This window comes from Marmota monax, unplaced genomic scaffold (assembly GCF_021218885.2).
Source record: "Marmota monax isolate L192 unplaced genomic scaffold, Marmota_monax_Labrador192_F-V1.1 WCK01_AAM20220418_F8-fsc00002, whole genome shotgun sequence".
NCBI classification, from domain to species: Eukaryota; Metazoa; Chordata; class Mammalia; order Rodentia; family Sciuridae; genus Marmota; species Marmota monax.
The window spans coordinates 26,639,107-26,783,285 of record NW_026693571.1 but is presented as its reverse complement, the minus strand read 5'-3'; the positions used below and the strand labels follow the sequence as shown (position 1 = coordinate 26,783,285).

At 33.7% G+C, this 144,179-nt stretch overlaps 1 protein-coding gene across 1 annotated transcript; it reads left to right on the top strand.

The window, feature by feature from the left end:
• The first annotated feature begins 27,290 nt into the window (after positions 1-27,290).
• Mmrn1 (multimerin 1) lies at positions 27,291-91,108 on the top strand. Its single transcript, XM_046458969.2, has 9 exons — positions 27,291-27,382; positions 35,942-36,779; positions 48,894-49,013; positions 53,456-53,562; positions 64,717-64,839; positions 68,314-68,487; positions 73,285-75,270; positions 88,864-89,016; positions 90,280-91,108. Exons 2-9 carry the CDS (start codon positions 36,196-36,198, stop codon positions 90,699-90,701), a joined length of 3,669 nt encoding a protein of 1,222 aa, XP_046314925.1. The 5' UTR covers positions 27,291-27,382; positions 35,942-36,195; the 3' UTR covers positions 90,702-91,108.
• Positions 91,109-144,179: the final 53,071 nt, after the last annotated feature.

Here is a 144,179-nt window from a genome sequence, read left to right as displayed (position 1 = left end):
GACTCTCCTGAACAGACTGAATGAAGACGTGTAAGATTGAGAAAGAATTTTCCAAACAGAAGGAACGTCATCAATACAAAGCCACAGCTAGTGTATTTGTCACTTTGCTGTTTCTATGACAAAATTCTGAAGCAGGGTGCTTTATTAAAAAAAAAAAAGATTAATTCACAGGTTTGAAGATTTAGAGAATGGCACCAGCCTTTTCTCAGCTTTGATGAGTACCTCCTTGTCTGTGTCACAGCATAATGAACATCATGATTGGAGAATGTGAGACAGGGAGAGATCCCATGAAGAGGCAGGAAGTCAGAGAGCAGCAAGTTGCCAGTCTCGCTCTTTTATATCAACCCCTTCTCATGCTAACTAGCTCATTCATTAAGACCAACATTGATCCCTTCTGGGAATGCTCCCAAGATCTAATAGCTCTCTCTGGGTCCCATCTCATATAAGTCCTACTACCTCCCACCAATTTTACACTGGGACCAAAAACTTCCAACACACGAAATTTAGGAGACAAAGCACATCTAACAACTGCAACTAAGGTAGAGAATCTTCCACTCCTTACAGAGAATTCATCATTGGGATAATGTAATTGGAAGCTCTCTGGGTTCCAAAGTAGTAATGGAGGCTGCAGATTGTAGACTTGGAAAGAGAAGAGAATTGTACTGGTAAGTATATTAGAATGAAAGGGAAATTAGACTTGACCGAGGACTCAAGGAAAGAGTCCTGAGAGGATAGGGGAGGATCCCAGGAGTCAACAGGAAAGGGTGACAAAAAGAAGGATATATAGGTAGAAAACAGGATGCTCCTGGCTGGACATTTGAATTCAGCCTTTCTCCAGTTATAGAAATACAATACTATAAACTCTTTGTAAAAAAATTACAACTTTATTTTCAACAATATAATCAGATTGGTTTCTTTCATTTCTTTTCTTTTTCTTTTTCTTTCTTTTTTTCTTTTTCTTTTTTTTTTTTTTTTTTTTTGGTATCAGGGATTGAACTCAGGGGCACTCGACCACTAAGCCACATCCCCAGCCCTATTCTGTATTTTATTTAGAGATAGGGTCTCACTGAGTTTCTTCGTGCCTCACTTTTGCTGAGGCTATCTTCGAACTCTAGATCAGTTCTACACATGCCTGTAATCCTCCTGCCTCAGACTTCGGAGCAGCTGGGATTATAGGTGTGTGCCACCGTGCCTGGCTAGATCAGTTTCTTTTTGAAGAAGCATATAAAGGTGAAGAGAACATCTTTCAATACCTGATTTGTTTTTCTCCTAGGTACACTAGATCCTGTAGTTCTTGGTTGGTGCCTGAGAATTTGCAATTCTAACTTGTTCCCCAGGAGATGGTGAGGTAGCTGGCCCAAGAACCAGACTCGGTGAACTATCAAACTAAATTTACTGAAATATTGAGGTTGATGGCATCAGATACACACAAGTTAAAAGTACACAATACACACAATTATACTACTTTAATTTCTATTATTTAGCACCTTAGTTTATTTTACTAAAATTAGTTTTCCTTATGTTTATCCTATAAATATGTAAGTTATAAACATGGTTATTCCATCACTCAATTGGAAGTAAAGATTGATTATACCAATAATAAAGTACTGATTGATATCTTATTATGGCCTAGGTTGTATCCTAAGTGCTTTAAATTAATCAGTCTCATTCAAGCCTATGAATTGTGTTGGGTATTAATAATAATATTCACTTCACAGATACAAAAACAGAATCCCAAAGGACATAGGTTGGGCTGAGAACCAGGCTTTACGGATCCACTCTTGTTTTCTCTGGCACACTGTTTGTTCTGCCTTAGGCCCAAACAGACAACGTATTCAGAGAGAGAACATGGACATACCCGAGAGCTGCTGCTCCTCATTTTCTGGCATTAATGGAGCGGGCTTTGAAATATCAGGTCCTTTGGCAGGATCACTGTGTAGCAGCGTGTTGTTAATCCAGTGAAAAGCACATTGAGTTGTGGTGCATATTTACATATTTAAATAACCCTGAGAATTGGATATTTCACTTTTATGGCCCACTATTTATTCCTGAGTCAATGACAGAGCCTCATGTAAATCCATGTTTATGGATTCTGTGGCACAGATCCCAAGCCAGTCAGCGCTATTTCTCTGGAATGAATGGCAATGCTCTAAATTTCAGTCTGAAGGAGACTCTCCGCTCACAAGACAGGGAGGTTGGTGGCTGAAATCAGTTAGAAAACAAAAGTTTACTTAGATCAGGAAAGAAATAAAATTTATCCTTTTGCACATGGTTTTAAATTGGGTGCCTTTTAATATAGGCAGCACTACAACTGAGATATTTTATGCCTTCCAGCATGTGGTTGGGTCAGGGGGTTAAGTATTACAATTAAAATAAGCCAGTTTTAAGAATTCTTTATCAGATGATCAGCAGAGAAAGATTGAAAAGTGAGGTAGAAGAAACATTTTCTATCATGTACATATTGCTTTAAAATGCAGTTGGGATATTGGGAGCAAGGTGTTTGCAGGTGAGAAGGGAATGAACTTAATATGGGTGACTGAATGCACTTATCTCCATTATTAAAGTTAAACAGTTGTCCCAGGCTTCCTGGGTTTCCATAAGGAGGGATTCTCCTTGATGTCTTTCCTTACTCTTTATTCTATCCAGAGAAGAAGGAAAAATTTAATAACTGGATAATATTAGGAAGAATACACAAGTAGCTTTCCTCAACTATTTCCCGTTACCACTTAGAATAAATATCTTCTTTGTATTTCTTTTTGACAGAGGTACCCTGATGCCACCATTCCACACTTTAGAATCCCTTTCTCAAATTTTTCAAAATCTTCCTCCTTCCAGTGCCTGCAGTGCTCACTCCTAGCCTGGAACAGGATCCTATGGGCCTTTTCCTTCTCCCTTTGGAAGTTCTATTCTTTGACCCCTTTGACTCCACCTATGGAGTCAGCCAGAAGCCTGGAACTCATGTGCATACATTTGTTCTGGGATTCTATTGTCCAGTCAGGACTAGGAGGAAAACTGAACCAGTGGAACGCTTCTTCACTGGGTAAAGAGGCATACATTTTGCATGAACAGGCAGTCAGAATTGTACAGTTATGCCTACTTAGGGTGACTTATTCATGTTGAACAAAGGGGCAGTTTAGGATTCTATGTTAGTTATCACCTTTCACCAACCCAGAAATCTGGGCTCTTGCATGGGGTCTTTCCTGTCCATGTTTCCTTCATGGTGCCACCTAAAATTTACAGCACTACCAGAGCAGGGGTGGGAGAAGCCGTCTCTTATCATCCATCAGCTACTCATCAGACAAGCCTTGAGATGTGGCTCTGTCTCCTGTGAGGGCTCTCCACACAATTTCTTCATGTTGATGATAAGCCCTTCTGTTTAATATCCTCTTTTGCTTCTCCACAATATGGTAAAATTATTTTTTCACAAGTTGGATTGAAGCCATCGCTAGAGGACGGAATGTACATCATTATATAAATGTGACTATTCTTCTTGCTCTGTCTGCAGCCCCTGTCTGAACCTCCCAACCCAGTGGCCATGAGTGAGAGGTAAGGTAAAATTGGAAGAAATCACACTCTTGAAATTCAGTGATAATGTCTTAAAGAGCTCAAAAGAAAACATAACTGGATGTGTTTCTAAACTCATAGTACATAATTTTGAATAGTTAAGTTTAACAGGAGGAACAAAAAGATTGTTGTCACATTTTCTTGCACACTCTAACTTGTTGCTTGGTCCTCATCAACAAAGCATAGTAACCACCTCTGAGAGTCATTGAAAGCAGGTGTTTATTCACAGAGTAGCATGGCAGGGAATGCAACATCAAGGGTGATTATGTAAATAATGAAGGGTGACACCAGAAGATGACAAAGAATCTTCATATATATTAATTGGACAATAAAAACACCTCTTTTATTATCAATCTTCATCAATAAATCATCATACCCCAGGGTCCTTAGATTGTATAATACATTTATCAACTATATGTGTGGACAGGAACCTGGTACTACCTGGTTATGGTCTTACACAAGAACCCTGTGGGAAAGCTCATTTCAGTTCAGTGCTGCTAGAGAACTGAGTGGGTTAATTTGTTAACTCTTACAATCCAGTCAATAGGCCTGTTTGTCTTAACCTACATTTTCTATCTCAGACTTCAATGGTAATATTGATAATATTTCAATTTCCCTCTGCCTTCTTTTCTTTTCCTTTTTTCTCAGTTAATTCAGAATCTCACTGAAGAAAATAACCTGTGTATTGTGCCTCTGTATGCTCCAAGACCTCCTTGATGAGTGGTCTTTTAACATATAGACCTGATACAAAGGACAACTGAAGACCAAAAGCATGTAAAAATGCCAAAATCAACTGGATGTTTGACATAGTTCCCCAAATAAACATCTCACCTCATTTTTTTATTGTTGTTGTTCATAGAAGAAAGATGCAGTTTATTATTTAGGTTTGTATATTAGAAGATTATCTCTACCTTGAGACATCTTATGTTGAAACTAATGAACACTGAAATGAAATAATGACATCATATAAATGATGTCATCCATATGTCTCATAAACCTATGAGGGCTGGAGTTGTGGCTCAGTGGTAGAGCACTTGCCTAGCATGTGTGAGGTGCTGGGTTTGATCCTCAGCACCACATAAAAACAAACAAACAAATAAATATATAAAGGTATTGTCCATCTACAACTAAAATTAAAAAAAAAAAAACCTGTGAGGTAGGTAGGTATTAGTTTACTAGGACCACATAACAAATTATTAGGCAACTTAAAACAACAGGAATTTGGGCTGGGGATGTGGCTCAAGCGGTAGCACGCTCGCCTGGCATGCGTGTGGCCCGGGTTCGATCCTCAGCACCACATACAAAGATGTTGTGTCCGCTGAAAACTAAAAAATAAATATTAAAAATTCTTTCTCTTTCACTCTCTCTTTAAAAAAAAAACAGGAATTTATTCTTTCACAATTCTAGAAGCTAGAAGTCTTAAATTAAGACTTTCGCAGTCTGTGCTCACTCTGAAGTAGCTTGGGGAAGTCCTGTGCTTCCTCCTATCTTCTGGCAGTTCTCAGACACTGTGGCATTGCTTGCCTTTCAATCGTATCATTCTGTCTTTTCCATGACTGTCATCCCTCTGTGTGTCCATGTCTCTCCATCCAAATCTCCCTGTTCTTTCTCTTATAAAATATTTAGGGTCTACTCTAATACAGTGTAACTTTATCTTACCTTGAGAACATATCAAAACCCTATTTCCCAGCACACTCGCATTCTGGTGTTCTGTGAATTTTGAGGGGACATTATCAGACCCACATCTGTACTATTATTATCACCCCTCTTTCACACTAAGGATAATTGAGGCTCAGAAACAAAAAGGTGAAGGGGCTTTATCTAATATATACAGACAATTCGGTATGGTGATTTCATGTACTGCTGCATTTTAAATTTATTTGAAATACAACATAATATGAAAAAAAGTACACACATTATAAGTGGGTTTCTTTGATATTATCAAAAACTTAACACATATATACACAATCAATAATCAGATCAAAAAAGAGATGGTTACCATGACCTCAAAATTCCCACCATGTGGTCTCTTAGTATTAATGGCTACTATGAATTACCACTTTCCTTACTTCCAAAAGGACAGAGTACTTTTACCATTATAATTATTTATGTAAATTTAATCTCTGTCACACATATTTGGGACAACATATTCTATTCATTTTCTATTGCTGATGTAACAATTTACCACAAATTTAATGGCATAAAATAACATTTATTATGTTGAAGTTCTGTATGTTTGAAGTCTGGGCCAAGTCTCACTGGGCTAAGATGAAGGAAGGCTTAGACTGTGTTTGTTTCTGGAGGCTCTAGAGGAGACTCTGGCCTTACCTATTCCAGTTTCCAATGATCACTCCCAGTCTTTGACTCTTGGCATCCTTTCTCAAACTTCCAAGATAATGATGTAGTGTCACTCTCATCGTTATTCCACATAAAGGGGGCAGTATCTCCTCTTTCTGCATCCAGGAATGGCTTCTACCAAGGAATCATGAATTAGACTGAGTCTATATGGATAATCCAGATCAATCTTCCTATGTCAAGAACATCAATAATTAATCATATCTGCAAAAATCCTTTAACCATCAAGATCATTGTACTGTCATGTGTAACTAATTAAAATAAATTAAAAAATGAAAAAAATCCTTTAACCACATACTGTAATGAATTCACAAGTTACAGGGATTAGAACATAATATCTTTAGTAATTCTCCATTCTACAATAATACTATAGGGTATAGAATATGCATATATTCAGATTTAATAGGTATTGATAGTTTTTCAAACTGATTGCACAAATTTGCATTCCTACTAGCAGAGTTGTCAATACTCATCTTTTTTTTTTTTTAACTGTAGCTATTCTGGATAAAGTTCTGAGATGTCTACCTGATTTCTTGCAACTTCAATTTTTTAAATATTTTTCAAAATGCTGAGTGAAGAACTGTGAAAGTTCTGAGATTTGTTTAATACTTTCAAATTGACAAGTTAGTCTGCCACAGTTTCGAGGATTCTGGCAAAAGATAAAAGATTCCTGGGTCAGAGATAAAAGATGGTTTATTACTCATAGCAATAGCAGTGGAAAGAGTATCTGCCTTGGCTTCAGTTCCCAGACCCTAATTCTCACAGAAAAACACAAAGATGTCACTGTATATGCAGCAAGGTTTATTATGAGAGAGAAACTCAGAGTTTAGAGAGACAAATATTTTATAAGGGAGAAAATGTATGCCTGCTTGCATGTTATAAGATCATTCCCAGTACAAGTAATCTTGAAAATATATTCTGGAATAAAAATAGCATACACATCTGCTTCAAAGAAATGTAGAAAAGCCACCGAACTAACAGTTAATTATCTCCCAATATGTTGACTCTGTTTGGAATTAGTTAATAGATTATGATACTTTGGGTTGCATGGAACTTCTATGGGGAAAATTACAGAAATAAATCAAAAGATGGCCTTGCTTTCAGGAAGCTTACAAACTGGCAGAGAATGAAAAGCACATACAAGAATAGTTTTAGAATAAAGTAGAATGTGCTGAGCATGTACCAAGAAGACTCTCTTACTGCTAAGTAATTTCCAGAATTTATATTAAAGTTTTATATTCTTTGATTTTTAGAAATTAAAAATTTTATGTAACCAAAAATTGTTTCTGTTTTGTTTGTCATCAGTACTACAACTTTAAAGAGAGATGTCTTAATTGTTTAAATAGGCTTCTATAGAAAGAACTTGGAAAAATAATTGTTGGTGTAATATTTAGGTGAAATTTTACAATTGAAATTATTCAAATAAATATTAACATATAACTGTAAAGGAAACAATGAAAAAAACACAGGCATTTTAGATATAAGGGAAGAGATACATCAAGCAGATATACAGAACTCACAAAAGTCCATTTTTACTAAAATAAACTAAATTTGGAAGACTAAGGGTATACTGTTGGCCAATTTCCTCACTATCCTCAAATGCAGAAATGTGGTTTTAGTTACTTATGAATGAAAGTATCTAGTCCACATTCTGGACTAAAATATGCTCTTATTTGTTGAATTAAGTAGAACTAAATACTGGAGTTTAGGACTGAGCCTTAAAATACTTGAATGTGTTTGTGTATAAGTGTATGTTATGTACATGTGATTTGAGAATGTAGTATGTCAGGAAATGCTCAGAGATATTGTTGTGCACTAGAAAAATTTAATAGTGCTTTACGGTGTGAACTGTGTAACAATAAAGACATAGAAACTATGTGTCAGCAAATGCCAAAGAGTCCAGGTTGAGAGCAAGCTGAACTAGAAGTGCACAATAGAAAGAAGGAGTTGAATGTAAACATCAATCCTGTGTTTTTGTTAATTTTTCCTCTTGGGCATCTGGAAAAATTGTGGCAGCTGTAGTTTTGATAAAGAAGGTGGGAAGAAACATGAGTTCTTAGGAAAATTTACTTTATTTTTCTTTTTTTTTTACCCAACACTTTAATGAATCCCTGGGATATACTTCTTTTCACTTACTTGCCTTTAAAAACCCATAGATAACTCCATATATTACTGTTCATGAATGGAACACAAGCCTTCTCCAAGACAACCTGGCACAGGTGCCAAGAGATGGGGGCACTTTATCATTTCCTTTCACTCTTCTATCTTCCTTTATGTAATATTATTAATATATTCACCTTAATACCAACAAAAATTTGGATAAGCATTTCTAACATGTTTCAAAGCAACATATTTACTTTTTTATTTTGAAATCATATGGGATTTGCCAAATAATTTCAAAGTACAGAGAGTTCTGAACAACTTTCACAGTTTCCCCTAATGTTAACAGCTCATACAATAGTGGCATACTTATGTTTTATTTTAAAAAGCTGAACATTTTAAACTTTGTGTTTTAAAAATGATAGTTTCAATTGTCAATAAAAGTCTAATTTTGGGGCTGGGGATGTGGCTCAAGCGGTAGTGCGCTCGCCTGGCATGTGTGCGGCCCAGGTTTGATCCTCAGCACCACATACAAAACAAAGATGTTGTGTCCACTGATAACCAAAAAATAAATATTAAAAAAAAATTCTCTCTCTCTCTCTCTCACACTCTCTCTTTAAAAAAAAGTCTAATTTTCACAATTTTATATACATAGATATGTGTATATATGTATCTCCAGAGAATACCTCACACTTGTATACATTATAAACAAAATGTTTTCCCTATTATACATGTATAATATTGTGTATTATGAAACATAACTAATCTTAATCTTTAACCCCTAATGACATTTCAATGGGTCATGTTCTCTTTTACGTGGTTTTAAGTAGTATAGAACTATTTCTTTATTTTGTTTGTGAATTATAAATAAAATTATAAGTAGATCCACCAATGAAATTCAAATTCAAATTTTCCCTGTTTAGACCTTTAGATTTTATTGCCAATAACTCAATGTGAAAACAAGTTGAAAATTTAATTGAATCAAATAAATTACAGATCTATTGAAAATTTATCAGATTAGTCACAACTGTGTTTTAGCCAACAGGGAAACAAATAGTCTTTTGTATACTCATCCTTATACAAACCTTGCAGCATATTTAAAATAAATGGTTAGAAATGTATAATTTATGCTGTGAAAATAATACGTACATTTTAACCATTCCAGTTACCATAACAACAGAGCATAATTCATTTTCCTTTATTTTAGTCAATCAAATTCATTTGTATTTGATTGCTACAACCAAAAATGAGAGAGAAGAAAGAGAGAGAAATTCAGAGAGAGAAGAGGATGTTACAATTGCATTTCTACTTCTATAAGGAGAACTTGAGAAATATCATATAATACTTGATGGTTGTACAGGTAGAGTAGATAAAGTTTCATTTTCTAGCATTTTTGCAGATTGGTGTGGTATGGGTTTAAGTCTTGGCCTCTTAAGTATTAGCAGAAGTGTCAAAGGCAGCTTCTGGAACATTCCTAAAAAGATGATGTTTCCTCCTGTTCTTCCCCATTTATCTTTTCCATTCCACTTCCTGAAATATAGATGCAATAGGGAAAACTTCTGCTACCATTCTGTGCCCTGAGAGCATAAGACATGTATTAGAGATATCAAAGTAGTAGGTTAGATATAGCTTGAGTCCTTGAGAACTTCCTTGAAGTGTCCATAGTAGCACTTGACTCAGAACTTTTCCACAAGTCAGGGATTATTTCTATTTTATTTAAGCCGTTGTTAATCGGAATTTTCTGCTGTTTGCAATTTAAAATAATTCTGATGTTCCATGTCTCTATGGAAGTGGAAATATAGAAAATAACAGTAGATATTTATACTTTTCAAGACTTTTTTTTCTTATTCATTTATTTAAATACCTGTCACTTGTGAACATTTGAGCTGCTGCTCCTGCTCCTGCTACGCTTTTCTTGGTGGATTCTGGATTGGCAACAGGAAGCCAGCAGCTACAACAATGTTTTCAACACACTCTTCTCTGACCCCATAAGGAGCTCTCAATCCACCTTAAACACTCTTAGTTTTATCACGGTTGGTTTGTTTTTAAGAACATTGTGACATTCTAAGATAATTAATAAAGCCCTAGAGCTTTACACAATCAGGAATGGGGAATGACTATATAAAGGCTTTTGTATTTTAGTATTAGAAAAACAGTACAGTTAAACCCTACTCTCAATATTACCAAATTAGCAGAGAGAATGTATAGTTTATTGAACAATCCATTTATAAATTCAGTAGAGGAATAGACATAGTGAACATACAAACTGCAATAAGAATCTCTTCTAAACCACACATGAAGTGTTATTCTGAAATAGAAAAAAAATATATTAAGTGGGATTAAAACACTTTAGGTATACTCAAAATCTATTTTGCCAAGCAAAATAGAATTTTGAAAGAAACAAAATAATGGTAAATACATTATTAACACTTTTCTAAGTGATGAGAACAGAAGGAGGTGGTAAGCTTCTCTTGAATAATAAAGAAAACATTAGAGAGGAAAAGTATATTGATGTTGTTGTTGCTTTAAGAAAAAGAATATAAAAAAGAGAAATTGGAAAAGGCTGGATCACGATTATTTTAGGCTAGATCTCCAGAATGTTGTTCTAAGAAAAACAAAAACAGCACAAAAAAAAATGGCATATCACCAGGATTGTTGAAAATGGGATTTCAGTAATAGGACACACAGGCAGATTTGAAGTTGACAGTTGTACCTCCAACTGGACCTAACAGTGTTGGAATGGACCAGATACGAAAGGGATCAAAGCAAAGTTGCTGACTGCTCCTGCCAAAGAAGTCATGTGAATGGCAAAATTCTACAGTAAATGAATCTTCTCTTCCTACACCAGATTGGAATATTTAACTACTATGAGAACAAAACTATTCTATCTTTTTTCCTTCCCAGTTTCTTCCTCTGTGTGTTCTACCTTAGACTGTCATTTTTGAGGGACAGAAAAGAAGCAGTTGACCATTATTTCATTGGCTTCTTGGTTCCAGTGTTTGCACCTTAGCCTCCCCACCACAGACCATCCTCATCTCCACTGAGACTAGGAGATCATTCACATTTTAAAATGAAACACTTCTCGCTATTGTAAATCAATAGATCATGTTCGTGATTCTGGTTGTCTTAATATTAATATTTTAAAATTTACAGCAATTAGCTTTTCAACTATTATCACACATTAAATGAGAAAAAAACAATATTTTATTAAGGATACTACAAAGATTTTTCTTCAAGATTAATGTCAATAAAACTATAATTTTGTAATTAAATTTATTTTTTTTCTGGGGCTGATAGTCATTACCATTTTTTTAAAAGCAGAGAAATAGGAAAAAAACATAAAGTGAATCTAAATTTGACACTGCCCTCTGTTGATTACAAACAAAAACTGCACATTCTTTAAAGGTACAATTCTTTTCTCTGATAATTTTCAAGAAAAATTATTGTAAGACAAATTTACCCTGTGTTGTCAATATATAAGAAAGATATAGTGATTTGTTTATGCTGTATTTCTGAACACAAGAGAATGTGTCATTTCTTTTATATTGTATAATGTGATATAGCTTTGATATTGTTATAAATATTAGATAAATATCTACATAAAGGTCATCAGTATTTGGGGGGATGGGTACTGGAAATTGAACCCAGGGGCACTTTACCACTGAGCTACATCTCCAGCAATTATCATTTTTTGTTTTGAGACAGGGTCTTGCTAAGTTGCTTGAGGCTTTGCTAAGTTGTTGAGGCTGGCTTTGAACTTGTGACCCTCTTGCCTCAGGCTCTCGAACTGGTATGATTACAGGTATCCTCCACTGCCCTGGACAAGTTATCATTATTAAAAAATATGAGGAGCTGGGGATATAACTCTGTTGTAGAGTTACTGCTCAACATGCATATGCTCAGGGTTCAATCCCCCACTCTGCATATATGTATGTATATAGAGTGTGTGTGTGTGTGTGTGTGTGCACATGCATATGCCCACTCATGCACACGTGCACTTAGTTCAGGTTAAGTTTAAATAAAATGCAAAATAGTTGATATAGAAGACAATAAGTATATTTTCTGCCTTAAAAATAATTTTTAAAAAATTTTATAACTAAATGTTAAAGATAAGTGTGGCTTTTATTTCTAAACAGTGATGATAAACAACTATGAGTGAAGATGTAGTATGGCAATGCATAATTGCATATTTTAGACTTGAGAAAATAAAATTATTATTTTAAAATACTTAAATTGTTTGAAAATGTGAACTATATATTTCCTCTCTGTTTAAGATATCTACAAAATTTTCAAATAGAATGTAATTAGTTTACAGATGCAGCTAAAATTAAAAGAACAGTTTTATTGATTTAGCAAAAATATTTATTGGATATTTTTATGTGAGATATTTTTATAAAAGATATGATATATATTTAATCTACTTAATTGCTATTGTTTATGTTTATACTTTCCCTGAATATTTTAAGTATTGATAATAATAAAATCAATTTGTTATGTGAAAGTTGCTATTTAGGGGGGAAATAGAAAATTCCATTCATACATGATTGTTTTTCATGATTAGTGTATTACTGAAAATTCGGAGTCCATTTTAGTATTTTTAAAAAATAAGATATTCTTGCAGTAGGATCTATATTTGTAATAAACAAAATAAAAATTTAAAGATATTAAACCCTCTTTCATTTTCTTTTTCATAGTCAGCTAATATACATTATTCATTGCTTCATCCCTGTAACCTTATTCTCTATTATTGCCAAAAAGATCTGTTGTAAATTAAAATCATTAACACACTAACAAAAGGAACTTAGGAAAGTTCTTAACAATTTAAGTTTATAATATTTCAGAAGCATCCTTAGTATGGGTTACATTTCAAATCACTTTCTTAATGATGTTGTTTGTTCATAGAAGTCATTTAACACTTCACAGAGGTCTTTTCAACTTAGTGAGAGGCAGAGTCTTTAATAATGTTATTAATTTTCCAAGTAGAATCATAAAATTGCTTTAGAAATAGATGCTTTGTATACTCATTCTAAGTATGCTCTTTAAGAGATAAATAAATAGATTACCAAGTTTTTTAAGAATGAAGAAATACATTAATATTCTTGACATTTTTTGTGGCTTCCATAAAGAAAGATGCCAAGAAGAATCTTTATTTCTCTTAAGTTTATCTCTATACAACATTCATTAGTAATAAACTCACAGTAATATATTGATTTTAGAGTATTTTAAGAATAACCTGGTGTATCATTACATGGCTCCAAATGTTTAAGTAAATCTTCAGTCTTACATTTCTCAAGCAGATATAAACCCCCAAAGAAATCGAACTGGTATTCTTTCATTTTTTTTCCAGAATGAAATAATAGAGACTACATTTATCCTCCTGCTTTATATAACTAAAAAGCCATGCAAAAGATTGAAGCTTGACCTCTATCTCTCCCCCTGTACAACTATCTACTCAAAAGGGATCAAAACCTTAATGTAAATCCTGAAATTCTGAAACTACTAGAGGAAAACATCAGGAAAATACTTCAAGATATTAGAACAGGCAATTATTTCCTGGCTAGAACTCCAAAAACACAGGAAACAAAAGCAAGAATTGACAATGGTATTTTGTCAAATTAAAAATTCTCAGTGCAGCAAAGAAAAAATTAACAGAGCAAGGAGACAATTTACAGAATGAGAGAAAGTATTTGTTGGCTATTCATCATACAGAGAGTTAATATCTATAATATATAAAAATGCAAAAAAAAAAAACCAGCAAAGAAAAAAATTAAGTAACCCAATTAAAAATGGGTCGATGGTCTGAGCAGACACTACTCAAAAGACAAAATACAATTTACCAATAGATATAGGGAAAAATGCTAAATATCATTAGCCATCAAGAAAATGCAAATCTAAATTACAATAGATTAACTATACATTGTTAGTAAGAATGTAAATTAGTATAGTTTATATAAAACAGTATGAAGATTCTTAATAAAACTACCTCATGCTTCAACTATCCCACTCCTTAGTTTTTATATAAAATAAATAAAGTCAGCATATAAGAGACAACAGTATAGCCATGTTTACTTGACAAACTATTCACAATAACAAACATATGGAATCAGCCTGGATGACCAATAGATGAATGGAATATTATTCATCCTAGAGAAGAATGAAATCTTGTAGTTTTCAGGAAAACAAATGAAACTGGAGAACATCATGCAAAGTAAACTAAACCAGGTACAGAAATAAAAGTTCTCACTCACCTGTGAGGTAAAAAAGAGGATCTAAAAGTAGAAGGATTACTAAGGACTGGGAAGGATGCAAGAGGGACTATAAGGGGTGAGGGTAAAAGAATGGAAGGACACAATTAATGCATAATGGACATATCACAGTGACCCCATGAATTTGCACAATTAATGTGTGAAAATAATAACAAAATAATACCATAATGCAAACATAATGGTGATGTACTGTGATGCTTATCACATGTAAAAGTAAAATGTTAATGATACCACATATTTCAACAAGTAGAAAAGGAAGCATATTTTTTAAGGTTCCTATATTTTGCAAGAAGCAGTGTATTATTTGAAGGTAAGCAATGATAAGTTAAATATGAATACTATTAACCCTACAGAAACTAAAATGAGACTGTAAAGAGTTATGGCTAATAACAAAGGAGAATTATAAATAGTATCATAAGTCGAGCTCTATTAATTGAAAAGACAGTAGAAAAGAAAAGAAAAGCAACAGAGAGGACAAATAAGACAGTAGAATTAAACCCAGACACACATTTATTAATCATAGAAAATATAAAGCTTTAAAAACTGAAATTGTAAGGTGCACAATATCGGATTGGATAAAACAGCAAAACTCAACTGCCTGCTGTTTATGAAAAATCCAATTTAAATGTAAAAGCATAATTAGGTTGTAAGAGGATAGAATAAAATATTCTGTGCTAACATTTATCAAGACAAAGTCAGAATGGCTATATTAATTTCAGACTATGTAGATTCCAAATCAAAGAATATTACCAGAGATAAAGATCATTTCATAATGGTAAAGAGTTCAAGTAATCAAGTCGACTTAACAATCTTATATATTTATAGACCACATCAGTTTTCTGTTTCTGCATAACAATTACCACAAGCTTAATGGACTTAAAATATTCCCATTTATTAGCTCATAGCTGTGTAGGTTGGAAATCTGGCCATGGAAATCTATTCAGCTTCACAAGGCTAAAATCAAGGTAGCTGCTGATTTGTGTTCCAGTCTGGAGCTCAGGGTCATCTTCCAAGCCCACATAGTTGTGACATTAATTCATTCCTAGCATTTGTAGGACTGAGGATCATTTGTTTGCTGACTCTCAGCTGAAGGATACTTGCAGCTCCTGGAAGTCAGCAGTATAACTTGCCCAACTGCCCCCTCCACTTCCATAGTCAGACATAGGAAACTTCCCCACACAAAACTTCTCATACTTGGGATTTCCCTCTCCAGGACTCTTGTCCCTTTTAAGAGCCTAACTGTGTAGACGGAGTCCACTATAGAGAGTCTCTAAGGATCATACACGGCACACACACCTTAGAACTTTGCCTATCACGTAGGCAAAATATCTAATAACAGAGCTTCAAATTCATGAAACCAACAACGAAAGTACTACAAAGAGTAATAGAAACATTCATAATTATGCTACATATTTTAACAGCCTTCTCAACAATTAATAAAATAAGTAGACAATTTATAAAATACAACTTTACAAAACAATTTATAAAATAAGAAATTCAGTAAGGTAATAAAAGGCTTAAGTAACACCATCAATCCACTTGACCTAATTGATATGTTTAGAACATTTCATCTACCATCAGCAGAACACACACTGTTTTCAAGTTTATATTGAATAGCCAATATGATAGGCCAAATCCTGAACCATAAAGTAATAATTATTTCAAAAGTTTAATTCATATGAAGCTTATTCTCCGAACACATAGAATTAAATTATAAATCTTATCATGATGACATCTTAATATTCCTACCAATAAAATAAAAAAGAGAAAGCCTCAATGAGGTCACAATTAAAGAAAGATTTGAGTTGGCCATGGTGGTACATGCCTGTAATCCCAGTGGCTCAGGAGCCACTAGTTCAAAGCCAGTTTCAGCAACTTAGCGAGGGTCTATGAAAGTTAGTGAAATTCTGTATCAAAATAAAAAAAATAAATAAAAGGGCTGGGGATGTGGCTTAGGGGTTAAGCACTTCCGGGTTTAATCCTTGGTTTCAAAAGAAAAAGAAAGCAAGAAGAGAAGAGAAAAGAAAAGGAAAGGAAAAGAAGAGAAAGGAAAGACTTCAAAGAGTGAAGAAGCAAACCATCTGGATGTCTAAGGAAAACTGCAGAAAACTGCAGAAGCAGTTGTTTATGCAAAGTCCCTGAGGTAAGAACCTCCAAGGAGGTGGATGTGGCTGGCTCACAAGGTATAGAGCAAGATACAGAGACAAGGTCAGATATGGGGGAAAGAATAACCTTCATGGCTTAATTAGCCATCCTGTGAAGACAATAAGACAATCAAGTATTCTAGAGACAGTCACACACAACACAAATACTCAAAGAGTACTTCTGTCTAAATCTCCTTTTGCAAGAAAGTGATTTAAACAAGCAAAATGTAAGCATTTTAAACAACTGTTGGCATATTTTTCTTTCATGCACTTCAAAGCAGTACATTTTTTACTGCTTTTGCATTTTTACTCAGTTCTACTTTTAAATTATTAGAAAAAGATGAACTAATAAAATAAATTCCATATACCCAGTATCCAGATGAAAGTATCAAGATTTTGACAAAATTGTTTTTTTCTTTTGCTGAAGTATTTTAAAGCAATTCGATAGCATTGAATCTTTAAATTTCAGCATGCATCTCTAAAAATACAGTTATATACTTACATAACAAAATCATTATCACATGCAACTAAAGAAAATTACTTATGTTCATCTAACCCTCTGCTCATAATCAATTCCTCTGATTTTTCTCAACATATCTGTTTTGCAATTGCTTTGTTTGAACCAATACCCAAACTCAGTGGTATTTCTTAGAGTAATAATAATTTCACTCTTCATGTAGTCTTCTCTTGAGTATCTTATTTTAAAGTATCTTAATCTTTCTGAATACTGAATTAGGGAGGAAATTAATTTGTTAGTTATAATCATAAGCATCCTGAATTGACACTGTATTTGACTTTAAATGAAAGTGCTCAACCCAAAGGCTGCATTTACATGATTTTCATTGCCTTTATTACCAATACAACTGCTCAATTGTACTATGAGTTAAATCATATATTATCATATATTTATTTTAAATCATAAAGGACTTAGAGTTCACACATACAGCTTAGATGCATTTACATGAAATAGTAGTTGAAAGGAAAATAGTAAAAGCAGCCCAGGTAATGATACAACATAGAAAATGGAAATGGTACCAGCAAAGAAAGGAGGAGGCCAGCATTTTTTCCAATAAGCATTTGCGCCACATTATAATTAGTAATGTTAGACCTTAGTTCTAGCCCTATTGCAACATGTTTACAAAGCTGCATTTGATTTAGGTCATATGAGCACTCAGTAATAAAATCTGTCAGGATTTTTAGAAAGCCTTCAATTTTCTCTTTATATATTTCCCTAAACGTTTTTTTTTCTTTTTCTTCATAAAAAATTTCTCTTTTTCTTGTTCAGAATCAATAATAGAATTTCTTCCTCTTTATAGTTATATTGAGTTTGTCTTTCCTTTATTAAACACTCCTCAATAACAATCCATTTGATGTAGAGCGTGTAGAAAATGGTTTGATGCTTATGACTCCATCCATCAAATTCCAGAGAAGTATGATTTTGTGTCATTTCTAGGGCACATTACTGAACCTGAACTGAACAGAAAAAGACTAACCCTAATTAATCATCCTATCCTTCTTTTTCAACAATCATGTTGATGGATGGTGGATTTATCCATCTCCTTCAAGTTGGAGGAGAGTTCTTTTGGAAGACAGAATTTGAAAATTTTGAATATTCAAGTCACTATGCAAATTTTTAAAATAAAAACTTATGTCTGAGAGATATTGGATATTCTAACATCAATTTTTAGCAGCTAGAATATTTTTTTACCTTTACAAATCTGATTTAAATGTAAAATAGAATATTTTTTCACTTTCACAGTTATCCTTTTTTCTTTCTTTTTTTTCCCCCACTAAGTCACATTCCCAGACCTTTTTTATATTTTATTCAGAGATGGGGTCTCGCTAAGTTGCTTTAGGGCCTTGCTAAGTTGCTGACACTGGCTTTGAACTTGTGATCTTCATGCTTCATCTTCCTGAGCCTTTGGGATTACATGTATGCACTGCCACACCCAGCAATAGCTACCTTCATTGTAAACATTTTAAAGTCTATCTTATCTGGTAGCCTTGTGGGTTTTGTCTTCCTAGTAGTCCAGTGTGGTTTGTGGACTCTCTTTTGCAGAGGTGTTGTATGAATTGTTTTTAGTTGATAAAACCTTTGTTTTCAACAAATTTATGTCTTAAATGCAAAAATAAGTCATTATGTCCAGTCAATGATGTGTCTCTCAAATGAATGGTTGTTACTGGAAATATTTTTATTCAGACTTTATTGAAGATTTTCTAAGTGAAACATCTTTTGCTAAGTCCTGGGCTATTTTATTTATACTTCATATCAATTCTTGAAAGTAGGTATTATTATGATCCCGAGATGAAGAAACCAAGGATTGAAAAGTTAGATCAACTTCAAAGTCAGATTCTTAGCCAGCTCATACTGCAGACACAGACTCTTCTATCAAGCATCTTAAATTAAATAAAAGTTTATGTATTAGCATGTTTGTCTACACACTGATGATCATAGAGAGCCATACAGTGCCATACTGGGAGTCCGATAATAAGGTGGTTCAAGTGGGCAGAGATTTTGTTCTCAAAGAAATCACACTTTAATTGAGGAGACAATCAGGCAATAAATGAGTATATCCTATAATATCAAATAGTGACAAGAGCAGTAAAAAAATAAATTGGTAATACACTAATTATGTCATTTGTATTTTTGAACATTCATATTACAATTTGATAATTTTCTACCTTATAAAATTTGACCTTTCACAAAATATAATATAGAAAAAACTTATTTTCCTAGCCACCTTTTGGATAGGATGCAGGCATTATCTTGTGTTCTTCCAAACATTCTAGGATAAGGTTTCTGTATGGAATCAGTAAGACATGTGCTTCATTCGGGACACTGAATCTCTTGATAGATATTGTGGTAAGGGAATCTAGGTCTTCAGAAGCCATACCGGCCAATAATGACAATTGGTTCCCAACAGTATTAGGATGAGTGAGGTCCCAGAATCATTGTTCATGTTGATATGATGTGTGTTACATAATATCATTTAATAATTTTTTAAGCTGTGCATGGTGAATTCTATTATTTGGAACGAAAAACTATTATTGATATATGGAAAAAAATTGTAGTGGGTTTGCCATAAAAGGATATTGAAAAAGGTGATATTCCACAAAAAGACATAAATGCAAAGGAAAAGGCACATGGAGATGAAGCCAGAGGAAACAGCAAATTTAAAAAAAAAATGTCTAAAATAGAATTTAAAAAGAGGTTTAAAAGGAGTGGACAATGAATTGAGATAAAAATGCAGAACAGACATTCCAAGTGAAGAATGTGTTTCCAGAAAGATAAGGTCACCAACCATATCAAATGCTTCTAAATAACTGTAATCTTACAAGGCCTAAGAATTAACCCATTAGGATTTGTCAGAATAGTGTCACTGTGCAGTCAGGTCAAGGAGATAGTGAGAATAACTGATTCAGTGGAATAAGACGTAATGAAAAATCTTATTTGAGAGCAAGAGTTGTTGAGAAAAAGGGGATAAAGAATTGAACAAGTCGAGTATAGTTCATTGATTTTCTAAAAAAAGGAACAAAAATAGAATTAGGTTTGAAAGCACAGAGCATAGGGAGGGTTCTCTTTCTCTCTCTCTCTCTCTCTGTCTTCATTTTATCAATCGTATTCACCTCCACACATAAATCCATTAAAATAGCAATATAGGATTTTATCAAGTTTAATCTTTTAAATTTTATTTGTTTTGACTCCTAGTATCCAGTGACTTACTGAAACCTATTAAGTGGTAGTAATGTTTCATTAAAACTACTCAGAATATTTAAAAATGGGTCTAGAGTAGACAGACAATTTTGAACTACTGAAAAATTTACTGAAAGGAAATATTTCACATTATCTTATCAAAGATGTGGGTTTTTTTTTACATGCTAGAGAAGTTATGGAGTGAAAATGCAACTAAATATTTCAGTTTAAGAGTATTTAAACTTTGATGCTTGAAACAGTATGTAGAGTATTTAGAAAATAAGACGGAAGACACATGGCAGGAGAATGGGGAAGTGTGATATCCCCCAATTAATAATAAAGCAGTGCCCAAGGATTTTACCTTGACCATAGTAGGCACTCTAAGGGGATGTCTAAATGCTGTAGAGCACACTTGGCTGTGTGAGACATGGCTCTTTACATCAGAAAAGGTATAGACAGAGTTAGGAAGTCCAGGGGCATATGGTAAGGAGATAGACAAAACAATAAATCTGAAGGCAGAGGACATAATATCTGCCATAACATTCAGGGCAGATATGGTAACCATGAGCTTGAATCATTATTCAAGTCTTCTATATGGGCAGAGAATGGAGAGGATGCATAAAATCTGGAAGGTGAGAAAAATGGGAAAGAACAGTCTCAGAAAAGAAAACGGAATTTTGGAATGATTTTTACAACAATTCAAATTAAAATAGTTTCCTTGATTCCTTTTGTTTACACAGTTAAGTCTGTGAGTACAAAAAAAACAATGAAGCTTTTTATATCCACCCACCTAGCTACAAAAACTGAAATATAGCACATATCAGATGCTGGTGAAGATATGAGGAAAGTGGAATCCTTTTATTGGTGACAGGTATGTAAATGATAAAATGTTTTTGAAAATTTTGACAGTTTCTAAAAAGCAAAACATTGAGTTATTTTATAACCCTGCCATTTCACTTCCATGTACAATATCGCTTATAGCAGCATTATTCATTATAGCCGAAAGTTAAAAAAAAATCAAGCATACATCAACTAATAAATTATAAACTGTTTGTATTCATACAAAGAAAATTTATTTAGCCATAAAATGGAATGAAGCACTGGTATGTGCTACAACTGGAGTAAATTTTAAAAACGTCATCCTAAATTAAAGAAACCACACACACCAAGCCATATATGATTCTGTTCATAGAAAATGTATAGAATAGGCCAGTCACAGTGACAATGTCCTCTAGTGGTGGCCAGCGGCTTAAGGGACAGGAGATGACTGTTCATGAGTATGCGGTTTACTTAAAGGGTGATGAAAATATTCTGAAATTACATAGTGGTGATGATTGTAGAACTTCTGGGGTATCCCAAATATCACTAAACTGCAGATTTTGGAAAGTTGAATTTATAGCATGTGAATTGCATCTCGTTTTTTTTTTTTTTTTTTTAGTAGAGAGAAATACCTAATTCATAAATAAAAGAACAGATGAAAGCATTCTTCTTGACTGAGTATTTCAGAGTCATATGGGAAGAGAAGTAGGTTCATAAGATGGGGAAATAGACTGGACTGACCAGAGAGGAGAATTTGGGATCCTAGGGACATAAAATTGAAATGATGGGTTTTGGCAATCATATTATTTAAAAAATAAGTAGTATAAAGTCAAGAATTTAGAAAGACTGAAAAATCCAAGTCTATTTATTTCAAGCTGTGGTAAGAAGAAATGGGAAGGTGCTTGCCTAAGCTCATACAATAAATAAATAGGAGTCAGGATTTAAACCCAGATTTGACTAACTCCAGAGTCAATACCCACGGCTATTCTTTGTCCCCTTCAATACCTTATCATGATGAAATTTCTAATATAAATAAAAATCACTCTTATAATATTAGCATTTTATTTTTCTTCCATCATAAGATGAAAAATTATATTTGATTTTGACTTTACTAGAGAACTAGTTTCTCAGGAGCCAACTAATATTCACTAAGTGCAAACAAAAATCAAATTGTTTTTTAGTGTGGTTTATTATCATTGAAGTAGAAGCATTTTAAAAATATGTGTTCCTAGAGTATGATATGGAACACTGCAATTTTTCTTAATTTAGCCAAATATATTTCATAAAGTATAAAATTAAAATTATGGCAGAGATATAAGTAAACAGGAAATTGAGGCATGGTCAATAGAATACATTTTTATAGACATATTGAAGTTCATTTAAACCAAAACACAGTATTTTATATTGCTTTTTTTTTGCGTTTGAATATAAATTATTAAGGTTGGCAGTTGGACACAAAATTTCTGATTATAACCTATTGTCATGTGGCCATAGTTAACTATATAGAAAACTAAGACATTTATCTGATTATTGAAAATAAAGAATTCTATTATCACGGAAAAGGGAGAAATGAATATTTGCAGATGTGGCAGTTTAGTTTCTCTGGGAAGCAGATTCTGAGATGGAAACTCACTAGCAAGGAAGTTTATTATAGAGTGTCCTGGGATCAATGACTGTGGAAGGTCAGTGAAAAGAGCAATTGTGAGTAGATCAGCCCCAACAAACTTGTAAGCCAATGCAATGAGAAACTCTGGAGCAAGAATGACCTTTATATTTGTCCCTAGTTGGAGAGAGGGGGCCATGTTCTAATATTTCAACTTTGATCATTTGTTGCACAATACTACTAAAAGGTGTGAGATTGGGCAAGGCTACTCTCTCCACCTGAAAAAAATTGTGAAGAAGGCTAACAGTTGAAGACTGTTTTCCAGAATTTGTGGGAATAAATCCTTTGTTCCTGAAGAGAATCTGCGTAGTACATCACAGAATGTGTCACGTCAGAATGATAGCACTGTCTGTCACTGATGATATAAAGGATGAAAAAGGAAATTTAAAAGCATATCTTGCCTTGAAGACATAAGAATTTATGTTTCAGCTATATTCCAAATAATAGACAGAAAGGATTAAGTGTCTATAAAGCAATACAAGTGAAGAATTTTGGGAGTTCAGAGGTTACTTTTCATCCACTCATTTACAAATATTTATTAAATGTCACTCAGATGTTAGATACCATGCACGCTAGGCAGTACAGGTTGAGTATACCTCATCCAAAATTCTTGGGACCATAAGTGTTTCAGATGTCACTTTTTTAAAACTTTGGAATATTAGCATACAGAGAGCAATAGATTGAGAATGGGATCTCTATTAGTCAGCTTTATATTACTATAATTAAATACCTGAGATAATTAACTTATATAAGTATTTATTTATTTTGGCTAATTATTTTAAAGATTCCAGTACAAGTGTATCATGGCAAAAGCATGTAGAAAAAAGAGCAAAACCATTTACCTCATGAGCCAGGAAAGAAACAGGAAGAGGAAGAGATCAGGGTTGCACAATTCCCTTCAAGAGCAATAACCTAAGGTCCTCCAGGTAGGCCCCACTTTCTAAAGATTCCACCACTTCCCAGCACCATTACTTGGGGACTGAGTTTTTAACACATGGACTGTGTTAATCAGTTTTTCATTGCTGTGCCAAAATTATCCAACAATAACAATTTACTAGAGGAAACATTTATTTGTGTTCACGGTTTCAGAGGTCTCATGATTGGTCAATTTCATGGTTGGTTCATGGTTAGTCAATTTCATTTCTCTAGTCCCAAGATGAGACAACACATCATGGTGTCAGGGCATGGTGGAGGAAAGTTTCTCAGTTCATGGCATCCAGGAAATAGAGTGAGGAATAAGGGGAAAATATAATCCCTAAGGGCATGTCCCTGGTCATCTACTACCTCCAGCCACATCCCAGTTGCCTACATTGGTATATTGAAGGAATTATTTGTATAATTCATTCAAATTATTAATCCATCAAATAGATTAATCCACTGATTATGTTACAACTCTCATAATCTATTCACTTCACATCTGAACATTTCTGTATTGCTGCGAAAGCTTTTGGGAGGACATCTTATTTCTACACTATAACATGGATCTTCACAGAAAACGTATCCAACCATAGCAGAACCCAATCCTGAACACAAAATTTGTTTTTGTTTCACATGTGATATACATGTGAAGACAATTGTATATAATATTTTTATTGCTACTGCTTTTGAATATGATTTGTCATATTAGGTGTGGAATTTTCTACTTGTAGTATCATGTCAGTATTAAAAGTTTCAAGAATTTGGAGCATCTGAAATGTCAGGTTACAGATTAGAGATGCTCAATCTGTATCATCAGAAAGATGAATATGACAGATCTGTTCTTTTGCCAACATGGAATTTAGTGACTCAGTTGGAAGAATAATTGAAACTAAATTAAAAAAGTAAAATAACTCCTGATTTTGATATGTTGTGGGAAGGAAATAAACAGCAAATAAATGGCTCATTCTGAACTCTGTTTTTCAAGAAGATGCTCATAGGGAAGAGGAATATAAACTTAGTTATATAATCTGAGAAGGAAGCAGCCACAAAGAGAATGAGAAGACAGAGGCAGGAGGCATAAAATATTCCAGAATTAAGTGACAAGTTTGAAGAGTTACGAATGCCAGCAAGACTGGGACATAATTAGCAAAGGAGGAGGGAGTGGTCTGAGAAGAAGGGGAGTGTGGAGAAGACCCTGGGAGCCTGAGAATCTGGGCTGTGTGAAGAACAATGGGAAGACAAGGGCTTAGCACACACTGGAGCACATGTAATCTGATTATTGGTTCCCATAAATTGCTTCTGGCTGCAGTAGAGAAAGTGATGTTGAAGGACGGAAGGAGCATCAGAAAGCTTAATGTCATAGATTTTGAGAACTACTTTCAACTTTTATTCAACAATTATTAAATTTATAAATGTGCCACATTCTTGATAAAGTGACATGCAATAAAAAGGCAAAATTTTTTGCCTCCTGAAGCTTACTTTTCTTTGCAGAGATTCTCCTCCACTTTTCTCTCTTCATACCTACATACATACAGACATACATGTATATATAGATGTATGCACACAGATTTGTGAAAATGAACGGATGAAAAGAAACTCTGAACAACTTCCATAGCTATTTATTTTTATTCTTTAAAATGCTTTTTCCTTTCTACCTTCTACGTATAATAAATTATGCATGTATTCTACATGCTGTATATTTTATTATGTATTTATGCATATATATTTTTGTAAGTATACACATGTATATATTATTCATATACTATATGTAATGTATAGTCCTATATAGATATTATATTACATATAATACCATACCCCAAATTATGCAGTATATTAAAAAGTTTTTACATTTTCTGTAATTTTTGAGTAAAGATAAAAAATTTAGGGCTGGGGATGTGGCTCAAGCGGTAGCGCACTCTCCTTGCATGCGTGTGGCCTGGGTTCAATCCTCAGCACCACATACAAACAAAGATGTTGTGTCTGCCGAAAAATAAAAATAAATATTAAAATTCTCTCTCTCTCTCTCTCTCTCTCTCTCTCTCTCTCTCTCTCTCTTTAAAAAAATTTACTCAAATTTGCAGTTGCAATCTCAATTTTGTCATGCATTATAGTATATGCATTAGGCCCACACAGTATTCCCTCTTGAATTAAAAGACATTTTTATATATTGTGATGAAATTAATCTTACATTTTCATTTAATAGATAATATTATTTTAAATATGTAGTCTTTATTTCAATTTTAGATGAAAATATACCTACCCAAACATAATTTATTTTAAAATGTAGTTTTTAACTCTAACATTAGTATCAAAGCAAAATTATTTTTATGTACTTATGATTCATTATTCAATTTATTTTCCTTGTGATGGGATAATATAATTATAATGCAATTAAGCTACATACCCAGAGTTAAATACCCAGAATCTAAATAAAGCTAGTGGCACAGAGTCAGAATAAACTGGTGGCACAGAGAAAAGAGTTGAATACAGTATTCTTCATGATTTTGCAGCCTTGTGTTTGCATAAAATTCTGTGATAGAATTTGTGTTCTTTAATATGAGAGGTTTAAGATACTATGGTATGTTTGAATTCATTTCATAAAAGAAAGTCAACTACTAGAGAATGCCTGATTCATTTTATAAAGAACATCATTCTAAAATTTCCCTAAGTAGACTATTTTTTCTTTGTTTTTATCTTTCAAAATCCAAATATTAAACATTCACCAAAATTTAGATACAATGACTTTCATTCACATGTACACAAAGTTTCAAAAGTGGTTCTGGCAGAGCGATCTGAATGTGGTAATATCTGGTGACATTTTTAACAATGAACATTTTCGATACTGATTTCAAAACAATCAGTATTATTTAGTTGGACAGTCTCAGCTATCAGAGAAAAATCAAAAGAAAGTTAAGGAGAGTGGAGAATTCAAACTTAAGCCACAGATTCCACTACTTTAGGCTACCAAAGCAAATATTCTACTTCAACACATTTATTGATCATCTATCATGAAAGTTTGGCCTTGGTATTGAAAAGATGAACAAGGCAGAAGCTCCTTCCTGGAATCAGTTTGGAGAGGAAGATCTTTTAATTCAACATAAGAAACGTGTCAGATGTTGCAACACAGAAGTCAAGTAAGTGAAAAGGGACACAGATGACTAGAGACCCCCAGCTTCACTATGATACAGAAACCCAACATATCATTTCCCATCTACTTAAAGTAGCTGTCTAAGCAACTATAAAATTCTGTAGCACATAGCATATGCATTAAGGAGGTTTAAGTGACCATGAAATATTCCCAGGAACACAGTCAGAGCTATCATAGTGGTGGGGTTAATAAAAAAAATCCTAGAGCACAAAATGACCTTAGTTTCTATATTTTTTCTTGTTTCAAAAGTGAATGGAATTAACTGTCTAAATCTTAACATGTATGATTAAGATTAATATGCCTGTTTTCAATAAGGATTTAAATATTATTGATTAACAAGCTATAATATCTCAATTTTTGAGAAAACTCTCCTAGCCTTACTTTATTCTGAACACAAATCACCTTAGTGGCTAAACCTTCAGGTCAGAGCTTCAGTAGGAGCACCAGGACCTTGTGCAATACTGAAAGGACCTCAGCAGACTGGGGGTCAGTGCCCTCAGACACAGTAGTTTCTAGGTCTCTGCACTTCTGTTGCTAGGCATTCACTGAAAGAATAATGGCAGGGCCATTGTAAGTGTGGTTTTCTTTACCCTCCCCCACTCTAAGCTCCTTTTTCTCTGCTTTTGCAAGTAAGTGAATATTTGAATTCAGTGGACAGAGAGACCCACAGAGGTTTCCACATGTTAGTATACATGGGTACCGAAAGTTAAGGTAAGAGCTATCAATAATTCTTTTAAAAACGTAATAATTTGCTTAATTTTTAAAAGTAGCTTGCTATTGTTGCTTCCAATGAGATTACAGGTCTATTTTGAGTTTTAAAGAACTCTGTAAAACAAAAACGACTTTTTATTTTTAAAAAAGCATTTATTTTCTTCTGAAATGTGTGGTACTTATAATCCAGTAAGAGTATATGCAGAGAAAATCTGGCAGAAGTTAACAAGACATATGAAAATAGCTCGAAGAAAAGTGTTTATGTAAAAAACTGTTATGTTATTATCAGTTACGGCACTTTCATTGATAGACTGAATCAACTACTAAATCAACAAATTTTGTACGTGAGACTTCAGTCTTTTGCATGTGGTATGCTGCTGGTTTAGTATAGATATTCTGATTGCTCTTGATATAGAAACACTGGGGAGCACAGACAATTGAGTTAGGCATATTCACACAGTGAATTTTCTTTTGAAACCAAGTTCTGGGGTTCCTTCCTTCCTTCCTTCCTCCCTTCCTTCCTTCCTTCCTTCATTTCTTTTTTCTTTATTCATTTTCTAGTGTAGCAGAGGTTGACTTCTGTGTGTCAAAGAAATCTAAATCAAATATATGAAATCAAGATAATGGGTGAGTGGATTTAGTTTAAGCCCTTAAGTGAAAAGTCATAGATTTAAAGAATAGTTTTATCACTTTTCATATACCATACTTTGGGCTTCTTGACATTATATTGTAGGGTTGTTAGAGAAAATAAATAGATTACATAGTTTATATGCCACGTAACAGAGAATGTGGCACAAAACCAGTACACAGAGAGTTAAACAATTTCTATAATTATCTTAAAAAAGGTAAGTCAGTGTTAAGCTTCCCTTCTGTTGGTATAAGAAGAGAAAATTCAAAGAAATAGTAATCTGTCCAACAAGAATTTATAGAAAGGGGCCAGGAATATAGCCCAATGGTAGGGTGCTTGCCTAGCATGCAGAAGGCCACTGGTGGGGGGGAAGAATTTACAGAAAAGGTCAGTGACACAGAAGTCTTTTGGGCTTTCTGGTGCTTAGAGTAAAGCCCTGAAAATTAAATTCAAGGTCAGGTGGGTCCAATACCTTGACAAGGTAGGAAGAGAGAAAATTCTGCAGCTGATGGATGTTCTATAAATATCAATTAGATTTAGTTGATTGATAATTTTATTAAAATATTCTGTATTATTTGCCTCCCTGTATCCTGAAGGAAAGATGTTAATATCTGTGACTATTATGATGGATTTATCTATGTCTCCCTTTAGTTGGTCAAAAGCCCTTTTTATTTTATTATGAGACATTTTTCTTACTAAGTTACCCAGACTGACTTTGAATTTACAATCCTCCTGCCTCAGCCTCTTGAGTTGCTAGGATTACAGACTTATGACACCCTTGGCAGTTCTGTGGATTTTTACTTTATGCATTTTGAAAGTATATGTGATGCACTTAAACACAATATTGTTATACCTTCTTGGTGAACTGTCTTTGAAGATTTTGAAATCTCCCTCTTTGTCTTTGAAAATTGTCTTGAAGTCATTGTTGTCTAATACAAATATAGTTTAACCAGTTTTCTAATATTTAGCTGGTTTACAGTTTATATGGTATTTATTTTTAACATTTTATTTTTAACTTGTTTGTGTAATATTTATAAAATTTTCTTATTCAAATTGGGAAATACGTAGGCTTTGCTTTATTTGTTATTTTGGTTGTTAACTCTGATAAACACTGACTTTTTGTTTGTCTGGATTTTTATTTTTTCATTCAAATTCTTTTGTTGGTGCATTATAGTTGTACATAATGATGGGATTTGTTGTTGCATATTCATATGTGCATACAGTATAACAGTATAATTTGACCAGTATCACTCCCCAGCACTTCCTCTCTTCCTCCCACCTCCCTTCCCTGCTCCCTTTGGTTTAAAGATCCCCCTTGGATTTTCATGACCCTCCTTGGTTTTCCTTTTTCCTCTCTAGCTTTTGCATATAAGAGAAAACATAAGACCATTGATCTTCAGATCTTGACTTAATTTGCTTTACATAGTAGTCTCAAGTTCCACCCAAAGTATAAAAGAAACACTGACTTTTAATTGGGATATTTATTCCCTTTATATTTAAGGTATTTACACCCTTGTATTGGTTGTGCTCACATCAGTTTGCACTTTTAATTAAAAATCTGATCAATGATCTGATCATTGATTAGATTTGTAATTAAAAGTGATGCATACTTTTAACACAAATGTGTGATTTTTATTTAAATATTTAAATTTTTGAAAAAAGATATAATGTATTATAATTTACTATGTATAATAAATAATATTGAATTTTATGCTTACCTACATATTTAACTGTTCCATTGGTCTTCATTTCTCCCTCCTGGTCTAATTTCTCCTTAGCATAAATGATTTCTTTAGCATGTCTTATAGTGTGGGTGCTCTGGAAACAAGCTCTTTCAGGTTTTGCCTATTGATGATGGTTTCTTCTTTGCTTTTGAAGGATATCTTTTATAAGATATAAAATTTTAAATAGATAGGGTTTTTTTTTAAGCTTTGAGCACTATGAAGATGTCATTCCATTGTTTTCTCTCATCTGTTTGACTTAATGAAAAGTCTTCTACAATGTTTTATCTCTTTGTGTGGTATGACTTTTTTTTTTCTAGACTACAGTCAATATTTTCTTTTTATCTATAGTTTTTCAGAATTTTACCTGCATATACCTAACTCTTATTTTCTACAGGGTATTCCTGAACTTTTTGAAGGACTGGGTTAATATGTGTCATTAATTTTGGAAAATTTCTACCTATTATCTTTTAAAAATAATTATTTGTCCTATTTCTTATTTCCTCCAATTAGACATGTTAAAACATATGAAATTGTTCTATAGATCTCAGACACTTTTTGCTTTTTCTACATATTTACTTTTTGATGTGTTTCAGTTTGGATAATTTCTTTTTAAATTTTCTTCAAGTTAATTGATTCTCTTATTTTTTTCTGGTGAGCTTTTAAGCTTTTCAAATGAGTATTTTCTTAATGATGTCACATTTTGGGTTCCTAACACATTTGTACTTTTTCTTTCAAGTAATTTTGTCGGATGAAATTTTCTTTCTGTGAAGACATGTAGCCCACTTTTCTACACCATTCTAGAATAATTATTTTAAATTCTCTGTATATTTTCAATATCTGGGCTTTTGGGGGGGATCCTTTTCTATTGAGGATTTCTTACATGACTATGGGTCAAATTTTCTAATTTCTTCATTTGCCTCACAAGTTTTGATTATATGAGAGACATTATGTGTAATGGAACAATAAAAAGTGTAGTAAATAATATTTATCTCAGAGAAGTATATACCATTATCCTGTCCTGCCTTAATATGGGGACTAAGGAACCCCAATTTGTAATGAGGCAGGTCTAATCTAAACCAAAATCGTTAAAACTGTAATTAATTTAACTCATCATAGTTTTAAAATATTTCAAAGTCCATAACTGGGAATTTCTTTTAACTATACTTGATACCTGAGCATAGGCTAAGCTTGGGAGTTCTCTTTGTTCTTTGCAATACAGAAAAAAAGCTCTTGGTGCTGTGTGAGGCCTATAATTAAGATACAATATTATGTGCTGCTTTAGCATCTAAAACCAAGGGCACTGGATGGACTAACCGCAAGTTCCTTTCCTTACTCTGCTCTTGAGGATAAAGTCTCCTAGCCAGATGATACCCCTTATCAAGAAGGCCAGGCGCAATTCCTGTTTATCACTGATTAGTGGGTTTCAACTTTCTGCCAGCCCACAGAATTATTCAACCAAGCCAATGATACACTCTTTTGGAAGCAGGGAACATGCCACTCTTGCTCTTACAAAACCTGCCTCCAATAGTCCTTGACTGTTTGCTTTGCTTCTGAGCGTGACCCTGTGTGGTGTGCTGTTTTCTCCTCTCCAGGGCTGTGAGTGTATGTATGAACTGGTGTTGTCTCATTCATCTATTGCCGGGTGTTACATGTTCAGTCAGCCTCAGAACCCTAGAGTGAGTATTTGTCCCTCGCTAATGTAGTAGAGAGGGGTGATTAAAACACTGTGAAAAGGGCTGGTGGTGTAGCTCAGTAGTAAATCACTTCTGAGTTCAATCCCCAGTACAAAAACCAAAACACTGTGAGGGAGATCTCCTTCTACTTTACTCCAAAATGTGCTCAGCCAGGCCTCAGCATGTCTCAAAGTTATATATTTGAGTTCTCTTTCATATTCTTCAACAAGTCTTTGGAGGGCTAGGCAGAGACTACAATGGAGCCTTATTTTTTTTTTTTTTTCAGGATGAAACCCAAGGCCTTTATGCATGCCAGGCAAGTATTCTACCGCTGAGCTGGATCCCCTCAATATTTCCCTCCTTTTTGTGTGTGTGTGTGTTAAGACAGGGTCTTACTAATTTGCTGAGGCTTGCCTCAAACTTGTGATCCTCTTGTCTCAATGTCTCTAGTAGCAGAGTTGCAGATTTGCACCACTGCACCTGGCTACTGGCACTTTTCTGACCGCTCCCCACCCATCAGCAGGAAAACAAGGGTTGTGGCACCCTGATGCATCTGGTGAGGTGGAAGTTTAACCCCCTTTACTGGCAGGGGTGGGGTTTTCATTTTGGTGTTTGGTGGGAGTAATTATCTTTTTTAAAGTTTTCTGGTGGATAATTTTCTAGTACATTTATTTACATTGCTTTCTGTCTTTTGAGGCTATGAGAAGTGCAATAAAATCCCCTCCCTTTACTTCCTCACGCATCCATAGCTACATCTATCCATTCACTGATTCAACAAATATTTTCTGAGTGCCTATGAAACACTGTTCTGGATACTGGGAATGGCGTAGTGTTCTGACTTCCTGGAGGCTCTTTTCTAGCAAATGAAAGGAGTGTAATACCTGTGCTGTCAAGAACATGACATCATCAGCTCCTACAATTGTATGCAGGAATTAAAATAGATGCCCAACAGAAAAGAAATAAGCAGTTACTATTAGACTAAAGGCAAACTTATAAAAACCCAAAACGTTCCCTCTAACTTCATAACCTCAAATCTAATAGAAATCACTAGATTCTTAGAAGTATCTAAACTTAGGTGTGAAATAAAAATAAAAAAATGAAGCTGGACCTGGTAGCTGGGTGAGGTAGCAGCTATAATTCCAACATCTTGGGAGGCTGAGCTAGGAGAATAATGAGTTCAAAGGCAGCCTCAGCAACTTATTGAGGCCCTAAGCAACTAAGCAAGAACTTGTCTCTAAATAAAATATTAAAAAAAAGGTTGGGGGATGTGGCTCAGCGATTGAGTGTCTCTGGGTTCAATCCCCAGTACAAAAAAAAAAAAGAGAGAGAAAGAGAGAGGAAAGAAAAATAGCTTAAAATTGTTTAAGAAGATGAATTTAAAACAATTTGAATTTTTTTTTTTTTTACAGTTTTTCTAGACTTAGAAGTCTATTACTTCTTTGGAGGGCACTAGCAAATGGTAGAATATAAATTAAAACTAAATTGTGTGTTCTATGAGTCACTAGTGTGTTACCCTGTGAAGTTATTCTTAAACACTAATTTTCTATAAGTAAAATGAGAAGAGAATATTTATATAGCATGGTTGTTATAATTATATAGCATGCCAAATTTAACTTATGCGCCACATTGTTTCATCAAAATCATGAGGAAACTTGTTTCTTTCCTTTCCCAACCCTTTTGCTGCATACATGTCACTCCCTTTATTCACATGTAAAGGTAATAGGTTTTTAATATTTTCAACTAACATAAAATGGGGAAAAATATTTTAATAATTCCAAATGACAGAGTAAAGCTATAAGGAAATCTTATTTTGAATGTTTTAAGAAAATAAAAAATTCTTATATGAAAAATAAAGTTATATAATATTCACAGCCTTTTATAAAGCATAACTCTTGAAGCCATAAAAATAGCTTCAAATAATACATAGCACAATCTACAGTGAAGTCCTCAGTCTAAGGTTCTAGTTTAACTCACATTTGTATTTTTTAACTTAATAAAAAACATTTGTATTTTTTTTTCTAGTGGTTAGAAAATAAATTTATGTGGATTGTAAAGAAACCCAGAAGAGACTGAGGTAACCCATTTTGCAGTGTGTAGTCAATCCTGTTAATGATACAATGAAAAATGACATAAAAATCTCCTGAGAGCTCATAACATAATGAATTTCATGTTTTATTTTTATAAAATACTCAAAGCAAATAAGTTAGCAATATGGTAAAATCATAACTTAATATAAATAGTCTAATGGACAATAGGGGTGTAGCAGAATGAAGGGGTCCAAATATATGAACTGACAGCAAATTTAATTCAATAGTAGTATTTAAAGTATCTGGAAGAAGAAATGATCTGAGTATTGTTCTGTCAGTCATTCTAGGAATACTATTTTTCTTAATTGTTATTTGATGACTATTAGTGAATATCAGCAGAATTTGAAGTTAGGTCTCTGATAGTTTCTGTAGTACAGAGACTTTGTCTCTAATTAAGAGCAGATCCATATTCCTAAAACCATCAAATGAGCTGAGAATTCTCTGGAGAGTTATAGCACAAGATCATTTAGTAGATGAATGATGAGATACAGCACCTTTATCCTTTAGATCACAAGGTCACTTGTAAGCTTGCATGCAGACAGCAGGGATCACTGGTCAATACCCTGCAAGAGGTGAAATGGATTGCTGATTTCCATTCAATTTTATTATAATTTGGTAGCTCTTTGGTATCAAATATAGATCCAATGAGTGACCTTTTACCACTAAAGTTCACTTACTTTGACTAGGATCAAGAATCAAGATGATATTTTTAAACTATAGAAGCAAAAGCCAAAAGTAAGCAAAACAAAAAACTGTGAATGCCATTATTCTAGTTGTGTTTTCGACATTCAGGATAGTCTGTTCATCTACTGCTACTAAATCTAAGGAAACAAATTCAAAATGGTACATTAAATAGAAATATTTTACTTGTATTTGTCTGAATTACTATTCCATTATAAGTCAAAGCTATTTGTTTCTGTCTTTTCTGGATAAAGAGCTACAATGTCTTTTTAAAATTTAATTTAATTAATTAATTTCTTTTTTTGTACTTAAAATCATATTTGTAGTGCAAAAATTATGTGTTTCTATTGCCCTTTTGGCTAACTAATAGCTGCCTGGATTTTTGTGCTGGACCCTTGTGTTTTTACTAATGCAAGGTTTGTGGATTTTTTGACTTTGAAGTTCACATTCCAGTCAGTTGGGCTGTGATTCCCATGTGTTTTAATTTAAATAACCCCATGTTATATGCTGTCTAGTAGGACAACAGTATGCACATAGAAATCAATAGCAATGATGGGGAGGTATTAATATTAAGTAGTTAGTTAGCAAGTCAGGGAAAATTAGGTCTTGTTTCAAAACTTGATGTCCTGTGTTTAGAACTAGGGACAAGAACCCATATTTACAATAACACACGAACCAAATGGGAGCAGGTTTCCAATTTTCCAATTCTGGAAAAAAAATTTTATGATGAATATATGGCAAGAACCTAATGCCCGGCAAAGAAGTTGACAAAAGATTAATTACACATGTATCTAATCTTTAAATAACATGTAAATGACCATTAAAAAATTGATATCCAGTAATATTCCTGGTTTCCTTTGTAATCCCACCATCATCTAAGAGAGAGAGTGCCTTGCATTGACTGAAGGTTTAGATTATTACTAAATGGGAGGATAAATGAATAAACTCTTATAACTTAACATATATTTGTCTAAGGTACATGATAAGGAATTTTGCAGATGAAAGAGATTAATAGAATCCTAGGAATCAGAGATTTGCTGGAGAAATGAAATCATACATCTCATGAAGCACCTCTACTAAAAAAAAAAGTAAACCTAGAAAACTCTTTTGATCAATTTGGTTCTCTGTGCACTACAGCAAAGATATGCTTGTGTTTTATATGATACTATTTTAATTTATTTTCATGAGACTTATCTTTCTTCATCTATTCTTCAGTGGTGAACACAACCTCTAGAAAATCACTGTTAAAAAATAGATAAGGTGACATTCTAATTATTCATTCTATTAGTCGATGTCAGTGGCAGAGTTCTAAGAACAAAATTTAACGCAAGGTTCTTTACAATTATTTTAACTTTCTTTTTTGTTATTATAATCATTGAGATTAACTTCAAGTAATGATGCAGTTGAAGTGTGTTTATAAATACCGTAATTTTTAATAACTCATCCTGTGATGTATGAAAGACAGACACTGTAAAGGTGTTTTTGTTTATTTGTGTGCTTGTAAGTATACATTTGTATAAAATGTGACTCTCTGGATATGGCACAGTGGAAAAGAAGTATCACAAAATGTTTTCTCCATTTCCTATGTCCAGAACAAAATGTTAAGTTTTTTCCTTCAGCCTCTATAAACAACATTCCATAGTTCCCATTATCCATGTGAAGTTTCTCTTCAAAATCATGTGTATACTTCGGAAGGAAAGTTGCTCATGGTTTTCTCATTGGGTTTTCCTGATAATAATTGTGTTCTTTTTCCCATTTTCCCTTAGTTTTGTCAGAGGCCCTTCTACCACATCCATAGATCCATCCTAGCAGAGGTCACAGATCACAAAAAGCCTGCAGAAACAGGAAATCCAACTTCCTGAGTCCACCACAAAACACAGAAACCTGTTTCCTCTACACATCTCAAATTGGCAAAGTTCTGTCTTAGCACATTCAGTATAGAAGCAGCCATCCCAAAGGCTTGAAGGAATTTATCTTCAAATTTCACATGAATTTTTCTTTGTTGTTTTAATCTGTTGAGATGAAGGGCGCAAAATTATTTTTCCTGCTTTCAAGTTTATGGAATGGGGGCATTGGGCTTAACAACACTGAGCATTCTTGGACTACACCTGAGGATGAAAACTTCCAGAAGAATGTGGCCTTTTCTTCAGTAAATAAAAAACAAAATCTCCGAATGCAGTCAACTTCTCAGATCCCATCTGCTGAGAGAGTTATAATACCTGAAGCCAGAACTTCTGAAGAGAATCCTCTACAATCCTTGCTGCCTCCCTCTGAGACAAGCATCCTCCCTGAAGGTACGAGAAACCCAACACTAACACCCACAGGGAAGACAGAAGAAGGGGTGGTGGGGCTTCAAAATCTTACCCACCCAACTGAGTCCAGCATCAAGGTCAGCCCTGGAGCAGAGATGGTCATTCTTTCTAATTCCACCCTGAAATTTCTTCGGAGCTTTGCCAGAAAGTCAAATGAACAAGACATCTCTTTAAATTCAGTTAGAGGCATGGGAAATCGATCGCCAAGAGAAACGTACCTCAGCAGAGGAGACAGCCCTCAAAGTCCACGATCCAGCTATCAAAAGTCAAGTTTTGAAACAACTAGAGGAAAGTAAGGAACACTTCTTTTTATTTTTTTCTGTGTCTGACTATAAATTCTATAAGATTATAAGCTAACTTTTTGCTTGAACTACCTCACTCTCAGAAAATTATTTCAAGTTCAAGATAAAATCAGATCATAATTGTAACCCCACCATTACAATTTTTCCCTTTACCTGGTCGAGAAAAGATGAACAAGTAAAATGCAACAATTTTATTTTATCTGATATAATCAAAATCACTTTTTTATTCAATTATGAAAGTATTGTTAACTTGGAATAGTCACTACCAAAGTAGCAACATGGTGGCTATTAGGTTTTTATTTAGTTCCATGTGTTAGTTGTGTTCAGAACTACAACATCCACAACTTGAAATAAAAACATTTTTTTAATGGAGACATAAACAGATGTGAAAATTAAAATAGGAGAATTGTAGAAAATATACAGTTATCAATCATCAGACCAAACCAACTGAGTTACAGTATGCAAAAATACTTTTTATATAATTAAACTGAGGTTGTAATTCTAGCTCTAGGGCTGTCACAACCCATGACTTGGAGTAAATCAACTGATCTTCCTAAGTTTTAATTTCCTCAAATGTAAAAAAGATATCATATGGGGAATGCAGATAAAAGTATAATTTTATGGGTTTATCATCCAGATTCAAAATAATGAAATATGCTTATACAAATGATTCTCATAGGAAAGGTTCTCAACAAATCATATTTTATTAGCATTGTTATCATATTGTGTTGGTTGTCATGAATGTGATAAATTAGAAAAGACTACTTATGTGTTAACTTTAAATTAAAGTTAGTCCAGTGTCAATTGCTGAAGTGAAATAATAAAACAAAGATTAAAGGAGTATTGTTAGAGAGGGCTTTCAAATAGACTGAAAACCAAACAAAAACAAAGAAAAAACAGTCCTGTCTAAGCTAGTGTTTTATTCCTTTTAATGCTCATAGTCATCTATGTGTTTGGAATACTGGAAGCTGAGGGATACAAAATTAAACTTGTAAAATACTTTTACCTGTAATAAAACGATTTCAATACACCAAACATGCTTGGGATCTAAATTAAGTTAAATTTCTTTCTAATAATATTTTAAAAATCAAAAGTAGAATAGTAGTTGGCACCTGCTACATGAGGACATTTGTTCAAGCTGGTGCTGATACAAAGGTGAGGAGCAAGACACTGGGAAGAATACAAACCAATGAATTTGTGAATAAGTATTTCTTATTATTTGAGTCATTTTTTACCATATCCCAAAGGTTATGCAATTTGTAAAAATATACATGTATATCTGATTTTAATTAAAACTTTATTCCCTTAGAATTTATTTACTTGAAATTTTAACTGTAAAATCAATACTACAGATTACAAAATGCTCAACGTGGGATGAGTAGGTTTTTTCTATAATAGAGAGTTAACGAACATGTATTAATCCTGTTTATTTTGGGGAACAGCAGAATTGTGCCTATTAAATACTAATGACATATATCACTGAGAGCATACAGGGACATATTTTCAGTGATAGCAAAATCTTTGTGCTTACTAGGTACACAATAAATATTTAAGAAAATTAAATGTGAAATACGTGGATCAAATTGTGAATATGAAGAAGACTCTTTCCCAAAGACATATTATTTTTCCATGGCAAAGTGTGGTTGATTTGTTATAAATTCATCTTCCTTTTTTCCATCCTATCATTCTTGGAATGTTATAGTAGCTCTTAGTAAGAAGAATACTTCTATCTATGACAACTTCCTTTCCACATGGTTATTCTGGTGCATTTTTGTGTCATCATGCATTTTCTCTCATTTTAGCGCTGCAGAACTCTTAGCTACAGCAGAGCAATGGTTTCCTGTGTGGCAGAGTGGGTGTTAATCAGTGACCAAGCACTTTGAGATGGTTGGGGAATAAAAGAAGAAATTAGGACTAGTGTTTTTATGTGTTGAACATATATTGGCTGAACACCTAATCTGACTCCAGTACTATGGTTATGCTAGGAGTCAATAGTAAACAAAAACACTTACATGTCCTGTGGGAGGGGTGGGAGGAAGAAAAACAACAAATCACAAATGCTGATGTTGAATCAAATAGCAATAAACATTCTGAATGAAGCTACTAAGTGTGTAACAGGTGAAGGAACAGCCTGCCATTCTTTAACAGGGTCAGTGAGCCTGGCCTGAGAGGACAATAGGTACAATGAAGTGTTGATGTAATCCAACTTCCCTAGCTTCTCCCACATTTCCCAATCCCTGCACATATGCATCTCAATCTTCATCATTTCAGTAAGTGATTAATTCCATAATTGTAGAATTTAGTATATTTAGTATATTTAGTATATCCTTTACATTTTTCTCTCCTTTTTAAAAAATCTAATCTATAACGTCTTTTAGGCCCTTCAATATTTCCCAAATCTCTCAACTTCTCTCCAACTTTTCTACCACCATTCTATTCCCATCCACCATCATTTAACAATAATTTTCTAACTGGTCCATATCCTTCCACACTTGCCTTCCATGATCTATGCCCCATGCAAGTGAGAGATCTTTTAGACATTTAAGTCAGATTAATGCATTTCATTGGATCTAAGACTTCATCGTTGTGACACATTATATTAGGTACTAATAAGAAGGAAAAAGATGACATCACACTTCTTAGAATTCTTAGATTTATTTATCTTTTAGACTTTGAAATTTTTATCACATCATTCTTTTGTGAACTTGAAAATACAAGTGAAACTGGTTACGGTATTTATAAGGCAATGGCACTAACTACTGTCTGACCAATTGTGACTGAAGAGTATCATTGATTTCAGAATACATTCTGGATTCACAGAAATGTGTGTCTTCAAATCTGTGAAATCTGATATCTCACTGACCATCAAACTCCAAACTCAGGTCGCTGGATTTCTCTGGGCACACTGGCCTTCTCTCTGCTTACTGAACATGTCAAGTTAATATGCATCTCTAAAAAGCTCATTTTTTTTACTAGAATGCTCTTCCTTCAGCATTTAGAGTGAGGGACTCCTTTTCATTTGCAACTTCAATTTTAATGTCACCTCCTCAAAGAGACCTTCTCTGAATAACTGATGTAAAGTTGTCTATCCTCTTGGAGATTACCCCAATCTTGTGACCCTTTTTTTCTCCTTCATTGCACTTATTTAAAATTATTTGGTCTATGTCTTTCCACAGTAGAATATATATCCCACGAACACAGGAACTTTGCCCATCTTATTATTCTATTTACTGCCCAGAGTAGTGGCTGGTTTGTAGAAAGAATTCAATAAATCTGTGTGGAAGCCCAGTGTGATGGCGCACACCTGTAATCCCAGCAGCAATTCAGGAGGCTGAGGCAAGAGGATCTCAAGTTCAAAGCCAGTCTCAGCAAAAATGAGGCACTAAGAAATTCAGTGAGACCCTGTGGTTCAATGGTCCAGTGCCCAGAGTTTAATCCCTGGTACCACCGCCCCCTCCCCAAAAAAAGTTGTGTGAAAAAACAGGTTTGGGATGGGTTTGAAACTCAGGAGGAAGATCAAGTGTAGGAGCAGAATCTGGGAAAGCGTTAGTATAGAAATAAATTAAGTTATGGATATGGATGATACTGAAGGTTCTATAATCATGATCAGAGATATTCTAATATTTGGTGGAATAAGGGCAGCAGGTACCAGGGCAATAAGCCCTTAAATGGAATGGCGCATGGAACAAAGGAAAAAATATTTTAGGAAGGGAGGCAAGTTATCAACAATGTATAATGCTGCTGAAAAAGGCAGGAAAATGAAGACCAAAAATATCCACTACTACAGTGACATGAAGCTAAATAGTGAAGTGAGCTCTGTGCTCAGGCCCAAGTGAATGGAGCTATGCAGGAAGGTGGAAAAAAGAGAGGGCAGTTACAGACAGCTCTGTTGAGGTTTTCACTTTTTCTTTTCATTTTGTTTTGTTTTTAATGAAACAGAGAAGAAAGAGATCAGAAATTAAGGTTAGTGCCAGGCGAGGTAGAGTGTGCCTGTAATCTGAGCAGCTCCGGAGACCGAGACAGGAGGATCAAGAGCTTAAAGCTATTTGCAGATAAATGGATGGAGTTAGAGGAGATAATGCTAAGTGAAGTTAGCCAATCCCAAAAAAACAAATGCTGAATGTTTTCCTTGATATAAGGAGGCTGATTCATAGTGGGGTAGAGAGCCGGAGCATAGGAGGAATAGACAAACTCTAGATAGGGCAGAGGGGTTGGAGGGGAGGGGAGGGGGCAGAGTTATTAATGATGGTGGAATGTGATGATCATTATTGTCCAAAGTACAGGTATGAAGACACGAATTGGTGTGAATATACTGTGTTTACAACCAGAGGTATGAAAAATTGTACTCTATATGTGTAATCAGAAATGTAATGCATTCCGTTGTCATATATAAATAAAAAATAAATTAATTAAAAAAATAAAAGAGTTCAAAGCCAGTCTCAGCAAAAACAAGGCACTAAGCAACTCAGTGAGACCCTGTCTCTAAATAAAATACAAAAATGTGGCTTAGGGATTGAGTGCCCCTGAGTTTAATCCCCAATGCCAAAAAGAAAAAAAAAGAAAAGAAAAAGAAATTAAGGTTAATTCAGTTTCTATTTTTTGTATCTTATTCTTTCTTCATTTTATTTCATATATATCTGGGGTCAAAGTATTTATGAAAAGATAAAAATTGAATATGCAGGGAAAAAATGTTTTTCTGATGAATGTAATGACAACTTCTTTTAAAATTTTGTTCATAGTATTCTTTTTCTATAAACTGTATAACTTGTTTATTTACAAAAGGAGGCTTACGTTGAATGAGTTGCAACTTCTAATATAATATTTCAAAAGATATATTCTTCATATCTTTTGTTATTTGTAATTTAAGAAATTAATACCGCACTTAAAAATTATCTTGAATTACACAACCAAATCATTAAATTAAACCATCAAATTAATATAATCTTCCAAACATTATGTACATAAACATTATGTATATTCCATATTTTTTTGCATTAATCATTTGCTTTATTATACTACTTTGCCATTTCTGTTCACTGTTTTTACGGAATGTATAGACCTATATTGTATTTTATATGCTAGAATATGACAAGTCCTTATATAGTCCAGGTAAATTTTTGTATTTCCACACCTTCTGCTTTTCTGATTATAAAACTATAATTTTTAAAATTCATTATTTATGGGACAGTTTGCAGGAACAACTGATTAAACATAGAATTAAGCATCACACAACTGTTAGCCTGCTTTGTGGTCTGCACCCTGGGAAAGCCTGACACCTACTGGAATAAAAACAGTTTACAATGCCCTGAGAGTCTGAAAAAGAAAAATGATTAAAATAAAATAAAGTAAAATAAAGAAAATGTATGGAAAAAAATTATATTTAAGGTTAAACTTAATACTCATTATTTAAAAAGATGTATATATTATACCTAAATAATTCAGTGTACCACTTTTTAAAGAGTACTATCTTTGACTTTAAAACTTGGAAAATAGTTTGGATCAAAAAACCAAATCTTAGGTATTTCCTGGGATGGGAACACATTCAGCTCATTCTCCTATTATTTTACACTGAGAATATTATAGAAAGACAATATGTGTGTCTTGTGGCTTTATACAGTCGTCTATCACTGAAAACTCATTACATTCACCACTCTGTGCCCACTACAGAAAGAAAATTAATGATGCCTGAAAATGACTTTGATTACAAAAGTTGGTATATAAAAACATGTTTCTTCTTGAAACCTGAATAACTATAAAATTAAAGCACCAAAAATTCCCCATCTGAAATTTGCTTGGCTCACTTTTGAAATGTTTTAAAATATTAATTCATTTACATTATTCTTTAATAAAACTAATATTTTATCTAAGCTTAAATACTATAAAGAATTTTGAAAAGAAAGAGCTATAGCTACAGAAAGGTACACTAAAGGAAAATAAATGACAAATTATTATTTTTATCTGAAAATAAAACTTCTACTTTTTTGAGGAGGTATATACCGGGGATTGAACTCAGGGGCACTCTATCACTAAGCTATATCCCTAGCCCTATTTTGTATTTTATTTAGAGACAGTGTCTCACTGAGTTGCTTAGTGCCTTGCTGATGCTAAGGCTGGCTTTAAACTCTCCGTCCTCCTGTCTCAGCCTTCTGAGCTGCTGGGATTACAGGCATGTGCCACTGGGTCCAGAACAACTTCCATTTTCTTAAGGAAATAAGTATTGAATTGAACTAGTCTTTTGGACTATTAGCCAAAACAAAAATATAAAGACCAGTGTTTTATTTAAATGTGATTTGCTTATGGAGAATCTTTTACTAAATGTGAACCTTTGCTTCCATTTCTATTATTCATATTGCATATATTTCCCCTTGAATTATATTCTCATTTAGGACTACTGAGCTACATGTAAATTTTTAGTCTCTAAAATTAATAGTTTGTTGAAGAATTTCTCTTTTAAGTGTGATTTTTAAAATTCCAATAAACTATTCTGTAACACTTTGGAAATATTTATGTTCATGGCTTCTTAAGTCTAAAGAGACACTTTGAATACTATATTTCTCCTGAGAGCTAAGCTTCATCATTTTAATTGAACACAAATGATGATATCCCTCTGTATTTGGGGGGGAATTGTTATTGACTTAAAGCATACAAACGATTATGGTTAAGATGAATTGTCATATCATTAAAAAAGTAAAAATGGAGCCATGAGGCAAGAAAAAAAAGGAAAGTATATATTCTTCAGAAAAAAATCCCACTTACCCACTTATCTCACTTAAATATCTGAGTCATTTAATTATTTGCACAAGTGGTGATGGCAGCAAGTGTTTTACATATATTTTTTATTTATATGTGACAGCGGAATGCATTACAATTCTTATTACACAAATAGAGCACAATGTTTCATATCTCTGGTTGTATACACAGTATATTCACACCAACTCATGTCTTCATACATACCTGTACTTTGGATAATAATGAAAATCACATTCCACCATCATTTCTAACCCCATTTCCCTTCCCTTCCCCTCCAACCCCTCTGTCCTATCTAGAGTTTATCTATTCCTCCCATGATCCCTCTCCCTACCCCACTATGAATCAGCCTTCTTATATAGGAGAAAACATTCTGCATTTGGTTTTTTGGGATTGGCTAACTTCACTTAGCATTATCTTTTCTAACTCCATCCATTTACCTGCAAATGCTATGGTTTTATTCTCTTTTATTGATGAGGAAATTCCATTGTGTATATAAGCCACATTTTTTTAATCCATTCATCTATTGAAGGTTGGTTCTACATCTAGGTTGGTTCCACAGTTTAGCTATTATGAATTGTGCTGCTATAAACATTGATGTGGCTGTGTCCCTGTAGTATGCTGTTTTTAAGTCCTTTGGGTATAGACCAAGGAGAAGGTGTTTTACATATATTAACTTATTTAGTTTCAAAATAATTTTGTGAGGTATGGAAGATTATATTTACTGTACAGATTAAGAGATTCATTTCACAGACAAGGAAATGGCTCACAGGTTGTGGAGGCAAGCTGTAGAAGCCGACAGCCTATCTCTGGCATCCAGTTTTGTCACATGCCCCTATTAACAGGTCAACAACTATGTTACATGACTCCATTCAGGGAAACTTTTTATTATCTTCTTTTGCTTGCTCCTCTGTCACCACCCAGATCCTCTCTCTTCCTGCTGTATTCTGATATAGAAAAAATAAACTCAATGCAGAAATGAATTTTCTTCCTTATTTGCTCTCCCAGTGTGTAAAGTAAAAACAAAGCAAGAAATCTTGTCCAGCAAGCAGCAGTCTTTCATCATCAGAAATGACTTTCTAACTCTGACTCACAGAGATGGAAATAGCAAGTACTTATGACAGCTCTGATGTCAGGGGAAATCCTTCATCTTCCCTCCTTCCCCTATCCTTCTTTACCCCTTTTCAGCTCTTTTATATTCCTTTTGTCTTTCATAAAAGACAAATATGATTTCACTTCTAAGACGTACAGCACTGTCATTTTATAATCTTGCTATTAGTTATAGTCAAACTTAGTTAAGTATTTCCAGGTACTAATAATCTTATAATTTAAAAATAGGGCTCTGCATGAGATAGATTAGTGGAAATATGAATGGGTTATTTTCTTGTGAAGGGTTAATTAATATTTTCCTCTTTAAATCCCACGAGAGACCTAATTTTTCCCTAAGGCATGTATGAATGATTAATACATGTATATGTTATTATCATTTGTAATTTGTATTCATCTGGGAGTCCAAAGTAAGGAAAGGGTCGCTTATAATCTTATACTTTCTCCAGGCATGGATGCCTAGGTGGGTAATTAGATGAGGTAAGGAGGTTGCTAACCAAGTTACCAGGTAAGCCTATTTCTTTGAAAATATCACTTTTCACAAACAGCCATGTTTGTCTTGTATTGTCTCATTTTCCTCTTGTTCCCCTTTGGATTTCTAAATTTATCTCAATAAGAGGATGATAGATTCCTTAACCTATTTTCTCCAACTTCTAAGTGGAAAAAAATACATGTGCATGCGCGCGCGCGCACACACACACACACACACATAGTAGTATTGGCTGGGTTTGTGGTAGAGACTTTTCTGGTTTATCTTGAACACCTTCAGGATTTGATGCTTTTATACTATGTGTCAAATCAAGCCACAGATAATGAAATATGAAAGTTTAAACATTTAATCTCTTAAGAATTGGATAACGTGCGTTATAACTGACCAATGTTAATTCTTGGACTGTTGAACCTTTATTTTTAAGGAAAATGTCCTTGGTCATTATTTAAAGGCATCCTTGCTGCTTTAGTCCACTCCCATTCAGAATAAGAATTGATATATCTGGATTGTGATCTGATGAGTTAGTGGAAGTTTTTCTTAATTTAATCTTTTCACTAACCCCTGAAAGATTGCCTCTAAAAGGTCAAAATCAAAAGTACAGTAGATTTTTTACAATGCCCTTTCTTAGTTCATTATACAGAGACTTCCACTTTGACAAGTCATCACAGAACCCTTTTCCCACTTTCTGTTTTACGTACTCCACAAGCTAGGTTTGTACGCACAACCAAAGAAATCTGCTTTTCCCTGGACCAAACCTTTTACCTACTAACTTGGAAAATCCAAAAAAATCAATACAAGCTTTTTTCAGTACATGCTGCTGCACAAAAGCAACAGAGTTATTACCCTTAAAGAGAATCCCAAATGCAGCCTGCTGGATGGAGGGTTATGACCCCATGGACAGCTAAACACTTCAAAGTCACTGCTCTCTATTCACCATAATCAGTCTGGAAAGGTACACAGGATTTCCAGGTTGGAGCAAAATACTTGTCTGGGCTCATTGCATTTGCCTTTAAATTACCTTTCACGATTTTGCCATGCTTAATTTTGTCTTTTTAAACCTACATTTTCAGATAATTTGGTTTTAAAATTATATTTACATTTTTAAGCATTCCTTGGTGAGCTTATTTCATCAGTAGCATAAACCTAATTATGAGTCACACCAGGGGCTCTTTTGCTGTGGATAGCTCTTTGAATTTATGCTGGATCAAAGATTGCTGGGCCATGAGCAATAAGCTGATCTGCTGCCTTGCCTCCTTAACGATTTTGGTCATGAGACTGTTTTACTATTTAGTATTTTAAAAGATTTCTGCAGGTGACACAGCCATTTTATTTTCACAGAATAAAACATACATTTTTTTACTTTAAAAAATTGTTCTTATTATACATGACAGCAGAGTATATTTTGACATATTATACATATATGGAGAATAATTCCTCATTCTTTGGGTTGTACATGATGTGGAACTACATTGGTCATGTAATCCTGTATGCACACAGGATAGTAATGTCCAATTCATTCAACACGTCATTTCTATTCCCATTCCCCCTCCATTCCTTTCATTCCTGAGACCTTAGGACTCCCAACTTTGCTATCCCTTCCCAACCTCCCTAGTCATTTGCTAAGTATTCATGTTACACACAGTCCCACTGTATTTTTGTTAAAATTGTGTCAGTGATTAAAATCATCAATGGCTCTAAATAAAATACAAAATAGGGCTGGGGAAGTGGCTCAGTGGTTGAGTGTCCCTGAGTTCAATCACTAGTACCAAAAAAAAAAAAAGGATCATCATTAGATTTGCATGATAAATTTAGTTATTCTTTTGGAGATTCCTTTGTTGTAGTTCTGTTAATTTATAAACCTATGTTTTTATTTCTTGCTTTTCCCAGTTCTTTGTTTTGAGATATTTTTGCCTTAGGTATCACTATGCTTTAGCAAAATATGCCCAAATCTCTCTCTCTCTCTCTCTCTCTCTCTCTCTCTCTCTCTCTCTCTCTCTCTTTCTTTGAATACTTAAAACATCTCATTCAAAAAAAACCTTCCACAAGTTTTATGGTACTCAATTTTTCTGCTTTGGAAGGATTCCTTAGATGAGCTCAATAAGGAATGATTAAATCAAGATAATTAACATAGTCACTTTTTTTCTTTTCATATGGTATTTTTGGAATTTTAATATGATGTACTTAAGTAAGGTTTTACTTTCATTTATCCTTTAGGCATTCATTGAGCTTCTTGATATGAGGTTGATTTTTTAAAATCAAATTTACAAAGAAATTTCATTCTTATTCATGAAATATTTATTCTGTCACAGTCTATCTCCTAGGCTCCTAAAACTCTAACTATGCAATCTTAGGCCAAATTTTGTTAAGCATATCCAGTCAATTTTTAGTTCATAAAGTCTATGTTTCTTGTTCTATTAAATGTTTAACTGTTTTAGTCACTGGTTGCTAATTCTAACACCCGTGTCATCTCTGTTTCTACTGTTTACTGGAGTTTTACTCTATGAATTGGTCTTATATTCCTGCTTCTCACATCTAGCTTTGTTTACTGCTTCTTGCTTGGCACTGTGGACTATTATTCAAGTGTTTCAGTTTTGTTGTTTGCAAGCATTGATGCATTTTGAAAGCTCTATTGAACATGGAGCTCATATTAAGCTTTCTCACTCTTTCAAGAATCATATGACTGTATCATCTGCTGTCCAGCATCTGAAACTATTGCTTTATGTCTTGGCTAGATAGAATTGTTAACATAGGCAGGTATAACCAATGTTCTGCTAGAGCTAGAAACAGAACTCTTTGAAGTTCATAATTTTAGTCAATTATTTAAAATTTATAAAATAAAATGACTTAAATTCTCATGTAAAACGAAGATTTATTGCTAAATAAACATTTAATTTATAGATTTATTTGAAGAGATTCAACATGTTTATTTTGGCTTTCCCCATCAACTGATGATTAGATTTTCATTTTAGCCTTTCAATACATTTAAAATATTTATAGATTAAATTTTATACTGCTTTTGGTGAATTGAGTCTGAAGTCATTATCCTTGTTACTTTTTGCTATTGCAAATGATGTCTTCTTTGAATTTGTGGTCGGTACAAAGAAATGTAATTGATCTTCAAGTCATGTGGGAAATAAATTGATTAGCTATTATAAATTTTTATATTAAACTTGAATACACTGCAGACCTCTTATTAATTATAATAGTTTGCATCTAGAATATTGTATTTTCTTTACAATCAAAACATCTTCTGAGCTGTATACGGTAGTATATGCCTGTAATCCTTGGGAGTCTGAGGCAGGAGGATTGAAAGTTCAAAGCTAGCCTAAGCAACGTAGTGAGGCCCTAGGCAACTTAGCAAATCCTGTCTCTAAATGAAATATTAAAAAGAGATGGGGATGTGGCTCTATGGTTGAGCTCCCCTGGGTTCAATCCCTAGTAACACACACACAAATATATTCTGTTAATAACAGGTGTTTTTTTTTCTATTTTGTTCTTTATCATTATTCAGTTTACTTAATTCTCCCTTATTGCACATTATCCAAACTAATAGACCTAGATCTGAGTATCCTATCTCAGTACTGAAATGTAGTAATCAGTCTATTCTGTCTAATATCTACATGTCTTAAAGCTAGATATCATCGTTAAGACAGCTAACCTACAGTACTTGCAGAAGTAGATATAGGCACATGAATATAGTTTTGATGGAAAGGATATTTGCTGACAGTGATCTTTATAATGATATTGATTTATCCCCTAGGAACTGGTGTGCTTATGTACATACCAGATTATCTCCCACGGTGATACTGGACAACCAGGTCACTTATGTTCCTGGTGGAAGAGAACCCTGCAGCCGGACCATTGGATCCTGTCCCTACACGTATGTAATGTTTCTTGAAAACACAGCTTGTGCTATTATCATTATGACTGAGAATATGCAAAGTTAGTCATCTCATGCATATATGTGTAGTCGGGTCAAAGGAGGGCCATCACATTAGACCTTCAGTAAGTTAAAATGCAGATCCTAATAATACTTGTGTCATATGATTTTAAAATCACATGAGATAATGCAGTAATATACTTGACCTAGTGCCCGGTGCATTGTGAATATTTAATAAATGTTAACACGCTTCTTTCTATTTTTATAGTCATATCACTTTCATTCTATATTCTGACCAACAATGCTATCTTTATGAAATAAAAATCCAGTTTTGAAGATTTATTTATTATTTCTTCATACTAACTCAGAGAGGATTCTGTACATACCATATTTCACCGCATAATCATTGCAGATTTTATGCGAAGTTATTTTGTAAAAAGAAGTGGGCTGCGACCATTATGTGAAGCTTTAAAAAAAATTGTGCCGGTATTACTTTAAAAAAAATTATTTCTACACTGTGTTTTGTTTAAGATAAGGATCCATGGAATACTTGTGAATATACATTAATGCAGTGGTGACTATGATACAATGCAATACGGTAACTTGGCACATATTCAAAAATTTAAAAAGCAATTGCAATTATGTATGGTAAAGCAGTTAAGTGGGGCCTTTCTTCTTGTGTCTATTTTAATGACCCATGTTATTTAGTTGTTTTTTTTTTTTTTTTAATTTATGTCATTGCCCTAAAATGTAGGGCTGAGCACTTGATAAATTCTCTGAATTCGTGTAGTCACAGTAGCTCAGCTGGAGATGTTCCTGAAGAGCCTGCAATAAAAAAATTGAATTGCTATTCAGGCCATGATGGCTAATGTTATGCAGATTGTGATACAAATAACTCAGGAAATGAATCTGACACATCAGCAATCTGGAACAATGCACAGTAAGGGTACATAAAATCAAGGTGTTTCTTACTCCCATGGGGGATAGATAAAGTTCATGGTCCAGAGAACTAAGCACATCTTAGGGATTTGAAAGAGCTGAGCTCCAGTTCTGCCTTCAGCATTTACTCACTTTGTGATAATTTCCTTGTGAACATAAGACACAAAGAATGCATTGTTAATTCTTCAGTAATGAAACTATTACCACTGTAACCCCTATCATATTGTCCTTCTGGGTTCAAGGTGAGCTCTTTGTTATTTTTTTTTCTCTTTAAATAAGCCAGAAATACTTATTTTTATTCTTATCTATCTTTTTTGTACGTTTGAATGGATCTCTCCATTCGTTCACTATTTCAGTACTTAAACAGTATTTGTCACCTTTCCTGTTATTGTATCTGAGTTACATACAACAAATACTCAGTTTTCCAAATCAGGTAAATCAAACCCAATGGTGATTCAACTAATTGTGTGAGCCTCTCCCTACAAACTTTGAACAAAGCCCATTTCCAAACTGGCTCACTTTCAATTAAGCTGTAGTCGTTGGACTGGATATGATATTTCACAGAACAGAATTATTTACTAACTATAATTTATTGAAATTTTAGAGATGGAAATAAATCTTATAACTCCCTTTATAATTGAGGAATGACCTTGGACACTTAGAGTTACCTGCACATTGTAACACAACCCAAAACCACAGTCACTGAAAGCTCAGTCTGTTAGAATATGCTATCATCCACATATCCAAGGGCTTCTCATGCTCATGGATAGTAGCTGACAAATTCGAGGGTGTAAGCCTGGCCCACACAACATGGGTTAAAATTCCAGTTCTATCACTTTTATTTATTTATTTTTCTTTTTTTTTATTGTTGGCTGTTCAAAACATTACATAGTTCTTGATATATCATATTTCACACTTTGATTCAAGTGGGTTATGAGCTCCCATTTTTACCCCATATACAGATTGCAGAATTACATCAGTTACACATCCATTGATTTACATATTGCCATACTAGTGTCTGTTGTGTTCTGCTGCCTTTCCTATCCTCTACTATCCCCCCTCCCCTCCCCTCCCCTCCCCTCCCCTCTTCTCTCTCTGCCCCCTCTACTGGCATTCATTTGTCTCCCTTGTATTATTTTTCCCTTTCCCCTCACTTCCTCTTGTATGTACTTTTGTATAACTCTGAGGGTCTCCTTCCATTTCCATGCAATTTCCCTTCTCTCTCCCTTTCCCTCCCACCTCTCATCCCTGTTTAATGTTAATCTTCTTCTCATGCTCTTCGACCCTACTCTGTTCTTAGTTACTCTCCTTATATCAAAGAAGACATTTGGCATTTGTTTTTTAGGGATTGGCTAGCTTCACTTAGCATAATCTGCTCTAATGCCATCCATTTCCCTGTAAATTCTATGATTTTGTCATTTTTTAATGCAGAGTAATACTCTATTGTGTATAAATGCCACATTTTTTTTATTCATTCATCTATTGAAGGGCATCTAGGTTGGTTCCACAGTCTTGCTATTGTGAATTGTGCTGCTATGAACATCGATGTAGCAGTGTCCCTGTAGCATGCTCTTTTTAGGTCTTTAGGGAATAGACCGAGAAGGGGAATAGCTGGGTCAAATGGTGGCTCCATTCCCAGCTTTCCAAGAAATCTCCATACTGCTTTCCAAATTGGCTGCACCAATTTGCAGTCCCACCAGCAATGTACAAGTGTACCCTTTTCCCCACATCCTCGCCAGCACTTGTTGTTGTTTGACTTCATAATGGCTGCCAATCTAACTGGAGTGAGATGGTATCTTAGGGTGGTTTCGATTTGCATTTCTCTGACTGCTAGAGATGGTGAGCATTTTTTCATGTACTTGTTGATTGATTGTATGTCCTCCTCTGAGAAGTGTCTGTTCAGGTCCTTGGCCCATTTGTTGATTGGGTTGTTTGTTCTCTTATTGTCTAATTTTCATATGGAAAAATAAAAGACCCAGAATAGCAAAAACAATGCTAAGCAGGAAGTGTGAATCAGGCGGTATAGCGATACCAGACTTCAAACTATACTACAGAGCAATAGTAACAAAAACAGCATGGTACTGGTACCAAAACAGGCAGGTGGACCAATGGTACAGAATAGAGGACACAGAAACCAATCCACAAAACTACAACTACCTTATATTTGATAAATGGGCTAAAAGCATGCAATGGAGGAAGGATAGCATCTTCAACAAATGGTGCTGGGAAAACTGGAAATCCATATGCAACAAAATGAAACTGAATCCCTTTCTCTCGCCATGCACAAAAGTGAATTCAAAATGGATCAAGGAGCTTGATATCAAATCAGAGACACGCCGTCTGATAGAAGAAAAAGTTGGCTACGATCTACAGTCAGTGGGGTCAGGCTCCAAATTCCTCAATAGGACACCCATAGCACAAAAGTTAATAACTAGAATCAACAAATGGGACTTACTCAAACTAAAAAGTTTTTTCTCAGCAAAAGAAACAATAAGAGAGGTAAATAGGGAGCCTACATCCTGGGAACAAATCTTTACTCCTCACACTTCAGATAGAGCCCTAATATCCAGAGTATACAAAGAACTCAGTTCTATCACTTTTAAATGTGGGACTCTGAGCAAGTTATTTTATCTCTCTGTTTTGAGGTTTCTCAGCAGCAAATCAAGACAATAGTATTTTCATCATAAAAATAATATGAGGTTTGGGCAAGAAAATATGTGACTATTTCATAGACCCATTTGATAAATATCATCTATGTGTAAGAATCATGGATAAGAATAATGTGGCCAAATTGATTTTATGACTTATATTTACAGACATGTAGTCTGCAATTTAGTGATTTAGTACCATTCACTAACTATAGAGTAATTGTTATATTGAAAGATTATAACATTAATTTTCTTCCATGATTTTAATCTCAGAAATAATATTTTTGCACATTAGACACTTTGTCTCCCTCCCTCACTTTCTTTCTAAAATACTGGATAGCAAAAATAGTAGATAGTATAATTTTAAAACTGGGAGGAGAGAAAATAGAGATTGAATGAGACAATTAGATCTCTAGTATCCAATTCATTTCAAGTTGCTTGATATTCTTCTAGAAGAAATGAGGACCTTTTCTTTGAAACAATATAGGAAATAATAGAATTGAAATAAAGTAAGTTATTCCTGTATAACTCTCCAAAATTTGAAATTAAAATAAGTTCTAATATTGATTTAGCTAAAAAACATTATTAAAGGAAAAGCTGAAATATCTTTAGAAAATGTAATGAAAGAAATTGAAAATATCAAAAGTATAACCACTAATGTTTTTTGTAGTGTATTCAAAGAAATCTAAGTTTGGCAGTTTCAGATATAATGTTGATGCTGAAGATCGTGATTATAACAGCTAACACAAAATGCTTATTATACATCAGGCATTGTTTCAAATGCTTTATATTTATAATTCCTACTGATAATATGAGACAAATAATCTATTTTCCTGCAATTTCTCTCCCCTCTAGATCCCAGCAGAGAACTAATCCTGTCTATAGGATGCAACATAAAATTGTCACCTCATTGGAATGGAAGTGCTGTCCTGGATACAGTGGACCAAAATGTCAGCTAAAAGGTACACTCTGTTATTAATTTCATAATAACAATTACAAGCATATAAAGTCTGAAAAATTGATGAATGATTTTATAGAAGAAAATAATTATTTTTTCCCTTTTGAATGAGGGTAAATAAACATATAGTCAAACTATTATTTTTTTTTTAAATTTCTGACTTGATAGCTATTGATAGCACCCTAAAATCTTAAACTATCCTTTAGTTTCTCCCTCCATTTCCATGTTGGCTTTATATGATGAGTAAATAAAGATCTTATTAAATATCTTATTTTTTCTTAACACTAGAAAAATATGTGCTACAAAATATAGCACACTATGATATCAAGAATATTAATTTTATGTTAAGTAATTATTAGAAGTGACTGTAGGTATAAATAAGAATAACATATAGCTTTGTCTCAGCTTATTTGAAATAATGCACATATGAATGAAATTCCATATTAAAGAATATATCAAGTATATGAATAATTCTTCTGTTTAATCCTAATAGAGCAAATTTTTTCAACTGAGATTTTAAGGATTTTCTGGTGGCAAAGCTGATCAAACACATGGTAACCTGCTGTGGCCTAACATCCATGTGACTATTATTTTGCTTTTGGCTTTAAACAGGTTGCCTTTGAAAAATAAGATATGGCATCAGCATACATATTTTAAATGAATGAATATTACAAGAAAGGCCATTAGCAGTGGTGGGGAATTCAATCAACATTGTAAGAGACTGTGATTAAAAATTAATGTAAGTGTGGAGAAACCATTATGATTCACATTAAGAAAAAGAAAATTATAATACAAGAGCTCTAGGAATCTTGCAATTTAGTTAGGGATATTATAGATAGTTTTGCTAGCTGTACAATGAAAATCTGTAGGCAAATTTCTCTGTAATGCTATTTATTCTGGGTCTGGCCTGAATTTCAGAGATGATAGAAAAATCAATGCATTTTCAGACCACAACATGAACATGTACTCATTTATAATCAGATACAATAAAATTTTAAAGAAGGGACTGGGGTTGTAGCTCAGTTGGTAGAGTGTTTGCCTTGCATGTGTGAGGTACTAGGTTCAATCCTCAGTACCACATAAAAACAAATAGAGGTATTGTGTCTGTCTACAACTAAAAAAAATATTTAAAAAATTTAAAGCAAATATGATCTATACTGAAAATATCTGAATATGAGATAATAAAGCATATTCTGAAAAGACCCAAATATACCCTGTTTTCAGAGGACTTCTGATTTCCATGAGACATATATTCACAATGGTAAAATATATTTGTTCTTGTTTATCTTTTACAGATGAATAAAAATTCTAGACAGTATTTAGAATCATATTTCTCAGGTTTATATTTATCTTTTTATATAAGAAAGGATATTTGGGGAATGATAATTTCATTATTATTTCTTGAAGATTCAAGTGGTTGCTTGAAGAATGCCTTCTAGACATTTGGGATATCATTATACACTTTGCTGTATAAGGGCTGAATGTAGATATGTGGCAGGGAACAAAGTCTTCAGGTCAAAGAATATCACCGGCTGTAACTGCTGAGGATTGCAATTACTCCCTGCTTCAGCCTTGTGTACCTGAAAATTGATTCTCCCTGCTACCACCCCACAGTGCTCTGGATGGATCCCAGTATCTGGCATGCTAGGCATGCACTTTACCATCCTACCACCAAGCCCCAGCCCTTGGTGAATAATTCTTAATCACTATGGTGAAATACATCCACAATGGAGGAAAAAACAAACCCATAGATTGTAAATATACACACAGAAACAAAGTCTAGTTGACAATTTAAAATATCTACTATGTACTATTATTTCCATTTGTCAAAGTATTACATCAGATATCTTAAGTGAATTCAAGAGGATGACCTTTGATTATTTAGTGACATTTTGTATTCTAATTAAAAACAACTTGTGAATATTTTTAATACAAAATTACAAATTGTTGTCTTAATTCACATTGACAAAAGTATCCCAAAACATTTTAGTTATGAATTTCTGTCACAATCATATAGTTAGAACTACTCATAATTCAGCTATCCACTGATCAAGTTGTTGTGGAAAGATCTATTTTCTATTGGAATCTTGGTGGAAATAATTCTCTGAAGGCAGGAATACCCAGTGTGTCATGATGTCAGAGAATTCTAAGATAACTTTGATTCCAAAAGAATGTCCTATTACTTCATACCATTCTTCTCTTCACTTTTATTGCAGTCCATAAAGACTGTTGAGTTTTTTATCAGTGCAATAGAAGCACTGTTGATACCAAGAACTATTGTGTGAGTTTTCCCAGACCAGTTCTTCATTATCTCTAGCCTAGGGATTTAGACACTTTTTCCCCTCCTGACTACCCAATTATATGCCAAGTACCTGTGCCATCCCCCCACACCCTTTCTATCACACTTGATAAATGTGCCACCAGCCTTTTATTCTTACACAGTAAAGAAAAATTGTCCCCCAGAAGAAAAAAACAGTGTTTGACAACACTGTCATACGTTGTCTCATGTGACAGGCTGGCTCAAATATGGCAAGGATAATCAGTTTGGCTGATGTATTCTTCAAACCTCTTTCTGAACCCTCAAGGGTGTGGAATAACCTGAAAATGCAGCCACCATGACAGTCATTTCAGGACTGGTTCCTCACAGCGTCAGGAGATTACTTTACTCAGAAAGTCTGTAAGGTAGTATATTCACCTTACAAATTCTTCCTTCCTCAACAAGTTTCCTCCCCACAAACAAAATTAATTCCAGAACATTAAAAAGAACAGTTTCCTTTTAATTTAGATTGCAATAGGGACTATTAAATTTACAAAAAGTATCAATAAATTGTAATAAAATGGTGTTGTTAGCAACTAGGCACCCTTTTTCTTCTTTCCCTCACTTTTCTACCTATTTCTTCTTCTTTCTCCCACTCTTTTTTAGATCTTCTTCAGGTCATTATTAAGGCATCAAAATTCATGAGGCATGTCATTGGTGTCTTATTCCACAATACACTGATCCGTCACACATACACACTTGTACTGCAGTTCAGATAATCAAAATAGTAGTATAGTTATAGGATATCTTATTAAAACTATTACTTACACTATCAAAAGGAACCAATTTGTAGGAAGTTCAAGTAGACTTTTATTGGCTAGGAGAAAGGATCTTTAAGTCCAAATAATAGTTTTGAGAGATTTTACAATTGCTGTATCTTTTGAGGGTTACAGGATTTTGCCTAATTTTATGGTATAATATTCAAGACATTTTTTGAAATGTCAGTAGAAAAATACCACTTAAGCCTGTCTTATAAAATTTGCAATTATGCACCTTTCCAGCAGATGTCTCTAAAATATTCTGAGTGTAACAAGAAAATTACAACTTGCTCTAAATGACACAAAGGAAAGGAAATTAAGTTCAAATAGTGTTAGATTAAAGAAAATGAAGAATTTTTCTTTGCACATCTGTTAAAAAATAGTCTATTTTACTCAGATTTTCTTTTTTAAAAATATTTTTAAATTGTAGATGGAAACAATACCTTTATTTATTTATCTAATTTTATGTGGTGCTGAGGATCAAACCCAGTGCCTCCACACATGCTAGGCGAGTACTCTTCGACTGAGCCATAACCTCAGCCCCTATGTTACTCAGGGAAAGATGTTTTATAGGGTTATGTTTTATGAAATTTATCACAGATATTATGAATGCTAAAAAGATGTGCATGCACAGATACACAGCTATTGGTAAACTGATTCCTACCAGATTTCTATTATCAATATATGATAAATATTTCATTTTACAATCTTGTGAAATAATTCAACAAGTTAATGAACCAACTGCTGAAACCAACATTTTCAATATGAGGTCCTCTGCAGTACAACTATTTTAAAATGTAATTTAAGTAATTTGAAAATTACAAAATTGAAAGAGGGAAAGCCTTTATTTCTTTTCACTTATCATAAGCATTCTCATCACTTATCTAGTTCTTCTCAGTAGTCTTTAACATTTTTTTTAAAGAGAGAGGTTTTTTTTGTTTGTTTGTTTGTTTTGTTTTTAGTTTTCGGTGGACACAACATCTTTTTTTTATTTTTTATGTGGTGCTGAGGATCAAACCCAGCGCCCCGCACATGCCAGGTGAGCGCGCTACAACTTGAGCCACATTCCCAGCCCAACATTTTCTTTTTTAGAAAGAACATTTCCTTCTTTCAGCATCTTGCTTAATAAAATTGTTATATTAAGTTAAAGAACACTGTTCCTTAAGTCTTTGTTGCACCATTCCTCCTGCTTAAATTTAACTATCTTTATATATTTACTAAATATTCACCATACAAATATTCACTTGATATTGCAGGATCAGCTGGAAATCTATCTTGTCAAGTCACACAGGAAGGTTTTCTGGAGCTAAGGGAGAAAGAGCAAGCATTCTCATTTCTGAGTTGCCATTAATGACTTCCTCCATATGGCTCAGAGACCTGGAAACAAAGAAGAAAAAAAAAACTTGCAAATAAAACCTGTCTAATTAAAAAGGAAAAAAAAAGCACCTAATAAGGAAGCTGTTGCTCTTGCTCTTGACACTTGCTGACCTTGATTCTCTAAGTCTTTGATCCACCAAGGTCAGAGTTTCCATTGTAGGAAGAAAAATAGAGCAGTTACATTAGCAGATAAGACAGAAGGAGTCCAATTTAAGAATTCTATTGCATTTACAAAAAAAAAAACCTAAAATGCACAAAGATCTTTAAAAGTTCATCGATTTAAATAAATGGTGTTCTGTTCTGCACCTGTCATTTAGAAAGGACCAAGAAAAAGAGACTTTGAAATCTGCATTCTAAAAGCAAAGCAAAGGTCTGTCTTTAGGTGAAAGCAAAGATAGATTGCTTGGAAAATCTAGAATCTGTGGCAGTCCTTGTGGTAGAGAATACACTTGGGGTGACTGAAAGATTTCTAAATTAAAAAAAAAATAAGAGTATTCATCAAAACCAGGCTGTCTATTACAGGAGAGTAACTGACTCCCCTGTCAGAAATCCTATCAGCTCTTCACAGCCTCCAGTTAAATCCCATGCAGTAAATTAGGATGAATGCAAGTATTGAACTCCAGTTGACAAACAGAGCTAGGAAAAGATAACATGAACTATTGAATTTGTAAAACAGGTATTTCCAGTTTTTAACAGCCTTGGCAGGAATCCCATGCAATGAATTCAGGAGCAAACAGGTTCATGTGACATCTGGATCCCAAAGATCTTTGTGTGATGCTTAATGGTTATTTCTTTATTTTGGAGTAAAATTTTCTCTTCTGCTTCATACACACACACACACACACACACACACAGAGTTATATTCCTTTATTGATCAATGTTTACAAGTATTTTCCAATTAAATTTTCTTTCAAATCAGTCTTTTTAAAATTTCACCAATATTTGAGAAATATATTGTATATCTACATAAAGAGGAGTTAGTCATCAAATATCAGAATGTGTAAGAAAACTACAGACTTCCCTTTGATAAACCTATTTGTTATTTTTTATCCATTTCAATTTCTTTCCTTTTTATTTCTCATAGTTTGTCATTTACTTTGTCCTTCGACACTTGTGACTGATTTTAAAATTTCTTTCTTATGTTTTTAGTTTCTATTTTGAAAGTACTGGTTTTCTCTGGCACGCCACTTTCTATGACCTTGTTTATAATATAGTAGCATCTCTAGCAATTCACATTCTATGACCTTGTTTATAACACAGTAGCATTTTTCCAGATCACATGAATGAGATTTATCTGGAATTCTTTTGAATCTAAGGTTGGTGGTAAATTAGACCTTGATGCTCTTCATTTGCTTTCTGTCTCTTCCTGATACATTACCTCTAATCTGGGTTTGTTCTGACTTCCTGAATGTTTAGGTTCTTGCTGAAATGGGTAACTCAGAGAGAACTATAACTTGATGGAATACTCTACTCAAATCTCATCTAAGACATGAGAAGACTTAAAATACTCCTTTTACCTCCTCATATGTGTGCATTGCACATATGGTGTGTGTTTGTGTGTGTGTAAGAGAGATACACAGAGACACCTAATTTCCCCAGCCCTGGAGGAATTCTAAGTAAAACATAATGTTATAGTCTCCATATTAAATGCACAATGTCCAATACTTTGCAAAAGTTGAAGTGAAACTATTTCCTTAAAAATTAAATTGCAATTTAAAAGAAAGCTTTAATATTCATAATACATTTTTAGCAAATTTTTTGAACTCCTGAAGACTATAAACAAGCAAAATCAACCTGCCTCTTGATTTTGAGGATAAGGTGGGAAGGGTCTGGGATCATATTCAAACATTACCCACTAATTCAGTAATACTGATCAATATATAAAAGATTAAGAATGCATTATTTATTTTCTTCAATTAAAACATGTAATAATTTCTATGATCATCAAGGATGTCTTTCTATTGAATTATCTATTAAGCACTATTAAAGCAAAAGCAATTGTATTCAATTTTTTCTAAAGTTTAAAAGCTGCATTTTAAAATATTTAATATCTATATTCTTAACTATATTATGAAAATTATTATAGGAATTTCCTATTTCAATTAATCATAGAGCTTTGTAAAAATTTTTGGCCAAATTAAGGACTACGTAAATCAAGGAACATTGACTTTTTTACTTTTGTCAAATAAATTTAATTTTTATATAACTTATTAGGGAAATCTATTCATTTTCACGTTATTGATTATTATATTTGTTTTCACATAATGTATACATATATGTACCTTAAATAACATATATAAATATGTGTATAAAATAGAATATATATGCTTCAAATGTAAATATTTTCATAGTGTATATGAAATTTTAACAAAGGGACTTCAGCAAGAACATTACAAAATGCCTTTTTATCCATAGGCTGCCATTAAAGTCTAAACATTCTCCCAGTGTTTATTATTTCAATCTGTAACATATGCTCTTCTTTTCATCTCTGAACTCAAAATATTTTGTCTGAAAAACTTGGCTTACTTTTTCAGTACTATTCTATTGGCTCTGTTTAAAAAATTCAATACATTTTCATGAGCACAATTTGCATGGAAACATTGTTTTCTTTATTATTCATATGTATGACTATAATATTAACATAGTATTAAAGATTATTTTTCCTTCTAATTTCCTGAGATAAGGAAAACTATTAATTGTATACAAATTCCTGATTTTTAAATTTTATATAAATTACATATAAAACATTTAGGTGTAAAAGCACTCAAGTTGTATAATAATATTTAAAATTTTAATTTATTTGACTTTTAGGTTTTCGAAGAAGTTGTTCTCTCATTTTATTAGATATATGCTTTACAAACTATAGTAACATAAAAATGATTTCCAATGATATCTCTATGTCAGAATTAATATATTAAGTAAATTCCCTAATATTTATATTTTCTGAAATGGTTTATTACTTCAAATATAGATAAATAATGTTTAACATTTTGATTTTATTTCCTAAGTGTTTTTATTTTTACTAAAGTGATTTTTTTATAAAGTATTGTTTTTTTCTGTGTTTTTATTTTTCATAAAGTATTTTTAAAATGTTTTATTATTTTAAATGGTTTGCTTTGATGAAAACTTTTATCCTTAAAATTTTAATTTTACAAATTTCATAACATTCTTTAATATTTTCCTCTTCATTATTAACTATTGCAAGTGAACTTCAATACACTGTATGTAAATGCAGTCAATACAATGTAAATGAAAGTTGGTTAAGTAATTTTAATTTTAAATGATTTATACATTTGGAATATTATTTGAATTTAATACTCACAAGGGAAAATGATACAATAATTTTTATTGAAAAGTTAATTTTCATTCCAGAAACACAATTTGTTTTTTATTGAATTTACTTTTGATTTGATATGAGATTTTTATTTTGATATTGTACACACTGAAAAATGTTTCAATTTGATTTTTGCATAGTATGATTAAAAATCCAGATCCAAATTCAAAACTGGTAAAATTTCTACCTTTCTTTTCTTAAATTGAACAAATTCACACTCATGATACCTGAACTATTTTAAAAATTTAAACTTTTGTCCCTTTCAGTGGTTGGATAATTCTTTATAAATTCCTGAAGAAGAAATATTAAAAAACCCTGCAGATAGGACAATTAGAACATTCTAAGTAGTAAAGTAAGTACCTAATGACTTGGCTCTAAGAACTAAATAAGTCACAGGTAATGGTAAACCAGTTATGCTAGTAAAACACTACATTTCACAAAGCCTATACAGGGCACGATGTGGACCCAACAAATTTCTAGTTCTGAAAAATAGTTCTCAGATGTTGCTGCAATAGAAATTCCTTTCATCATGTGTCCTGCAAAACACATCCTTTACCATGTATCCACAACTAACTGGAAATAAATTGCTATTATAATTTTTAAGTTAATTTTATCAGTTATTGGGTATCATCACTTCATATTTTCCAAAAAGTATACCTGTATTTCAATATTTCAATAGTTGGTAGACCACACTGATACATACTAGCTAAACACAATCTTGAATTTGTGGGAGGATGTGGATACTTCTAGGTGAAACTGAGGAGCAACAGCCTTGCTTCTGATGGAAATGATTTGTTTGTTTGTTTGTTTGTTTGTTTTACCCTGAGACTTTCTAAGATGTCAGTGGACTCTGGATGTGACTTCTGACAGAGTAGAACAAACATGTTCCATATGCTTCAAGCTCAGGAGCACCTGTTACAAGGGTGTGTCTACATAGGGTGAGGGGGCGATAAGAAGCTGTAAAAAGTGCCTCCATATTCTACCCATGCCATTTACTTCTGATAATGGCCCCCTTTTTATGGAATGGTAGGAGACTCCAGGTTTTTATTTATATGATTTTTAATAAATCATGTATTTAACACGTGCCCTGTTTATCAACTGGCAGGCTGTTTAAATAAATCTACAAAGATTGACTTCTGGATTGTAATTTTAATAAGAAAATGATTGTATGTTCTGCCTTATAACAATAAATTTACTTAATAGAATTGGAATACTTTGCAATTTTTTTTCAAAATATGGTAGCTCTTAAGCAGAGCTGCACATTGGAATCGTCTATAAAATTAAAATTTATAAAGTACACACATACTCAATTCTCTAGGGTAGATAAACTGGACCAGAATCTTAGGTGGGGAAATGGAAGAACATGCATACTCTCAGCAATTCAAAGATTACAGATGCTTCGCTGTTCTATCCATGTGAAAAGCCTGCACTCTAAAGGATTAGTAAAAACAAAGGAAAAAAAACATAGTACAGGTCAAAAGTTGACAGAAAGGAACATTTGAACAGTAACCTTTTTTGTATACCTGAAAATGGTCTAGATTTTGTTCTCACCATAATTATGTTTTATGTCTTAATAAAATATTAACTTATCACCATGTTAAGGTACTGCATTTAAATGCTTGTTGTGCCTATCATCTAGCTCAAAATTTAAGGAGTAAGAACATGAAAAGGCCCTTGGTCATCCTGGTAAGCCACCTGTTTCTACTGCTATCAATCCTTAAAAGTTTGTGTCCTGAACACTGTCTGCTTGGAGAAACATGAAGGTAGTGGGGTGAGAAGTTGCTAAGGAGGATTTATCTTGACACTTTACTCCAGTGGAGCATGTGTAACAGTCACCCTGAGGGCTTGTTAAAACACAGACTGCAGGCCCACCCCAGAGTTTCTTAAATTATTAATTTGGGATAGGGGGATAGAAGAGCTGCAAGTACAAAAGTTCCAGGAGCTGTTGGTACTGGGGACTGCAATTTGAGGACCTTTGTTTTACTCTCCAGGCACACTTTTGAGTCGACAGATATAAATTTCCAGGAAAAAAAAATCTCTTATTATACCATCTAAAGAGGATCCATGACAGACATTTTATATAATAATTTAATAGACCTATTTTTATGAACTAATTTGTATTTAGGTTACAAGAACCTAGGATTTAGGAGATTAATGCTTTTCCCTACCTACCTCAGGCCCAAATAATTACACTTCTCCCTAAGCAGAACATTGTTTTTCTACCATTGAATAAATAAAAAATTACACAGTAGAGGCCAAAAGGAAAGGAAAAGAAAGCAGTATCAAAACAAAAACTGTGGACATGAATGAAAATCCATTAATTTAGCTCAATGCCCTGAAGAAAAGAAATGCAAAATTCAATCTAACAACAGCAACTAACCCAAATTACTGCCAAGTCTATTATATTTCTTTTTATGGAGTAAAAAACTTCAGTATTATTGTCACAGCCACATATGCCTTAGGGAACATAATTAACATGTGCCAGAGGTACAGAGTTTCACTGGTACATGATTTCACATGGGAAGAAGCCTAGCAGACACCAAACACTTGTTTGCACAAGTCTGATATGCAGAATTTAATGCATAAATTTGTTCATTCAAAGTCCAAGAATTATAGACATACATTATTTAGTGTATTCAAATTTTTAAAAAAATCTCTCTAAATTGTTTTTCTCAATGAAGAGTCACACTACCACTGAAAATATCACTAGATTTATGGGAAATAGGATTCTTTAAGAGTAGATAGTAAAATTTCCATTCTTCTGAAATTTCATTGGCATCATGGGTTAGCACCTTAGAGATGTACCTGTAAGTTTACTTTTACTTTTAGTCCCTTAGAGACTATGTGCTTTTTTAAAATATGGGAAGAACCCTTTTAATTGGTTCTATTATTTAAATAACTATCTCCTCCCCCCAGGAAAGAACCTGTAGTGCCCCCTTACTTTCAAGTAGTCACTGGTCAGAAATTCTACCATTAAAAGATTAGCCTTTGTGGCGGTCCACTTATAAGGCTGCTGTACTTTTAATACAGCAGATTTTAAAGTCCAATTTTGCAGGCAGTTTACATCCTTCTCCCATCCCACCCAAATGAAAAAAAAAAAAAAAACACACCATCCATTTTTTGTTTAAAGGAATTATGAATAATTTTTTTTTTTTCCAGGCAGAGTTAGAGTGGTGTATTTCCAATTCCAGTGTGGTGTCACACTGCCCTGTGACTGGGGGCGGGACATCTTACTCTTGCAATCATCCTAGACCATCACGCTTCAGTACCCAGGAAAATGAATGTCAGCCACAATATTGCTCAGGACTGGAAAAAAAAATGAGGCAGTTCCAGTGCTTAACACTCTTCTCTTCTCTTTTTGTTTCCATCTAGCTCAGGAACAGCAGCAATTGATGCACAGCAACCAGGTTGAAAGTCACATAGCTATTGACAGAGGAACAGTCGAGCAGCCTCAGCAGCAGCAGCAGCAGCAGCAGCAAGACTGTGGTGACTCAGGTCATAGATTGTAATTACTATCATCTCTAACCCAATTATTGTCAACAAGGTTTATTTCAACTTCCAAACAAGAAATCTCAGCTGTCAAATGTGTGATGGTGACACATTAACATACTCCTAATCCTTTTCTATTGGTGCTGGATGTTGGGAGAAACTGGATGTGCTGCAGATTCTAGGGTGAAAAGATGGAGAATAATTATTGAAGCATTGTGTGCAAACACAGAAGGAGAATACAAGTACTGTGATACTCAGTTATAAGGAAAAGAGCACATTCCTAAATAAAGTCAAACCTTCATCCTCCAAACAGTGCAATCATGGAAGACAAGGGTTTCGGAATCAGAGAAGGAAAGCTTTCTTCCATTGGTTTAGAGGAGATCAGGAATGTTTCTTATGACTAAGAAATACCAAGGACCTTGTGTTGATCAAAAGTTGGCATGCTATATTTTTTCTCATTCTTCTAATCATAAATGTTTTACCATATTTCTTGGGCTTAAATTTAGGTCTAAAAAATATAAGGGTGGTTGGTGCTAACATCTCTTCTGTGGGCTTGGCAGAGATTTGGCATATAAAACAGGGCAATCAAATTGAGAAATCTGACTTAAGGAGAATCTCTTTAAGAATGCAGGTGAATATGCCTTAGAAACTGTCTTCTAATGCATTATAGGGATTGGAATTCAGAAGCTTTATAAAATACTGTCCAATCCTTGAATCATTAAAGTTATATGTAAAGGGATAGAAAATGTCATTGCTGTATAAAGTGATCCAATTTAAATTCTATATATCTCATTAAGGAATGCCCCAGTAAACATTAAAATTCTCAGAATATAGCTACTGTTATATATATAAAGCTACACATATGTAATGCTGGGTCATTGGACTTATTTATTTTTTATTGGTGCATAATAATTATACAGAATAGTGGGTTTCATTGGGACACATTCATAATGCATATAATAAAATTTGATTAATTTCATTTCCCACTACCTCCCCTTTCTCTACCCTGCCCCCTCCCCTTTCTCTACCCTGCCCCCTCCCCTTTCTCTACCCTACTGGTTTGTCTTCTGTTTTCATGAGATCCTTTTTCTTGTTTTTTTTTTTTTTCTCTAGCGTTCACATATGAGAGAAAACATACAGTACTTTATTTTCGGAGCCTTTCATATTTTGTTTGACATGAAGCTCTCCAGTTCCATCCATTTTCCTGCAAATGACAAGATATATTTTCTTCCTTATGACTGTATAAAGTGGTATTATGTATATAGATCATATTTTCTTTATGCATTAATCTGTTGAAGGATACCTATAATAGTTTAATGACTCATCTTGTGAATTTTGCTGTGATAAACATTGATACCCATGCATCTCTATGATATGCTGACATTAATTCTCTTGATTAGATACCTAGGAGTGTTATAGGTTGGTCCCATGGTGATTCTATTTCTAGTGTTTTGGGGAACATCCAAACTGATTTCCACAATGGATGTACTAATTTACATTCCACCAACAGTGTATAAGAGTTTCTTTTTACCAACATTCTTATTGGCATGTATTCTTATTTATATTTTTAATGATTGCCATTTTAACTGGAATGAGTAGAAATCTCACTGTTGTTTTGATTTGCATTTCTCTAATTACCAAAGATGTTGAACATCTTTTTCCTGCATTTGTTGGTTATTTGCATTTCTTCTTTGAAAAATGTCTGTTTAGTTCATTTGACCGTTTATCAATTGGATTATTTGGGTTTTGTTGTTGTTATTGTTTGTTTTGTGGTTTTTTATGGTAATTTTTTTTAGTTCTTTATATATCCTGAATATTAAATCTGGTCAGAAGAGTAGCTGCCTCAAATTTTCTCCCTTTCAGTAGTCTGTTTCTTCATGCTTTTGTTTCCTTTGCTGTGTAGAAGCTTTTTAATTTGATGCAGTCCCATTTATTAATTCTTGGTATTATTTCCTAAACTTTAGGAGTATTATTAAGGAAGTCATTGTCCACATCTTATGTTAGAGTAGTACCTCCACATTTCTTCAAGCTGTCATAAAGTTCCTGGTCTATCCCTAGGTTTTTGATCCATTTTGTATTACTTTTGTGCAGGGTGAGAGATTGGGATCTAGTTTCCTTCTTCTGTACATGGACATGCAGTTTTCCCAGTGCTGTTCATTAAAGAGACTGTCTTTTCCTCAATGTATGCTTTTATCACCTTGGTTAAGGATTGAGTGACTCTCTCTGCAGGTTTGTCTCTGCATCTTCTATCGTATTCCATTGGCTATCCTGTTTATTTTGATATCAATACCATTGTTGCTTTTGTTACTATAGTTCTGTATTATCATTTGAAACCAGATACTATGATGCCTCCAGTGTTGTTCTTTTTTCTCAGAATTGCTTTGTCTATTCTAGGATTTTTCTTCCATATGAATTTTAGGACTGTTGCTTATAATCCTGTGAAGAATGTCACTGTTACTTTGATGGAAATTGTATTAAGTTTGTAGATCACTTCTGGTAATACAGTCATTTTAACAGTATCAATTCTGCCTATCCATGAATGTGGGAGGTCTTTAAGTTTTAGTGTCTTCTTCTATTTCTTTGTTTAGTGTTCTGTGATTTTTCTTTGTATAGGTTTTGGTATACTTATTACTAGGTGGGATTTTTTTGAGACTATTGTGAATGAAATTGTTTATCTGATTTCTTTTACAGTGAATTCATCGTTGGTGTATAGAAAAGCTATTGATTTTTGTATGTTGATTTTCTACCCTGCTACTTTGCTAAATTTGTTTATAAGCTGTAGCTTTATTAACAGTAAAAACAATGAGTAAACTGAGGAAAGAAGGAACTTACCTCACAAAGACTAATAGGATAAATCCCAAATCAACATCATACTGAATATGGAAAGATTGAAAGCATTTCCTCTGATATCAGGAATAAGACAATAGATGTCCCATTTCTGTTCAATATAGTACTTGAAATTTTACCTAGAAATATTCAACAAGAGGATTAAATAAAAGGGATACAAATAGGTAAGAAAGAAATCAAATTATGACTCTTTGTAGATGGTGTGATACCATTCTTACAAGATGCTAAAAGCTCTATGAGAAGATTTGGGTCATCAGATTGTGAAGCAGAAGATGAGCCATTAGCTCTGCAATCTCAAAAAAATTATTTTGGCTTTCCAAACTTCACTTTTGTCATCTTTTGACCATGTGACAATAACTATATGAGAGTTTTTTTTTTAAAGACAGAAATTCTAAGAAAATTTGAAACACTTTAGAAATCAGATATTCTAATACTTTTTTAAAATTCTATCTTTAAATAGCCTTAAGAGTCAGGCTCTGCCTTTTGGTAAGTGAATGTAGCCAGTTACTTATATTTTCAAATTTATTACTGCAAACATGATTTATTTGAACTATCTTTAAATCTAATATGAAATTTGAGTGGTTCTAAATATATATTTTCAATGCTTCCAATTTTCTCTTCTTCTACATGCAGCAGTAATACAAAAAATGACTGACCAGATGAACCAGCAATCCATGAAAGTGATGCTTCTGCAGAAGAAAGTTGACAATATTTCTTTGGCTATGGATGACGTAAGGAACACATATTCTTCCCTAGAAAGGAAAATCAGTGAAGATAAAGGCAGGGAATTTCAGTCTTTTCTAAAAGGTAAAAAAATTAAAATAAATGGCTCTTTCAATTCATACAAAAGGAAAATGATTCATCTTTTCTTGTGTCACTTTGGGATCTTTGCTGTAGATTGGGTGATACGGAAGTCTACAACATTTTTTTTAATGAGATATTTTATAATCACTCAACTTCTGAAATAACTTGAAATACTATATCAAAATAGTTTTTACTATGTGCACAAATCTTTGAATATTCCATATGGTTGATTGATGTTATATACCTAGTTACAGAATAATTGTCTTATGGTTAAAATCCATCATGGGTAATATCCAGTTCAAGAATAAAGACAGTGCTGAGGTAATGATTATCAAGGCAAACTAGATTCACAGATGTCTCAATATTATTGACAGAGGTATTGAGAATAAATCTGAAGTGGTTATCCCAGAAATTATCTAGGTCATGTTTTATAATCAATAAAGTATATTCTAAAACATTCCAGTTTGGAAAAGTAAATTTGCAATATAAATCGGATTAAGTTTTATCTGAATTCTGTGCTCTTAAAACAACAAGCTTAGAAGTATGCTGTGCTCTTTTATGGAGAATCTATAGCATAGATAATCTATTTTCTGTTAATTCAGTTTGTTGGCTAAATTTATTTCCTCCCAGCTATAGGACTGAGGTTCCTGCTTTTTTGAGATCTGTGAACTGAGGCCAATTCTCATCTTCTAGAGGCCACTGCATTTCTTGTCTCATAGTTTTCTTCCTCCACCTTCAAAGCTAGTGGGTTGAGTCCTTATAATGCCTCCCCAATATACTCTCTGCTTTCCTCTTCCAATTTTAAGAATGGATGTGATTAAATTAGACCTATCTGAATGACTAAAGACAATCTTAAGATCCTTAAACATATCTGCTAAGTCCCTTTTGCCATGTAAGGTAATATTCATAAGCACTGTGAGTTAGGATGTGGACCTCTTGTGGGGAGAGGAGTGTGAACCTTTCTGTCTACCATCAAGATTTATATATACATAGTAATTAGCATAGTAGTGTTATGCACAGGGTACAATGGGACCATTAGAGATTTGCAACAAATCCAGTGTAAGGGATCAGGGAATGCATTTAGGAAGAGAAGCCATCTCAACTGATATGTGGAGGATCAGGAGGAGATGACCTTTTGATAAGACTTGAATGTTTCAGGCAATTAGTTTGGTTACTAGGAGGATCCCAATGCACTGGGTTTATTGTATGTTTCCAAGTCTCAAGGTTAGTGGTCACTTTGACTTTGCTTTATTCATTAAAACTTTCTCACTAGATACCCCTATTTCTACACAATTTATTTATTTTTTTCTCTCTTGTGGTTCACATTTTTTTAAAAAAACTAAGTAGTTATAGATTTGATGTATCATCCACTAAGAAAGACACTTTTGCAGCTCAACAGCAACCATGACTCCATTATGTTTTTCAATCATGTAAATAGTGCTATTCAGCTACTGAAATGAAGACCCTGTCCTACATAATTGGTATGGCCAAAATTACCAATTAAAGCCATATAAGAAGAATTTTTTCTCTCTGAAGTAATAACATAAGAAAGAAGTTGGGCTGGGTTTGGAGCTCAGTGGTAGAGCGCTTGCCTAGCACATGTGAGGTACTGGGTGCAATTCAATCCTCAGTACCACATAAAAATAAATAAATAAGATAACGTATTGTATGTGTCTACAACAGAAAAATAAAAATAAAATATACAAAGGAAGAAGTCAAAAAGAAACAGCCTATGATTGACTGTAACCATCTTAATGAAATTAGCAAAATTTGGTTAACACAACCCAGGAGATTTAGGCTTGTCAATGGCTTTTTGTAACCTACTAACCTATTAAAAAAATCTGGCACAGGAAAAAACTGACACATGAAAAATCATACTCACAGCAACAATAATAAAACTCCCTACTCAATAGCAGGGATTAGTTATGTCCTTAGCACAATCATTAATTATGAGGACCAGAGGGCTTGTAGTTCATGAATATTCTTACAGGAAACAAAGACTAAACCCACCCCTAAGGTGCCAAGCTTGCCACAGCTTCCTCTCTTGTTTACTTCACATCCAAGGTTAAGAACAGTGCTTAATCTGCTAGTAACCATAGAAACTGTTGAAAATCAAATGTCTCAACTCCTCACAACCTATCTGAATGTTATGAAAAGACCCTATGTTCACCACCACAGAAAGGGCATGCAATTATGTCTGATATTAAATATATCTAAGTCACCAAAAACAATATTATTTTTTAAGAAAGTAGAAGCATTTAAGTCACATGAAACAGAATCAAAGAGTTCAAAATTATATTCCCACATAGATATTACCATAAGCCATCTTGGCATATTTTTTCAAAAATAGGTTTACATAAATATTTTTTGTAACAAATTGTGGAGATGTAATCCGAAACAGAAACAAAGTTTTAAGCTAATAATCTGTTCAGGTTTTTTTTTTTTTTTTCTTCAGACCTTGCTGTGATTTTCTCTTTTCTCCAATATATTTTTTTTTTCATAAAGATTTTAAAGAATTATGGCTAAGGCATCTCATATTTTTCATTTCATAATTTCTCCTACTTACTTTGACCAAAATTCTGACCTGAATTTTACCTGACACTGTTTTTATCTGTATTTCTTATTCTGACTTTCAGGTCATGTAGTTTTTGTTTCCCAAGGTCAAACACCTAATTGTCATTATCTACAACTAATTAATTCAATAAAGCTTAACTTATATTTTATCTTTACAATCTTGAAAAGCATCTTTTGTCATAATTCTAAGGTTATAAACTCAAAGAAGGGTTAACCCCAACCTTATGTATGCTTTATTGCACTACCTCATTTTTTTTTTTTTTTTTTGCTATCATGAGAATTAAAATTAAGTTTAACTAACAGGAGATAATTAATTACCTGTAGATAGTGCTACAAAAGTAATTGCACTATGGAGTGGCACCTTTCTTTGGGGGAAGCTCATATAGTCTGTTTTTAAGACAAAAAAATCTAATTTTCTAAATTTTATTTTTGGTATAGGATATAGAATGTATTTAAAGAATATTTGTCAAATAAATGGTGATTGGCTAAAGGCTGTCTGAATTTAGAAAATACAAATATTTTAAAACCTTTTGTTACAATTCAAAAGCTAGGAATTTTTATGTGTAACATCTCTTAATTGTGGCTATTTACATTTTTCTAATGAATTTATTCATTCTTGAGTACTCTGTGGTGTTGTGTGTCACTGACTATTATTCCATATTTGACATTTTTAAAAATGTTCCTATTACATACAGACTAATTTTTCTATACTTTTTGAACTTCAAAATTTATTTAAGTTTCCACTAGGTTTAGAAAATGTACTTTTTTTTTTTCTCATTTTAGCAACATCAATCATAAAATATAGGATTAACTGGGTCATTTTTGTCCATGTAAAACCATCTACTTTTACAGCTTTATCTTTGTACTAGATTTCATTGACAGCAAGATGTTTAAGCAACACTTCATTCTATTTTTTAATAATTTCTCTTTCACAATAATTTTCATGTAAGTCTCTCATGCATACTAAATACTTTTGAAAACATGCTTACAAAATAAATAAATAAAGAGCCTACACTCATTTTTTTATCCTATTTCCTATATAGGCTACTTAATAGCCATAACTCGAATGGCAATATCCCACTGCACCGATTTTCCTTTTGAAAATCCTATGTATTATGTTGCTTGTATCTTGTTGTATGGCCTTTGGTGTTTTTGAATTTGAATGGACAGATCTTACATTTACATTGCTAAATAGCTAGATACTATAAAATTTGGTTATCATAAACAGCTTTTTGTAACCCACTAACTTACTTTAAAAAAAATCTGGCACAGGAAAAAACTAATACAGGAAATAAACTTGACAATAATAATAAAATTCCCTACTCAATAGAAGGGATTAGTTATGTCCTTAACCCAGTATATATATATATATCTGTTTCTGAATGAAACAGTAGAATTTTGTTGCAGTTTTAAATATTCATTTTCTATTTATATCATTTGTAATAATCTATATAATACATTTTTCATTTTCTCTTTCTTTCTTAATACTACTTTTCAAACTTACCACAATCTTGGTTCATAATTAGCCTATGCTTTCTCATATTGGAGACACTAGTATGTAGTCATTAGCAGGAAGTTTCCTCCTCTCTTTCTGTTAAAATGTTGTCATATTATGAAAATTAAGCATATCTTGAATTCCTGTTTTGATTTACAACTGAATTGTTTTGTGATCATCAAACCTCTTATTTTACTTTTTTATTGTTACTGTAAACCATGTTGACTCCTGTGAATGTGAATTCATCTTTTTCTTCAATTAAATTTCTTTACTAGAGCAGATTCATAGTGTTTATGAATTCAAAACATAAGCTCTGAACCTGATTACCAGAAATCTAATAGCACAGTCATCAGCTAACAATGGGTATTATTTGCAAAGGCAAAAAGATCAAAGCAATTTATTTTCATTCAGGACTAGACCCAGATTATTGCACAGTAATGTCTATTACTGAAGCCAACAGTAGTTCCTTCATGTCTTTTGTCCATAGAACCTTAGATTTATGGTTCTAGCATGTTCTACATTACACTTGATTTCTCCAATCAGATTCATCAATCAACAAGGTGATTGCCTCCTATAAATTGTAGTTTTTAAAATGTTGCAAGTAAATATATTAGAGTATTATTTTCACTAGTTCATGTTATTAATAGTTTCAAACATCTACCTTTTAAATATATCTAGCCTCTCATAATTAAAATCGTGTATTTTTTATTATTTGTTATCTTTGTCTTTAGGTCTAAAATCCAAAAGTATTAATGATCTAGTAAAGGACATAGTAAGAGAACAATTTAAAGTCTTTCAAAATGACATGCAAGAGACTGTCGCACAGCTCTTCAAGACTGTGTCGAGTTTGTCAGAGGACCTTGAAAACACCAGGCATATAATTCAACAAGTTAATGCATCTGTGGTTTCAATAACAGTCCAACAAAAGTCTATTTTAATGCCAGAAAATAGGCCCACAGTGACTGATATAGTAGATCTAAAGAATCACATTGTGAATATCAGACAAGAAATGACTTCTACGTGTGAGAAGCCTATTAAAGAACTAGAGGCAACGCAGGCTCGTTTACAAGGTGCTCTAGAACAGGAACATTCAAGGGGCATTCTGTACTATGAATCCCTCAATAAAACTCTTTCCAAAATGAAAGAAGTACACGAGCAGCTTTTATCAAATGAACAAGTGTCAGACCAGAAGAATGCTACAGCTGCTGAATCCGTCAGCAATAATGTCACTAAATACGTATCAATTCTACATGAAAAGATAAACAAGCAAGGTTTGATGATGCTGCAGATGTTTGATGATTTGCACATCCAAGAGAGTAAGATTAACAATCTCACTATCAGTTTGGGGATGGAGAAGGAATCTGTCAGGGTTGAATGCAAAGACATGCTATCTAAGTGCAGAAATGATTTTAAATTTCAACTTAAAGACACAGAAGAGAGTTTACATGTGTTAAACCAAACATTGGCTGAGGTTCTCTTTCCAATGGAGAACAAGATGGATAAAATGAGTGAGCAACTAAACGATTTGACATATGACATGGAGATCCTTCAACCCTTGCTTGAACAGGGAGCATCACTCAAACAGACAGTGACATTGGAACAACCCAAGGAAGTAGTAGTTACAAGGAAAAAGATGGAAAGTCTGATAAGTGCTGTCAACAGTCTACATTTTCTGATCAAAGAACTTACAAAAAGACACAATTTACTGAGAAATGAAGTACAGAGTCGTGAAAATGCCTTAGAAAGACGCATTCATGAATTTGCCTTTGAAATGGAAGATGGCCTGAATAAGACAACAACTATTATAAATAATGCCATTGATTTTGTTCAAGATAACTATGTGCTAAAAGAAACTTTAAGTACTATTAAGTATAATCCTGAGGTCCACCACAAATGTAACCAAAACATGGAAACCATTATGAGATTTATTCCTCAGTTCCAACGTTTAAATGATTCTGTTCAAATTTTGGTCAATGACAGTCAGGGATATAATTTTGTTTTGCAAGTTGCCAAGGCCCTTGCAGCTATTCCTAAAGATGAGAAAGCAGATCAGTTCAACTTTCAAAATATTTCTCAAATGTTCAATGAAACCATTTACCAAGTGATGAAATATCAGCAAAACATGAGTCATTTGGAAGAAAATATACTCTCAGCCACCAAGATTTACAAAAACTTTGAAACTCGATTGCAAAGCATTGAATCTAAAGTGAGTCAGACACTCATTCCTTATTATATTTCACTTAAAAAAGGCAGTATGACTGCAAATGAGAGAGACCAAGCTCTTCAACTACAAGTATTAAATTCCAGATTTAAGGCCCTGGAAGCAAAATCCATCCATCTTTCAACTAATTTCTCTTTGCTTAACAAAACTCTCCATGAATTTTTTACCGTGTGTTGTAATGCTCCAACAAGCGCATCACAACAAAATGCTGCTGTACTTAAGTGGATAAAAGGTTCTCTGCCACAAAATCAGCTTCCTCAGAAAGGTCTGACAGAATTTGTGGAATCAATAATTGAAATAAAAACTCAAGCTGCCCTATCTAACTTAACTTGGTATATAGATCGATTGTTGTCTGAAGGTCTGGCAAATGTTGTCAAGTCTCAGAAGCAAGTAAAATTGCTGAAGAAACCTAACACACTTAAGAAACCCACAGTAAATCTTACGACCGTTCTGATAGGCCGGACTCAAAGAAACACAGACAACCTTGTGTATCCTGGTAAGCTATTTCTAAAAATAACTTTTAATTTCTCTTTCTAGTTAAATGACATTTAGCAAGTCTGTACAGTCTAGCAAGTATAAAAGGTGTTCCCTTGAAACTGGATAGTCAAGTATTAGAAGATCATAGAAAGATTATTTGAATCTCATTCTATGTAAATTATTAAAACAAAACATGTACTTCTAGTGTGCATATTTGTCTACATGTTTTTATTATTTTCTGATATTTGGTGAATTGATCATCTGATGATCATTATAAAATAATTAAATTTTCTCCCATTCAATACATTTCAGCGTAAGTAGAGAAAAGTATTCCACAGTGATTTGGTAAACAAGATCAAAAAATCATTTTGGCTTTACTGGACACAATATCAGATGTGTAATAAGAACTCAGTAATTATCTGTTGAATGACTGCTTTATGATATATGTTTAGGAATTAGGATTGAGTAGATCACAGAAGGTCATTAAGTGCCAAACTGAGTCACTTAGATCCAAATTTGCCAGTGGAGGGATATCTGTAGAAATTTGGGGTAATGGGCTCTGTGTAGTAAGATTCAAAAGCATGAAGCTAACAGCCGCACATGGCATGAGTGCAGAGAATGACATTAAGGTACTGATTAGAGCATTACTAAATAAATTTTGGCAATATCAATAAGAGTAATATCTAAAGAAGTGATAGTTAAAAAAGAGGCATCAGAGGCAAGAAATGTAGTGAATGTATAATTAACAGAAAAAAAGAGCAACTAATTAAAATATTCACCTATCTGGTGTCCCAGTTTTTTCCTTCGGAGTAAGAGGATTGCAACTGGTAATTTGCCGAGGAGAAATGTGTTGCAGACTGCGTCACTGAAAAAAAAAATAAAAATAAGCATCTATTCACAGACTCCATACATGGAACTTGGAGAAGGGAGACCCTAGAATATTCTGAAGTTTTAGATTTGGGTAATGAGAGGATGTTGGTGCCATTAACAAGATGTTGTTAGCACCACAGGAGAAAGCGCAGATTTGAGAGGAAAGAGGGATTCAGTGTGGTAATATAAATAACTTAATAGTATGAAAGAAATGTTTTTTAAGTGTTCAGCTGCTGAGTAATATCTAGTAATATTTTCACAATGAGAATAACTGCTTATTCTTACTAAAAGAAATGGCTGTGTTTTTCTCACATAAGTAAGCTGTTAAATTATATGCCCATTTGGATGAATTTTGTATTTTATTGCTTTTTAATTACAAAGAGTGCTCATTATCTTAACATAGAGTGAATTTTCATATTTAATCTCCAAATGTTTTGATAATGTTAAAAATCACAGAATACTCTCGGGATGAATTCTTGTGAATGTTTAATTAGTATATTTATTTATGAGTACCCCAAATTAGTCTGACTAGGAGGATTAATCTTACCCTTATGGGTATACAGAATAAACTGTTTAGAGTTATGTGTCCTCAAAGAAATTTAGTATCCCAATATAAGATGTCCTTGTAGTAACAATTTTAGGAAAGATAATGATGTGTTCTTTTTCAAAGTACCATACTATCTTGGTCTTCATGTGGGATTTGCAATATGAGCTTCAGTGAAATTCTGCAGTATGTTTGATGAGACATCAAGCAAGTAATTATATCTGGATCTATATAGTAAATATAAATTTTAAATAACCTGAAGTAAAAAGTTTATAGAATGTAAGAACTTATAAACTTTAGTAGTGTAAAGAATTCATCTTATGACCTAACAAAAATTCAATTGAAATATAAAGTGGTTTACTCAATATTGAATTTAATGGGCTAATAGGGAATAATTCAGTTTTGATTCATATTTTTCCAGTAATGTTTTGATTAAGTTGTTTCCTGTTTCTTTACTTACTGAGAGCAGAATGTTTATATAACTATCTGGCCACACTGACAGTTAATAAAATTTCTTTATTCCATCTCTGTAAAAATATCAATAGTGATTCCAGGGCAACAAAGGTGTATTGGCCTAATTCTATGTGCAAGTTGGAAATTCACCTTATGTGGGACAGGTGGCATACTGTGTCCAGCCCCTTTGAGCAATTGTATATGGTTTTCATGCCCATTAAATTGGCCATGCTCCTAGGGTCCATAAAATTTGTGGCACTGTTTGGAAATCTGAACAAGTAAGGTTTCTGCAAGGTGATAAAACCAGTGGATGCAGGCTAAGTTCTCTTTCTGTCTCTTTCTCTTTGGTACTAGGGATTGAACCCAGGGTCACTTAACCACTGAACCTCATCTGCAGTCCTTTTTAATATTTTGTTTAGAGACTAGGTGTCTAAACAATATGATATTGGATACTGTTTATTACTATTTACTTCATCCAAAACACTGTATAAATTATACTATATCCTTCCTTTACCAATACCTATGAGTTAGTATTATTATCATCCTTATTTTGAAGATGACTAGACTAACCTGCAGAGAGATTAGCCTAAGCATCCTGCTGAGGGTCATTTACCTTGTATGTGGCTCCTGGGGGCTGTGTTCTCATCCACTACATTAGTTTGCTTTTGTTTTTGTTGTTGTTGTTGTTTTTCACATGCCTTCATTTTCCTTCTGCTTCTGTCCCATGCATCATGTGCTTTACAGAGTCTCACCATATCTGAATATTCCATAATGACTACAGTTGATATTCTCAGGGAATTTGCTTTCTTGGGAATTCAAATCCTGACAACTTTTTCTGTGTTGATGCTGAGGAAGTAAAGGTACTATTTTCAGTTTGTTTATTTATGTTATATGGCCAGTGGTTTATGTAGGAGGTTGCCGCAGTCTGGCTGGGCACAAAATCATGAGCCACTCAAACAGGAACAAATTTTATTTTTGAAACTCCCGCCAATGCCCTGTATGCTCCCGGAAATATGCTAAGACACACACACACACACACACACACACACACACACACACACACACACACACAGGCATTCTCCCGAACACACCACTCCAACAGGAAATCCCTCCTCCGGAATTCCCTTCTACGCACTTTCCCAACCAATGGGAACTCTTTGGGAGTCCCCCTGGAGCTCCAAAGTAGCAGGCTGAGGTGAACAGCAGGGGTCTAATATCCACTTGAATGCAGATCTTAACATAATCATATCAACTCAATGGCTTGCTGGCCTCACCTTTCAACCAAAAATGCCATGCATCATTACTATTTGGCTATGGCTCTTAGCAGGAGGTGTCCTCCAAAAGCTCAGTTACAAAACATTACAAGACTTTTTGGAGGTGAAATGATTAGATTTTGAGAGGTATAACTTAATCAGTGGATCAATCCACTGATACAGATTAACTGTCCACAGGTAGGGTATGGCTGGAGGAGTTAGGTCACTAAAGGTGTGCCTTTGGAGTATATATTTTGTTCCTGGTAAGTGAGATGCTTTCCTCCACCATGCCCTTCCATCATGTATTCTGCCTCACTTGGGGCCCAGAGCTATGGAATCGGCTGGTCACCGACTAAACTTTTGAAACTAAGCTCCAATATTTTCCAACTTTTCCTCTTCTACACGACTTTTGGTAAAGCAACAGAAGAGCTGACTAAATCAGGATCTTCCTTTACCAGATGTAGGAGAATGGCAACAAAGTTCAGGGTACTCATCCTCAGCACTTCCTTTTCAAACCAGGCTTACATTCAGTTATGCTAATTCTGATTCCTAGTAGGCCAGTGCTGATAAGCTGTTCTGATTCAATTGCTAAATATTTGTCTTGTTTCTAAACAATATTCCAATAGACATCAAGAGGTTTTTTATTTCATTTGTGAAGATTTGTTTGTATTGGCAGACTGATCTCTGCAGAGAGAGTCTGGCTGCTTGCCCTTCCAAGGACAGCTAAATCCTGCCTCAGCTTCATTTCTTAGTCCACTGTGGAGCATGGGCACTCAGGTTTGTGGCTCATTCATTCACTGTTTATTAACCATCTCCCTGATGTGTAACCGTTTAGCTATCGTTGATATTTGTCTTGTTGCTAAACAATATTCTAATAGACATCAAGAGTTTTTTTTTTAAATTTATCCTATTCATAATGATCCCAGTACTCTTACGAAAGATTTCTTTCTATAAAATATTTAGTAGTATACAACTTTAAAAAATCATTGTTGTGAATATAAGCAATTTTAAAAATTGTGTCAATAAATCATCAGTGTTGAAGAGAATATTAAATAAACTACTTGTTGTCCATGGCTCCCTGGGAGAAGAAAAATACCTTCCCAGATTTCTATGTGATTTCCCTTCATATAGAAAGATGATCACAGGTGAAGAGAGAAGTCTGACACAATTAACAACCCTTTCCTGCACCTTGTCCTACAATACGATGACCAGCATATCTCAGGTGAACAGTCAGATTCCCATGCATGGGATGGACATTTTCTGACCCAAAATTTCTAATATTTAGCTTAACATTAATAGCAAAATGTAGCAGAATGTCAGCTTCTGTTTACGTAGTTGCTGCTTATGTTTGGATTTTTCCTAACTAAGCAAGAGTCACAGGAGTCATTTTTCTAAATTAAATTTAAAAGGACATCAAAGATTTGAAACTAAATTTGATTATTAAGTGATCTGTAAATTGAATATAGTGAATAGATGTTTTTCTCTTGGTCATTAACTGCATTATTTATTTTAAATTGTGCACAATGGTATTATTTCATGTCGTATTGATTATCATACCATGGTTAATTAACAATCCTGCTAGAAATATTTTATAATTTTAAGCAAGTGATAAAACTGTAATTTGTTTGGAGACTTAATTTTAAGAGACTTCAGCACAAAGACCATGTTGGAAAACTCTGGGCATGGTGAGATAAACCAAGGGAAAACTATCTCACCTTAGAACTGGAAACAGGATCAGAGTTAGGGCAACAATAACCTTTAAAGGGTAGCTGGAAAGAGAGAAAAGTCAAGAGGGAATATTGGGGAGGAACAGAGATAAGAGAATAAGCAAATCTTATATGAATATTAACATCTAATTTTGATTTCCAGATCTTTCACAGTGAATTAGAAGTTCTAAAAAATATTCAATATCCCAAATAATTTTCTGAATAATAATAAGACTTCAAAACTACCCTTCAAATATTAAAACTACCTTTTAAACATAAATTAAACTCATTGAATTTGTTGTCAGCTAACAAATTATTGTACATTTATTATAACCCAAGAAATTTGCTTGAAAAGTATCAAACTGCAGATTTAATTCAAGAAAAGTTTTGTAAAACACCTTACTAAATTGAAGAGGCAATAGAGGTACAGTAATTTTTTTAAAGTGTGTCACATTAGTGCATAGTATTGTGTTAAAACTAATGCATAAATAAATAAATAAATAAATAAGAAAAATAAAATCAGAGATTTGTGCCATTAAGGAAAAAACCTCATATTTAAGTTATTTTTGGCTTGGGATTGAAATAATTTATCTTTAGAATTATTTATATTTGAAAATTATAGCAATCATAATTGTCCATTTCAATTCAACAATTATTTAAGTGCCAAATGGAATCAGGTACTATTTTTCATGCCTTGGATATACCACAATATATATATATATATTTTTTAAATTTTGATCTCCTAGAATTCACATTCTATCAAGGATAGAGAGAGGAAACAAATCCACAATAAATAAGTGGACAAATAGTATGCTAAAAGTTGACAGATGCTATGCATGATAGAAATGCAGAGAAAAGTAAGAGAAATCAGAGTATTATGGGATGTGTTTGGGTATGTTGGAAGTAGGTAGCATTATTAAATTAGACGGTAAGATTGGCTTCACTTGTTGGAAAAAATAGTGAACTCTATAAGGAATACATAGTGCTGTATGTATTTCTCTGTAAGGAAATGATAATAGAATGAAATAGCAAGGATCTGGCTCAGAAAGCCTTGTAATTTTGTTCTAGAAAATGTTGATAGTACTGAGCTCCATAGTGCATACCTGTAATCAGAGTGATGCTGGAGGCTAAGGCAAAAGCATAGCAAATTCAAGGCTAGCCTCAGAAATTTAGCAAGACCCTGTCTGGAAATAAAAAATAAAAAGGGCTGTGTATGTAACTCAATGGTAGAGCACCTCTGGGTTCAGCCCAATACCCTCCCAATACACACACACACACAACAACAACAACAACAACAACAACAAAAAGAAAAAGAAAAGGAGAAGTTGAGAGTGAAAGGTTCCTCTACAGAGCTTTGTTTCTCCCCTTTGCCCTGTCTAAAGTTCCTCATTCCTCCCATGCTCCTCCCATTAAGGATCAGCATTCACATACCAGAGAAAACATTTGGCCTTTGTTTTTGGGATTGCCTTACTTCACTAAGCATGATATTCTCCATCTCCATCCATTTACCTGCAAATGCTGTGATTTTATTCTCTTTTAATGCTGAGTAATATTCCATTATGTATATATACCATAATTTCTTTATTCATTTGTCTAAGTAAGGGCATCTAGGCTGGTTCCACAATTTAGCTATTGTGAATTGTGTTGCTATAAACATTGATGCAGCTATGTCACTGAAATATGCTGATTTTAAGTCCCTTGGGTATAGACCCAGGAGTGGGATAGCTGGATCAAATGGAGGTTCCATTCCATTGTTTTCCAAGGAATCTCCATACTGCTTTCCATATTGACTGCACTAATTTGTAGTCCCATCAGCAATATATGAATGTACCTTTTTTTCCCACACCCCTGCCAACACTTATTGTTGTTTGTATTTTTAATAGCTGCCATTCTGACTAGAGCAAGATAAAAATCTTAGAGTAGTTTTGATTTGAATTTCCCCTCTCTTCCCCTCCCTCCCCTTTGTTCTATCTAGGGTTTTTCTAATCCTCCCATGCTGCCCACCCCAAACCCCATTATGAATTAGCATCCGTATATCAAAGAAAACATTCTGCAATTGTTTTTTTTGGGGAGGATTGGCTAACTTCAGTTAGCATTATATTATCCAACTCCATGTGTTTACCTGCAAATGACATGATTTTATTCTCTTTTAATGCTGAATAGTATTTCATTGTGTATATAGTCCCACACACCTTTGTAGGCAGATTCCACATCACTCCCAGGCACTGGTAACTGTTTTCTTTGCACACATTTTTTCCCATTTCCAGAATATCTAATAAATGAAACAACACAGTGCATGTAGAATTGTGAGTCTAACATCTTCCACTTAGTGTGGTAGGTTTGAGATTGCCCATAATGCTGCATGTATTCCATTGTAACCTTGTACTACAGTTTATCTGCTGTCCTGTTGAAGGATATTTTGGATGATTCTAGTTGAGGGTATTTATGAATAAAGATGCAATAAACATTCACATACAAGTTTTTTGTATGAACATAAGTTTTGATTTCTCTTGAGTTAAAAAATAGGGGTAACAAAGCTTGGTTATAAGATAAACCCAGATTAATTTTATAAGGAATGACAAGCCACTTAGTATTTCTATCAATAATATATGAGAGAATTCAACTTGCTATATATTCTTGCCAGCACTTGAAATTGTCAATATCTTTTACTTTATCATTTTTAATAAGGGTGTGACTATATTTCCTTGTGACCTTATTTTGCATTTTATTAATGACTAATGATGTTAAAAAGTGTATTCATGCATTTACCTGAGAGCATTTATAATGCTTTTGATTGTGGGTTTGTGACTCTGAAGAAAAAGGAGAAAACATGTCAAATAAAACATTTAATTTTCTAGTTCATGGCTTAAGATCACACGATGATTGTTTAATAATAAAGGTTAAATCTTCTGGGACAGGGTTAATATATTTGGTAAAAATTGCTGATAGGATTAAATATGCTTTAAAGTGACATTTGAATGGTTGAGAAAAAAATCCCAGGAAACAATGTCAAGAACAACAGATGTCAAATAAAAAGAACAAAAATAAAAGCTGGGTATTTGAAGTAAAAGCAATAAATATGAATGGAAATAACATTTCCATTCATTTATACATCAATGAAGAAAATATGAGTATTTAGATCAATAAATTTGAATATTTAATATGAACATAAATATTTTCATTTCTAGGAGTTGTTCGAAAGGAGAATATGAACTATTTCTAGAGTAATAGAAGAATAAATCTTATTTGATAGAAACAATTTTGATAAGTAAGGAGGCAAAATAACACTGAAAGCTAAGAATGTATTCACAAATATTAGAGTTGAAGTATTTTAGAAAGCATTGATTGGAATCAGTATGAAACATAAAGAAAAGTGCTAATGCTATGAGGTTGTATTACCTAGGAGCAGAGTTATGTAGTGGTTTGTATAATGCTTTCCTCCAGAGGCAAAAGTACAGGTCTTCTCACTAATCTGTTGATAACTCATTTCAGAGTTAGGTGCCCTTTGCTATGTACGTTATTGTTCAAACGAAAAATTAAAAAGTAAGATCTTCACGCCAAACTATGAGTAAGAAAAAAAGTAAAACGTTAAGCAAAGTAAAATAATAAATTACAATATATTATCTAGCATATATGTACATTTCAAAAGTTATAAATATTAAGTTATATATAAAATAAATGAGAATTAAGTAGAAGAGCAGCACAGATTGTTCTTTCATTTGTTCATGAACTCCCTGTTGAATAAGTTCTGAACAAGCCCTGAGAAAGGCTGAGTGCATACAGTGTCAATTCAACACAGTCTCTCTTCTCATGGAGCTCAGACATTAAGCAGGTACTTACAATAAGAATCTGACAAATGTTAGCCATGGCAGGGGGCTTTGAGAATGTAAAGAGCTCTCCAATCTGTTCAAATTTAACATGAACATTTATGAATTTGAAAGTAGGATTAAGGGGAAAGTACAACTAGAGTACATATTAAGGTCCAGAAAGCAAAGGCCAGAACAAATAGTGATTGATGAAATATTCCAAGACAATGGGAAAGTAATTCTAGTCATACTCAAAGCAGGGAAATGAATAGTGAAAGATTTGTCATGCTACTTGCACAAAATAGTAGAATGCTGAGTTGGTAGAACTGTTCAACTAATTGCACTTTTCTCCATCAAAGAAATTAAATGGACTGGATAGGGTTTAAGAAGTTACTGAAACCCCAGGGAGGAGGGAAGTTGTGCCTGAGTTTTCTTGAGATAATTCCATGTCTCTACAAAAACATGTCAATGATACAGCAGCAAATTCTGTGATTTTGAGAAACTGGAAAGAAAGGATAGAGTCGGGTAAAAGTGTGGTCATCTACTGTATCTTTTGGTAACTTGTTTATTCATCTTTAAAATGTCTTTAAAAGTTTCTATAATTACACATTGTGATAATCAATAGTGACAGCAGGTACTTACTATAAAAATATGACAAATGTTAGCCACGGCAGGGTGCTTTGAGAATGTAAAGAGCTCTCCAATCTGTTCAAATTTAACGTGAACATTTATGAATTTGAGAGTAGGAGTAAATTGAATATTAAGGTCCTATTTAAGAAATAGAGGTAAGCCATGACCTCAAAAGAGCTCATACTCAATTGGATGAAGAACACATGAACAAAAACACTATCAAACTAAGAGTAAGTATGATACTTATTATGAGTATAATATAATAATCAGTTCAATGAGAAAACTTATCCAGAGCATCATGCAATAATTGAGAGAATTAAAGTAATTAACTCTAGAAGCAGGAAGGAGGAAAGATGTCAGAAATGATACTTTATTAGATTGTAATTTTTGTTATTATCTCAGGAACAAATACTTATTAAGTATTATTCTGTACAGGAGATATTAATAAAGATATCTGACCACTTGTAAGTATTTTAAAAATAAAATGGAAAATATGAATCAGAAGATGCACAAAATCTATACAATCTATAACTAATTTTTTTCCTCTGTTCAAATACAGGTCTGTTCAAGTCTTTGGCTCACTTTCTTTCTTTCTTTTAATTTTATTTTTTATTTTATTGAATTTAAAAAAATAAATGGCAGCGGAATGCATTACAACTCTTATTACACATATACAGCACAATTTTTTATATCTCTGGTTGTATATAAAGTATATTGACTCCAATTCATGTCTTCATACATGCACTTTGGGTAGTGATGTCTATCCCATTTGTGTAACATATTGCAGACAACTTCAACTGGCAAATCACTGCCAATGAAGTTTACTTGTCTTTTATAAGGTGCTGTACTTGACAGTGATTCATGAAACATTTTTGTCAATGATTTGGATTAACACAATGCAACATAAAATTAAAGATGATAAAAACTCTGGGAGGAGTGGCTAAAACATTTCTTTACCGAAAAAAATGATGAGTCATGTCTGTGCACAGAGATGACTACCCAATAAATTTAATTGTTATCAGTAATAATTGTAAATGTATGTTTAAATGAATGATTTAAATATGGATGGAACTTTGGAGCCTTTCAATAACATCAGAACATAGACCTGTTATGACAAAGTATGATACTGATGCAAAAATAATGAACATCTAATACATAGTTTGCATTAACAAGAGATATAAAGTCATTTTAGCAAGGCAGCTAGCAATTATTGCCAAAGCCTGTACTGCTTAGATTTTGTTGGCATAATAAGTCCAGTACAAAACGCCATGGGCATTGCTTAACTAAAATGTAGATTATTTTGGCTGGGATTTACAAAACAGCAATAACATAAAATAGCAAAAAAGACAAAGAAAGCAACTTACAACAGCAGTAGAAGCAGGTGCAGCCAAGCGAATGAGGCATTCCCTACAGATGATCAGTAGGTACCAAGAGAGACATGGGAGAAGGCAAATGTGCTCTTGAGAAGTTTGGGATACTATAGCAATAGGAGAAAATGCAGGCCCTCAGACTAAAGTGGACCCTTAACCAGATAAATGACACTAAAAACAGGTCAGGGGGAAAAAAGGATAAAATAACAGTCTCTGAATTGCTAAAAGAACAAAAGAAAGGCAAGACACCATTCCAGGAGGTAATGCAACATAAAGAGAAGAAAAATAGAATACTCACTCTGGACGTTAAATAGAAGTCAAAAGCTTTTGACCTGAAGAATCAGAGTAGCAAAGCCATGCAGAGCAATGCATTGTTTCTAGTTTTTTGAATTCTCCCTAGAACGGATTTGGTCATTCATGAATAGGCTGTGTTTACAGAAGACAGTAACTTTTTCTCATCTGGGAAAATGAGAATTATGAGTTGATCAAATTGCATAACTACAGTGTTTCCCCAATCCTACTGCACAGTTGATCCCTTCCCCGTGAAACACAGAACTGAGAACCCTCCTTTGAATCAGTCATGGTACTAGATTCAGAGAATGTAACAAATAGAGCAGTGCTTTGTGCTGTGAAGAACTCACATTTCTACAGGTAATGGAGAATCACTGATGTTTTGAGAACCAGCAAGTAATGGACTAAGTTCTAGAATTATAGCTCACAGCAAATGAGAGTGTTTTAATGACCTAGTCACCTGGTAGACAAATGGCATTCAAAAAATGTAGGCCAGCTTGAAAGACTTGTTGAAATGTATTACATACCATGCATTTATACAAATCGAAATATATTCCTGTACTTTTTTTTTTTTTTTTTTTTTTACATTTTCATCACATACTGGAGATAGAACCCAGCATCCTATGGATGCTAGTCAAGCACTCTCCAGATATACATCCCCAGATCTTGATAATGTATTTTGAGAGAGAAACTCACTAAGTTGCTCAGGCTGGCCTCAAATTTGTGATCTTCCTGCCTCAGCCTTCCCAGTAGTTGGGATTAGAAGTATACATCTCCACACCCAGTTTATGCTTTTGGGGCATGGGCTACTGGGGATTGAACCCAGGTGCTTTACACTGTGGCTCAATAGCCACAACCCCATTTTCTTATCTTTTATTTGGAGACACAGTGTCCCTAAGTTGCTTAGGGCCTCACTAAATTGCTGAGGCTGGCCTCAAACTTGGGATCTTCCTGCCTCAGCCTCCTGAGTTACTGGGATTAAAGGTGTGCATCATCAGGGTCAGCTACACTTTTCTTGATGAGGGAAGTAGTTTATAGACCATTGCAGAGAATACATCAATATAATCCAAATTAGTTTCTAGTTGCATATTATATTTTCTTTGCAAAAAAATCTTAATAATATAAGAATATAGTTTGAATAAATTTTATAAGAATTTAATATAAGCAGATAGGAAACAAAATGTATTAAAAATGTTTATATATTTCACTTCATGAAAAAAAAATCAAATAAAGAAAATAATCCCCAATTTAAAAAAAAAACATCAAGAAACACATAATTTGAAATGAGTGAATTGTAAACTTATTTACATTGTTGCCACAAGGTGGTGGTGTAGTGTAAATATGGCAAGTAGGGTAATGATTCTTCCAGCATTTTCCCAGCATTTACTTAATTATATATCATGTATTATGCTCTAATCATATTTATAATTTGAAGCTTTATAAATAAAGGGAATTAGTCTATGTGCAAAATACAAATGGTAATTTGCTGATGCTGGTAAACCAAATGTGTTGGGGGATCTACCTCATTCTATAACTGCTATGTAATATTTCTTAGTGGGCATATATCACAATTCATTTAATGAGTTCTGAATTACTGCTTATTTAGTTGTCTTTAAATTTTTCACTAATGCAAAGACACCATAAAGAACATCTTTTTAAAATTATCTTTATATACATAGACAAGTAGATCTCTTTTTGCCGGGAGAAATTTCTGGCTCAAAGTCAATATGGTCAAATTGTTCTATTAAAAATGTCAAATCATTTAAGTTCAAAACCAACGTTGTATAAGAAGTTTCACATTTTCTCTTTTAAAATATGAAATAATATTATCATGGTAAATTTTATTATTACTTGATTAGAAGCAAATTGAATGTGTTTTAAAACTTTTGGTAAAATTTTGCAGTTTTTGTGCAGTGACTTATCTGCTCATACCATTTGCTCATTTTTCACTTTATTTTTCAGGGAACTGTGTTCTATTTCATTTAGATTCATCAGAGCTTGTCATATGTTATTAGATATTAGTCATTAGATTATGTCTATTAAAATATTATCTCTGAATTTTCCCCTTATCATTGAACATTTAATTTAACAACTTTCATTTAAAATTAGTTTTAATTCTTTCATAATCAAATGTGGAAATTTTTTCTTATAGCATCTGGTTTTTTTGTTTTGAAAGAGTTTTCTATAATTTAAAAAACCTTATAAAGATTCTCTCCTTTATTTGATTGTAATATAATCAAAGGGGTTTTTTAAAATAAAAATACAGTATTTTTGTACATGTAGAATTTGCATTTTTATCATTATCCAATAATCTTCATATTATGTATTGAGCAGATATTTTTGTTCTTCAGTGATTTGCACCATTACCTTTATCCCATACCAGCTCCAACTATAAATGTTCTGTCTAGGTAATAGTACTCTCTATCACAGTTGATCAAAATCTTAGCATTTTCACAAAAATAAATGCAGTAGATAAAAGAATTATTCCTACTTCACAAAAAGGAAGAAAGAGGTCAGAGTTAAGTGATTTGCATGTAGTCCCATTACTACATTGGCAGGAGATCTGTGCCTAGGAACCTGGTTTTTAAATTGCAAATTCAGCGTTTTGCCTATTCTTTTGCAAACTATGATTTGAGATGAACAGGAAAATAGAGTCACTTTATTCTCCTTTATCATGATTCTTTTTCAGTCACAGAGGAGTATTCACGCTGTAGCAGATTCCCATGCCAGAATGGGGGCACGTGTATAAGTGGGAGAACAAGCTATACCTGCGCCTGCCGGCACCCTTTCACTGGTGACAACTGCACTATCAAGCTGCTGCAAGAAAATGCTTTAACTCCAGGTAAAAGAGTCTGCATCCTTAGATTTGCTCAATGTCAGATACAGAAACATATTCTGAAAATATTTGCAAAGGGATATTAAGTGGATCTATTCTGAATCCACGTGAGGATTAATTGCAAAGGGATATTTAGTTGATCTATTCTGGATCCACGTGAGGATTAATTACTTTTCTGTCGGAAACTTATTGAATAACGTACCTGATTTACAAGTAGAAATGTCTTTATGTCAGGAAAATTTATATTTGCAGGAACTTTTTGACATTTTTATGTTGGTATTCTAGAGGCATTGTATTGAAAGTCCTACCCCCATCAGTTTTTCTCTCTTAGTGTGTATTAAGAGAAAATGCAGATGTACATATCTGACAGGTATAAACTCTCCTCGAACAAGTTGTTAAAGAAACACCTTTGAGTCATGTCAGATATGGTCATTTAAATGAAGCTTCAACATGTGCTTGGCAGTATGTTTTCCATGAGGGTTGAGCTAGCTGCCATTTTGATGACATGGGTATTATTAGAACATGCTCAAATGTATGGAATAAAACAAGATGCCTTTTTTCATCATGTCATTTGATAAGTATTGGTTGCTTTACATTTACTTTAATAGTACATTTCTGGTTTTATACAAGAAAATATGTGCGGCATTTAAATCATATTATCTTTAATAGAAGCAAAAAAAATTCAAATAGGGCTTTATTTAAATATGCTGCATACCAAAGAGTAAATTTTTTAGCCTGTTTTTTTTTTAACTGAGCCTTTGTATGTGCATTTGGCATTAATTACACAGAAAATTTCTTTTGTCTCCTTCCCTATAGTGAATATGACTTCATTTAGTTTCTGTTTTAGCCTCTAGAAACAGTTTGACAAGGTGCTGGAAAAATTGTTTCTACTTGATGTCAGCTTCAATTCTTGCAAGGGACTTTAAAACATTCTGACATACCATAATAATCATAGAATGCTTTGAATTCCTTTATCTCTGGGGAGATCAAAGAAATATGCAAATTAAACTTTGAGGCATTTGTATGAGGAAGATAACAAATGTTATTTTCCTCTATCCTGATCTAAATGGAGAAACTGAGGCTCTAAAAAATGAAATGATTTAGGGTAATTCAGTCAAGAGAGGAGGCAGACATTCAGGAACATAACCATTGTTAAAGTTGCTTCTGTAAGGCTTTTTGTAACTAAGATAAAATGATAATAATATGAGAAAAAAACAAAACAAGATACAAACATGAAAATTAACTCTTGCCATTTTTTTTCTATAACAGATTTTTCCAAAGGATCTTATAGATATGCACCAATGGTGGCCTTCTTTGCATCTCATACATATGGAATGACTACACCTGGCCCTATCCTGTTTAATAATCTGGATGTCAATTATGGAGCTTCATATAACCCAAGAACTGGAAGATTCAGAATTCCATATCTTGGGGTGTATGTTTTCAAATATACCATTGAGTCATTTAGTGCTCATATCTCTGGATTTTTAGTGGTTGATGGAGTAGACAAGCTTGCATTTGAGGCTGAAAATATTAACAGTGAAATACACTGTGACAGAGTTTTGACTGGAGATGCCTTATTAGAATTAAATTATGGGCAGGAAGTGTGGTTGCGACTTGTTAAAGGAACAATTCCAGCCAAGTTTCCCCCAGTTACCACGTTTAGTGGTTACTTGTTATATCGTACATAAGCTAGTATGAAAGATACTATCAATTTCACTGAGAAACAGTAAGTAATTTTATTATCTTTGCATGAACATCTCATCTATCTGGGATTTTCTACATTAAACAAAAACCAACTTTCTTTCTAAACTTAGTAAAGCTATATATTTGTTTATTTCACAAAATGATCTCAGTATATCTGTCTGTGGAGATGTTCTTGCTCCCAAAGAAACTTAGCGGCACAGAGAAGAGCATCTGTTAGCCCAACTAACTATTCTTACTTTTTTCCTTGATTTTAAGTCATTTCAATGTATTGTACAATGATAATCATACAATATTTGCAGTCATGGTACCCTTAATTTTTGTTACATTCTATGTATATAAATATATAACAAACATTTCCTGATTTAATAAACTCAAATAAATTACTAAAAGACAAAAAGTGCTTTTTAAAATTTTTTATTGTTTACTATTGTTTACTATTTTTTATTTTTATTGTTTACTATTTTATTACTTACTATTTTATTACTTACTATTTTATTTTATTACTTACTATTTTTTTATTTTTATTGTTTACTATTTTATTACTTATTTACTATTTTATTGTTTACTATTTAATATTGAAATATTTCATATATTTAAATGTTCATTCATACTCAATTTGGAATAGTTAGAAGTATGAAATAAGTTTAACTATTGTTCCCTTCCTATAATTAATGGATAAAATAATAATTGATACATATGGGATATTTCCACCTATTTCTAAGGATACATAAATGGATTATATATCTACCTCCATCATATAACATCTGTAGTGAGAAAAAATAAAATCATTTTATAATAAGTATCCTATTACAATACAAACAGATCTGCCTCTATTCTAATAAAGGGTAATACTGTAAAATGCTATGGATTATGGCATGCTCACTATGCCCTGGTTATTTTCTAAACAATTTACATTTCATGTCTAGTTGATTTCTCACAATAATTCATATAAGATGGTACTATCAATATTTTAATGGCCTAAAAAATTAAGCATAAAGAGATTAAGAAATGGACCAAGCCCACAGCCCACCCACTGAAGCAACGTCTGAACTGAGTCCATGCCTTCCCCATTGCCTCCCTCATTTGTCCCAAAATTTATTTAATAACCCCTTATCAATGAACATTTAGGTTGTCTACAATTTTTATTATAAGAAATTGTTCTAGTAAAATTCTTAAAAATTTTTGCCTTTTATATTTATCAAAGGATTTCTGAAGAATATATTTTCTTAAGTAATAGTAAAAATAATAATAAAAAACAATTGTCATTGCCAGCATTTTTCATGAATTAATTTATTTATGCTCACTATAACTCTATGAATTATACATCAATGTGAAACACATATTGCATGTTATTATCCTCTTTATGGCCCTGAGGAACAGAGGCACATAAAAGCAAAGATTTTTTTCCAATATTACATTAAATGATGTAGAATTTCAGGAACAAAGGACTAGCAATTTATTATTTTGATAGATACTACCAAATTACCCTAAAAATATGTCTCCACAATCTGTGGTCATAAAAAATAAATATAAAAAGAATCTTTATGCCCCATACACTCAAAACTCACATTTTTAAAATGTTTGCAGTCTTTAAGATAAAAACAATTATCTCCATATAAAAGAAATTTAAATTTAAAAAAAAATTTGCTTAAGCTGGAATGAATACCTCAATACAAAGACTTGTACACAAATGTTCATAGTAATCTTGTTAGAGCCCCAAACTGGGATTTGCCCACATGCTTAACAACAGATAATGAAGCAAACTTTCATTTATCCATGCAATAGAGCACTATCAAGTAATAAAAAAAGAATGAACACACTGAAATACATATGAATTTTACAATAATGATGCAGAAGTTTACAAACTGCAGTCTAACAAATCTTGGACAATCCTGCAAGTAGACAATTATCCTTGGGAATGTCCCATGTTGAGACAGAATAGCTAGGGCTTTGTATCCCAGCCTCATTCAGTATTAGACTCAGGCTTCCAGGGGAAAGTGTGAATTAGTAGCTGAAAACTGAAGTCTGGGTGAATATTCTACCCTGTTATGTGTAAGTATGTCATTTTCAAAAATATTTGAAAAGTTACTATACTTTCTTCAGTTGCTGCATAAAAATTTATCATTTAATGTTTTTCACCTCATTTCTTCAGGTACTCATGGGTTAAATACATAATTTTAATTTCTAAATATACTTTTCAATATATATTTTCGTGCTTTCAAAATACTGCTTACCTTTAACAGTATCAGAATAGAAGGAAGTAAATCATTTGATGATATTCATCATTGCTATGCCCAATTTATTGATTTTATAATTAGATAATTAACAGCATTAAATGGTGCTTTGATGTTTGAGATTTTAATTATTAACATTATTCTTTATTTTTATAAGATTTCTTAGAATAGATAAGTAGATATCAAATTTCTCCCAATAGCCAGGAGGCATTATAGCAGCTTTGAAGTTGCTGTGAACTTGTTTGGTATATTTAAATACCTAACCAATATCATGTAAGACAATTGAATAATGTATTTCTAATTGTCCAGGTCAAATTTATTCATGGAGAAGCAATATAGTACTGAGATTTTTCTGAATTTCTTTTATGGAGACAGCCCTCTATCTTCAACATTGCTTTGTAGATTCAATTTCAGAGGCTTTCTTTTTCACCAGACTTTCCTGCCTAGAGAGTTCCCAAAGTATACCAAGAACATAACTATTGATGACAATCTCTTATCTATTCATCAATTATTAACAAATTATAAATCATACATACCATATAATATAAAAATAAATATGGAGTTAAGTCAGTGCAAACAAATGCTGAAATTGAAATACATTATTCAGAGTCATAATATTGCTTACTGCAATCAATACCATGGGATTCTCTTCAACACAATGGGAAATTTATCTCTAAAATCATCCATCTCTTTTTTTCTTAACCGAACTTCTATATTTTATGAATCCATCCACAAGTTGAGACTTCATATTCAAATACAACTGTGCCTAATTTTTTTTCTTGTACTATTTCACAGTCAAACTCTTATTTTGGAAGAATGGGCTAATATTACTTAGTTATTAAAAAAGGATTCAATAAATCATAATCTTTTGTTATTTGCCAACTTATCCTACTTAAGATTTTTTTGGTTATTTTTGATCTATCTCAAAATAAATTTCTTAACTCAAATGAATCTTTGATTTGTATGTACTCAGCTAAATTATATGTAAATATATAAAACATTATACAAAACTATTTAAATATGACATATGTAAATATAAATAACTGATATATAAATATAATACGTAAGTTAAGGTATAGTCACAAATGTTATCAATAAATATATAATCTATATAGAATATATCATTTATAATTATAAATTTACATGTAGAAATCATTATTTATTGTCATTTGCATAAATAAATCCTATATAATATACGTAAACATAGATATATCATTAATTATCATTGAAAAACTATATAAATATGTCAGTGTTTATGATAAATATAAAAATCATTTTATATAAAATATGATTTTATATAATGTCTGAAGCATTTTTATGTTTACTTGTATTATACTTTTATATAACAGTCATTTGCATTTTGTCATTTGTTTATATCATATATGCATTAAGTTGAATAATATAAATATTATATGTGTATATATATATATATATTTATATATATAAAATATGTAAAGTTTTTATTATGCACTTGTCAACCAAATTTGAAGAAAATGGGTACACAACTTGGTACTTCTTTACAAATCTACTATAGTCTATTAATGCCACCATTTTACATTGAATAGTGCGGAGTCACATTCTTTATCTTCATCAAAGGCAATTTTAAATGTAGAAAAATTTTCATCATTAATAAAAATTATTTACATAGTGTTTATTATTTCAGGGTACATGTGAGACACATTAAAGCAGAATATAAACCTGCCCTCTGAAGTGTTCACAGTGTGATTGGGTTGCTCTCCTCTCAGAAAGCAGACACATTTGCTGCCCGTGGCTGCAGACACAGCCTCTCATCAATAAGCTGAGGAGTGTTATTAAGCACCTTCCCTTGAGTGCTTTTTCCACAGCTCAGTGAGAATTCTCAATGAGCTCTACTGCGTGTGTTTAGAGAAAACAACAATAGAATAGACTTATTTCTCCGCTCTGACATCCTAATTAAACAATCCAAAATTCTGTGAAAAGTACATATTTTGGAGTTTTTATTTCTTTTATTCATGAATTGTTTCCTGAGTTGTCAAAGCCCAAACTTTAATGAAACCCCTTTCCAGACAACAAGTATTTTATTCAGCTTGGCTGCCAACAAACAGCCATTGACTAGGAGGTAAACAACAGCCATTTCTCCCAACATGGGAGGCTTGATCCCAGAGTAAGATTTGGGTGTGGTGGGGGGGTTGCTTCCTGGCCTTTTCATGGTGTTGTCTTCACATGGAGGGGGTGGGGTATGAAGAACTCTGGTGCCTTATTCTTCTTATAAGGGAACCCATGCATTACTGGGCCCCCATATTCATGGTTTCATCTAACCTACTTACTTCCTAAGACCTCACCTCTAAATCTCATCACATTGGCAGTAAAGGATTCAACATATGAATTTTTTGAGGAAGCATGAATATGGATATGGATTCCACAGTACCAGGTAATGAACGTGATGATATTTTTAATGGTGCTTGTAAAACCTCATTTTCATAGTTTTAAAATATCAGCCTATAATACAACTTGGTTAAGATGGCTTCGTATTAATTAGGTTCAAACACATTTTTATATCAAGCTCACTAAAGATGACACTGAAAATATTTTATGGTGTAATTATACATGCAATGAAGGTATTTTTTCAATGTCTTATTACAATTCAAATACATATTTGGATTTCATTTTTTAAAACTCAAATCAGTACTTCTATCAATCCAACTTATCAATGAAAATACCACATTATACAACCAAAGGAGGGGGAATCTCAATTTTGCTCATTTTAGTTACTTGTGTAGATTTCGACTTATACCAAGATAAAATTAAAAATAGCTTTTAATTTCCTTTTTTGTCACTTATTTTCCCTCATTTACCTCTGCAATCACCATCACCATGATCAAAACATTTAATTGTACATAATTTGTGTACAAAGAATCACTTGTACAGTTCCTTATTTTTATGAAATCTGTGCACAGTGAGAATAATTTGCCAGCAAACATATGTAGGAAAAGTATTGTAGCCATTTCCAAAAAAGAGTCAAAGTGGATAGGTATGTAATTTTTTATAACAAAAAATATTAAATTTACATAAAGGCATTTAGTTGCTATTTATATATGTCAAGAAAATGTGCTGTCCTTATCTTGATTTCTTAGATATATTCACATGCACTGATTTTCATGGTTTGTCACAGAGCAATCATGCTTTTAACAAAGAATATTCTAAAAAGATGCCTTCCACATCCTCCAATTCCCAACTGTCCCAATTCTCTCTCTCTCCATTGTAGATTTGCTATTTAATGAACATGTTTATAACTCTTTATTCCTGCTGAGGAGGCAGCTAAATAGTGTGGAAATTATTCTGTAGACAAAATTCAAAGGCTCTCCAGAGATTGCATGTCTTTGTAATGTGACTTTCATTGCCCTTTCTGAATCTTGTCATTAAATCCTTTGAATCATTAATCTATTTCATAAACTCTAATTCCTTTAAATGGTCAGCATACTGATAGATCATCAGTGAGTTTTCACCCTATCTCAGAGCTCTGTATTAATAGCAAACTGAGAACTCTACTCCATGCAATGAAGAGGAACAATAAATGTCATCACTGCATTTCTACATATGTGTGGCTTTTCTCCTCCCATATGGTTGGCTCTAAGTAGAACATCTGTTTGAGGGGAAAAATAATCATCCTCATCAGCAACAGCACACCTGTCTGTATACCTTAAAGGCATTCTTGAGCATCCAAAAGATCCTTTTAAATTTAAGAAAAACATTTTAGATATTACTGGATCAATACTGATATCAAAAAATGGATTCCATAGTCTATAGTCTGAGTAGACTAAAATATCTACAGAACAACTTAGAATTCCATGAGGTCATGTCAATAAAGTTTTCTGTCAAGAAAGTTCTTAGCACTTCGTATCAAGGAAAATCATAGAGATGAGTAAATGCTGAAAATGTGGAATATCATAAATTCATGATTAAAATTTTAAACATTTATAAGTAAATGTTTAGAATTTCTAAAACTTAAAAAAATTCTAGTTATATTCATTTTACTCAATCTAATGAAGACACACATTTCAATTTGCAATCACTAAGCCCAAAATTATTTCTAATTTTCAAAATCTGAAGATGTAAATATGATGTCTATATTTGATTGATGTTGTTATCTTCAATTGAATACAGATTTTCAAGTCTGTCATGGTAACATCAAATTTTCTTAAAATATTCTGAGTTCTAACAAACAACAACTACATAATGTAGGTGTATTCTTAATATGCAGATGTAGTCCTGCTAACAAGATATTTCTTCTTCAGATCAATAGATGAATTTTCTTAGCAAATTATCCTGCAATAAAACTGTGTTTAATAGAGCCAAATGGCTCTTGAATCAGAGATGATGACCACTTTCCACATAAATAATTACACAGAATTTGGTTTTGACAATCTTTTTTTGAAATGTGTGTCACTCGAAGTTCAGAGTTATTGATCTTTCTTCAGTGTAAAAGCTAAAACATCATTTTTTCCTCTATGCTTGTAAAATAAAAACAACACAAACTTCAGGAAAAAAAAAACTTTTTTTCTATTGCTTTTCTTACTTTGGTGGTTCTATGGAAGATATATGGCAGAGGCAAGAGGAAGAAGGAAAAAATAGGTAGGAGAAGAAAGAGGAGAACACAAAAGAGAGAGGAGAAAGAGTGTGGGGAAAACAGAAAGACAAAGAAAGATGAAAGAGAGTAAGGAAGAGAAAAATCTATAGCAAAATGGGTGAGTGTTGAGTGATAGATTGTGGCCACAGTGTGAAATAGTGTAAAAGAGTGAAAAATCACAGGCAATGTAAGACATTGGCACAAATTTAGTAACCCTAGATGATTAAAAAAAATTTAGCAGAGGAAATATTAATAGGAAATCATAATTGTCTATCTACTCCAGCTGCCATTTTGAAAACTTGTAAGTTGTCTTGAAAAAGTTTTAAGATACACATTTTTCTTTGCACCTTGTAAAATTGCTTTTCTCTGAGTAACTTAATTCAAGAATCACAAACTAGAAAGCAAAAGGACAAAAATTAATGCTTTAGTTTAAAACTTTGTTTGGGGTCAAATGTTATCAAATCCTCTTACTGAAACTTGGAAATTTATCTAAGATGAGAATTTATCATCTAAATGTTCTTTTAATGAAATCCTAAGATGATTTTCCTAGTATATGATTATCAGTATGTTTGTTCAGCTCTGCACATTAAAACAAAAGGCACAAATAGGTGAAATGCCTATGGTTTTAATAAATAGTGCTCCAACTCCAGCTTGGAAATTACAAAATTTCTACACTGGCATTGCTACTGAACAAATGTAGGAAGGTAGCAAATGTATTTAAACATTTTCTGTGTGTTCTGATCTTTTAAAGTAAAGAAAATTGGAATATGAATTTTTAAAGATGTTTAGAGTAGTGACCTTAAAATAAAGCTAAGTTGAATTCCATGTGCCTTGAATATAAAGTTTGTTGTGTAAATATTGATCAGAAAATAGCCTGCAACAATATGTATTTCTTTCTCTTCTCCAAACATAAAGCTCTTAAAAGACAAGAGAAAACAAATTTTCACCTACAGTAAAATTTCATTCAATACCAGTTTTGGAAAAAAGATGAGATACCCATGAGCAAATGTATAAGTAAGGAAGGAAATAAAGGTGTAGTGAGATTTGGAAGAGGAGACTCCTAAAATCACAGAGCAGATATCAAAAGCAGCACAGTCTTGATTTTTTTCTTCCCACAATATTTCATAATATCACACAGGCCAGGTTACAATGACAACATTTCAGAATGAACAGAACCATATTACAGAGTATATTCTATTTTGTTTTCCACAGTGGAAAAGGGGAAAGAAAGAGAGAAAGGGCAATTATGTTCTTTTTTGCCCACTTTATATCTTACTTTGACCTCCACATTCACCACCCTTAGGGTTCTAGAAACTTCTGGCAATCCCCAGGAACCTCTCAAATGTTATGATTCACCCAACAACCAGGAGAGTTCTAGGTCCAGATAAGTGGCCTTTGTGGGACCTAAGAAATGGGCCAAGACTTACTTACCTCTCTAGTATTCCATCCGTAGAGACTCTGTTTATCCCTTATTTTAGTCATCTTTTTCACCACTATGACTAAAAGGACCCAACCAGAACAACTATAGGGGAGGAAAGTTTATTTAAGGGCTCATGGTTTCAGAGGTCTTAGTCCATAGAAGGCTGGCTGGCTCCATTGCTCAGGGCTCCTGGTGAGGCAGAACATCATAGCGGAAGAGTGTGGCAGAGGGAAGCAGCTCGCATAATGATCAGAGAGCCCAGAGGTCTCCACTTGCCAGATACAAATATATACCCCAAAGTCACGGCCCCAATTTCCACCTCCTCCAGCCACACCCTACCACTTCAATTACCACTCAGTTAATCCTTGTCAGGGGATTAATTCACTGATTAGGTTAAGACTTACAACACAATGATTTCTCCCCTGAACTTTTTTGCATTGTCTCACATATGAGCTTTTAGGGGACACCTCAATCCAAACTATAGCATCCCCATGTGCACTACTTTGCTACAGAGGCAAGCTCCAGTGCAGGAAATTACCTTTCTATTACACCCAGCTTGACTCCACGTGCTCTTTGAAAGTCAATCTAAGGAAGTCCTTTTACAAATGTGAAGACAAGCTTTGATCTATTTACATGATCTTGTCTCTCCTTTTACTTCTTTTTTTTCCCTTTTTCCTCTTACCCCATCTGACCCCTCCTTCATACCTCCCTCTTCCTCCTCTTTTTTCTCTTCTTCCTCTTGCTTCCTTCTAACTGCCCATTTTTCTCTATATCTGTATTGTTCTTTTTTCACTTTCAGTTTCCTTTGCTCTTCCCCTTATTCTTTTTCTTTTTCCCACTCTCCCCTGTTTACACATATTTTTATAAACCTTTGCTTTTGTTTAAAGGATGTATATATAATATAATTCTGCCATGTCTTTTCTTCTATTTTTGCCCCATATCTTTAAAGACCTCATAATAATCCAAAACCCACTCTAATATAATAGGCCTACAATGGTTAGAGTGAAATTAGTTTCCATTGTATATAGTAGACCTATATTGTATTTTCTTTCTAAAAGTATTACAGAAAATGTGCTGTTTTACAGTATTCTGTAACTATTTAAACAGATTAAATTTAATTGCCATCTGGATAGTATATTTCAAAGAAAAAACTTAACACCGTTATTTATAAATGTGGTTTTATAATGAATTTCAGTTTAAGGAAAGACGACATTTTACTTGTTTAGGTAAAATATTTGTCATTGGCAAAGAAACATTAAATGACAAAGAAAAATCGTATTTGTAAAAAAAGCCACTTTTATAACATTATTATATGAAATAATACACAACTAAATAAAATTACTTATAATCAGGGTTTAAAAGAATCCATGAGAAAATTAAACACTATACAAAAAAAAATGTGTTGGTCAAAAAATTTCCTTCCTGAGAATCAGAAGCCTTTGAATATAAAGAGCTCACATTATTATAAATAAGTACATTTCAGTGGAAGAAGATTAAGCATGATGAATGCTAGATTGTCTCAGATGAAATCACATGTACTGATAGAACATCTGTTACAGCCTCCCTTCTTGTTATTTTATTGCAAATTTACAACCTATTGCAATTAAAATAGCATGATTTAAGATTATAGACATATTGAATAAAGGAAAATTTATAGACTTCTCTAAATAATCAACCTATTTTGCAAATGACAGAATTTAAAAAAATGATTTCTGAATATACATATATTATATATACACATGTATACATGTGTATATATAAATATATTACAAAGAAACACTAGTACTACAGAAAATAAGACTCTCAGTGGTCAGTTATTCAATAACAGTAATACTGGTTATATTTATTAGAGGTGTTTCACAGTCACTTAACATTGGTTATCCTTGTTCATAATTACAAGGTCAGCAAATAGCAGGAATGTATTAGTATATTTTTTAACCAATGTTTGAGTTTTAAAACAAATGTACAAACAAAGTGTTCTTAAGGACATATGTTTGGGTTGTGTACAAACCATGTTACCTGAAAAAGTAACTAAGATTACTTCAAACAGAAAGATGTCATAAGGATTATACAGTCCTGCTGGGGATGCAAATCAAGTCAAGATGGCTCCTGGCACTTTGCCAGGAGGAGTGGTTTGTGAAGCAACACCAGCGAGCCATTAAGATGATGAGGATTCCTTATTGGCTGACTGCTGTATCTAGATGATGTTAATTGAGTCAAGCTGTGTGTAATTAGTTAAGTATATATACCTTTGCTGTCTGTCAGAGAAGCGGCTCCTGCTACCTCGGGTGCCCGCTACTTTGAGTTCCCGCTCAGTTCCTGCTGAGTTCACTCTCAATAAAGCAGTTCCCGCTTCAACCTTCAAGTTGCTTGTCACCTCTGATTATTTAGCCCAGCCGGACTATGGCACAGTCCATATGTGGAAACAATAAGGGGAATACTAAATGTTTATAAAAATATCATATAAATGGAGTTCCCTGATTTTGTCTGTCTGCTTGTTGTAACAATTAAATCTATAGAACTGGATCAACTCCACATAGAAGGCTGTAGGAATTTTCTATCAACTACAGCTTAACCATTTGCATGTGGTTCAAAGTTCTGATTCCAATGTTTATTTACTTTAAGTTGAAATTTTCTTATCAAAACTAATCACAAATTTGGGTGCCAAGATAATCAAGTGTTTCCTCACTAACAAGACCTGAAATTGGTTGTCTCTTGATCAAATCCAAAAGTCATACTATTTGATGTGAAAAGCAGACTGGTTTGGTAAGGGATGGGGATTATGTGGACAGGGATTAACTGAGTTCAAACCCCATCATCCACCATCTGACCTTTAACTTTTCTGTGCCTCATTTTCTTCATAAATTCATAATGGATATAAAATAGTTCCTACTGAGTAATATTGTTACGTAGTGAGTATGTGATGATACATATAACACATTTAGCACAATGACTAGTGATTAGCATATACTCAAAAATGATTGGCTGGCACTACTGTTATGCTAGGAAAAAAAAAAAGTGGGGAAGCTTTGAAAGGTAAAAGAGAATGCACAGGAAAAGGAAGGAGATAATTAGCAAATTCTAAAGACTACTTATGGTTGGATTTGAGTTTTAAACGCACAGAAAAGAAAAAGCAACAAGAGGAGTAAAATTGGTAAAGTAAGACACCATATAAAATGGATAAATTAAGAGAAATCATGTCACCAGCAAAAACTTGCACAGGCATCAACAGGCAAATTGAAATACTGAAAGAAAATAAATAAATAAAAAGGTAATCTTCACATCCAATTGCATACTTCTAAAATGAAAGGTATCTTTAGCCTGAGGTAATACAAGCTAAGGCTAAGCTGGCAGAGGAAATGAGAGTATATGAACAAGAAAATTCAACAGGAAATTATTTGTTGAACTTCGGATTCTATGTTAATTCTTTGCTTTTCTTTATTTCATAGTGACATAATCCTAGCAGGAGTATAACAAAACCTTTGAAACTATAAAACTATTTTCAAAATGAAAAAAGATTTCTCCCACTAGTGAAAACAATTAATCCTTTTCACCTGCTTATTTTCTTAATAGAATCAGTTTTTTTTATTATGGTATTTATAGATTTTTTTTTTACCTAGTAAGTTGACCATAAATGTCAATGATAGGTCACATAGAAGAACATGTAAGATTTCAGGGTTATCATAAGCAGTTCTACTGCATCTAAATTACTTGAAAATTAAGGAAATCATTTTATATCTATACAAATTGTTTCATTCAATAATAGTAAAAACTTTTCTAAAATTTCTTGGTTGATCTCTTTAAAATAAGAATTTTCAAATATTCCTTCAAAGATGTTCTCTTTCTCTACTACACTTGAGAGATACTAAGAAAACGAGCAGAATCACTTACTTAAAAGGTTTTATTTAAGAGGTAGATTATATAATGATTAGAAACTAAATTGCTTAATTCAACACCTGGCTCTGTCCTTTAAATGCTGTGTGACCTGTGGTTAATTTTTTAATCTCTCTGAACTCCAATCTCATCTCCTATAAAATGAATAATAATAATAATAATATTAATAATAATAATAAGTGTATCTACCTCATAGGATTTGTACAGGGATAAAATTAATTAATAGGCATCATTTTGTATACAACTGGCACATAATGTGTACTCTTGAAGTGTTCACTATTGGTACTTCTGAAATTCTGCACTTAAAAATGATGGCAATTGGGCTGGGAAAGTGGCTCAAGCAGTAACGCGCTTGCCTGGCATGCGCAGGGCACTGGGTTCGATCCTCAGCACCACATAAAAATAAAATAAAGATGTTGTATCCATTGAAAACTGAAAAATAAATATTAAAAAATTCTCTCTCTCTCTCTCCTCTCTTAAAAAATGATGGCAATAATATTTGAAACAATCTCACGAGTTTAAACACATACATACGCATATGATAGGACATCTTCAAGTTGAAGGATGGTGTTCAACCCAGCTTTACATTTCAATGCATTATCTCATAAAATATTTTTTCCTAAACTCAAGAGATGTCACTTAAAACAGATTTGGGGATGTTCAAAGAATTGCAGTTATAACAAAAGTAAGAATCTCTTGGGTAAGCCAATGTCAATATTAAAATGAATTTTTTACTCATTCCCATTTGCCTGTCTGTCATCCTTCTGAACCTTTCTTTTTTCATACATGATCAAGAACCTACTCTACAATATAGAAAAATCACAGATTTCAGATTTAATCCACATGGATCCCTGCATGTTTGATTTAGTTATGTGTCACCTAAGAGGAAGTTCAGGTATGATCTTATTAGCTATCTTACAGAGTGGTTGAATCCACTATAAAGATATATCCTGGATAAAAGAATATGGATGAAAGAATAAGCATATTAAACTAACTCGTCCACCCATGGATAATGAATACAATTAGGGGAAGTAAGGTGGAAACAAAACTGGATTAAAACTGACTCAGTTGTGGTATGGATTAATCATTTGGAAACAAAAAGAGAAAAGCAAGATGAGAATTGGCAAAATACTAACAACAGACACTGTGTCTTTGGTCATATATACAAACATATATATGCATATACATCTGAAAAGTTGATATACAAAAACTTGGAGAAATGGTTTTGCACTCTGGATTCCCTGCATATTTCCGCAGTTCATAGATGTCATTAACTTCTAGTAAAACAGTTTGTGTGTAGGGAAAAAGTACTTAAAATGAGAGCACAATAAAAGGAAGATATATGAAATTATTTCTGGAATTCAGAATTTCATTTAACTTTATAGCATCATATAAATCAACTAAATATTCTATTCCATTTAGAATTGAAAGTATCAACATGAGCTATAACATGAATATTTATAGATTTAAAATATTTAAAATATTTCATTATTTAAAAATCAGAATGCTAATATTTTTATGGTTTTCATGAATCTGTCTACTTTATTATGACAAAGTGTTGTAGAAAAAATTAAACTTAACATATAATGAAAGATGAACTGAGTTACTTAAATGTAGCAGTGTAAGTCTCAGGACACAAATGCAAATGTTAAATCCATTTTCTTCCTTCTCTTATTGATTCCTTCCAAGCTAAACCTAGCTTCCAACTCATGGTCCTTCACAAAGTGTACAGCACACTGGGAAGGGTCACTGGATCACACTGTCCCCCATATTCTTTCCTCTTCCACCTGCTTCCCTCTTGGAGAGAAGTTCCTCTAAGCTGAAGCATTTCTAGACACATTGGGAATAAAAAAAAATGTTAACTTGGTCTAGTCATTTGACTCATCATAAGTGAAGAGAAGAGAAAATACAGAGCTAATGAACATTCAGAAAAGGTCAATGTTTTCGAAATTATTTTTAAAATTCATCTGCATATTGTAGTAAGCTATCCTTGATCTTAAACCACTCAGAGCTATGCAGCTAATTCTCTAGAAAAAAAGCCAAGAAAGCATCAGTGCATCATTGCTTTTATATTGAAGAGAGCATACTTGCTTCATACAAAAAAAAATTTTTAAGTTTTTGTTGTTTTTTTAAGTTATCAAGTTAATTATATAATTCAAAACTGCTAAAATATTGATAAGCTGAAGGCAAATAATTCTGTAGCTATCCCATTGTGTTTCATAGGCTTTCATCTTCCAGAAACCCTGGATGCCATCAGATATTAAAAGGGCACCCAGCATCTCACCCACAGCAGGTTTCTTTTCTCTAGGATGAGACAAATTAGTAATTGCATTCAAAACTTAGATAATGTACAAACGATCCAGTTATGTGACACTAGAAACTGAAAAGGCAGAGTACTTGTCAAGGGGTAGGGGCAGTCTGGGGCTTATCCTGTCCTTTGATATTATATTGGACAGGGAGGTTATTACATGATGAGAAACCTATTCTATTTGAGGCACATAAATTGTTTCAAAAACTGAGCTACAATTTATTTCTCTATTATTTTCCTGTTAGTTTATTTCTGCCATATAGTGATACACAGAAAATAATTTTTGTAGTCTTGCAGCTGCTTGTCAATGCTCTTTTTAGAGTGTCACAACAGGAAGGAAATGCTGAATTGCTCCGAAGAGCAACTCCAAAGTCACATTGGAGGATGCTGAGAAGCCTATGTCTAATGGGAATCACCAGGAGTTTCAGGCTCTGGACAGAAAGATGACCAATGTTCAGCCCCTCTACACTTTCCATTTCTCAGAAAGTACCAATCGAGGGTCATGTGAGATTGTACTGCAGGCTTCCTTGCCCACTATATTAGCAAATGAGATCTAAAATGAGTCTAAACAATTTTCCCATTAGATAAAGCATTCTAAAAATGAAAATGAGTTACCAAACTTAACAGTAAAACTCAGCACTATAAAACTAATTTATGCAATTATATATATAATTAATATGCAATAATACAAATACATTTTGGGGGGCTAAATTATGTTCCTTTCCCAATTCAGATATTGAAATCCTAAGTCCCAGTATCTCAGAATGTGCCTGTATTTGGACATAAGAACTTTAAAGAAATGAGTAAGTTAAAATGAAATCTATAAGATGGACCCCAATCCAGTCTGACTGATGTCCTTATAATGAGGGGCATGAACACCCATGTGATGATGCACTGAGGAGGTGGCCATCCACAAGCCTATGAGGGAGGCCTCAGAGAAAACTACACCTGTTGATACCTTTATCTTGAACATTTAGCCTCCAGAATTGCATGAAAATTAATTTCTTGTTGTTTAAGCCATCCAGTATGATATTTTGTATGGCAGCCCTAACAACATCTATGTATATAACACACTTATTTATGTTTAAAATAATGTGATAACATTATATCTTAACAATCTATATAGGAAATTTCCAGACAGGGTGAATTCTCTTGAAAGAAATGATACAGTATTAATTAATATCTCCATGCAAAATTCAATGATTTTTATCTATATTGGAAAACATTAATTTTAAATTTAAAAAATCAAATGCAAAGATCTTTCCTTATTGGTAGCTTATGAAGGATATAATACTGCTTTCCTACCAAGCAATTTATCTTCTCTGGACAAGAGCATTTTAAATAGTGTGCAGCACACTGACACAATTGCCTCCAACCTAACAACCTTAATGAGGAACTTCTATCTGTGTTTTGATCTTTCCACAGCATGATGGCTGCCTCCTTCAGACTATGGTACCAATCATTTGCTCATGTGTGCTGATAACCGTGTGCTGTCAACATCCGCATTGTTAGACCTTCCTATTGTGTTTGATATACTTGATCATGGATTCTCATATTCTTGCAAAGCATATGTTATTGCCTTAAATAGGTTCAGTTTTTTGCCTATGCAGTATATATGTTACCTTAATGTCAATATTTCCAAACATTTTCCCATTTGCAATTAAAGATCCATGGGATTTAATTCCCGACTAAGGGCTTTGAAATTATTGAATCTAAGGTATATATTTTTTTCTTTCTATGATCATCATTCTCAAGCAGTTTCAGTTGACTTTGTTATGTTGATGATATATGAGTTTATTTTTCATCTCTCAAAAAGCAATTTAAAAATTGATTAAGTGCCTGAAGTGTCATTTGTAAAGTAAAATTGTGAGCATCCATCCGTCATTTGAATGGTGCTTTATAATTCTTGCTCTCATATGATTTGTATTTATTCCACAGCTATAGGAGTGTTTTGATTCATACATTTAGTGATAGCAGAAAATCCACATGATCTTCAGGTTGAAACAATTTGGGAATTTACTTCTTTTAAATGCTTATAAAAGTAACATCTGAGAATAACAATTTATTAAGGCATATTATAAATACTAATAAAGTAAGAGACTACCAGGTAGGCATTATTTTTCCCTATTTTGCAGAGGAATTTACTGACAGATTCATAAAGTTTAGATTATTCACTAATCAGAACTAGATACCAGAAGAATACAAACCATGATTGATGCTGAAACCCACTCTTAATATTATGCTGCACTAACACATAATTCTCATTAAGAGAATTATACATAAATTCTAAGACTCATTATTTTAAAGTGATGTTACTCAATAAACCAGTTTACACAGGCACTTGACAAAAAGTTATCCAAATAAGCAATGAACATTTTAAAAGGTGCACAACACTGGAAAAAGCAAAATAGAACTACAATTATATAAGAATTGATTAAAAAATATAATAATTGAAAATAAAAAAAATATTGTAAGAATGTAGAGGAAAGGAATTAATTTTTCTGAATGTAGAGGTGAGACTCAAAACATGGCATTTGTTAAAGCTTATCCTTCAGACAAAGTGTCAGGGGCTGAGTGCAGCAATAATTGGAAAAGATTCCTCAACAGGGATTCATTCCATATGAAAACTTCAAATTGTATTAAGTATGTCCCAATTATTGGCAAGATATGCTAATACCCTTCCATCCTTCTCTGTGACAGTGTTAAGTTAGTGTGAAATAATGAACTTGAATTTGAATGTTTTATTCTTTATTTTATGATTTTTCATGTAAGATTGATGGGACTCTTGGAAAAGTTTGAAATGAATTGACCACAACAATTTTACCATACTAAATTCTACCCAGTGTGATCCGATTACCTAAGATGGTGTTTTTAAATATTTTCTCCATTTGGCTTAGAAACCTTTACATGTGAGGTATTTTAAAAAAATAAAACTGAAAAAGAATGTGCTCTTCTAGTCATAGAAAATGGCTTGGTAAGAATATAAGCCCCAGTAGCTTCCCCTGTTCCCTGAACAAAAAAGTTCGTAGCCATATGACATTTACTCATTATCTACCCAGGTACTTGAAGAAAAAAAATCATTATTGGAATACTGATCTACACCAGTGTTTTTTTAACACTTTTTTAAAAAATTAGAAAATTCTCCAAAACTCTCAGGAAATTGTAAAATACCTCTTATGGCAAAAAAGAACTTTCTGCTGTGATTAGGTTAAGAATATTGAGATGGATAGAGATTGTTTTGGTGAGCCTTAAATACAATTTCAACTTTTTTTTATAAGACAGAGGCAGACCAATTAGATACAGAATAGAGGAACGCAATCAGCTATGAAGTGGTACAGTCACAAACTAAGGAATGACAGCAGCCAATGGAAGCTGGATGAGGCAAGAAACAGATTCTTCCCTGTATCTTCTAGAGGGTTGTGGCTGACCAAGATGTCAGCACGGAAACAAGTGATATTGATTTTAGACTTCTGACCTCCCAAACTGTGAGAAAATAAATTTCTCAATCCAAACCATGAAGTTTACAGTAATTCGTTATAGCAGCCGTAAGAAACTAATACATGACATTTACAGCTATAAAACTATATAGTTGGCAAAAATTCAACATATGGAAATTAATAGGCATTTAGAGTAACTTGTATTTACTAACTAAAATTCTGAAGAAGAACAGGATGTGAAGAGCTTTGGGTTTCTTGACATCTGTGACTCTGATTTAGAGACTGGTTCCAATTTTTTACTGTAAGTGAAGGTTTTTTCCTTGAAAAATAAAAGTAACCATTTGTTACTTGTCCTTGATTAACATAATATCTAATTTTATGATACTTGGATTATAGTTCCCAATGTTATTGGCCTTCTTAACCACTGTCATTGTCTTCTCCACAGCCCTCCCCATGGTCTGCTCAACATTTTATGCTCAATATTTCCCACTTACTGATAGAAGAGTTGGTAATTTAGATAGCAATTCCATTGGGGGGAAAATGTTTCATAGGAATTTTCTCTTTATGTATTTTCCATCATTATCTTTAAAAATTCTTCACTTCCTTCTAACTCTAATCTGCCCAGCTCTGGAAGCTGCCTCTATCATTTGGATCAAACTATTTTCCTCAAGATCACTAATATTCTCCACACTGCCAAATCCAGGGATATGTATTGTTCTCTTCTTAACTTCTTTCTCTGGCAGCATTGAATATAACTGATTCCTTTCCTCCAAAATGAAACCGTCCTTCTTTTTGACTTTTCCATCACCATGTTCTCTGGCCTGTCTTCGTCTTTCACTGTCCACAGTAATCAGTCTCTTCTCTTGGTCCTCTTCTTCTTCTAATTCTAATTCTTAGAATTACTCAGAGCTCAAACTTGAGTATTATTCTCTTCTATTTACCCACTCAATCTAGATGACCTTATCTATTCCCATGGCTTAATATGCCTTCTGAATTCTGCTGGCTCACTGATTTACATATCTAAACTTCATATTTACAGATCTAGTTGTAAGATTCATAGCTCCTTTGACTATAAATGGCATCTGTTATCCATATTGGGCAACAAAGGACTCTGTATTTCTCTTTGTGCACATTCACTTGTTCTTTCTCCAGCATTTCCTATCATGTTAAACGAAGCCACCATCTACCAACTTGTTCCAACCAGAAACCTGAAAATCATCTTTAATGCTACCAAGAACTACCATGTTGGATCCATCATAGAATTTTGTATGTCTCAAACATATTTTTTATTTCATCACTTCTTTCCATCTCTATTGCTACAGTTGTCTTTAGTCTGTACTACCTTCTAGGTGGTCTCCTACTTCTAGTCTTTCCTGTTTGCAACCCAGTTTTCAAATGGAAGCCAGGTTAGCCATTAGATCGGTTTGCTTGCCCACTTAAACACTTTAATTTCTCCTAAATAATTTTTATTTTGAAAAGTTTATGCATGATTTAGATCTTTCTTCTTTCTCGAAGCTCACCTCCAACTCTTTATCACAACCACTATACATACTGAGGTCTTTTCTCAATTCCTATAAAACTTTTTTTCCCTGCCTTAATATGTTTAGAATGGTATTTCCTGTCTTAACAATATCCGAATATTCCCATGCATTAATGCTTTAATTTTCATTCTAGTTTTGACTAACACTTCTATTCCTTAGGAAAATCTTTCTGACCAGCCAATGCAAAAAATAAAAGAAAAGGGTGAAAAAAAGGCAGTCCCATTTATTCTCTATCAGGGCATTCTGTTTATTCCTTTCAAAGTACTTGCTATATTATTTTATTATATAAAAATTATTTGCCTTTTTTTCTCTCACTAAGCTATAAATGCTATGAAGAAACCCATTTGTCTTTATTAAAATTTTATTTTTATTACATTTTTATTTTTCAAAAGTTTCATGTGTCCAGAATATTTTAAAAATATGAATAATAGTTATCAAGGTATTTATATTTTTATTTATGTATATTTCAGTTGTCAAAAAATGAGCATTTAACTTTCTTTCACTAAGCCCCAAAGATTCACATACTCTTTCCACCACCAAACTTACTAACATAGCTAGATCATTTATTTGATTAGAATAATAATTTATGTTTACATTATAATGATTATGCAAATGCAAATCACAAAAGAGTTTTCTCTGGAGTTAGTAGTCATCTTGGTTTTGTTTGCCTGTTTTTATAGTTTTCTATGCACTCACCACTAATTCAATCCCAAACCCTTTGTTAATTGTCTAAATCTTCTAAATATTTAGACTTATGAGTCCTTCGACTGATTTTTTAAAAGATCTCTCCTTCATCCTTCTCTGGCTCCAGTCTAGTTTTCCTGCCCTTCTGGCCTGGCACACAGCTGTCGTCCAGGAACTTTGTTTATTCTTCTATTGGGGAGCCCTTTATGTCTTTCCAAACTGTATCTACTCCATATTTTCCTCTTCCTTGTTTTAGTTCTGAATTTTATGAAGATATAATGCTTTGCTCCATGTTTAGTAAATATATTTACTCTATTTCAATTCTTGTATTCTTGAGTACGGTTCAGTATGGATTGACTTCAAATTATCAATATAAAATCAGTTTTATTCAATAATCTTAGCACCTAGTTCCATGATTTTGTTAGCTTCCAATATGGCAATAGAAAAATTCAAAATTGTTCTGACCCTTTGTTCTTTTCTAGTACCTCTCCTTCCCACCCCCACTCTCTTATCCACAGTGTTCTGAATTTTCACTGTGTGATTTATTTTTATTTTAGGCACTTAAAGAATAAAAAATAAAGGAAAGGATTAGAGTAGAAATAGGTATTTTCTACTCTATATTTCACCTGAGAGCAAAATTGAGGTATTTAGTTTAGATTTTATTTTTTAAATGAAGTGAAAAAGGGTCATGAAACTTTTTTTTTTCTTTTTTTTTTTTTGGTCATGAAACTTTTTGAAAAGTTGTTTGGGTCTATTGTGGAGAATGAGAAACAATACTTATTAGGAAAGTTTATTCTTATCAATAAGTTTTTAAAAATGGGACTCTTTAGTGTTTAACTTAGGGCCCCAAAGTTTCAGAACAAATAGGTCGCAAGCATTTTCACAATTTTTAAAATGTTTTTTTTTTAGATGTTGACAGACCTTTATTTTATTCATTTATTTATATGCAGTGCTGAGAATCGAACCTAGTGCAACCTACCAATGAGCCACAACCGCAGCCCCATATTTTCACATTTTGTAGAGATGTGCTAGACATCCATGATCAAGCATCAATTGTGCACACCTAGATCAATACCACCTCCTTGCTCTCTCCTTTTTGAGTTCTTCGGGTCTGAAGTTGAATGAACTAACTAGGGAGAAAGTTTCTAGGCAGAAAGTTGTTGAAGTAATAGAGCAAAGATAGTAAAGATAGTTCTTATATGCCCTTTACTTAATTTCTTTAAATGTCAGCATCTTTTGTTACATGGTTAAATTACAAAACTAAGATATCAAGACTGAATAATACTATCAACAAGCTCCAAACTTGACATCAATTTCACCAGATTTCTCACTAAAGTACTTGTCTTTTTCTAGGATCCAATCCAGAATACCATGCCGTGAGCAGGTGTTGCGTCTTCTTAGTCCCATCAATGTAGGATAATTTCCCAGCTTTTCTGGATCTGTGATGAACCCAAATATTTTTGAATAGGACTGGTCACATTATCTTTTAGAATGTTCTCCAATTTATGGTTGCCTAATGTTTACCGATAATTAGAGTCCAGTTGTGAATTTTGAATGAAAATGTCACAGTGTTTATATTCTGTCTCCTAAATTGAAATATGCCCTAAGGGAAGGGGTTTTTCTTCTATTTTCTTTATACCTACAACAGAAGATAGAACAGTTTCTGGCACATATTAGGGATATAATAAATGTTTAGAAAATTAAATATAGAATGACTAACAGCAACAGGATTCTGTTCTCCCAAAGTTGAAAATCATGAATTTTTTATAGTACCAGTCTGTGTTACTCATTTTTTCATCAGTCATAAAATTCATGAGATAATCAACTTCAGCAGAGGAAGCACTTATGTTGGCTCATGGTTTCAGAGGTCCATGGGCTGCTGGCTTGGTTGTTCTGGGGAATATGGCAAGGCAAAGAAGAGAGTGTATGGTAGATTAAAGCTACTCAATTCATTATGATAGGCAAGCAAAGAGAGAGGGGAAGAGAGAGGTCAGTGTCCCATTATACCCTTTTACATGATTTTGCCCCAGTGACCTTAATGTCCTTCCACTAGGCTCCACCTCCTAAGGATTCTACCACCGTAAAATCACATGATAGACTGTCAACCAAGCCTTTAGCACATGAATTTTGGGGGATCACTTCAGATAAAGAACCTAACACAGAGAATTATGAGAATTCAGCAATTATGAGAATTCAGCATCTCCCATACATTCTACAATGGTGAAGCTTTGTTGATCAAAGGTTATCATTTTGTCAAATGGGTGCAACAGAAATATAACATTAGAATAAGGAGGTTAGGTAGACTCAAAAGAATAAAATATGGACAGCAGAAGAAGAGGAGGCAGAGCATAGAGGATGATGAGGATATGTTTTCAAGAACTGTTATTCAAAGGAGGGTACTGCTGGTGAGGGTGGGGAGAAAAGAATAGGAAGACAGAAGGACTTAGGTCTCTCTGAACACACATTTTATATTGAAGGGTTGGATTTATGGCTAAACTCTAGCACAGATGGGCAACAGCTAATGTTATTTGTAATTTCCTGACCTCTGCTAAGTTTTGGAGAGCGTAGCAGTTTCTGGTGTCTGCAGAAGATAAATATTTGTGAAAGGAATCAGAAACAGTGAGCTTGTGAATTCCTTATCAGAACATAGTTGTCTTGGTCACACCCCTTAATATATTATTAGCCAAGGTGCTGATAAGTTCAATTCTTGTTTTCCTCCAGCCTCTATGGAAATGTATCCTGCTATAATGAATTCCTCCTAGTGGCTACAATTGAATCAGCAAAGGCAGCTGCTACCTTTTCCTGCTATAATTACCCATGTTTTGTGTGATCACTTCACCAAAATGAATTTGAAGTCATATGTATAGATGAAGGTATGGCTGGCAGATGATTTATGAGGTTAATAGTAAAGAAAGCTAGAAAAAAGAAAGAGGGATCAAGACTGTGGTCCCTGACCTATCCTTTTGGGAGTTAGAACAACAATAATGCCTTAAATTAAAGGCACGAACTATATAAAATGCTCAGATTCTAACAGAAAGAATTGGACAAGACATAGATTATTTTCCTTCTAAATTCCATGATGTCTTTCAGGCCACTAAAGTACAATTTACTTCACTAGAAGAAGTAATTTACTAAATGTATTCTGGAGGAATCCCCGAGTTCATGTATCACTGAAAATGAGCAATTTGTTCCTTTCTTGTAATATCAGACCCAACAAATTATATAGAAATAGGGGAAAGAAGAAATGTCATTAAATATATTGAACTGGCTAAAGCAGTAGTTTCCAAACTGTGTTCCAAGATCAGCAGCCACTTACGAAAGGTCAAAAAGGAGGTAGCTTCAAATAGATCAGCTTCATTTTTATCTTCTTTATATATTGAGCTTCTATATGAAATTAAATTTAACAACAGGTTCTGCTGCAAACTAAGTTAGAAAACCACGGTCCTTCCAAGAATAGAAAAAAAAAGAGGACATTTTGAAAATATAACATAGATTTATGTTCCAATATGTATTAATAAAAATTAAAATTTAAATGAATGTAGCTATCATTTAAAGTATTTTTAGTTGTTAATGGACCTTTATTTTATTCATTTATTTATATGCAGTGCTGAGAATCAAACCCAGTGCCTCAACATGTGAGGCAAGCACTCTATCACTGAGCCAAAACTCCAGCCCTTTAGCCATGATTTATAAAATACTATCATATATAAAATTTAGCCACTGTTAAATAAAAAAGAAGTTAAAAAAGAAAAAGGGGGGTGGGAGGAAGGGACATTGGGACTAGAATTCAGTTTCAGTGTTATTCAGTGTTGTGCAAACCCCATTTATATCCAATTCCAAAGCATTTTTATCATCCCCAAAGAAAGAAAAATCATTAAGAAATAACTCACACTGCCTTTCTCTCCTTATCCCAGTAAGCCACCAATTTTCTGTTGTACTCCATGTTTTTAACTATTCTGGATATTTAGTGGAATCAATACAAAATGCGGCTTTTTGCATCTGACTTGTTTTATTTAGCGTATTTTCGAGGCTCTTTCTCCTTGTAGTATGTATTAGTGCTTTATTCCTTTATTAGTACTAAACAGTTTTCCTTTGTATGTATATACTGCAGTGTGTTTATCCACCCGTCTGTTAATAGACATACAGGCTGTTTCCACCTTTTGGCTATTGTGAAGAGAACTGATGTAAACATTTGTGTACAAGTATTTACTTAACTACCTGTTTTCAGCTTTTGAAGATATATACCCAACAGTCATATGGCAATTCTATTTTTAATTTTTTTGAGGAATTGACAAACTGCTTATCACAATGGCTTTTCTATTTCACACATCAATTCCATCACATTTTCACAAATATGTTATTTCTCATTTGTAATCTTTTAACCAGAGATTTGTGTGATTAAAATTATAATTATTGGTTTAATATGTCAATCATTATTTTGAAAAGGATTTTCTTCACAAATTTGCTTTGTTATTTTTACAAAAGTTAATTCTTTACCCCTTTCATTCATTGTAAATAAAGGAATAGTTAATGGTTTTATTAAGGCCCATGTGCAGGACAACATATCATTATCCTAGGAGACCTGCTTTCTTTAAATGAAAAGTAAGGATTCATTCGAAATCCAGAGAGTATAATGTCATCAATTTTTCTTATTTTCTAAACTTTTTGATATGGAGTTCTTAGATCAGTGATAGTCAATGTTGGTAGAGATCAGAGAACCCAAGTTTAAGATTAGCAAATAACTAGGAAAATCATGGTTTAAACAGGAATATGTGTGCAATCTTCTGCTTCCCATACATACAACAAATAAATTTCATAATGAAAGAAGAGGTAAGTCTCAGAACAATAGAAACAGGGATATTTTGACCCATCTTTAGACACTTTGTGTGATTTCACTGGTAATTTTACTTGGTGCTTATATCATTTTATTTTTCTGCTCTATGGCTACTCTGTCATCTAGAATGGTTTGTTCAGGTTACTATAATGTGCCCACAAATCAGTTTAATACGTTTCTACTCAAACAGTGATCAGTCACATGCCACCTGCCACACATTGTAACTGATCACCAAGTAGACAAGTTTGACAAACTGTCCCCTGGAGACTTCTGTGCTGTGCTTTGTAATAAATGGTTGCCCAGTGGGATCATGGTCTAGGAACATAAACCCAAAAGCCAAAATGGAAAGAGAAAGGAAATAAAAGATACAAAGGGTAACAACTTTAAAAAATTAAAAATACTGTAAGATTATTTTTTAAAATATGAACACAGGACGGAAACAAATTTTTAACAAGTTGACCTGAGAAAGAAATGTTGAAAAGACTGCACTGTCATGGTGAAAAATGTAAATTTAAAATGTAGCAAACAGGAAAAAGTAAAACATAGAGCATCTAGCAGATTTTGCCCCATATGGAAGGGTAGAAAGACTTAACTGCCCAATGCAATGGAAACTAAGCAAGGAAACACAAGTTGTGTACACACACACACACCCACACACAACATTCCTAAAGGCTGTGCTTAATAGATATGGCTCACATACTTTCCACATACGACGTTTGGGGTTTCTGTGTCATCATCTGTTTGCACATTCTTATCGGGACTCATTAAGTACATGTTTCTGCAAGAAAAGCAGCCCTACCATATGGAATATTTACACATGTAACACAAAGGAAAAAAGAAAATGGCATTTTTTCCTCTTCTAACCTATAGGAATATGTTACTTTCTATTTATTATTTCCAAAATGTGTTTTTTTTTTTTGAAACAGAATTGTGTTGCCTTTACTGTATGATGTACTTACCATAACTGTGGGAAAACTATACATAAATATAACCAAAAGAAAGACTGATTCTTTAAAGACTCCTGTTAAGAGATGTGAGCTGGACTTTAGATGCAAGGCATGAGCACCCACAGGTCTGCTCCCACTCTACTCAGAGTGTTAGCAATGGTGTTGAGGACACAGACACACACACTCTGTCTTCCCCTGTCACAGCTTAGAAGGCCTGAAAGCTAAGAAAGAAGGGCTATTGCCTGGAATCCTGTTCAAGAGGAAGACCAATATGACCTCATGCTTGCTTCTGCCCAAAGGGGAAAGCACTGTTCACTGAAATCTTGCCTAAAGGCAGGCATATTTGAGATCAGATTCTAGGTGACTCTGATTTGATTGACAAATGCCCACCAAAACTGTGGTGATATCCTCTTTTAATAAGTATACTTAAAATTGGCTTTATGGTAGAAAACTATTCTGGTGTTGCATTGGTGACAAAGGATGAAGGCACAAAGATATAAATTCATGTCATAAGAAAATTAGCAGAGAATGGAAAGGATTGGAGGTTTGGACAAGAGTGTGTCTATGATGAATGCATAAGCATCAAAACTAATTTGTTAAAGGTCCCAGATAGCCATTGAAAAGGCTTCTTTGGAAAAAGTAGTATTATAAAAAGATAAAAGAGAGTATCCTCTAATTCTAGAAATCTCACTATTAATTCTTTAAAATGTAAATGTAAAGGTATATTTATTCACTACATGGATTCATTTTTAATAAGTCAGATTAAATAAGACTGTTCATAAATACAGTTTGATTAAATATTTACATAAATTGTATTAAAGCCATTAGTGAATCTTTTTAAAAATTCTTTCTTAGTTATACATAACAAGAATGGGATTTATTTTCACATAATCATATAAGCCTGAAATATATGAATTTTTTTGATCTTTAAATTTAGGGTAATAGAGGAACTAAACATAGATATGCCTAATTCAGATATCATTCATTAAAAGATACTGCTTGCCAGGTCAACTCACATGTATACCACATTGCAAATTATAAATATTATAGATTTCTACAGATTACAAACATAGTAATTTGAGTTCATATAACTCTCTGAAGGTCAATTAAAGACTGTTGATAACCACTGATGAAACATTACGGAATGTTATAATTTTCTAAACTCCATACCTGTTTTATAATAAATTCAATAATGCGCAGGTAACATTATAATGAAATTCTTGTTAACCATCAATACCTTCTTAGCCACTAAATAGACCTTAATCCACTGGTCAACAGTTCTGTAAGAATGTTTTGTTTTTTCATCTTCCCTTTCCGCATTTCACAATAATTTATAGTCTACACAGAACTTTGCTGAAACATGTCAAATTGATGGTTCCCTTTTGTCAGAATTGATAGAAATTTTAGGAACTTCTCAGCAACTGAGAAAACAAGGACCTTTAGTCACACCAACCAGGGTTTGGAATTTAGTTTTGTGGCCATGGGCAAGTGACATAACCCCTGTGTTCCTTGATGCAAAATAAATCTGCCATTTGCAATTGTGGGAGGATTTGAGACACCTGCACACCAGTTGGTGCATAGTGGGTATTTGCAAATGGGCAATTTTTTTTTCATGGTTTTCTCCTTCTCATTATTTTAGTTTCAATCTCAAAGCATCAATGATATTTTTCTCAAATGTATTTTATTAACCTATTAATATTTTATTAATCCAGTGTCCTTTGCTCTATTCTTTTGATATTTTTTGACAAAAACATGGGGATTCCAGAAAAGAAATTGTGGCAATAAGTTTCTGTCAGATCCATAAACACATTTGAGAAGTCTTTGTATGAATTTTTTTTGTCAGCAGTAACCTTCCATAGTGGCTCAAATAGGAGTCCATCAATTCCCCTAAGTATCATGGAAGAAGAAAAGCTTCTAGGTTAAGTGTGGCCTTTAGCAAATCTATGAATAAATGGTCCTCTATCGTATACAGTACATCTTTGCCATCTCAGCAGAGGATGAGTTCTAATGGTGTTATTTGCTAAATTCTGCACTGTCAATCTCTTGTTGCCCAATAGTTTTTCTTTATTAATTATGTGTCCATAAGAATACCCAGGAGATTCATCATGCCTTGAAATATGTTAAAATATACTTGAACTCCATTCTATGTCCATATATAAATAAAACCTTTGTTAAAATTTATGAAAATTCCCAAGTATTTATATCTAAATGGCCCTAAATTCTGGTTCTAGGCATTTACTTACACACACAGCATGTCAACCCATTCATGAATCTCAAACTTAAACTTAGTTTCCACTAAAATTACTTCATTCATACAAGATATGTGCTTGAAGTGGATTTAAATAAAGACATTGGTGATAGCATGGAGTTGAGGGAGGTTTATATTGAAGCAATGTTAGTTTCCAATCAGACATTGACAATCATATTCTTTAAAATCCTTGTCTACCATGCTCCTTGGAGTTTCTCTTTGGTCCTTCATGCGTGCCCAAACTTTAACCACCTCTCTCAGTCCTTCTCCTTCCCACCCATTTTTTTCCTATTCTTTCTGTCCTTGACTCAGTCATTGAATTGTTTTAGTTTCATAAAAAGAGATCTTTTGTGTCTTACATCATAGTGCTTTTATGTCTTTCATCATAGTGTTATCTAAAACCTTTAGTCAGCAAAGGTCATTAAATTTCATGTGGAAATATTTATCTAACCTATGCACAAAGGTACACATGAACCAGTTTTTTTTTTTTTACAGTGGGAACTATGACATGCTACCATGATTTCTGTTCAGAACTGGGGACTGCAGTAGGTTTCTGCACCCCTAATCCCAAAAGATGGAGATTTGTGAAACAAAATGGTCTCCTCCATCTCCCTAAAACCTGGCTGTTATTCTTTTCTAGTAATTAGAGAAATGCAGATCAAAACTATTCTAAGATTTCATCTCACTCCAGTCAGAATGGCAACTAAGAATTGTAATGTAAAAAAAAGCAAGTATAAAGACATGAATTGGTGTGAACATATTTTATACAAAAATATGAAAAATTGTGCTCTATATGAGTAATAAGAATTGTAATGCATCGTGTATTTAAAAATTATATCAATTAAAAAATACAAGCAATAATAAGTGTTGGCCAGGATGTGGGGAAAAATGTACACTCATACATTGCTGATGGGACTGTAAACTGGTGCAACCACTCTGGAAAGCAGTATGAAGATTCCATAGAAAACTTGCAATGGAATGACACTTTGATCCAGCCAGCCCACTCCTAAGTTTATACCCATAGGACTGAAATGTACTGGCAGTGATGCATCCACATCAATGTTTATAGCAGCTCAATTCATAATAGCTAAACTGTGGAACAAACCTAGATGCTCTTCTATGGATGAATGGATAAAGAAACTGTGGTATATACACACAGTGGAATACTACTTAGCATTAAACAGAATAATATTATGCATTTACAGATAAATGGATGGAGCTGGAGAATATCATGCTAAGTGAAGCAAGCTAATCCCCCCCCAAAACAAAGTGATAAGTGAATGTTAATCCATAATGGGGGGAGGGCAGAGGGGAGCATGGAATTTTGATTGGCATAGCAGAGGGGGGAGGGGATAAATGGGAGCAGGAAAGATAGTGGAATGCGATGTACATCATTACCCTAGGAAAATGTATGACTGCACATGTGGTGCAACGCTACATTTTGTACAACCAGAAGAAAGAATAGCTGTGCTCCATTTGCATACAATGAATCTAAATGCATTCTGCTGTCATATATACCTAATTAGAACAAATAATTTTTTAAAAATAAAAGCTGGCTGTTATGATTTGGTTGTGAGGTGTCCCCCAAAAACTCACGTGTAAGACAATCAGAGAAGGTTCAGAGGAGAAGTGATTGGGTTGTGAGCATCTTAACTTAATCAGTGAATTCATTCCCTGGTAGGTAACTGAAATGGTAGGGTGTGGCTGGAGGAGGTGGGAATTGGGGCGTGGCTGTGGGGTATAAATTTGTATCTGGCAAGTGGAGTCTCTCTCTCTCTCTCTGTTTTCTGATCTCAGTGCAAGCTGGTTCCCTGTGCCACACTATCCTGCTATGATATTCAGCCTCACTTCAAGCTCCCAGATTAACTTTTCCTCATCTAATGTTATTCTGGTTGGGTCCTTTAGTCACAGCAGCTAAAACACCAGCTTTGAACAAAACCTGTTTTTCTTTTTGTGGAGCTCCAGGACAATAATTTTTCCTTCTCACTGTCTCCTCTGTTGGATGCTGATTTCCTCTTCTATAGACTGAATTTTTGTCTCCTCCAATATTCATCTGTTGAAATCCCAACTCTCACTGTGAGGTATTAGGAGGTAAGGACTTTGATAAGTAATTTGTCATTAGGGCTCTGCTGCCATTATACAAGAGATCCTGAACACAGAGAGAAGATGCCAGCCAGGTACCAGGAAGAAGGCCATCCATAGAACTCCACCATACTTACATCCTGAACTTGGATCTCCAGCCTTCAAAACTGTGAAGCTAGTACATGATACTCTGTTACAGCATCACAGGTGACATAGATATCACCCTTCCCTTTCACAGTTCTTAATCCAGAGACTATTTTCTAACAAAGTTACTAAACAGAATTTTTATCTCAGAGCAAGCTTTCCAGGCAACCCAAGCTATAGCTGTCCCTTATTAGTTAAAACTATGCAATAAGTAATATAAAGCAATGATATTTAAAAGAAAGGGACAAAATAACTAGTGTGGAGAAACCTTAAAAAAATCATAAGCACAAAAGGAAATACCAAGAGTTTCAACACTTAAAAGTGAAATTTTTAATTGGGACATCTTAGTAGTATCTGTCTATAAATAAGACATTGTGAAGCAATTGATGAAAATAAAGTTGTTAAGAGAGGGAATTATCTAAATAGAAAGGCTTCATTATACTCTAGGACTATTTCTCTTTAGCAGTCAAAATATCATAGCCCAATTTAAATTGTGTTTCCTGCAGCTTTAAGGTATACAATGTTATACTTCCGTGAGACATGATTATTGGTTCATTGATTATAAATCTGAAGATTGTTATTTCTCATATAATGTAGAATCAGAAGGTAAATTCCTGATTATGAAAGCTAGAAAAGTTTAATAGCCTATTTGGAAAATGATTCCCAAAAGACATGAGCTGTGAAAACCATTGAAAGATATTTCCTTGGTTTTGGTCACGGTAGGTTCACATCTGGCATTTGGTCAATCACTCATTAAATATTAATTAGCATTATTCATGCAATTTCAATGCCTTCTACCCTTTTAATGGAAAAAAAACTGAAGGCAAGGGGATCTTCAAAGGTTAGTTAGGTTCTTTCTCACTGATCTGTAGCTTGCTTATTCAATTTAAGTAATTTTTTTTCTTAGTTTCCCTTTCCTAAAGCTTGAAATGGACATAGTGAATTCAATAAAAAGAAAATATCTTCTCAGCATGCAATTTCCTTCCAAATAAAATTATCAGATTAATTTCTATTGATATACAAAAGAAATCAGTGCACTATTTAGCATTTCCTAAGTCAGGGCTTTTAAATATGAAGAATAATTTTCAAATACTATAATTCTAAAACTAAGGTATGTATACCTGGAAATCTGTGAATAAATCTAACAGTAGCTCAAACATGCTATGAAAATTTGGCTTTGGAGTATGCCCAATGGTTAAAAACTAATCAGTGACAATGCAAGCATTTAGAAATATTATCAAAGTTTAGGATAGTAACTGGTTTCAATCAAGTTGTGTAATTATTTTTTCAATTGATATTTGAGCATCTATTACATGCTAAGCAGATACAAAGGGTTTCAGAGGTAAACATGACACTCTTCCTACTAAGTAGGAGTTCACCTCACTTTTCAGAGACTACTGACAAGTTACTGGTACTGTGAGCAATTAAGAAGAAACGATACAGAAGAGATCTCTGCCTTGTTTTTGTTTCCCTCAAAGCAGGGTTTACATTTACAAAGGAAAAAGGTATCCTTACCAAGGAGAGCAAAGTTAACCACTGAACTCAATTATGTACATAGTAGGGAGCGGGAAAGACCAAATACTCCCTGAAGAGTGGGACACTATCAAGGAACAATTCCTTATGGAACTGAAAGGATGAGTGGGACATATAGAGGTATAAGATAAAATAAATGAATATGACAGGATAGGTGAAGGAAGATGTATAAACTGGAAGTTAGAAGGGATCTTGGCTCATTATGCAAATACCAAGTGTGTCTATGACCTTGAATAGAAAGGTATATGTGTACATGTGGGCACATGTAAGCGTGTTTACATGACAGCTATGGGAGTGGAAAAATATCTTTTTCAGCTTTAAAAAAAATTTGGAATGAACCTCTGTAACAAAATATAGACTTACATAAGAAAAAAAAATACATAGGCTTATAAACATGTATATTTCAAATGCACAGGAGTCATCTAAGGGAATGAGTGCATTGCCAAGAAGTGGCTTTAAATTTAAGTTTTTTAAACATCTTCAAGAACAGTACATTTTTAGAGAAGGGAAAGACAAAAGAAGAGAATGTTGGATATACAGGGGAAAGAGAACAACTGGCAGATAAGGCTGTTTGGTTTAGTTTATTAGTGTAGATTCCTTTGGAGCTATCGCTAAGCCCATAAGGACAGAGGGTGGTTCTCAGTGGTTAACTTTGCTCTCCTTGGTAAGGATACCATTTGTGTTTGTACATGTACAACCATATTTGTGGCAAATAGAGGCAGGGCAGAAAGCTGTCCTGTATCTCTTCTTAATTGCCTTTGGCTCAAGAATTCATCTCAATTTAGGATGACATGTTGTGTCTCACACATCAGAAGATGAGTATAAATGTGCATGTAGTAAGACATTAATCAAGGGTCTGGTGTGTTCATTATGAATTTTAACTTGGGACTTTCAAGATGGCAGAATAGAGGAGGTTGCTTTCTTGGCTGCTCCGTGGTGTGAAACCAAGAAAGCAGACAGGCAGCTTCTCAGCAAGGTGAGTGAACAAACCAAAATGGGAAGGGACTTCATGGAACTGAAAACTGGACATTCAAAGCCAATCGGGGACTCAAGAAATTGGATATAATAAAATAAGGAAGAAATCCCCAGTGGGACAGCCACTGGTGCAGCTGGACCAAAAGCACCAGACAGAGGGGTCCCTCTGTGAGCAAAGTAGAGGAACAAGGGAAATAAAGGAACCTAGATTTTTAGGAGGTTTGAGGCATGTCTGTGTCAGATCATTTAGAGATCAAGGACATTGCCCAGCAAACCTGAAAGATGTGCTGCACAATATCCATATGCAGGAAAGAAGCCACCATCTCTCCAGGCAATGTGCAGAGGACAGAGGAAGAAATCCTTTTGCAGCTGCAGTTTGGGAGCCAATTCTTGCAAACCTGAATTTGGCCTGAATACAGGCAGAGTGAACATACCCTGCATGACTTAGAGTGTGCTTAAAAGACCAGGAGAAAATCGAGCATGAAGAAAGGTTTACACAGGAACAACCTGTCATGGAAACATACCCATCTCTGCTCCTCCCTCTCCAATCCAGCTGCTTGAGAGACCAGCTGGGAGAGAAGTATCTGGTAATAAATTTGCAAGGGCAGGAGCAGGAAAAATTGAATTTGGAGAGTGAATCTAAGACCAGGAAATGTGGGGGCTGCAGTTAATGTAGGGGACTAAGATTTTGCTCCTCCTCCACAAGAGTGGAACTCAGGGGAGATATCAGGGGTACAGTCTTCCAGCATGGACTGAAAATTACTGGGTACTGGAAGTACACTGATTTAGTCTCCAGACTGGTTGCCATTCAGCAAAGACCCTGGAGCCCACCTAAACCTAAACCATGCCTCCAGGAATTCCACCTATGAGAATTCTCACTAAAGCAATCCAGAGGTTGGTGCATCATGCTTCAGACAACCCCACATAAAACTGCTGAGAACAGAAGTTGAGAATCTTTCCCACTTCAACTGAAAGACTTCTTTAACTTTTCATCAAGATTATTTGTTTGCTCTTTTTTCTTTTTTGTTGTTTTGTTTCTTTTCTCTGTTTAATTGCAACCTTAATGGTACATAAACATTTATACAGACTCATATTTTTATTCTCATTTCTAGCATTTTGGAAGCCAGTTATTTTTAAGGATCAGTTTTTTTGAAGACTAGGAAGTTTGATAGTATATTTTAGTTTTATTTTGTTATTTTATTTTTATTTTCAATTTTTAAATTTTTTTACTTAAGATATGCATATTTTTCTCTTACCTATCTACTTTCCTAGATTCTCTTTCATTCTTTTGTTCCACTAACAGCCAATCTCTATTTTTCCCTTTCACTCTTCCTATAATTTTTAACTTGTATTTCCTTTCCTCCTCCTTCATAATCACTGCTTTTCTCTCTCTGCTCATCATTTGAAATTGTAAGCCCTTTTGCAAACTTGATGTTTTTGTTATAGGCAATAAACTGATCATATACTTTCTGTTTATTGTGATAATTAGCATTGTGGACTTCATAGTAGAAACTATTTGGTTTAATGCTATATACTCTTTGTATTAGTTGTTGTTATTATTTGTCTCCTCCTAAGCAGTGAGATACTGGAAACCTTCAGGGACACTATAAGTCCACAGGATAGAAACTCTACTGCCTCAGATCCATACTGTTAGATAGTTAGACGCAAAAACAACATGAAAAAGTAAGGGAATGAATTGTCACAAATAAACCAAGATACTCATAACAGAGTCCATTGACACCACAGTGGAAAAATGTCAGAGAAAGAGTTTAGAATATGCATAGTTAAACTCATATGTTAAGTAAAGGATTATATAAGAAATGAAATCAGAGAGACAATACAGAAAGTGAAGGATCACTTCAATAAAGAAATAGAGATTCTGAGAAAAACAAGCAGAAATTCTCAAAATGAAGGAATCAATAAACAAAACTAAAAGTTCAACTTAAAGCATCACCAATAGACTAGATCACATGGAACACAATTTCAGGCAATGAGGACAAAATAAATAATCTTGAAAACAAAGTTGACCACGAAAAAACGATGTTAAAAGACCAAGAACAGAACTTTCATGAAATATAGACTAACCTGAGAAGAACAAATTTAAGATTTATTGGGATAGATGAAGGTTCAGAGATACAAATGAAAGGAATGGACAATTTTTTCAATGAAATAATATTAGAAAATTTGCCAAACCTTAAGAATGAAATGGAAAATAAAACACAGGAGGCTTACAGAACCACAAATATACGAAATTACACCAAGGCACATTATCATGAAAATGTCCAACATACAGAATAAGGATAGAATTGTAAAGGCTGCCAGAGAAAAATATGAAATTACTTTCAGAGGGAAACAGAAATGAATCTTAACTGATTTCTCAACCCAGACCCTTGAACTAGGAGGTCATGGAATAAGATACACCAAGCTCTGCAAGTAAATGGATGCCAACCAGGAAAACTATACCTTGCAAAATTAAGCTTCTAATTTGAAGATTAAATAAAGACTTTCCATGATAAATAAAAGTTAAAAGAATGCACAACTAGAAAGCCTGCACTACAGAACATTCTCAACAAAATATTCCATGAAGAAGAAATGAAAAGTAAAAGTGAAAACCAGGAGAGGGAGGAACTACACTAAAGGAAAAGTCAATCAACAGAGAAATTAATTCAAATTATAAACCAGAAATAAATCAAAATGACAGGGAATAAAATTATTTCTGAATCATAACATTGAAAGTTAATGGCCTAAACTCATCAATCAAAAGACATAGACTGGCAGATTGGATTAAAAAATAAGGCCCAACAATATGCTATCTCCAAGAGACTCACTTCAGAGACAAAGACATCCACAGACTGAAGGTAAAAGAGTGGGAAAAGATATCAATCACATAGATTGCATAAACAAGCAGGAATCTCTATCCTCTTATCAGATAAAGTGGACTTCAAGCCAAAGTTAATCAGAAGGGACCAAGAAATCCATTTCATACTGCTTAAGGGAATTATACCTCAATAAGACATAAAATTATAAATATTTATGCGCCAAACAATGGAGCATTTATGTACATCAAACAAACCCTTCTCAATTTTAAGAAGCAAATAGACTACAACAATAATACTGGATGACTTTAACACACCTTTCTCACCACTGGATAGATCCTCCAAACAAAACTAAACAAAGAAGTTACAGAAATAAAATATAAAATTAATAATTTAAACTTTACATACATATATATATAGAATATTTCATCCATCAATGACTGAATACACTTTCTTCTCAGAAGCACATGGATCCTTTTCTAAAATAGAACATCTATACCTCAAAGCAACTCTCATGGAATAAAATTAGAAATCAACAATAAAATAACAAAAGATACTCAAATACCTGGAGACTAAATAATATGTTATTGAATTATGAATAGATAGCAGAATAAATCATGGATAAAATGAAAGAATACTTAGAAGTAATGAGAATAGAGATACAACATATTAAAATCTCTGGGACACTACGGAGGCAGTGCCAAGAGGAAAGTTCATTGCATGGAACCCATTCATTTAAAAAATAGAAAGTCAAAAAATAAATGACCTAACATTACATCTCAAAGCCCTAGAAAAAGAACAAATCAATGTCAAAAGCAGTAGAAGACAGGAAATAATTAAAATCAGAGCTGAAATTGAAACAAAAGAAATAATCCAAAAAATCAACAAAACAAAAAATATTTTTTTGAAAAAAAAATCAACAAACCCTTAACCAAGCTAACAAGGAGAAAGAGAGGGAAAACTCAAATTACTGAAATTCATAATGAAAAAGAAAGTATCACAACAGGAACTACTGAGACAGTTCCAATAATCAGAATTTTGAAAATTTATACTCTAATAGAAAATCTTATAAAAATTTATACTTTAATAGAAAATCTTGAAGACTTTGAAAAATTTCTAGAGACATATGATCTACCCACATTGAATCAGGAGGACATAGAAAATTTAAGCAGATTAATTTCGAACAATGAAATAGAAGACACCATCAAAAGCCTATCAACCAAGAAAAGGCCAGGACCAGGCAGAGTTGGTCAGAATTCAGTTTCAGCTGAGTTCTACTAGACCTTCAAAGATGAGTTAATATCAATCCTCCTCAAATTATTCCATGAAATAGAAAATGAGGAACCTTTTCAAACTCATTCTATAAAGCTAGTATCATCCTGATCCCCAAACCAAAGACCCATCAAGGAAAGAAAAATTTACACCAATATTCCTGATGAACATAGATGCAAAAATTCTTCATATAATACTGGAAAATCACATGCAAAAACATATTTAAAAGATAGTGAACCATGATCAATTGGGGTTCACTCCTGGGATGGAAGGCTGGTTTAATATATGGAAATCAATAAATATAATTCATCACATCAGTAGATTTAAAGACAATAATTACATGATAATCTCAATAGATGCAGAAAAAGCATTTGACAAAATACAGCATCCATTCATGTTCAAAACACTAGAAAAACCACGGAGAGTAGGAACATAACTCAACATTATAAAAGCTATATAAACTAAATCCAAGGCCAACATCATTCTAAATGGAGAAAAATTGAGAGCATTCCCTATAAAAACTGGAACAAGACAGGGATGCCATCTTTCACCACTTTTATTTAACATAATGCTGTAAACTCTAGCCATAGCAATTAGAAGAAAGAAATTAAAGGATATGGATAGGAAAACAGAAGCCCAAACTATCAGTATTTGCTGATGACATGACTCTGTACTTAAAAGACACAAAAAACTCCACCAGAAGGCTTCTGGAACTCATAAATGAATTCAGCAACATAGCAGGATATAAAATAATGAACATCATAAATCAGTAGATACAAAGTCTCTGGTATGCATCAATAATGAATGAGCTGAAACAGAAATCTGGAAAACTATCCCATTCACAATAGCCTCAAAGAAAATAAAATATTTGGGAATCAATCTAACAAAAGAGATGAAAGGCCTCTACAATGAAAACTGCAGAACACTAAAGAAATCAAAGAAGATCTTAGAAAATGGAAAGATTTCCCATGTTCTTGGATAGGCAGAATTAACATTGTCAAAATGACCATACTACCCAAAACACTGTAGAGATTTAATGCAATTCTTATTAAGGTTCCAATGACACTCTTCACAGAAATAGAAAAAGCAGTCATGAAATTCGTTTGGAAAAATAAGAGGCCCAGCATAGCAAAGCAATCTTCAACAAGAAAAGTGAAGCAGAAGGCATCACAGTTGATCTTAAATCATACTACAAGGGTATAGTAACAAAAACACCCTGGTATTGGCACCAAAACAGACATGAAGACCACTCGTACAGAATAGAAGACACAGAGACAAACCCACATAAATACTGTCATCTCATATTGGACAAAGGTGCCATAAACATACATTGGAGAAAAGATCTGCTTCTCAATAAATGGTGCTATGAAAACTGGAAATCCATATGTAACAAAATGAAATTAGACCCTTATCTGAGCAAAACTGAACAAAACTCAACTCAAAGTGGATCAAGTACCTAGGCTTCAGACCGGAGACTTTGTATCTACTAGAAAACAAAGATGGCCCAAATCTCAATCATATCAGTTTAAGAACTGAATTCCTCAATAAGACTCCTGAAGTGCAAGAAGTAAAATCAAGAATCAATAAATGTGATGGACTCAAATTATAAAGCTTCTTCATAGCAAAGGAAACAATCAAGAACATGAGATAGCCTACAGAATGGGAGAAAATCTTTGCCACCTACACCTCAGATAGAGCATTAAATTCTAGAATATGTAAAAACTCAAAAAACTTAACACCAAAAAAAATGAGCAAAGGAACTGACCCACACTTCACAGAAGAAGAAATATAAATGGTCAAAAAACTATGAAAAATATTCAATATCACTAGCAATTAGAGAAATGCACATTAAAATTTAATTTTAATTTAATCTCACTCAAGTCACAATTGCAATTGTCAAGAATACAAGTAATAATAAATGGCAAGGATTTGGGGAAAAAATTCACTCACACATTTCTGGTGGGAGTGCAAATTGGTGCAACCACTCTGAAGAGCAATATGGAGATTCCTCAGAAAACTTGGGATGGAATCACCAGTTGACCCAGTTATCCCACTCCTCAGCATATACCCAAAGGACATAAAATCAGAATACTATAATGATGCAGCACATCAATATTCATAGTAGCTCAATTCACAACAGTCAAGCTATAGAATTAAACTAAGTGCCTTTCAGCTGCTGAATGGATAAAGAAAATTGTGGTGTATGTACACATTGGAATATTAGTCAGCCATAAAGAAGAATAAAATTATGACATTTTCTGGTAAATGGATGATACTGGAGAATATCAGGTTACTGCAATAAGACAGTCTCCCCAAACCAAAGGCAGAATATTCTCTCTAATATGTGGATGCTAACCCGTAACAAGGGAGGGTAGGGACTGGAAGTATAGAAGAACATTGAATTCGACAAATGGAAATGAAGGGAAGGGAGGGGGAGGGGAAAGGGAAAGAGAACAGAATGAATAGGACATAACTTTCCTATGTTCATATATGAATACACGACCAGTGTAACTTCACATCATGTACAACCACAATAACGGGAAGTTATACTCCATGTATGTATGAAAGGTCAAAATACATTCTACTGTCATATATAACTAAAAGGAACAAATAAAAACAACTTTAACTTTATCCTACAGTCCACCCCAATGAAAGATAATACAAAAAACTGCTACCAAGGGAAGATGGAAGTTTCACCTATAATAGATTATGTTAAGTTAATATGTACCATACTTATCGCCCTGTGTTAGTATAGAAGTCTATCCTGTGGCTTTGGTTACATACAACACAGAAGACCAGACATCCTTAGTCAGCCTACACCAGGGGATATCACACGAGACTCACCCAGATATCTCCTTTAAATTAATATGAGTGTGTCTTTGCCAATGAACGTTAGAAAAGACTCTTAAAATGACATTAGAGGGCAGTGAAAATTAGAGCCCCTAACTTCTTTGAGTCACGACAGGTTAAAAAAGAAAGAAAAAAGAAACTTGTGAGATTTATAGAGAATGAAAGGAAACTGAATGGCAGTGTTCGGATATTGGAGATGTACTATCTCCTCAGAGTTTAGCATTGACTAGGTATTAGATAGGGGTTAAAAAATGAAAGAATGCATATTGAAAGAAGCTTTGTAAGTTAAAGGAGAATAATGGAAGCCAAGGTCGAGGTTTACCCTTTTCCTACAATGCTGTAAGCATGTCATTCTTCAACAGTCCTCTTTATATGTGTATGTGAGTGTGTGTGTGTATACACACACACACATATGTATGTGTGTGTGTTTGTGTATTTTGTACCAGGGATTGAATCTAGCAATACTTGCCCACTGAGCCACATCCCCCAACAACTTCCTTTTTTTCTTTTTTCCCAAGATAGCATCTCACTAAGTTGCTAAGCCTGGTTTTGAACTTGCAGTGTCCTGCCTCCTGAGTCTCTGGGATTACAGGCCTGTGTCACTGTGCCCAGCTAAACATTGCCTGTGTTTTTCAGAATATGAATCTTCACCAGCTAAAATGTCTTTCAAAGTAATCATGTGAAAACATGTTAACCATGCCCTGCGGCTGCTCTGCCTGGTCCTTCCCAGCCTTGCTTTGCTTCCAGGAAAGACTGTTGTGCTCCCTTTACTCAGCTCTCTAACACGTCCCTGTTCCTCTGATAAAGCACTAACCATGCTGTGTCTGCAGCCCTTGCTGGACCTCAGACTCCATGGGAGTTACCCTTGGGGGGTAACATCTCTTTTAAATTAATACGAGTATGTCTTTGAAAATGGTTCCCTTGGTGGGTAACTCCCATGGAATCCCCCCTCTAGTTCCTGACAACAGATGATTGTTGAATAATTTTGAGGGTGGAGGGAGAAAAAAGGAAGCTATAGGGTTGCATCATGGGAAGGTGGATGAGCAGAGAGCAAAGAGGATGGAATTAATTTTAAGAAGTATTTTGCTTGACTGAAGAAGTAGAAGGAAAGAGGATTGGAACCAAAAAGCATTTATTGCCATGCAATATTGATTTGGAGGGAAATCACTACACGCATCTATCTGTGGTGTAGACTTGGGCTATTTCTGGATCACATGAAAAAGGGGAATAGCCCAGCAATTCTGATTTTCATTTGCATGGAGGCTATTTAGAGATCTGGGTTAACAGGTTTTTCAGGAAATTCTCAAAGCTCCATGTGATCTAAACAATGACTCGGAATTCAGAATGATTCATATCCTACAATTCTCCACTTTGTGACTTCTACTTAGTCAGAAACATCTTTTTTCTTTTTAGTTTGTGACTTGAGACTTTAGGTCACAGACAGATAAGGGAAAACCCCAAGTACTTCTTACACTCCTTTTAGAGGAATAACACAGAATACACAGAAGCAAAAACTATCATGTGTATTAAACATTCCATACATGTGCCTGAAGGCATATGTCCAGATTCCGTCTAATCACACCCATGGAAGCAGGGCACACAATTTCACATGCAGCCTATTGATAAGAATCACTTGGATAGTCTTATATTGGAATTATGTCAATCTTCTTTTGTAATTTATTCCTGAAGCTATAAATATCAAACATATTCTTTCCCTTTTCTAATATATGTTATTTCCTAATATCTTACATCATGTAAGAATATTCTATCTTCTTTAGGACATTAGCATTCCTACTACTTGAAGTTTATTTGTTTCAAAAATAATACAAAATCTGTACCCTACCACTTACATTTTGCTGGAAATTAACAAGCCTCTGGGTTATCACAATGTTTGTTAAAAAGGAAGACACCCATATCAAATGTATGAGATTCAAAATATATAAATCTAATATGTGGGACCTAATCAAACCTAAGCCTTCAGATTTCATTTTGTTAATTTTTCTGCTTTTCTCACTTAAAAACATTCAGTTGTCAACACCACTGTTGAGATAGCATATGGAGCAGGATTTCATTCCGCCACTGATACAATGGGCAACTGTGGAATAGTCTTTAACCTTTTTGAAATTCACATGCACTAAGTCAAAAAGAACTTTATTACAAGGTCAATGAGATCATGTCTGTAGAGAATTTCAAGCTCTATTAATTCTCAAAATGATAAACAAATATGAGGTTTTATTATCATTATCATTGGCTTCAAAAGGAACTTATCTTTAATAGCAGTGGGATAAAAAAAATAATAACCTGACTGTTGTGTTCAAATAAATGTCAGGGCTAAATATTCAGGAAGAAACTGAAGAAGCAGAGGTAGAAAAACCTTGTTTCATTGATACATCAGTAGTAAGCACTAGCCTGAGCAAGATTGAATCCTAAATAATCTATCAAGACAAAACTCTCTCTCTCTCTCTCTCTCTCTCTCTCTCTCTCACACACACACACACACACACACACACAGTCTTTTAACTTCATTTACCTGTTATTCAATCTATTACTCATCCCCACATGTTAAATTCAAAAGACAAGGATAAGTAAGATCACTCTAATTTTATTTCTGACTGCTTTTCTTAATGAATGTGTTAATGGAATTTCCCTAGATGTTTAATGTTGCATATATTAATGAAATCTAGCAGACTACTTCTGTTCGTTTAGTCCAAAACACAGACATTTAGTCCTAAGGAGTAACATCTGTAATCTCCTGGTTTGAAGCCATCCATAACTTTTAGAGGAAAACCTTAACATTTTATAGTAGTTATAATTCTATTGTTATAAAATCAAAAGTGACACATTTTAACATAGTTTATTATTTGAATTTATTTAAAGCTTAACTGAAAGACAAAAAAAAATCTGCTTCATATACCTAATTGTGCTCATTGAAATGTAAATCCCAGTAAGTGACACGTGGAGAAGTAAATGGACAAACAGCAAAAAATAAATAAAAATGCATACAGCCATTTGTCTTCTGATAGCATGAGTAAAGCTTAAGTCAGATACAATTAAATGGACTAAAGCTTTAACAGTGACTTTTGAACTGCTTGAATTAACAAAATCAATCCTCATAAATTAAGCCATCAATGATCTATGATACAATTAAGTTCCATAATCAAAAATGCTACCGTGCATGCAGTGTCACTTGTGCTATTTCTGACACTGAATTTTAACTATTGCTGGCTAACTCTTCCTGCAGGGTTGTGTAAAACTCCATCTGGCACACGAGACAGCAACGTTATGATACACGGTTTCTTTTCTATTCTTCAATTTAGGCTGACATCTGGTGGTCCAGGGGATCGACAAGCAATCTTTCTGAATGTAAACCAATTCACAAATGCGGCTTCTTTCAGTTTTCCCTTTGTCTTTCCGAAGTGCTTAAAATTGTGACCAAACCGATTAATTACATGGAAATTCACGTAGAATAACAATTTAAACAGCAGAACAATAAGGGTGAAGAGAGTGACCTTCACATGATGAATTATATGCATGTAAGTATATCGAACTCCGGGGTGACCAAAATGCATCAATAGAAAGCACCATATATTGGCCAATTAGAGCCACTCAGAAAGGGGACTATTTAATGGCACCACACTGGGGATCATAATGGAAATGTGGTAGATGTAAGATTTCTTTCTTTCTTTCTCCTTGTCAGATTAGTTGCAGGGAGGGAAATGAAGGAAATGAGGAGGAGGGGGAGGGAACACTGCATAGTCAGAAATTGATGTTTAAACAGGCATAAAGAAATATTCAAAAGCATTCGTTCCCCACGCCCCTTTGGGAAGAAGGGGGCACTTCCAGCAGTTAGCAGCGGTCCAGATAGTAAAACACATTGGGCCAGAAGCAGGAGCAATTCAACTCTCTCTACACCTGGGATATGCATATAGCACACGCATACACACACACACACACACACACACACCATCCCCACCTATCTCCAATTAATTTACTATGGTACATTCCACTAATTACAGAATAATACTTTGTCAGTCTTATGATTTTCATGCCATTTGTTTACAAGCAAGGAAAGGGAAAAAAACTCCTGTGATTTTTTTTTCCATATTCAACACTTAGCTATATCATTTTGTAGCGTTTTTGCCATGAAGAGACTTAATAAATTGATATTTTGTGCTCAGATTGGTAATGTTTCCCCAATAGTTTGCAGTGATTGTGAATAGCATAGAAAATAGATGTAATGGTTGAATTAACTTTAACATACCTCCTTATTTATGAACTTCTTTTGTCCACAGAAATATAGGCAAATCTCCCTTTATGAAAAATAATCACCACGTAAAACAAAACAAACAAATAAACAAGTGAAAAAACAGCTTTAATCTGGTGCAAGGAAGATCATTCTGAATGTTTGGTTTGGTCCCTGTTTCCACTTAACCTTGTGACTCTGAAAAGGTTATTGGAAGGAGTGCCAATTATGCTGGTGCTTTTGAAATATGGCCAGGTCCTCTAGGAAGTAGACTTGAGCTGCCAATACCTAATCTCATAAAGGTCACTGGAAAGTTCAAAGGAAATTGCTTTTAGTTACTATGAAACCCCTAAGCTGAAATGGGTGAGAGTTAAAACACCCACCTGTGCTTACCAGGCATTTCTCCCATCTTAAGAATGAGGTTTAGTTTTAATCAGTAAGGTCTGTCAAGAAAGAAGAATTTTAATTTTCTTTTAACAAACCCATAATTATTAAGTAAACTTTTAAAGACAGAAAATGCATGTTCTATGCCCTGGTCAGCAACTGGAATGTACCCCAAAATCCATTTGTTGAAGGATTGGTCATTAGCCTGTGGCAGTATTTGGAGGTGGTGGAACTTTTAGGTGATGGGTTCCAGTAGAAGAAATTTAGGTTAGTGAAGGGAATGCCCTCGAAAGGGATAGTGGAAGATACTCCCATTGTTCTGCTTCTGTTCTTTGCAGCTACCATGAGATGAGAAGATTCATTCCTCCACATGTGGCCCACTGTGATGCCCTGTCACCACAGGCCCAAAAGTTATAGGGACAGCCAACCATGGACTGAAACTTCTGAAATTCGATCCAAAATAAAGCTTTCCTCTTTATAGATTTTCTCAGATATTTTGTCACAGTGATGAAAAGCTGACTAGCATATTTTGTAAGAAAATTGCAAACTAATCATCAACAAGTAAGGCCATGCCATATCTAGTAGACTTCATATGGTTGTTTTATTTATTAAGGGATAGGGCAGGAAAAAATCGTACTGTAATGTTAGAGGCACTAAAATAGGTCTAATTCCCACGAATATTTTACACCAATTATTAATGAATGAACTCTCAAGTGTAGACATTGGCTTTGGGCTTTATGTCCTTTCTGAATATAAGTAATTTTTCCAAGAAATCACTTTTAAAACTGTGTTTCATTTAATTTTGCCTTATTTTTGATTGACATATGTGATTATACATTTTATAAGGTTCAATATAATATTCAGGCATGTATACATTGTATAAAGTTTGAATCAGGGTAAGTAGTGTAATATTAAGTCTCATTTTTATCATTATAATTTCTTTGGAAAAATTTTTTGTCAATATATTTTATTTCCTTCAATCATATTGCTCTAGATATAATAATGATGCCGTGTTAAAAATAATTTAAACTATTTCCTTAGAAATATAATATAGTACCTTTATCTTCCTACTCTATATTAGACAAAGCCCTAAAGGTATTTCTCATGTACATGATTGTGTAAGTCCTCCATTCTGAGACCTCTGTTGCTGGGTAACCCATATGAAATTCCCTCATCAGTTCCACCAGGGCCATTTCCTGCTGCCATCTCTACTGTTACTGCTCCTTGCTGCTGCTGATGTGGCAGTGTCAACCAAACCACACCAGCACAGACTTCCTGACAAGAACACTCCTGCTCTAGCCCAATGCAGGTGGTGTGATTTTGGCATCAGAGCACAGTGACAAAAGATACTGTCTAGTTTCAGACTTAGATTTCTTTCCTTCCTTGCTGTTATGGTTTAGATGTTAGGTGTCCCCCCAAAGGTAATGTTGAGACAATGCAAGAAAGTTCAGAGGTGAAATGATTGGGTTATGAGAGCCTTGACCTAATCTGTGCATTAATCCCGAGATAGGGATTAACTGGGTGGTAACTGTAGACAGGTGGGGTGTGGAAGGAGGTGACAGTTCCCTAGGAGTCCTGGCTTTGGGGTTTATATTTTGTTGTGATGAGGGAACTCTCTCTCCACTTCCTGGTGCCATATTCTCAGTTGCTTTTCTCCACCACACTCTTCCACCATGATGTTCCGCCTCACCCCAGGCCTTAAGGAATGAATTTTCAGCCATCTATGACTGAGACCTCTGAAGCCATGTGCCCCCAAACAAACTTTTCCTCCTCAAATTGTTCTTGTCAGGTCTTTTAGTCACTGCAGGGAAAAGGCTGATTAAAACACTTCCTTCATTCCTTCTTTCCTTTCTCTCTCTCTCCCTCCTTTCCTTCTTTTTCTTCATTCTTTCTTTTTTCCTCTTTTTCTAACTCCCTTACTTTTCCCTTTTTTCATGCCTTCCACCCTTCATTTTTAAATTATCAAGAACACTGTCGCTTAACTTATACACATAGTCATTAAACTATCTACGTAGAATGAACATGCCATCACCAGGGAATTTTGTGATATGGTCTCAAGCCATATCATAAGCAGAGTGCTCCAGCAGAGAACTCTCAGAAGGAAGCATAGCTTTATGAAGGTTAAAGGTAAGAGCCAAAACTGGGTCTTTCTCTTCTTAGTAGGGTAGAATAGATCATTTTTAGATGGATATTTGTTTTTCTGAACTGGTGCTAGTATGTGGTTATCATCATCATCATCATCATCATCATCTTCATCAACATCATCATCATCACAAACTCTATTTTTCATTCTTTCCATATTTTTTCATGGGTGCATTATTCTTGTACATAATGGTGGGACTTGCTGTTTCATATTCATACATGCACAAAATATAACAACATAATTTGGCCAAAATCATTCTCCTGTATTTCCCTTTTGCCTCCTCTCCTTCCTTCCCCAGGTCCCTTTCTTCTAGTCTACTGATCTCCCTGGGGTTTTCATGAGACTCCCTGTCCCACCTGCTCCAGCCACCATTCTTTTTCTTTTTCCTCTGTAACTTCCACATATGAGAAAATCTGTCACCCTTGACCTTCTGAGTTTGTATTATTTCACTTATAATAGTTTTAAGTTCCATCCATTTCCCTGCAAGACATAATTTTATTTTTCTTTGTGACTGAATAAAACTCCACACTGTGTGTGTGTGTATGTGTGTGTGTGTATGTGTGTGTGTGTGTGTGTGTCACATTTTCTTTATTTATTCATTTGTTGATGAACCCAAGGTTAATACAATAGTTTGGCAATTGTGAATTGTGCTGCTATAAATATGGGTATACTTCTATTGCTATAGTAAGAGGAATTGTCTAATAATCTTATTTGATAATCTTAGATCTATAGGGAACCATTTTTAAAGCTTATAAACAGATGAAGATAAAATAAAATACATGTCAGACAACATCAGTGAATCTAGGACAACCTGATTTCCTTATCCATAAGGATTCACATTCAAGGATTCAACCAACCTCAGATAGAAAATCCTTGGGGAAAAATGTATCTGTAATAAACATGTACCAACCTTTTTTCTTGTCTCCATTCCCTAAGCATAATAGCACAACAACACTTTACATGGTATTTGTTGTTACAAATAGTTTATAGATGACTTACTGTATACAGGAGGAAGTACATAGGTTATATGAGAAGACCATGCATTTGATATAAGGGACTTGAACTTCCACACATTTTAGTATATTCAAGGTGTTCTGGAACCAATCCCACATGGATATAGAGGGACAACTGCACATGATTTATTTTTTCTCATTGTCAACCAAATTCTCATGAGATTTTGGGGAGGAGAGGGCAAATATTAATTTTTTAAATAGAGTGTTCTTTATACACACACACACACACACACACACACACACACCCTGGATTGAATCCAGGGGTGCTTAACCACTTAGCCACATCCCCAGCCATTTTTAATATTTTATTTAGATACAGAGTTTTGCTAAGTTCCTCAGGACCTCACTAAGTTGCTGAGATTGACTTTGAATTTGTGATCCTCCTGCCTCAGCCTCCAGAGCTATGAGATTACAGCTTCCACCACTGCACCCACCAATAGAGCTATTCTTGAAATGGCTTTATTGTTCTCTAATTCAAGATGTAGACATCTTGTTCACATTACAGGTACATCACATTGTTGTTGATAATATCGAAATAAAGAAATAAGTAGTATGAATAAGGTAAAATAAAGTAAGATATTTTGGATGAGAACTTAAGTTTGTTTTATGCAAGAATACAGAAAATGTGTTTAAACATGTTAATGTATAAACTGTAATTTTAAAATAAAAAAATCATAGTTTCAGATTTAATGAAACTTGATACTTTAATAAGTGGAATTCAGTCTAATAATCATGCATAAATATTAGTAGTCCATTTCAGCAAAAATAGCAAGCTTTCAGTACCTATAGCAGTGGGAACCACTGCACAATTCCATGTTTAAAATACCAGAACTCTGATCTGGGGCAGTGCTATTTGTGCCAGTCGCTAGCAGGCTGTCTGACACAGAGGTGAATCATCTTAGCATGTTCCACTTCCAGATGGTTAGTTTGGGTAGACAGTGAGATTAGAAACCTTCCTGGTCAGCCTGCCAAGAATTTCTGGGATGGCCCAATATTTATGTACCAGAAAAGCACTGGCTGGATGAAAGCAGCTGTCTTGGCTGCTGAAATTTCCTTGGTATAGAGGGAGCAATTGCTTTCCTTTGTTGGCTTTTTGCTTTATTGTTGTGGTTGTTGTTTTTACCTGCATAGTCACAGCAAGGATTAAAATGGTTAGCATTTGTTTACCTCCTTTGAGAGCTAGTGCTTTTCCTGCCCAGCTGTCTATAGTTCCAGAAGCCATTATGCATGAAGTGATACAAGCCAAGTAGCAGATTCCTCAGTTCCTTCCTAACCACTTTTCTTTCTATCCTCTCTCATTGCTAGATGTCCATGCAGCCTCATTATGGGAGGCATAGCACAGAAAGTGAGTCCACCAGAGGCCAAATGACTTTGCACAAATGTAGCAATTTAATAGCAAGCAGCAAGTAAGCATGCCTTAAACTTAAGTGGCACCATTTGCAAAATGTAAGTGATTTACTTTCTTTTCCTTCTCACATTTGTAGCCTGGAATTTAGAGTCATTATATGGGTGAAAGTTTTATCTCTGCAAAAATCAATTATATACTGGCCACACATTAGGCACTGGAAATAAAAAGATGTTTAAGAAATTGACTAACCATTATTATCTGACAGAATAGTGCTTCTGTAGAAATATACAATGTCCTGAAAAATGAAAAAGAATGAACCTGTCTAGGCAACAGAAAAGAGTCTGTGAAAATGAGACTTGAAGAAGGAGTGCATTTATCAAGTGGAGAGGATGGCATCTTGTTTCAGAAAACAGAATGAAAAAGAACAGCTTGTGGAAGTAGTAAAAACACAAAACAAGAGCAGAAAGCAAAGTCAGAACATAGAGGAATGTGTATGATTGCATAAATAATTTCAATTTTATCTTATGGTGGACTTTAAGCAAACAAATAGGGTTGATGCCAACAGCTAGTTGAGAGGGAGAGAGGCTAATAAGGGTGGAAAAGATAAGTAAGCCATAGATAAGTAGCATTTATAGAGAAATATGTCTATGAATCTATGTGTGTGGATAGAGATAGATAGATAGATAGATAGATAGATGAAAGTCTAGGGGTGGGGAATTTTTTTTTTAAGAACAACCATGAACATAGTGCCAGGGATGTATGATTTGTATCAGTTACCTGTCAAATTGTAGCAATTGAAGGCATTTTGCACCTGAACAGATAATTTCAAGGGGCAAAATTTAGGACTTGCTGATAAAAGAGAGATGAGTCTGTGGGAAGAGAGAGCATCAAATGCCCTGTGCAGAGAAACCCAAGAGAGAAGAGCACCTACTTCTTAATCATTCCATTGCATTCATTTCTTTACTAGGAATTCATAAGATGAGAACAGCCAACATTTCTTTTATTTAATCTTAAAATATTAATTATAATAGTTCATGATTCACCTTTAGTATGACCTTTTTTGGACAACTGATAAGATGAAATCATTTTTATCAAGCTTATTTCACCCAAAATCTAGAGTGTAGCTTTATGATGGGAGTTTTCAAAAGGCAGCATTGAAATTCTTAAAGAATTTTTCAATAAGTGTTCCACCCATGAATAATTTTAAGTAGTATTTTCATTAAAATTACATAGACCAAATTATTGATGAGAATGTATATGCAACATGGGACTTGGAATTAATTAAAGGTGAAAGGTCAATTCTCAAAGTTACATGTTTCTATCCTTCTCTGCTGTGAAGAATATATCACTGAAATGTTTCAAAATGTTGAAACATCAAATATGTTGCATTAAGCCATTTTCCAAATAATAAATTAAGTTTCTTGCAAAACGCTAAAATATTTCACTGCATTCATGGTTAATCAAAAAATTAAAAACAGTAAATAACATGTAATTTGTCTTATTCCAGAATCCTTAAGGAATTCCACAAATACTGCCCCATCATCTTCCTCATAACTGAATGTACTCTTGACAATAGTGGCAGAAAGAGAAAATGACTTTGGGTGGAGGTTGAAATGATTGAGTCTTGTGGTGAGAAAGTTTTTTCTCTTTGATTTATCTCAGTCCACAGTTTCCCATTATTCAAATTTTTGATTAGTTTAAAATAAGAACACACCTTTCATAATTTGACACTTGATTTCCATTTCAGAAGGGGTCCCACATTAGTCATAGTAGTAATACTGACAGTATTTGCACATAACGAGCGGGAATGCTTCTTCATTGTATGTGTATGATTTGATTATGTGTGTGTGCATATACATATACATACAAATGTTAATATTTTTAAGTGAGTATACAGATGCATGTGCAAAATATCTTTCCCTGATGCTATGGACTTAATGCATGTGTTCTCCCAAATTCATGTTAAGATTCTAGTCTCCAATGTGATGGTATTTGGAGGCAGATTTGGGGAAGGTAATTAGTGTTCGTCAGCAACCCCCATCTTGGGGTTAATCCCTTACTAGAAAAAGGCGGGGAGAGATAGAGGACCTTTCTCTTTTTGTGCATCTACCAAGGAAAAACCATGTGAAGACATGACCAGTTAGAGAGCCTTCACCTAGAATCCAACCATGTTCACCCCCTGACCTTGGACTTCAGCCTTCAAAACCATAAGAAATAAATATCTCTTGTTTAATACACCAAATCTATGGTCTTTCATTATAGTAGTCTAAGTTGACTAATATACCTGGAATTAATTACTAGCAGTTAGTTCATGCAAACTAAAATTTCAAAATTAATATCAAAGTGACATTTGATCTTTATGGCTTATTAGTCTCACATAAGTTTAGAAATATTTAAAAACTATTACCAAGACAGAAAGAAATCATGTGAGATAACTCAATTTCTAGTAGGAACTTTGCTTATTTATTCAAAATATTAATTTTACGAATTAATCAGTACATATAATATTATAAAGTCATTAAATAAAGATTTTGGACTTGCTCAAGGATTTATTGATAATCTACTAGGTTCTAGGATGTTACTAAGTACTAGAGGTGATTAATACACATCAATTAGATTTTTCTGTATAAAAACATTTCAAAACTTTATGATCAAAAATAGCAAACCTTTATTATTTTCTATGATTCTGCATATTTGCTGGGCAGTTCTGGCTTGAATCAGTCTAGTATCTCTTTGGTCAGATAGTATCTCAATGAGGCTGTTTGGTCTAAGATGACTTCATGAACTTCTCTGACAATTGTTGTTCTTGGCCTTGCAGGCCACACATGAGCTCAAGCTCCATATGGTGAGTCATCCTCCAGGTGACTAACTACCCTGAACTTCCTTCTAGGGGCAGTCACAGTGATCCCAGAAGCAGCAAAGAAGGAAGAAAAATCCCACAGTGCAAGTGTTTTTTTAAATTTTTGCTTAAGTCATATTTGCAATTTTCATTGGCTAAAGCAAGTCATATGATCAACCCAGAGTTAGTACAGAAGAAAAATTCATAGACTATGCATATCATCATCGATCAGTTTGGCACTATTACTGGAAAAATCCACCTAAATAGTGTGCATTGTTGAAAGTCATAATTTTTATAGATTCGTTTGATTACACTGGAAGCCACAGGATATTTAATAGTGAAAAATATACATATTTTATATAAAAATACATGATATACATATAAGCATTCTAATTTTACATAATTCATCATCTCTGTTCTTTTTTGTATTGTTCGCTATAATATCAAATTATTGCTTACTCCAGTGTCATGAATATTCTGTCCTTATTTTTATCTTAATTATATGTTTTAAATTCAAAGTCGTACTTTGATATCATAATATAAAATGATTGTTATTAAAAAAAAATTTTACCTTCCAAATTTCTCTTGAGTCTTTCCTCTGTTATCCGTCTAGTCACTCTCATCCTAACCAAGCTGATATCTTAGCATAGATTATTACAGTGACAAATATCAGAAGTACTCTTCAAAATTTAAATCTGCTCATATTATTTTCCATTTTTGCAAACTTTTAATGACATTGCTCTAATGGGTTCTTAAGAGACAACTCATCACAGAAGAAATATTGTATACATGGAAAAATAAGCATATGAAAGGATGTGCTACATAGTTCATTAAGGAATTGCAAATAAATCGATGAGACACTACCATGTACCTATTTGGATGACCAAAAATCAAAACCATTGACATCAAGTGCTGACAAGGAAGCAGAGCAACAAGAACTCTCCTTCATTGCTGGTAGAAAAGAAAAATAGTATAGTCACTTTGAAGGACAGTTTTGCAGTTGCTTACAAAATTAAATATACTCTTTCAAGATGTCCTTAAATAGGTGAATGGAAAACTGGATCATCCACACAATGGAATGCTATTTAGTAATAAAAAGAAATGACCTACTAGACCATAAAAAGGCATGGAGGAATCTGAAAGCAGCAATATTGTATGATTTCAGCTATGTGACATTCTGAAAAATATAAAACTATGGGGACAATAGAAACATCACTGGTTGTCAGGGGTTTAGGGGAAAGAAAGATGAATAAGTGTAGCACAGAGTATTTTCAGAACAATGAAAATACTGTGTATAATACTATGATGATGAATATGTGTTTTTACATATTTGTCTTAACTCATGGAATGCACACCACCAAGAGTGAACCCCAACTTGCAATGAGGTTACATGATGATTGTGATGTGTCCATGTAAGTTCATCAGTTGTAACTAATGGACCCCCCTGGTGTGGGATGTTGATAATAGGGGAGGATTGCATGTGTGAAGGCAGGGGATATATGAAAACTTCCTCTACCTTCTTCCTTCAATTCTGCTGTGAACATAAAACTGCTCTTAAAAAATCTTAATAATCATAAATAAAAAATTCACAAATTTGGGACTGGGGTTGTGGCTCAGCAGTAGAACACTCACCTTGTGTGTGTGCGGCCCTGGGTTCGATCCTCAGC

What these genes read in the sequence shown, in the direction of transcription:
- Mmrn1 (XM_046458969.2), top strand. Translation starts at nt 36,196, where the DNA reads ATGAAGGGCGCAAAATTATTTTTCCTGCTTTCAAGTTTATGGAATGGG. An exon ending in ACCAAAATGTCAGCTAAAAG is followed by an intron (nt 53,563 to 64,716) that starts GTACACTCTGTT and finishes GTTTCCATCTAG; the next exon opens with CTCAGGAACAGCAGCAATTG. An exon ending in AGACAACCTTGTGTATCCTG is followed by an intron (nt 75,271 to 88,863) that starts GTAAGCTATTTC and finishes ATTCTTTTTCAG; the next exon opens with TCACAGAGGAGTATTCACGC.